The sequence below is a fragment of the Medicago sativa genome, chromosome 2 (assembly GCF_051527215.1).
Source record: "Medicago sativa cultivar Bolivia chromosome 2, Bolivia_mono, whole genome shotgun sequence".
Classification (NCBI taxonomy): domain Eukaryota; kingdom Viridiplantae; phylum Streptophyta; class Magnoliopsida; order Fabales; family Fabaceae; genus Medicago; species Medicago sativa.
Window position 1 is genome coordinate 74,737,177 of NC_140750.1, and position 143,647 is coordinate 74,880,823.

Sequence of the window (143,647 nt, forward strand, 5' to 3'; positions counted from 1 at the left end):
AACCAGTGCCCCCGGAGCATTGGTTAAGCAGCTAAAAGAGGTAAGATTTTATTAAAAAGTGGTGTAATAATTAGTTAGTCAAAAGTAACAGTTTATGTTTCCAAGACAATTTTTACACTGGTTAACAAGACCCTAGAAATTATAATCCTTCCTAACAATATCATAATCGGTTAGTATCAAACACAGATTGAAGTACAAGGACCACACATACTATTGAGAATCCTCCATGAAAGCAACACCAATGTGATGGAACCCGTAAAATCAAGAATCGAAACTGTATTTTGTTGAATGATAATGATGAGCTCAAAGAGCTCTCTAATGATGGAGTAACAGAAAAGAAAGAGATAAACCGGAGTGTGAACACTCCTCCCAGAGTACAATGCTCCTAACCAGAGATAAACTCTTCTAAGTCTAACCAACTCTAACAATATTTCTCAACGACCTACTCACTAACCTTCCCTCCCCACCCTTTTATAACAGAATGTTCTTCTATCACATTGTGCCCTCAAAAAATAAAGAGTCTGTCAGGAAAGAGCTTCATCACCTCTACTTGTTGACCTGATCAACAAAATTGAAGATTTTGGATTTCATATCATCCGGCCACCAGCTTGGACGAGGAAAAGTAATATCATAACGCTTCCCAGTTTCGAACACAGTAAGACCATCATCTTCTTCTTCTTCATCAGCAGTCTCCAAAAGAACTTTCGGTACATCAAAAACAGGAAACTTTGCTTTTTCCCTTAGCCTTCCCAGATTCCCTTTCATTTGCAGTCCCTTTAAGAATCCTTTGCAAAATCCATAAACTCGTCACTATCCTCAAACCCAACCATATCAAAAAACACTTGAGACTCATCATCGACATCAACAATGGCCTGATTAAACACGCAATGAGTAACATCAATATCAAAAGAGGGAACTGACGATTCTTCCAACGGAGTGTGAAAAATGTCTTGGGGGACGTGCTGGATAGCGGGAGGAGTGATGAAGATGGGAGCGGAGGACGCTAGGGGGATGATGTTGGCGGTGTCAACCTGCGATAGAACATCATTGTGGCAGTGGTTGTTGCAGGGTGAGGTGAGAGTGTCTCCGACGAAGTGAGTGCACTTCAAAAGCTGTTTTTGTGAAGAGGATGCACAACATAATCCAAATTCGAGTTCTTTCCATCGTTCTTCAAATTGCTTCTTTTTGGATTTGAAGTCCTCAACGTGGATTTCAAATTGCTTCTTCTTAGTTTTAAACTCCTTCACGTGTCCTTTGAATTCCTCCTCTTTTGACTGGAACTCCTTCATTTGTTCTTCGTATTGCTTTTCTTGGTGTTTCGAGCTCCTTCCGTTGGCTCTCAGAATGCTTCTTTTCAGATTCGAGCTCCTTCACCCGGCCTTCAAATTCATCCTCTTTTAATTTTAACTCTTTCATTCGGCCATCAAGTTGCTTCTCTCTTGACTCAAGCTCCTTCGTTCGGTTTTCAAAATGCTTATGTCTGGATACCAAATCATTCACCAGCTCCTTCATCTGGCTTTCAAATTTCTTCTGTTTTGAAATGTTATCCATGACTTCACGAAGTTCCATCTCTTTTGTATTGAGTTCTTGCTGGCGCTCTCCAATCAAGTCGTCCATCCAAGAGAGCTGCCCTTCCTTTGCTACAAAATCTTTGACGCATTCTTCAATTTTCCCCTGCATTTTCTTGTGAACTTCGTTAATTCTTCCAACAAAACTAATTTCCTTTTTCTTATTTTCAAGCTCTTTAGAGCACTGCTCAACATCTCTCTTTACGGACTGCAGTCTCTCCTCTTCTACTTGCCTTTTCCTTTTGCATTCCTCAAATGAGTTTTCTACCAATGCAAGTTCTTTCTTCAGCAAGGAAAATGATTTATCAGTTGACATGTCATGCTTTCTAATTCTCCAGGAAATAGGAACATCATCATCATCTTCAGATTCATAGTCTTCACGAGAAGCCGAATGCAATGTTTTTTTATCAAATTTTAGCTTATCAGAAGCTTCAAAATTCATCATTCAAGTATAGAAACCGGAACTTTTAACATCAGCAATTACAATAACACCTCAAAATCCTGGGATAAAAAAAATAAAAACTTAAACTTTTAACTTTGAAGACTTTCAAAGAATTTCTAGGACAATCAATCATTAATTAAATATAATATACATTTCCAAGAGTGATATCAAACGAAAAAAAACCTAAAAAATAAACATTTAACTTTTAATCATAATAAAACAATGCCAATGTTAAAAAATGTAAACTTTAAAAGTTTGAACATATAAAAACACATTCAGTAGCTCTAACATTGCATGATATTTGATTTTCTCAACAAAAGACAAGAAAATAAAATAAAAAGAAGTGGAGGATTTTACCAATTAGTTCCATATGATGTGAAATGCTTTGCGTTATCTTCTTGTAGTGAACAGAAAGATAGAGTAGCTCAAGAAGACAAGAATGGAAGAGGAAATGGAAAATGGGTATTTAGAAATTGGTTGGGGTTTTGAAAGTGAAATGAAAATGAAAATGAGACAGACACAGAAGATGAAAAGGTTGATGTTGTCTTTGGTTGACCGTGAGCTTAGTTGTATGTTGGAGTGGGGTCACAAAACTGTGCAGAGGCCGTTCCTCATAAGATAAAACTAAACTAGTGCTGGCAAAAATTAAATTAGAACATTATAGTTAGGAAAAATGTTTTTTTTTTTTGAGAGAAGGAAAAATGTTCTTAAACGTCTTTAAGACATTGTTTAAAAATATAAAAATATAAATTTTTTATTTGAAAATTGTATAATTATGATTTTTACTTATATTTTGATTTGTATTTTTAATGGGTTTCTTAAACAATATTCTTAGAACACTTGTTAGCAAGACCCTTAACATTATTTTGGGTAGAAATTAGAACAATAACATTAGAAGAATGAGAAGTGATATGGACACTTTTTTGAACATCGATCTTTTTTATTGCATGAAATTTATGTGGGTGTTACATTTTAAAAACGAATCCAACATAATCTGAGAGATATAATATTGAGAGGATGTTATAAATATAATATTGGAGATCCACGTAAATTTCATTTAATATGAGAGTGAATGTTAGAAATATAATATTGCTAACATTTCTCTTCGCAATATAATTACTCCCTTAAAAAAAACATTAGTAGGATTATTACTAGTGATGAAAGATAACAAAAAAAAAAAAAAAAGATAACAGCTCTTATTGTCATAAAAATTCAAATTAAAAAGTCATAAAAATTGATAAATTGATAATGTTGGAAATGCAATTAAAAAAGTAGTATTTTCAAATAACAGAGTAGCTAGATGCTTAGATTAGATTTGTTTTTAAAGGAGATGCCTAGATTAGATGTTTATAAGAAAACTAGTGTACGAACCCGTGCAACGCACGGCTGGAATATCCTGTTAATTTTTATTTAAGTTAGAAAACAACGTGAGCAGACCAAATATATTCGGTTAAGAATAAATATTATCACTCAGTAACAGCAGCAATAATACAAAAACCACCAAAGCACACATACATAATATTAACCATCAAGGGGAAATCCACAAAGAAGAATACAATCTCTCTTTCTGTACTCTGTTGTGCTAAAGATGCATTGATAAAGAGCACATCCTTTCACAGACTGTTCAACTTCACAATGTAAAAAATACCCCTTTTTGTTTGAAACTGTTCACCTTGTTTCCCTTTTTCACCCATATGCACTTTCAAAACACAAAGCAACATTAAACATATTGTAGAAAACACAATACAAAACGGACAAAATGTTTACACAATGTTATAATGTAGAAAGAAGTTTTTCCAAAGCGAATCATTTTTTTAAATACAGAAAGAAGTTTTTCCAACCCATAGGGCAATGTTATAATGTAGAAGAGAGAGATTGAGGGTGTGAGATGTGGAAGAAGAGAGAAAACTCGGGTGAATGTAAACACATACTGACATTCTTACTGATTGAGTGAAATGGTTTAGGATTTGCGTTTTTATCTATATAAAAAGAGTGATAAAGTAATTTTTAGCATTCGGGGGTGGATTCAGGTGAGGGTTTGGGGTGGATACCTATATCCTTGTAACCCGTCTTGTAGCCATGTTTTTAAATCGAGAAAAACCCAAACTCATATCCAAACCTAGTCAAAGCGAGAAATCCCGTCCAATTGGAGTGGGTTTAGACGGGTACCCACATGTACGGATTTTGGTGTCATGCCTAATTACCAAGATCCATTCTTCTACAAACCAGAGTAGGAAATGGGCCTATAATGAACCCTGTAACCCGTCTTGGGCCTATCCTTAACCTTCAAAATCGTGGCTTTCCAGAGTAGGAAATGATCAAGTTGTCTTGCTCTTTCTCAAGTCCAATCATCTCCCTACTTCTTCATTTTCTCATTCCTTTCTCTCGAGTGTTGGTTTTGTGAACTTTGAGAGACAAGTGAGATTATGAGAAATTTTGAGTGTGAGTTGGAAAAATCACTGATAGGAGAAAGAAAGGCCTTTACTTGGAGGTGTTATTGATGTGAGAAAATTTAGAATGTCATCTATGGGAAGGCTATTCAGTTCTTGAGGGACTTTGATGACTAAATGAGGTAGAAGAGAAAAGGACGTATTTGTTTGGGGGAAAAGCTAATCGAGGCAAGGGCACCTCTATATTTTTATATACTTTTCCACAAAAGTGACGTGATATTTATCTTTATAATTGCTTCGTATATGCTTACGTGTTCAAGAATACGTGGTTGTCAAGATGAGTAAATGTTTACATATGCAAAGTCGTATTCTTGAGAATAATGAGTTACATATGTTGATGATAAATTTGAGAAATTGCATATGATTAGAAATACTTATGCATATGTGGAGAATTGTATGCTCATGCATTTCATAGTTACTTGGCCACCAGAGAGGAGTCACCAGGTGCACATAAAACGAGTAGATGAACTACGGTTTGGGTCAAAATGAATTAAAAAAAATAAAAAAATTGCTTACGCAACACACTGTCAACCCCAATAAACATAGAGAGATTAAAGTCATTTTTAAAAAGTCTCTTAAAATCCCATAAAATCAATATAATCACACAAAGTCTTTTAAAATCTACAGGATTTTGTTTGCCAAAATAATCTTTTAAAATCTCAATCCAATACACCCCCTAAGTCAAAATGTATCTCTAAAAATAGAGAGATTAGTTCACATAAATCTAAATTCCTATACAAACAAAAAACCATTGATTAAAAAAAAAAAGCAAGAACTCCAAACAAAAATAAAAAAGGACTTTTTCACTTTGTGAGTTAAGTTCCCAGAAATCTAAATTTCCTTGCCACATTTGAACCTTTACTTTGTGAGTTAAGTTTTCACTCATCCCCAAATGGAATGACAGACAAGTTTTGAACCAACTATTCATTAGAACAAGTGTGTATAACCCACACATGAAATCTCGGTACCACTGATCGAATTGTAGAGATGACACGTTTGTTAAGGGCTTGTACTCATTGATGACTTGTCCTGTGTATAAAAATTATATTAAAATTATTTCAAAATTTATATCGTTGATGACTTGTCTCATGTATAAATCTTTCAAAAAAAAATATTATATTAAAATTTTGAGCATTGACAACTTTTTTTTGAGCAAAGCATTGACAACTTGTCTCGTCTATAACTTTTATTTCAAAATATGTATTAGTGGCGACTTGACTTTTTGTTTAATATTTTTTTTATTTTAACATTGACCACTTGACCCGTGTATAATACTTATTTTAAAACATATCAACGACGACTTGTTTCTTGAGTTATAACTATTTTAATTTTTATCAATGACAACATGTCCACTGTCTAATAATAGCATTAAACTTTTTAAGATTGACAACTTTTATTGTGCAAAATAAATATTTAAGAATTTGTAACAGCGACGATTTGTCCCTTGTATAATAATTATTTTTAAATTTGTATAAGGGACGACTTGTCTCATATATAATGATTATTTTTAATCCTGCATCAATGACGACTTTTTCCGTCTAAAAAAATTATTTTTAAATCTGTATCAATGAGAACTTATCCCGTGTAAAATAATTATTATTCATTTTACACAATGATTTTATATACCTTCAAAAAATATGTTAATGGGCTCAAAAACCCAACCAGAACCCAGTAAGTGTAACCCACAAAAGCCCAAACCAGTAACCCAGTAACCCACATATAAAAACCTATCAGCAACAAAATTCCACTTCCTCTAACCCTAGCCGCCACCCTCCCTTCCTTTCTCATATCTACGTTTCTTCCTCCTCTCTCTAACAACCATTACCTTCTCTCTAATTTTCAACAAAATCCAGCCATCACCTTCAAAAAATAAAACCACCATTCTTTACCTCTCATTCTCCTCAAGAAAACCCATAGATTTATTTAAAGTTTTGAGGAGATAAAATTTTGAGGTTGCATTTCTCTCATATTTTCCGGCCACCGTGAGTCACATGTGCAAAAATGATGCTTGTCATCTGCTTACTCTGAGCATCAACAACGAAATCCACAAAAAATTACAGTCGGAGTAACTTCGCTGGAGACAACATCAATGACAATTGCCTCTGTTTTGTCATCCTACATGCAACAACAACAATAATCAAAAGATGGAATTAGAGGTGATTTTGTATTTTCAAGAAATGTAGGATTTTTTTTATTTGTAGATCAGTGAATCTGTTTGACCTTTTTTAGATTTGATAATAATGATAATCCTTTTATTTTATTTTATCTTATAAAAAAATTCCTTTTAATTTTTTGGTCCTGCGAAAATCATTTAAGAAAATGAAGTTATTTTTTTTTACCACCGATGAATGAAAATCAGTGAATTATAATTTTTGTTCTTTCTTTCCTTTTAAAGTAATAGAAAAGAAATACAAAATATGAATGATATGTTTTGTATACCTTAGATGTAGAACATGTCATGTTGGTTCAGCTGGAAAAAAAAGTGTAGTTAGTTTTACATGATGATATGAAGAAAAACATAAAAATATGAAAGTGTGTTGGTACAAAGTATTATTTTCTTTTTACCCTGATGTATTGTGTCAAGGTTCATAGTTGTGCAAATATATCTTCTGTAGTGGAAAAGAATAAAAATTTGTTAAAAATGTGAAGATAATAGTTCTGTAATTATGAAATATATTGAACTTTGTATTTTTGAAACAAATATGTTGCTACCTTTTTTTCTTCTGTTTTTGGTGTTGATATATTGAAGGCGTTGCTCATTTTGTATTTGAAGCTTGAAAAAGTAATGTAAAAGATGACCCTTCATGTAGAATGTGTGTGGTTATGAACCTAAGCAAGAAAAAACATGATAGTTTGTTAAAGATGATATGAACATAACAAATAAAAGAATGAAGAATGCATATGTGTAGATATAAAATTGGTGTTATTGTCTTTTACTTACACCTGAAAAAACTGTTTATTCATTTTAAATTTTGTTATTTATTATTATGTTTATAGTGTTTTTTTTCTCTCTCAAAAGAGTATGTATACCCAGATTTCATTTTGTATATTTTTTTTGTTGAAAAATAATAATTTAGAAAGATATTTTATTTATGTTTTACAGAAAATAAGTCTACTGTTGACTGGAGAAAGGAGAGAAACTTTGAACTCTCCTGCAAAGTGCAAAATGAATTGGAAGAACACAATCTGAGCTTAGCAAAGAGGTAAAAAGGAAAAAGTGAACAAAAAACTCTTAATGAGAGAAGTGTAAGATGTTCTTGTTGAAAATGTTTTTGGATCTATGTTTCTTCTTCATCATTTTCTTAATTTAATCTAGAGAGCAATAATATTTTTTTGGACAATTTGTTAAATACAGTTTGCTATACAACTTAGAAATTTAAAGAAATTAGGTCTAGATGCGACTTGTGAAAATGTAAATGGTGAATACAGAAAGAACTCCCAACAAAATAATATGTTGTTAAACCTTAAACTTTTCAATTTAGAGAAGATCTATCGTGTGAAAGACAATTGTGATAATGATGTTGGAGCTTGTTTTGCAAGTGATCTCACTGCTGGTTCATACTATAATACCATGTTTTCTTTAGCATTTACTTATTTATGATATTCTGATTTAGTGATTCTTTGAAAAACTATCCAACTTTGCATGATGATGATATCTTGAGTTTGATTTTCAATTTTAACTTTTGTATGATTTGGTGAAAAACTTCCAACTTTACATGATAATTTTTTGAAAATGAGTTTAACTTTTGTTTGATTTGGCAAAAAAAATCTAGCTTTGCATGATTATTTCTCGAGTTTGAGTTGAAGTATCACTTTTGTATGATTTAGTGATATATAGAAAAAAAAATCCAACTTTACATGAAAATTTCTTGAAAATGAGATTAACTTTTAAGATTTATAATCATGAGACTTCTGACACTCATCTTTTTTCTTATACTCATCTTCTTATTTTCTTATCTCCGCATTCTTAATTGTCATGTTTCTTGAAGTGAAGATTCACATTGTCTTTATTTCTTATGTCTTTTCTGTTGTATTTGTTTTATAGTACTTCTGATAAACAAATGAAAAGAGGTTAAACCTAATTTGTTATAAAAAAATAAAAAAAAGTTTTTTCACAAGAGACCAGAAGAATATTATTTTTATAATAAAAAGAAGTAAAAAGAAATTCAATTTCTCTTTGGTTTTAATAAAAAATAGTCCTACGTGCTTCAAAAATTTAAAATAATTTGTGTTAGATTCTAACATTCTTTACGAATTAGCTGTAATTGAAGTAAATTTATGTTGCTTATCAGTTTTTTTTATTGGGGGCAAATAACTCTAAATGGTTGAATATTCTTGCATATGTTAAGGGAGAATGTTAGAATTGTTTAACTTGTATGATAAACAATAAGAATATTCTTGCAAATAACTCTAAATGGTCAAATACCAAGAATAAACAATGCTATCAGTGCATGAACATAAGACAATATGAACATAAACAACTTTGCTTGCCAATATCTTGGGTTTGAGTTGAAGTTTAACTTGTATGATTCAGTAAAAAAGAAAAAATTCATCGTTACATGATATTATAATTTATAATAATTTTGAGATTTTCGGCTTACAATTGCAGCATCCAATATAACCGTCTTTAAATGTTTGGTTTGTTATTGTCTTATATTTTCCCACTTTAATTCGTTTTACTCTTTATGACAAGTAGCACCACTTACAAAATCAAGGTAATAATACTCATCCAACATACCATATTTACTCGTTTTCAATGCATAAGATAATGCAAAAAAGAGGCTACCAATTCTATCAAAATTTTTGTTGTATATTCACATGCTGGACATATTTAATGAGAAATTCAAAGATTCAACTTTTCTTTTACACTCCAATCATATTTCCATTAAAGATGAAAACGCAAGTGTTTTTCATATTTGCTCATGAAAAACAGTTTGAATCTTTGCTTTCATAAACAATTTCTTTTGTGCACTCTCTTTAGATTGAATCTAAACTTGTTAGAGTGTAGGGAAACTTAAAATGCTAACGTTTATTTTTTATGTTTTTGATTTGCAATCATCTTGAATTATCTGAACACTATCATAATTATTTCATATTCAAAAGTTTGGTAATATCTGTTAGGAATCTTTCAAGCAAAAGTTCTATTATTTCCTTAAGTTCTTTATAAGTTCTATTATACTGCAGTGTTGCATAACCCAGTCATACTCATAGACTAATTTATGGTAGTTTAGCCTCTTAAAAGGAATGCTTACATGAAAAGAATCAAATTAAATTTAAAACTTGTGAATTGAGAGTTTCTTCTAAATTAGGATACATAATGTAGATTCTTTTTTTAGTATCTCTTATGCGTACAACTGATTGCTCTTGTTTTTTGTGGTTAATATGCACATTTCCAGAGCAGCGACCTACTGAGTTATGATGAGAGACACCCACTTCCCCCACCTAGATTCACCTACTGTACGTTTTTCCCTCCATTTTAATTAAGTTCATTCTTTAATCAATTTACACTGTTCTGTATATATATAGCCTAACCATTTCTAATAGATGTGATGGGGCAAAAGTCTTATTAGCATTGGGGAATAATGTAATTTTCACAACTTTTGTATCTTCTAGCCAACACTAATATAAAAAGTTCCTAATTTTAAATAATATTTCTAATTAGGACATTCAACTAATCTTGACCCTTATGCAAATTGTCACAGGATAAGGAAAACCTTATCAAGCTTGATGTATAGTTCTTCAATAATTAATTTCTCCTTATTTTGTGAATATTGTTTTATTGTATCTCGCTTGTTTACATTCATTTTTGTTTTGTTTTAATATTTAATATGTTTTGCTTTGTTTTTTCTTTGTTTGTTAGCAATGGGATATGGTTGAGTTTGGGGATCTGGAAGAAGCAATAGTTCAGCAAGGAGTCAAAAGTAGACATGATGAAAACAAAGACCTGTAAGTTTTCCTTATCTATCTAATACCTCTTTTTCTGTTGTTAGATAAGCATAACCAACCATTTCTAAATGCATTGAGGTTGTGTTCTGAATGAATATGTTGAAATAATGCATAGGGGTTATGCCTTTTCCTATGAAGGTCTTTTTTCATATACCTGCTATACAACTTAGAAATTTTAGAAAGCTAGTTGTAGAAGTGACTTGTGAGCATTTAAATGATATGTTAAAGAAATATTATGTTTTTAAATAAAACAATATTATGTTTTTAAAGAAACTTATAATTGACTCCTTATTGAGATGTTATAACTTAAACTTCTCAATCTAGAGAAGATATATAATTTACTTTATAAGAAGGGCATGCAACTGCAAAAATGAAGATAATAGAAATTCAATGAATACCATAAAATGATGGGTCAAAAAGTGAATATGAATTGTTGTTTTTAGCTTTAGTTATCATTTGGTGAAAAAAATCCAGCTTTGCATGATAATTTATTTAGTTTTAGTTTAAGTATAGCTTTTGTATAATTTAGTGATTAGATTTATAGAAAAAAAAACACAGCTTTAAACTTAATTTTTGTGGTTTGAATTTCAGTTTATGTTCTGTATGATTTAATGATTTAGTGAAAAAACATCCAACTTTATGTATGATTTAATGAATACCATAAAATGATGTATAGCGGGAATTTGATGAGTACCTTTGTATATGTGAAAAGTAAGAGAATGAAGAGGTTAAACTGTGTATAGTTGGCTGTTGTAAACAATTTCTCCTGTTTCTTACATTTATTTTTCTCTTTAATCACCACCTCTCTTGTAATAACTCTACTAATAATGCCCACTCTTTCTTCACAATACTCTGCAGGAAAAGAAAACATGAGAATTTCAAAGAAACATTTTGAATCCACTACAATTAAAAAATGGATGGAATGCAATGCAACAATGTATATATGTTTTAGGATTTAGTGTATAAAACATTGTTTTTTTTTTTTTGCAGGATCTAATCCTCCACGCATGTTTTCCAATCTTATATCACTCAAGCAAATGCAATTTCAGATTTTATCAAAGAACTAAAGTAGATAAGAACAATGGTGCTAAATAAATCTAACAATGTATTATTTATAGGAGTTACCCGGAAAGGCTCATAACTTTCTTATTTTACATGTTTATTTCATATAGCTTACATAGACTACAGCATAGCTGCTGCCTCTATCAAGAGATAGCCTGCACAGTGCAGATTGTAATAGTTAAGACCATCAAATCTGCTGAGTTCTAAATTCTTGGAAGTTGTTCAAATATAATAAAAAAAGAATGCACAGTGCAGTTTACACCGGTCAAATCAGAGCCTTCTACTGTAATAAGTGAAATAAGTGAAATCAGTTAAAGCATTCTATCATGAAGACTACTTTATAATTTTTTTATTTAGCTATATTTGATGAAAGGTGCGGATCACATGGTCTTAATAAGCCAGGTTTGGAATTAAATATGTTAATAGGTGTACTTACCTATTCTTAGCAATAATAATGGGTTCTTAAGCGGGCCACTCCCTATTAAAATTATTTACCCCTCTAAGATAAATCAAAATTCTGAGAAAATCTCATTCATGATGAACAGTTATAATCCAATAAGTGGATAGACATGTGTTTGGATGTGTTCACATAGAATTGAATATATATGTTTGTACCAAAAAAAAAAAAAGAATTGAATATATATGTTAAAAGATTTTTTTGAATATATATGTTAAAAGATAAAAAATACATTTTGAGCAAATGATTAAAAAGTCAGATATATCCCTATTCACATTGTAGTTAGTTCCAATAAAAAAATAAACTACTATGAAACTTCTATACATTGCAAATCCAATAATCTTTTTATCAACTACTCCCTCCGGTCCTAAATATAAGCAAATTTAACTTTTTAGGTTCATTCAATGAATAATGTATGTGGTTCATATTATGGACCACATACATCATTAATTGAATGAATCTAAAAAGTCAAATTTGCTTATATTTAGGACCGGAGGGAGTAATAGTAGAAATGAGCTTGCTGACTCATGCTGTTTGAGTGATAATGTTAGTAAAGCGTGGGGCTTGGACTAAGTCAAAGTGGGTTTAATAAGTTTAGTAAGTTTATCAGTTTGGTTCATCGGTTTATTGGATTTCAAAATTAAAAATCGAGAACCAACCCAATCCAGTTTGGTTTCCTTCGTTTTGGTTTTTGATCCAAACCAAAAAAGATCAAGTAACTTCGGATTGGTTTGATTTTAGGGTTCATCGATTTTGTCCGAAGACAACTTCCCTTAGTTGTTTTTCCTGCAAATTAAGCAATGCAGGGACTCTTAGAGCAGTCACCAATTTTAAAAGACTATTTGTGGGGGGTCATATCTTTTTTCTAGGAGACTAAAATGATTTTTTACTTCAAAATTTGATTATGCTTAAAATATATTACACATTTGGCTAAATGGTTTGCATATTTGTTCAACTTCCTGGAGTGCTTTATGATAAGGAGAATTCAGTTTATATACATGATGCTTAACTTACTCAATCTCTAAGATTAGGGAAAAGAATCAACTAAAGGGGAATAATACTAAACAAATACTACACTATCTCAACAAAGAGGAATAGAGAGAATCATGTTAATACATGATGCTTCAAATACCAATACTATTTGCCTTTCAGCCGTGTTATTATATGCACAAATGAATTTAACAGGTTCAATTGATTGCTACTTTCTGATAAGATTCTGAACAAATCTACAAGCTGCAACAAAATTTTACTTTATCAAAACTGACCAGTTCTGCGATAAATCTGTTAACTCGTTTACAAGGGAACGTGTTAGCAGTTTTTCTCTACCGCATATATTTACATTAGGTTGTTGCCTATTGGGAGGATGACACTCACTGGTTCCAGTAAAAACACTATTTGCCTCTTTGTAGCTCAAGAATACGATTGTCAATCTTGTTAAGTAGATCCTTGAATTCTAGGTTGTTATCAATAATGCATTGTAGAACAGCTATGAGACTAGCAACTTCTTGTTTTTTTGGCTTTGTCCTGAGTTCACATTCAAAGTATTTATAACTATCATGAAGGGGTACGAAAATTGGAATGTTTCATAAAATAAAAATTGAATAAGAAAAAAAATAATGAACCTTAATTTCAAGGAAAAAGATTGGTGAACACCCTTTTGGTGATACACCTCCTACCACTCCTTATGTGGCATGGGGCAATTTTGTCCATTTGTAAAAAATAAGGGGTGATTTTGTCCAAAACAAACCCTATCTCTCTTCCTTCACCCTCATTTTTTCTTTCCTTCTTTCTCTTCTCTCAAACCCTTACCATCTCCACAACCTCCACCGACCATTTGCTGTTTACGGCGACGACGGCGGCGAAGACCAAAGGTCCAACCTTCATCCTCACTTTTCTCATCTCTCTCCCATCCATATTCTTATTTCGTCGACACCTTCATCATTCTCAACGGCCGACGACCGTCACACACTCTCACCACCACCACCATCGCCGCCTCATATCTGACACCACCGTCATTCTTGCAATTGTGTCCCATCGTCCCCATCAGAACCCAGAAAACACAACATTCAAAATCAGCAAAACAAAACATAGATCTTAACTAGAAACACAATCATCAACAAAATCTCAATTTTCAGATGTATTGTTCGAATCTGAGCAAAAAAGAATAAGAGAGTTTGTTTGGATTTTCAGATGAGTGAAATGAAGTTTGCGATAATAAATTAGGAGTTGTTCCCTTTGATTTGCTCACACGTTTTTTTTATTGTGTTGGGCTCATTGCTGGACTGCATCTACAGATTTACCACTCTCTATTGTCGGACTGCCTCTATTGCTGATTCTCCATCTTTGTTGAAGGTGAGATCTATCTCAAATTTTTCCTTCAATTTGTGGGTTTGAGGGTTGTAATTTAGGGATTTTGTGTTTTGAAAATGGTTTTGAAAAATTACATTGAATAATGTTAATAATTGAAAAACAACTTTAGTTTTGAAATTGGTAAACACTGATAAACTCTTCTTAGTTTCGAAATTAGTAAACACTGATTTTGAAATTAGTTTTTCAAAATCAAAGTTAATTTTTTGCATTTAATGAATTAGGTTTAATGTTATAAGCACTTATCATGATAGTTTTCTAGGTTTTTAGTATTTAATTTGCTGATAATACTAGACTTGATAAAGATGATGAAGAATTTTGAGAATCACTTAAGCTTTAGATAATGTTGGTTTGGTTGAATGGTGTTGGAAGTATAATTGAGGATCAAGTGTTTAGGGATGATTTACGTCTATTGCAGCTCGATTCAATTCAATCAAAATAATAGTGAATCTTCTTGCTTGTCGCCAAAATTCAATAGAACATTTGACATATCTCGTGGTCAATATAGGATGATATTAAATTTGGACATCATATAATTACGGTGTGGCATTGCCATGCACCACCATCAAGATGAATTGAATACAACCATACCTTGAATTTTGGTGGAGGGTTATCTTGAGATAAGAATAGTGAAGACTTGTGCAGCCTCTCATTCACCTTTGATCCATCAAATTGAGGTGTTGAGAATATTGTGTATTTAATTTAAATTTGCTCAAGGTTTGAGTCATTTTGTTTCAGCATGTTTAAACATCTTTCCACTAATGGGATGTGATTGTTATGCAAACTGATTATTAATGTTAATTTTTGTTTGTTACAGCTTTTAACATAATTGGTTTGCTTATGTTTTCTCTGATAGACATATAGCCTACTTGTTTGGTGGAACATTTGTTATTTGTATATTGTTCTTGTTCTTGTATCATTTGGTTTTGATTCTTTCTATATCGCAACAGAGGTCATGTATTTAAACAATTTTTTTTGCTGTTAGACCAGACAAATTGTCAAATTGATCCAAAATCCTTGAAATTTAGGAAGAACAAGTATGGCAAGCCTGAGGTGTGTCTTTCTATTCTTAATTATTTATTGTTTGTAACTTTTGAAAGATTGCCTTTGTTGCAAATATTTCTCTCTATGTTGCTTTTCTTATACATTTGTATACATTTGAAAAGGTGCACATAGGGCCTCTGGAATCTGGATGAGACCTTCAACAATTCTCTATATTCCTCTTTTCGTTTGTATACAACTCATCTCTTAAAACAAGTAAGAGAAGGCCCTGTCATGCTGCATTGGTTAGTCACAGGGACTTGGAACTCTAATTTGTAAGTAAAACCTATAAGAAGAAAGAGTGTATTATGTATATGTTAGAGACCTGAGTAGGAGTCATAAGGAAAAAGAGGGTATCATGCAATAATAATGAATGTGGTAAGGATATATGGTAAATAAAGAGTGAGGTAGGATGCTTAGTTGGTTGGTTTGTTATGCTTTAGTAGTATATATATAGCGAGGTAAGTGAGTTGTAGTGATTATGCAAGAATATTGGCTGAACCATTATGGTTAGGCAGAGAGAAAGTTTTCTCCATCTATGAGGAGCTTGGCTCTGGGGTAGATTGGGATTCACTCCCTTCTACATATTTCCTTTCTTCATCAATTAAACACTTTCCATTTTCTATTTATTATCTCTTTCATTACTTAATTTCTGTTTCTGACTTTTGTGTAAATGGTTCATTTTCAGGTACAGTTAAGGCATGTTTTTGAAACGAAATCATTGATAGAAGTCAATAAAAAATCCGAGTCAAGCTCAGAAGAATCAACTTCAAGCAACTACGTTCAATTTTTTGAATTTTATTTTATTATGTGATGTACTAATTCGACCATGTATATGATATGGCTAACTTATTTAGTTTTAGTTTTATTGTTTGAAGCACTTATTCCACCATGTATTTTCTATTGTTTGATGTACTACATTTTATCACTTTTGATATTTCAGTGATAACTCGCCTTAAAATAATATTGTTTTCACAGGAAAATTATGTATAACCAAATATTTGAAGTGTGTAACCACAATTTTACAAAGGCGTAACCGTGTTTTTTTTTTCTTTCATGTGTTTAAATAAACCTTGATCTAAGTGACAGACCATATATTTGGTCATACAGACCATATATTTGGCTAAGTAACCATGTTTTTTTTACCACTATTTTTTCTTTCATGTGTTTTTTTTATTTCATGTAAAAATGTGGTCATACAGACCATATATTTGGCTAGTTTATATTTCCCAGATGTAAATAATTTCGTTTTAGGCGAATAGAACGCATGATCTCATTTGATCACTGCATTAAAAGCCTTTCAAACGATAAATAACTTCTTTTACAATCTACAAGTTTATCACGCCTAAAGACGGACAAGTTCTAATTTCTGAAAAAATAGTGGTCACGTATTTGTAAAAATGTGGTCATACCTATCATATATTTGGCTAGTTTATATTTCCCAGATGTAAATAATTTCGTTTTAGGCAAATAGAACGCATGATCTCATTTGATCACTGCATTAAAAGCCTTTCAAACGATAAATAACTTCTTTTACAATCTGCAAGTTTATCACGCCTAAAGACGGACAAGTTCTAATTTCTGAAAAAATAGTGGTCACGTATTTGTAAAAATGTGGTCATACATGTCATATATTTGGCTAGTTTATATTTCCCAGATGTAAATAATTTCGTTTTAGGCAAATAGAACGCATGATCTCATTTGATCACTGCATTAAAAGCCTTTCAAACGATAAATAACTTCTTTTACAATCTGCAAGTTTATCACGCCTAAAGACAGACAAGTTCTAATTTCTGAAAAAAATAGTGGTCACGCACCTTAAAATATGTGGTCACACAAAACATATATTTGGCTAGTTTATATTTCTCATGTATAAATAATCTTGTTTTATGCGAATCAAACACATAATCTAATTTGATCACTACACTAAAAGCAATTCCAACAATAAATAACTTATTTTACAATTTACGAGTTTATCACGCCTAAAGACGAACAAGTTCTAATTTATGAAAAAATAGTGGTCACACATATGTAATAATGTGGTCACACATACCATATATTTGGCTAGTTTATATTTACCAGGTGTAAATAATATCGTTTTAGGCGAATCGAACACATGATCTCATTTGATCACTGCACTAAAAGCATTTCCAACCATAAATAAATAGTTTTACACTCGGCAAGTTTATCACGCCTAAGGACGGACAAGTTCTAATTTATGAAAAAATAGTGGTCATGTATTTGTAAAAATGTGGTCATACAAACCATATTTTTGGCTAGTTTTTCTTTCCCAGGTGTAAATAATATCCTTTTAGGCGAATCGAACGCATGATCTCATTTGATCACCGTACTAAAAGCATTTCCAACCATAAATAACCTGATTTACAATCGGCGAGTTTATCACGCTAAAGACGGACAAGTTCTAATTTATGAAAAAATAGCAGTCACGTATTTGTAAAAATGTGGTCATACAGACCATATATTTGGCTAGTTTATATTTCTCAGGGGTAAAATTGGAATTTCCATATCCATTTTTTCTGAATTCACCCTCCAACTATCTCTTCTCATTTTCTCTGAACCTTCTTCCTCCTCCAACCCCCTCTTGCCACCGCCACCCTCTTGCCTTGTCGCCGCCGCCGCCCCTCTCCTTGCTTGCTTCTATCTTTTGCTTTTGATTCTCCCTCTCTCTCTCTCTCTCTCTCTCTTCTCCCTTCTATCTCTAAACACAAACACAGATCTCTCTCTCCACCACACACACCACCCTCTGCAACGCAACAACCACCATCATACCGGCGACATCACGTTGCCACCACCGTTAGCGCCACTCTCAACAACAATTTCTTTTTATAATAAAAAAAATGACAAAATAAAAAAGAAAAAGAAGAGGAATATGTTTGATCTGATTCGTTCTTTGCAGAGAGGAGTAAATTTCACAGATTTTTTTTTAAACCCATCAAACATATTGCTGTCAAACCAATCTCTTGCATCTCTCTTAGATCTGTGTGTGGAGGTGGCAAAGGGTGGCCGACGGTGGTGAAAGAAGAGGGAGAAGAGATGGTGAAGGAAAGAGACGGAAGAGAGAGTGGAGAGACAAATGAGTTGGGCTGAGTTTTTTTGTGTGTGGGACCAAGTTGACACATGTCAATATTCTGTGTGGAGGTTGAAAGGTGTATGCCACGTTAGGGTGTATGTCTATCAGGACTCTAATTTCAATGGAGTTAGTTTCCTTGCTAATACTCTCGGAAATTAGTTTTAGATTCTGCACATGTTCTTCAAAGAGACCAAATAGTTTATTATTGTCGCTGAAGTTATATACACGACTGATTCTGACAGCTTCATCATATTGCCGTTGCTTGATAAGATTCTTGACAAAACCTGCAAGATGTAAGAAAATTCCACTTCATTAAACTGACCAAAACATCTATACAATAAGCTCCATGAAACAAAAGATGAAGTATATTTGACTAAATAGTTCAAAATTTGTGTATTTCATTTTCAAGAATTAACCAACATGTCAATTTTCTCTTAACAGATGAGAGAGAACTGTTGGGAAAACAAAATGAAACTTTTGCATCAAGTGTATGAAGCCAACAGCATATCAGTTCAATTTCCTACCTACAACTAATATCTTAATATATTTGTATTTTATATATCATGCATAGTTCTTCCTCATAATGTAAACGTATTTGACTAATTATTTTCATGTGTATAAATGTGGTGATCCATAACACCAATTGAAAGAAAAACAAGGCAAATTATAGATATCTTGCCAGATATTTTATCTGCAAAACCCATGGCCCCAAACAGCTCCACAGCGATGTTGTGCTGAGAAACAAGTCCAAATAGCTTTAAAACCTCATCCTCATTGAAAGATGGAACCAGTCCATAAATTGACAGAAGGAGTAGAAAACCAAGAACCGCCGCCGGATTTTCAGTGTTTTGACTTATGTTTGCTTTCAAATCAAGTGCTAGCTTCATTGCTTCTTCTTTTACATGAGGTCTAATATCTGGTGAGATTTTCCTCAGTTCTTCGAACAGAAGAATGTGGCTATCATCAATAATTACAGCATCATCTCCTATGTTACACTTTTTAATAATGGGGTTCTGTATTATATCCAAAACAACTTTTGATGGATCAGATGATCCTTTCAGATTACCAAGAATGTCATCATCAAACAACTCAAGCTCATCAGTTTGCTCACATGAGAGCAACATCAAACTTCTTTCATCAATGACGGGACTTAATTGATTACCTGTGTATGATGTAACTGCAAAATTAGTTGCACAAATTTTAGCTTCCTCAATATTTTATTGAATAATCGGTAAATCAAGTTGGCAATATAAACTTCATAAAATATTATATAAAATGAAAGAGTGAAAAACCTCTTCCTCATAGTCTGTAAGGATATTAAAATTTGAACCAGTACTATAACTCATAAGCTTAACAATATTTGCAATGTACTTAAAATTAAAATTGCATCAGTGCAATAATCGTCACTTTACATTGACATAATATTATAAATAAACCACTAAAGCGAGGAAAATATCGTGTTTAAAAGCTTCCAATTATGTTCAAGAAAGCAAAAAATGTAATCCAAATTAGTAACAACAATGTGAGATGAAAACTAGTGAAGATTTTCAACTTGACTACGGCATTCAGCATTAAAATGATTAAAGATGTCTTTAAAAAGTTAGAGAGATCAGGTAATTAAAAATATCAATAACAATGAAAGAAACGGTTGCAATGAAAAAGAACATTTACCCAATTCTGGTTCTATTAAAGCATCATATTGTTTCTCTCTTAACTCAGGCTGCTTCAGTTTTCCATCAAATTTACTCGGCATTGCCTCAAAACCCTTCATGCGTCCGTCAAACTGCTTCTCTTTTGGCATGAGCTCATTCACGTGTACTTTGAACTCCTTGTCTTTTGACTCTGCCTCTTTCCCTCGTCGTTCAAATTGTTTCCCTTCCGATTTGAAATCCTCCATTTGGCTTACGAAACCCTTGAGATTCTGCATTTGAGCTTTGAATTCCTCCTCTTTGGATTCAAATTCCTTTACTCGGTCTTCAAATTCATTTTTTATTGATTGAATCTCCTTCACCTGGTCTTCAAGCAGCTTTTCTTTTGTCTGGAACTCATTCAATTGTCCTTCGAATTGCTTCTTTTCTGATTCCAGCTCCTTCACCTGGACATCAAGTTGGTTTTGTTTTGACTTAAGGTCTTTCACTTGGTCTTTGAATTGCTCCTCTTTTGAATCAAACTCTTTCACTAGACCTTTGAGTTGCTCCTCTTTCAACACTAGCTGTCTCGCTCGTCCTTCAAGTTGCCTTTCTTTTGATTCCAATTCCTTCACCCGGCTATGAAAATGCTTCTTTTCATATTCAAGCTCTTTCATTTGGCCATGAAATTTCTCCAATTTTGGTTCGAACTCCTTCACTTGATTTTTTAGTTGCTTCTTTTTTGACTTGAGCTTCTTTACACGACCTTCAAAGAGCTTCTCCTTTGATTCAAGCTCAACCGCTCGTTCTCTGTAACTTTTCCCTTTTAACTCATGCTCCTTAACCTGGGCTTCAAATTGCTTCTTCATTGACTCAAAGTCCTTCACTTGAGCACGTGGATCATTCATACTTAATTGCATTATCCTAAGTAACTTTTTCCTTTCCGACTCTAATCTTTCAGCTTGTTCGTCAATTAGTTTTTTCATGCATCACGCTCTTTCTCTTTGGCCTTAAGTTCCACAGTACATTGAGCAATTTTTTGGGAAAGAGCCTTGAGTTCCTGTTCCTTCCCTTCACAGACCTTATCATTGTTATCCATGACCGGACGAAGTTCTGTTTCTTTTGTCTTGAGTTCTTGCTTGTGCTCTCCAATCAAGTCATCCATCAAACGGAGCTGTGCTTGCTTTGCTGCAAAATCCTTGACGCATTCTTCAATTTTTTCCTGCATTTTCTTGTGGGATTCGTTGGTTCTTTCAACACAACTAATTTCCTTTTTCATATTTCCAAGCTCTTCGGAGCACTCTTCGATATCTCTCTTTATGGACTGCAATCTCTCCTCTTCTTCTTGTCTTCTCTTTTTGCATTCATGAAATGATTTTTCTACCAATGCGAGTTCTTTCTTCAGTGAATAAAGTGATTTATCAGCAGATTTACCAACCGGCATTGCAAGTCTCCTCGACAAAGGAGTATCGTCTTTATCTTTATGTTGATTAACATATGGTGACACCTTTGATTTCTTAACAGAAGTGTTGAAGGAACTTCTGTTGTCGAATAATGGCCTCTTAACCGGCAATGACATTAGAGCAGTATTATGCCTCTTCTGAAGAGTAACATCACGGTCGGTACTCCATGTTCCAGAATTCAACATCCGGGATAGCCTTTGTGACAAAGGGACATCATCGTCATCGTAAGAAACTGGATTCCACACTTCTGAAGGCCAAGTACTTTACTCTGACGATGATGTGTGGCGTTTAAAAGTGAAGCGGCCATCACCAACACCACAGAACTTTGACTTATCAGAACCCTTAAAAGCCATTTTTCAACAGTAGCCTCACCACAGAAAAACCTTGAAATAAAACAAGCAAAAAACAATAACTAAGCTTCCTTTAAGAAATTTCTACAAATCTAATTACAAAAGACAAAGATAAGTGAAAACAGCATCCACCACTCTAACAATATATATACATTGGCAACAGATAAAAGAAAACAACAGTAAACATAAACACCTAGTAGTAACAATGTTGATAATGTTGTGTTGACAGAAAGCATAAAATGTATGAGTGATATTAGTAATAAGGCTGTTTGGTGATTTCAAACCTTTCCACTCACAAAATAAAACAAACATAAACACCTAGTACGTAGTAACAATGTTGCTTCTTACAGAACCAATTAAAAAATGTTGATAAGCTGGTTTCAAAAATAACAACTAATAACAAACAAGTACCATTAACAATATATATATATATATATATATATATATATATATATATATATATATATATATATATATATATATATATAAAGAAAAATAAAAATAAAGTTTAAAAAAGAAATGTGGATTCTTACGGTTCACCTATAATATATGATGATGGTGGATGAGTGGGACAGTGTGGGACTTGAGAGGAAGGGAGGAGGGAGAGGGAGTGTCTGTGTGGGTCCCACAAACAGTACTCTTCATACGGCAAAACTTCCTTCCAAGTTCAAGTTGAATGGAGCCTTGCCTTGCTGTCCTTCTAAAAAAATAATAAAGAATAATAGTCTAAGATAATCATTTTGATTATTGAATGCGTAATGAGTATCTACAATAATCTTTTAAGGTATCGAAATTCTAAAATGGTCCACAATTCGTTAGTCAAAATAGTTTATGATGTTAAAATAGTCATTCAATGGTAATTTTAACTATTTTAGTAACTGATATGATAACAAGTATTTATAGGGACTCATATGACAATAATAATGAAACATTTTAACGTAATAGACTATTTTGATTAACATTGTGCATAATCAAAGACTATTTTAAAAATTTGATACATTGATGGACTACTATGGTTACTTGTCATACATTCGGAGACCAAAATGACTATTAACCCAAAACAAATATACTCCATCTTATTCTCTTTTATTGTATTATTTTTTTAACAATTTTTTTAAAGTAATTTATTTGTTAAAAATTCATCTCTTGAGATCAATGAGTGAGTGTTTGAGGTTCAAATCCAATCTTTGCAAATATTATACAATATCCCTAATTACTCTGATGTGGACGTCATTTTTGAAATTTTAAGGTTACATTAGTTGTTATTTTAAGAAATATATTACATTATTTTATTTTGGTTTTTTTCTTTCTTTCAAGAACAAGTTTAGTACATTTCATTCATAATGATAGTTTGAATACATATTTAGATATTAGTAAAAATATGGAAATTGGTTGTAGATGGAGTCACCCTAACTAAACTATGAACAAATTTATTTATTTGTCTACTAATGAACTTAACTTTGGTGTTTGTAAAATATGTACCAAGCCGTCTACAATTGTTGATAATTCACCCATTCCAAACGCTTAAGAGGCTGAGTGCCTCACCGGCCAATGTCTACACTACATCAAGCATAGGAGAAAGCCACCTAGTTCGATCCAACACAAACGCTCCTTGATCATTCTAATGCAAACACCGACACCTACTCTATCAAGGGAATTAGAGAAGGAAGCATGGCGTTACACTTGAATCTTCTTGGGGACAATCTACATCACTATGCAACAACACTATCAACCTGGATGGCATGAATTGTCCTCTTAACTTGGGCGTTAATCCACCTAGTTGACAAGGATGAGGCTCTATTGCAGACAATTTTACAGACTATGTGTTGATGTGCACTCGTATCCCACTCCATTATATTTCTGTATGCAATGCGAACTGAATACACTCCATTTTTCTCAAGTTTTCAAGCGACACTGTCATACTGAATCGAGGCAAAGAGCGGGGTCTTAAAAACAGTGTTGTTTAATATGCGTATGTCATTTTTCATCGACTATTCTTGCTTACTACTTTTACTCATAGACCATATATTTCTACATTGATGATAATAAAAAAATTGTGTTAATCCTTCGGTTTCAAGGGACGGAAATCTTGATAATCTACAGTTCGACCGTAGATAAATAGAGTATAGATAAATAAAGAGTACGTGACTAAGAATTATTCGACTCACAAAACGAAAGTAAACCTTCTTCAAATTTTCATATTGAAATCCTAAATATTACCTTTCCCGCACAAATAATTTCATTTTTACTAATTTCTTTAGTTTTCTATTTTTGAAGTAGAAGTTAAATCAGTCGCAACTATTATTTTTTTTTAATTGTTGGAGTATTTCGCAATGATATTGCCTATATTTTGTATCATTTGATTGGTTTGATGACGAATGGTTACTAATTATGTGTTACACCTAAATTTTGTCCACTTTATTTTTCTGTTCCTCTATAAATTTAAGTTGACTGACAAAATAATAAATAAGAATTCATCTCATAATTTACCTTCTTAATTTTGAGTAAATAAAAACAATAGTACGACATGGTTGATAGCAACACTAACATAGTACGAAATTTACAAATACTACCTCCGTCCCAATTTAATTGACACAATTTTGTTTTTCACACATATTAAGAAAAATGTATAAATAAAGGGGAAAGTGGAATATATTGTATTGGAAATGATAAAAATAGTATTATTTACTCCCTCCATTCCTTTTTATTTGATGTTTAGCTGATTACACACATATTAAGGAATCATTAAAGAATGAAAATAGTTGTAGATTTGGACTACAATACCCTTATTTTATTTTTTGGCTGCCATGATTACTCCTTGCTTTTTTCTTCTCAAAATTCCAAATCTTCTTAAATGAACGGTGGGAGTATACAATTCTAATTTCAATACATTTATTACTTACACTTCCAAAAAATGAACGTGGGAGTATACAATTTTTTCATCCAAAAAATAATGGTGGGAGTATACAATTGAAAAAGTATAAGGTGACACTTTTAAAAAGTGAACGGTTTGTGACAAGGGTAAAATTGGACAAACAATACCAACAATTCTAAAACATCAAATATTTTGAAATAAAACTTAAGAGCTAAAACATCAAATAAAAAGGAATGGAGGGAGTAGTGTTATATTGTATTGGGAATGATGAAAGTTGTATTGAAAATTGAAATGAGTCAGTTATTTTGGGACACTTTTTTTAGAAAATGGGTCAGTTATTCCGGGACGGAGGGAGTAATAAAAATGAGTGAAAAAATATATGTAACAGAAAAAAGTACATTAACTTTTTTTTGAAAGAAGAAAAAAGGACATTAACTTGTCAGCCACTGCTGCTAGGCCTAACAAACAAATTAAGTACTCCCTCCGTCCCGGTTTAATTGACCTACTCTGGTTTTTCACACAGATTAAGAAAAGTGTATAAATAAAGGGGAAAGTGGAATATATTGTATTGGGAATGATAAAAGTAGTATTATTTAGTGTTATATTGTATTGGAAATGATGAAAGTTGTATTGAAAATTGAAATGAGTCAGTTATTTTGGGACACTTTTTTTTAGAAAATGAGTCAGTTATTCCGGGACGGAGGGAGTAAGAAATTAGGTTTTATTTCACAAGTTTGGATTGGGTTGTCAATGCTACCGTACACATGCACACTCATCAGAAGAGGTTACTCAGGCTATGCTTGATATATGATGTGGACCAAAGCTTGAAATGGAAAAACTAGCTTTGTTTGTAGCAAACCTGCTCTGATTATTATCAAACAATACATTAGGATAATAAATATACATAGTCAAACAATGAAACAAAAGCCAATTAACCAAAATATGGTCAGAGAAATTTATACACAAAAGAGTGAAATTATTTGGGAACCTGCTCTCATTAATCTTTTTATCTTAACCCACTTTTATCTTTTTAATTAATTATTTATAATTCCATATGTGGACTGAAGGGGTAATGTGTGTACCCTGGACCACTATTTTTCTATTGATTGATCTTAGGTTATTTGACTTCTTGATTCATTTTGAAAATAGCACCGATTACTTCGTTTGATATAATGCTTACTCGCTGATTCTATAATAAAAGATGCAATCCGTGTTGTTAAAATGTTTTGTTTTGTTTTTTCTTTTTCAGGTAGCCATTTCTCAAGGTGAATAAGTGGGGTGTCTGGGGTTCGAACCCCAGCCCATGCATATAATAATGCATGTCCCTGCCAACTGAGCTAAGTTTACGGGGACAAATGTTTTGGTTTATGTAAATGAGAAATATTAATCATGTTAATAGTTTGATTAAGGTTTTTGTTTTATCAAATAGCAGAGTGACTAGATTCACACACCCTAAGTGTGGAGAAATTGTGAAATCCGAAATTCGGCATACCATAATTAGTGGAGGATCGACTCTTTGTCTACTGAGTCAATCACATGTAGGGGTGTAACGATTCGGTTTGGGTCGATTTTCAATAAAAAATCCGAACCGATGAAATCTTCATTTGTTCAGTTTGGTTTTCAAACATTTTCAAAAAATAAACCAAACCAAACTAATCGGTTTGGTTCGGTATGGATCGTTTAGGGTGAATGGTTTATTTGAAAATACAATTAAAAAAATATATATTCTCACAATTTGTATTTCATGTATAAAACATGTCATACTAAAATATTTCATGGAACTTTGTATATTATATTTTGTTTTTTCATGTTCTCTATATTTCAAAAAACTTTTTATAACTAACATTACTCAATATTTTAAAGGCATAGACAACCAAAATCAAAACGGTAGAAAACATAAAGGAGGAATAATAATATTAGTAAAATGTAGAGTGAGGTTAGTATCGGTTCAGTTCATCGGTTTCATGGATCTCAAAACGAAAAACCAAAAATCAAACCAAACAAAGTCGGTTTAGATTTGGTTTGGTTCAGATTATAATAAAAAAACCTAAATCTAAATTAAACAATATATATGTTAGTAGTTATTACTTCAAATCCACTTTGGTTTGGTTACTACACTTATCTTTTTTAGTTCAGTAAACAAAATATTTTAGTATAAAAGATAATCTAAAAGTAGCATTGCTTGAAATCATTGTACACAAATTTACATAAATTTTATTGTATTCCTTTAAAAAACATATATTTTATAAGTATTAATTAGTGAGGAAAAACATTTCTCTCCAATGTCATTATTAATTAATTTCTGTCATTGGTCATGTTAGAAAGCATCCAGCTATGAAAGAGTATTATTGGCAAGCTCCTACCTCCAACCGGTTGAAATGCAACGCAAACGGTGATGCCCTAGCCTGTCCTAACAGAGCTCCCCATGCAATTTTTCGAGACAATGGCTTGCCTTTTTTTGCAGCCTTAGCTGTTAATTTAGGATCCTCGACAATTTTTTGAAAACAAGAAATGAGGTCATTAATTCCGGCGGTCCGTTGAAATGAGCGAAGAGCCAGTGTGGTCGAAGTTATGGAAAATCAAAACAATACCTCGTTATATTCAGTTGATGTGGAGAATTCTTCATGTGAAACTTCTAGTCAAGATAGCTATATTTAAACGAGGTGTTAATTGTCAACCTATTTGCAATTTATGTGACCAATATTATGAATCAATAGATCATCTCTTCATTCAATGTGAGTGGTCAAAAGTATTATGGTTTGCTTCCCCCACTTAATTAATAACAACTGAGTTTATGCCTGCACCTATTTCCTTTGTAGAATGGATTAAAAATATTATTATATATGCAGGGTGATAATGAAACAAATAAGTTGATTATGGCAATTTGCAATGAGATTTGGTTTGTTAGAAATAAAAGATATTTCCAAGGAGTTAATGTGCAATATCCAGTTGTGAGCTTGACACATGCAATGCAAGCGGTCCAACAGTACAATAAATAATTCTAATGAGATACAGATGCAACTGTAGAATTAAGGTTGTCCCATACCTACTTCAAATGTGTGATGAGTTAAGGTTGTCCTTTGCTATAAGACACAAATCTCGGATGGTATAAACCCAACACCGATGCAGCTGGACAAAATGAGGATGGAACATGGTGGATACCATTGTTGATGATTTGTAGACTTTTAACTTGTCATTTTCAAAATTTACAATTTGCGCACATTAGGCGTGAAGTCAATCAAGCTGCGCATTATTTAGCAAAATACGCATCATCTCATCATGAGTATGTGTGGATTGAAGATGCTCCCAATTGTATTGATGTTGTCTTGACATTTGATTTATTGTCGGACATCTTATAATGAAATTTTTTCCATGTAAAAAAAGAAAAAGCTCATTCTCTAAACTTGTGGTCCTAACACATACCTCTCCCGCTTCTATTCACTAGAAACTTTAAATTGTTCGTTCAATTGCTTGAAAATATCAAATTCTAGACTGTTTAAAATTTCTCACATATATCGCAAAGGAAACACTTGAAATGGTTTTCTCTTTGCACGCTTGAAATATGAAAGAGTACTAACAAGATTTAGCTTTGAAAATTTGATTTTTCTCATCACAAAAAGATTATATTTCTTATTGCTAAAGGAGGTAGAGTGGCCATGTAGTTTAAAAGTATATATACTCCCATGTTGGAGAAAGTTTTGACACCAAATCCAACATAGAAAAAGGGAGGGAGAACAAATTGAGTTCCACAGCATATTGTTACCAAACTTCAGAGGGTTTTGTCAGTTTTACTATTCATTCTGGAACACATAATTTAACACGATTTAATTTAAAATGGTTTAACACGATTTAATTTCTGAAACACATAATTTATTCATTCTGGAATAAAATTTCAAAATCCTTCTACTTATATGTTCTAAAAATTAGTCTATATATGAAGAGTCAAATGAAGGGAGTTGTAACCTCAAACCTTAACAGACATTTCAAATCTCCCCGGAACAGTTGAAAAATGACTACATGTAAAACATTTCTACATATCATACTCAAGCCTTTGATAAATTTATAGACAAGAAAAAAAGGCAAAATACAAGAATGAAAGAACAGGCACCAACAAAATTGAGATAACACTGTTTGATAATCTTCTCTTGAGAGAACCCTGTTACTTCATTTGCACGTTGAACATCTGGAGGATGATCCTGATTTCACATTCAACATATTATTTTATAACCAACATGCAGGTGCATGAACATAGAATAATTTATAAAATAGAATTAGCATAAGATGAAAAAAGAACCTTTGATTTCAATGGAGTCCGTTTTCTTCAATGCAAGAGATTGGTGGTTTGATTTTTGTTGGCATTAAATAAGCTCGAATGAATCTAGCAGCTTCAGTCTTTTGTTCCTTCATGATAAGTTTCTGAACAAAATCTGCAAGGTACACCAAAATTTAACTTCATCAAACCTAATGAGTTATTAAGCCATCAAGTCGGTTCAAATTAACTAAATTTAAGATTGGACTGAATAATAATATCTCAAAATTAATAAGAAAAGAGAACATCTCAAACCATTTAAAAATCGAACATATAACATATAAAGACTAAAGATTTGTGATGCAGAGAACACCTCAAACCATTTAACACCCTCTTAAATCATCATCGATGATGAATGGTAGAATGTTTGTACGTGATAAGACATGCATATGCAAAAAAAATAAATCAAATGCCTAATTAAGATACTATTATATTACTGTTAAAAGCCATGAACAAAGTTATAACGGGTCCAATATTATAGTAGATGACTATATTGTGTTTGAATAGTGTCCAAGGTGTGTCGAAGCAAAGAAATTTCTTTTGGTACTCGTTTGAGTTGCCTGACACGGGAACACGCCAAATCCCAAGAGTGTCGATGCTTCATAGGTAAAAAATGATATCTTAATTTAAAGTTTATTTCATTTTCCAAGCATTAGCCAAGATACCAAATTTCTCTTAACAAATGAGACAGAACAGTTGGCAGAAATAAAATGAAACCTTTGCATCTAGTGCATCAAGCCAATTATATATCAGATCAATTTCCTACCAATAGAAAATATCTTAATCTTAGTATATATCAACACATTTGATGTAACATACGCTTCAAATTTTAAGTGAGAAAAAAAAAGTAATATGTGGAGTGTTTGAAACAAAACATTTCTCAAACCAACATACCCGAAGCTTTATCCGCAAAACCAAGAGTTCCAAACAGCTCTACAGCTATCTCGTGCTGAGCAGCAAAACCAAAAAGCTTAAAAACTTCATCTTCATCGAAAGAAGTAGCCAATCCATAAATTGACAGGAGGAGTAGAAAACCCAGAATCGCCGCTGAGTTTTCGGTGTTTTGACTTATGTTAGCTTTCAAATTAAAAGCTAGCTTCATTGCTTCTTCTCTTACACCAGGTCTAATATCTGGTGAGAGTTTCCTCAGTTCTTTGAGCAGAAGAATGTCGCTATCATCAATAATTACAGCATTGTTTTCCATTTTATGTTTTTGAATTGATCTCTCTATTATATTCAAAACAGATTTCCATGGATCTGAAATCGCTTGAAGATCACCAAGAATGTTATTGTCAACCGACTCAAGTTCATCATTTTTCTCACTGGAGGGACTTGATTGATTACCTGTGTAAGATGTAACTGCATAATTAGATAACATACATTTAAGCTCCCATATTTATATAAACATCAGTAAATCAAGGTGACTATAGAAATATATATAGATGTATAAGTTAGGATCTATTGACACATAATCTCAACCATTAAATTTAATTAATCCACTGGTTTACAATATTCCATCCGTAAAATTAGAAAAATTCTGAACTAAGGTATGTGACTTCTCTTAGTTTTTCTTTCTATTTGTTTTTTCCAAACTGCAAAGTCAAGTGCCGTTTGTGCAACAACGACGACGAAAAGTGTTGCAACCTGGTTGAGATCATGACACTTCTAATAACATACAAAACACCAATGGTCAATTGCAAGGTGACAACCGAAAATAAAAAACGAGGGATCCAAGTCTTTGTGCAAGTTTCGTGACAACGCCAAACAACATGTGTTGTGCAATGTTCTACTCAGTTTTTTTCCCCTTCTTCCATTCTATCCCTTTCCTCTCCGATAAGCAGCAACCATCTACTACCCATTAAACAGAACTCACCGTTCAGATTCTCCGAGCTTAAAAAATACTTGATTCATATTAGTTTGTATACCATACATTTTTTAGAATAAATACTATCAACCAAAATTAAGAAGAAATTTGACTCTAATTGCCGTCGTTTAAATTTAGAGATTTATTGCCGTCGTTTAAATTTAGAGATTTCACAAGTGTACAGGGGGCTTGCTTGCACTAATGTGATTTCTTCAAAAGTGGCAGCAATAAACTCTCAGACGGCAGCGTGCGCCTCTCAATGGAATTTGTAGTGCAGGTATAGAGAAATAGTGTGTGAAAGTTAACAGGGCCTGTCACACGGGTCTAAATGTCTAATAATAACGATATTATTGTCTGTATCATTAATTAGATCCAACGGCACTTATTTGGTATAAGTCTAAAGAATAACGGATCCCAACTAAATTCGACAAGAATAAAACGACAAAGATTTTGCATTTAATAGCTTCGTAAACTGTTTAAGGACGGAAAAGGTATAATCAAAATTAGTTTGATAGAGTGTGATATCAAACTAGTGAAAATTCCCAACTTGTTTACAGGTCTACAGCTTTATCATGATGAAGATATGTTTAATAAATTGGGAAGATCAATTTGAAGATATTAAAAGATAAAGTTGAAATGAAATTGTATTAATAAACCAGATGATGAAGATCATTTACCTGATTTAATTTCCTCTTCAAATGATTTTAGTAATGCTTCATATTGATTCTCTCTTAACTCATTCTCCTTCGGTTCTCCATCAAATTCATCCGAGATTGACTCAAGAAGCTTCACTTCTCCTCCTTCAAATTGATTCTTTTTTGACATTAGCTCATTTAGTTGCACTTCAAACTCCCTCACTTGGTCATTAAATTCCATCTTTTGAGATTCAAGCTCTCTCACTCGGCCTTCAAATTCCGCCTCTTTTGACTGTAGCTCCTTTAGTTGCACTTTCAACCGCTTCACTTCAAACTCCATCACTTTTAATTCAAACTCTCTCACTCGGCCTTTAAACTCCTCCTCCTTTGACTCAAGTTGTCTCACTCGGCCGTTAAATTCCTCCTCCTTTGTATGGAACTCCTTCACCCGTTCTTCATGTTGCTTAAATTTTGATTCAAGCTCCTCCACTCGTCCTTCAAACTCCGTCACTTGGCTTTCATGCTCTTCCTTAACTTTTTCTTCTTCTCCTTCTTCCATTTCTCCTTCTACAACTACTTCTCCTCCTCCTTGTTCTTCTATTTCTTCTACTACTTCCAATTCCCCCTCTCCTACTTCCATTTCTTCTGCCCCTTCTTTCACCTCCACTTCCTCTTCCACTTCAACCTCCTCATTTTCTTCTTCTTCTTCTTCCTCCACTTCAACCTCCTCTTCCGCCTCATCTTCTTCTTCCTCCACTTCTTCTTCCACTTCAACCTCCTCTTCCTCCTCATCTTCTTCTTCTTCCTCCACTTCTTCTTCCACTTCCACTTCAACCTCTTCTTCCTCCTCCTCCTCCTCATCTTCTTTCTCCACTTCTTCTTCCACTTCAACCTTCTCTTCCTCATCTTCTTCCTCCACTTCTTCTTCCACTTCAACCTCCTCTTCCTCCTCCTCCTCCTCCTCCTCCTCCTCCTCCTCATCTTCTTCTTCTTCTTCTTCTTCTTCTTCTTCTTCTTCTTCTTCTTCTTCTTCTTCTTCTTCTTCTTCTTCTTCTTCCACTTCTTCTACTTCCTCTTCCTCCACTTCTTCTTCTACTTTCTTATCTACTTCTTCTTCTTCCACTTCCTCATCCTCCACTTTTTCTTCCACTCCCTCTTCCTCCAATTCTTCTACTCCCTCGTCTACTTCTTCTTCTTCCACTTCCTCTTCCTCTACTTCTTCTTCCACTTCAACTTCTTCCACTTCCACTTCTTCAACTTCCACTTCTTCTTCTTCCTCTTCTTCTGCACCGTCTACTTGTCCTTGTTTGCCTTCTTCTATAGTCACCTTTGATTTCTTACACGAAACGTACAATTCCTTGTCATCATCAACAAAAGCCCTCTTAGCTGACATTGTAGTAGTATCCCTCATCACAATCAAATTCGAAGATGATAACCGTGCAGAAAAAGGGACATTATCATATGATTTGGAGTCTTGAGGACAAAACCCTAACTTGTTATGAGAAACCTTATCAGCAGCCATTATTGAACTACATAGATAAAACCACGAAATAGCAAACATTAGCACATGGTCAGTTCAAATCATAGATCAATCATCATCAAGCAGTAATATAATATATACTTGAAGACCAAGAAATAAAATGAAGGGTTTCGAGTTTGAATTAATCTGAAAGTAAGTGAAAAACGAAAACCTAGATACCATCATGCATAAAGTAAAGGATCCTAGTTAGAATAATCTAGATCAATAATCATCATCAATTAGTGCTGATACATTAAGTTTTTTTTTTCTTCCGCCGTTTTCACATGGCATGAAAAAGACATATGGGAATGTTTTCTTCGATGAGAGAGAGTTACCTGGGAATGTTTTGTTCGATTTGAGAAGCAAGCGGTCGGGTCGAGTGAACTGAGAAATGAGAAACAGTGAGTTGGTCGACAGAAAGAGGAAGAGGCGGAAATAACTTCGCTGAAGGGTGTCTTGAGTTTTATTGCGATAGTGAGGTCCACTCAGCCAAATAATTTAATTTAATTAAGTTTATAAAACATAGGAGACCCTAAAATCCTTAAAAAAAAAAAAAAAAAAAAAAAAAAAAAAAAGAGGCCCAAAAAAACGGCACAAAAAAATTTGAACAACCATTTTTTTATACAAAAATCAATGTAATTGAGAGAGTAAGAACATAATAAAAGTTTGATAATTGTTCCAGAAGTTGTCATAAAATGATTGTATAAATATAATTTTTATTGGATCGGTAATTTAATTTGTATGTATTAATTTTTTGTATATTTAAATGTTTTATTATAAACTAGAAATGAAATTTGATGTCGCATATAGTCAAATTCTCTAAAATATAGTCTTTGTGAGCTTAGCTTAATTAGTAAGCGCATTGCATAATATACATGTATTGGAGTTCGATCCCCAAACACCCCACTTATTCACCTTAAATGGTGAATTTCTAGTCAATAGGCTACTTGATAAAAAAAAAAATCTAAAATATGACTATTTTTTAGTGTGTTAAATATGTTGATTGAAATAGGTTTTGAAATCGGCTTACAAGTCGTACCAAAGTTTCGAAAGGCCTGACTTAGATCGAAAAAATAATCTATGACAAGATACAAATAAAGATATAAATATGGCAAAGTCTAGTTTAGTTTAGTCTATTCTCACCTCTATTCATTGGTAATGTATCTTTTTTAATAAAAAAAAACTATCGTCCATTTATTGTTTACGAAAAATTTCCTCCCATACAAATGTCTAAACGAATATTGTTTTTACGTAAAGCGATTCATTTCATGCACCATAACTTCTTAAAAAAAATGTGCATTCAATCAAATCATGTTAAATTTCTCTTGGAAAAAAAATCTAATGAAATTAAATAGATATTTTAACAACTTATTGAATCAAGTGGCATCCTATCGAGTGATTTGATTAAACACAGCAGCAAACAAAGTTTTTTTTTGTAGTGGTCAGGGTTTGAACTCCGGACCTTGCATATTTTATGCATTGTTCCAATCAGCTGAGCTAAGCTCACGAGGACTTTTTTACGGTTATAAGTAAACAAAGTTTTACACCATCAATATATATATATATATATATATATATATATATATATATATATATATATATATATATATATATATATATATAGAGGACATATACTATGAGAATGTCTTTCTTATATGAGAATGGTGAGAATAATCATCAACCATTAGATTAAAAATAGATGGCTGAGATTAGAAACACACATATGCACCTCACTTTATTATATTAATTCTCATAAACTCATTTCCCTTTTCATCTTCTTCTCCCCACAATCAGGTTTTCAGGCTTCTTCTTCTTCTTCTGGTTCCTTTGCATCTCTCGCGCCATTGACTCTCTTCTTCTTTGTTCTTATCCCTTTCTTCTTCTTCTTCTTCTTCTTCTTCTTCCTCGTTTCTGGTTCTTACCATCTCTTTTTTTTTTTTGTATTTTTGCGGCTTTCTTCTTCAGCGTTCTCTACCCATTAGATTTAGGGATTTTGTTTTGATTTTTTCCGATTTCAATCTAATTTCTTCTAATTTCAATCCAATTTGTTCTGTAAATTGTCTTCTAATTTCAATCTTCAATTTTTGTGTTTAAGATCGACATCAGGGAGGTGTAAAAGAAAGTCTGCTATTGTTAATGACTATCAAATGCAATTTATGGTTGTTTTGATGAATATAATTATGCAAGATCTCATCCTATGCACAAAAAGGAAAGGTTCATGTGTTTGTCAAATCACTATGCAATTTATGTGCGATTGTTAATGCTATTGTTATTGACTATCCTATGGAATTTAAGTGCGATTTCAATCAAGAGCTGTTATGTGAGGAAGGATTGGTAATTCAATAAGGAGAGGTTCATGTGTTTTAAAATGTAATTTTTTAATCACAGCCATCTATTTTTAATCTAATGGTTGATGATTATTCTCACCATTCTCATATAAGAAAGGCATTCTCATAATATATGTCCTCTATATATATATATATATATATATATATATGTATGTATATGTATGTATGTATGTATGAAATTTTGATGTAAAAATCAATGAGATTTATTTCCATTTACGGGCATTTTACTTTTTTATAGACGCGTTGATTTTTTTTGTTACACTAGAGAGAAAAGGAAGAAAAAAAAAAACTATGTCATAATAAACAACACCGCTATAAGAGGTCCTTGATGATTAATTCTTAACTTGAAAAGAATACCCGCACAATAGTTTCCATCTTTGAGAATAGAGATATCACAGATATGAACATGTAGCTAGTACTCTGGATTTTTTTTCTCTCCTAAGGTGTCGCTATCTTCTTCTAAGGCTACCTCTTTGTGAGAGTTTTGATTGTCGATGTGGTTAGTCTTTTGATTAATCTGATCGTTTTGGCCTTATTTGTGTCTTTTGCCCTGTTGTGGTCTTGTGTTTATTATGATATCTATATGAGCTTTTATTTCCCTTTCATTGTGAATGAGATCTGTTAATGTTGAGATTCGTTGACTAGTGGCAGATTGTTGTTATTATAGGATTTCATGGCTTAATATTCTTGTTGATTATCAAATACCCCTTTATTGTTCTCTATCCTAGGCGCGTATCTTAGCCTTTATATGGCAGTGACCACTGTGTGTGAGTGTTTGTATTCCAAAAAGTGTAAACTAAAGTCCCTCTCTCTAAATTTCATGCTTCATAAAACTTCCCTTCTTATTACAATAACACAAATCTTTGTTCTAAACCTGTGCATTTCCGCTATGGCTTCCAATCTCAATATCGAAGGACTCACAATTGGAGATGAAGGCATGACACTCAAAATGGATGCAGGTGCATCAAATGTCCAGATACTAGAACATTGTCTGATTGGCCGGTTCATGACGGACAAACAGATCAAGGCAAAATATCTGCAGTCACGCCTAGGAGCTATGTGGACACCCGGGAAAGGTTTGGCTGTCATTCCGGTGGAAGACAACAAATTTCTGTTTCAGTTTGCTCATCCACTTGATGTGGAGAATGTGCTAAAAAAAGGTCCCTGGCTATATGACAACGCAAACATTGTTGACCAAAAGATATCACCTGGTGAGGTACCAAAGCAGGCCATAGTTAACAAGCTGGATATGTGTGTTCAGATCCATGGCTTACCTGTTGTCTTTATGCAGGAAAAGGTAGGAATGGGATTTGGTGCTTACTTAGGCGAGTTTAAGGAATATGATGCTAAAAATACGGTTCATAGCAGGTTTATGAAGCTGAAAGTGTGCATTGATGTTGATCAGCCATTGAAAAAAGAATTACAGGTGAGACTTGAGGATGGTGCGTGGGTTACTGCCAAGTTTAAGTATGAGAAGCTGGGCATTTTCTGTTTCTTGTGTGGGATAATAGGGCATACAGACCGAACCTGCATAAAGAGATATGAATCTGAAACTGATGATGGCATCAGAGGTTGGAGCAATGAAATCAAAGCAGAACAACGACAAGGTAGATCAGTGACTAATAACAAATGGATGCTGAAACCGATAGTGGTGGTGCAGGATTCCGGCACGGCTGCAGACGGTGGTCAAAGCTCTTCCACCAGTCAAAGCACTAGTTTTGCGGCAGGAGTGAATACAGAAACGGCTTCTTCAGGCATTAATGAGAAAGTTAATGCTGACCCTATTGCTGAGCAGTTTTCAAATAATGGTGCAATGATGGCAATTCATAACTTAAATGTTGTTAACTCTAGCATTATGGGAAATAATTTAGTTTCTGGTGTGGTCCCCAATCTGAAAGATAATGAGAAGATGATGCTGACTGGACCCAGTGTGGATAACCAAGTTCAAAAAGAAGATGTAGCTGATGAGGGGGGTGACCTAAAGAAAAGAAAAAGAACTGCTGAAGGTCATATAACTCAAGCTGCGGACACTTTCTATTGGGATAGAGCTGGAGAATTTTGTTTCGGAGATCCTAAATCTAGTATAGGATCTACTACTGTCTTTGTTAATAATAATCCTGTGTATGAGGATGATAATGAATCGGCAGAACCTGCTCAGCAGGTCTGCCGGGAGCCATGAGTTTTGTATCATGGAACTGCCGAGGCCTTGGAAACCTGAGCGCAGTTCCAAAATTAAAATTCCTAGTCCGGTATTATAATCCAGATGCTATTTTCCTTAGTGAGACTCTAGTCCACATAAATAAAATAGAAGAATTTCGTTATATGTTGGGTTATGATTATTGTTTTGCTCCAGATAGAGTAGGAAGAGGTGGTGGAATTGCGTTATTTTGGCGTAAAACCATTAACTGCACTATTGTGAATTATTCCTCTAACCATATTAATGCTAAAATTGAAGAAAACAACAACAATTCTTGGCTGTTGACAGGTTTTTATGGTTACCCGGAAGGTGGTAGAAGACGAGATTCTTGGAATTTTATTCGTCAACTTGCAGGCAGCACCAATCTCCCTTGGTGTATTTTTGGTGATTTTAATGACATCTTACATGCACAAGAAAAGAAGGGCAGAACCGAGAGGTCCAATTGGCTTATTCGTGGGTTCAGGCAAGCGGTTACAGATGCAGGCTTGATAGACATGCACATGGAAGGTTACCCTTTCACATGGTTCAAGAGCTTAGGCACTCCGCGTGCTGTTGAAGAAAAGCTCGATAGAGCTATGGCAAATGAAGCTTGGATGCAACTTTTTCCACATGCCCGATTGGAGAACCTGGTAGCCCCATCCTCGGATCATTTTGCAATTTTATTGGAGAGAGCACCAGTGCAGCGCCCCTATAGAGGAAGGAAAACATTTAAATTTGAGAACGCTTGGATGGTTGAAGAGGGACTCAATGAGGTAGTGCAAAATAGTTGGCAGCTTAATGCAGGAAATAATGTGATGTCGAAGTTGTCTGCGTGTGCAGAAGAGTTGACACATTGGAGTAAATCACATTGTAACAAATTGCGTATTGACATTGAAGATTGTCGGAAAGAGTTGAATAGGTGTCGAGGCAATGCAGGGGTAGAGAATGAAATCCATTTTGAAGCACTAAGAAAAAAGATGACACAATTGTTGGTGCAAGATGACATGTATTGGAGGCAACGAGCTAAAACATATTGGTACCGCGAAGGAGACCTCAATACAAAATATTTTCATGCTGCAGCCACTTCTAGAAAAAAGGTAAATGCTATTTCTTTTTTAGAGAATGATGATGGAATCCGTATCTCTGATGATGTAGGAATGAGAAATGTAGCAAAGCAGTATTTTGAGGAGCTGTTCGAGGAGAAAATTAGTACAACATCCCCGGTGATTAATATTCTGAACAGAGTAATTTCAGCTGATGACAACAGGAAGCTAACCGCACCATTCCAAGCTAGTGAGTTTAAGGATGCTATGTTTGCAATGCAACCTGATAAGTGCCCGGGTCCTGATGGTTTTAACCCAGGTTTTTATCAACACTTCTGGAGTACATGTAGTGGAGACATTTATCGTGAATGTTGCCAATGGCTTAATGAAGGTCAGTTTCCACCTTCTCTGAATGCAACCAACATAGCCCTTATTCCAAAAGGAAATGAGCAGAAGTCTATGAAGGATTGGAGGCCTATTGCGTTGTGCAATGTTCTTTATAAGTTGGTGTCAAAGGTGCTTGCGAATAGACTAAAGAGTGTACTTCACAAATGCATATCAGAAACTCAGTCTACATTTGTTCCTGGCAGATCCATCCTTGATAATGCATTAGTTGCAATTGAGTTGGTTCATCATATGAAAACTAAAACAAGGATTAAGGAACGAAGCGTTGCGCTAAAGTTAGATATTAGCAAAGCCTATGATCGCATTGATTGGGCTTACCTTAAGGATGTCATGATCAAAATGGGGTTTTCTAATAGATGGATTGATTAGATTATGATGTGTGTCAAAACGGTGGACTATTCCGTGATTGTCAACAAAGACATGGTGGGACCAATTATTCCGGGTCGTGGATTAAGGCAGGGTGATCCTTTATCGCCGTACCTTTTTATTCTTTGTGCGGAAGGCCTTTCAGCATTAATTCGAGATGCAGAAACTCGAGGAGAACTCCAAGGAATACGTGTATGTAGGACTGCACCAGTGGTGTCCCATTTGCTCTTTGCAGATGACTGTTTTTTATTCTTTCAGGCGGAGGTGAGTCAAGCCAATGTTATGAAGAGGATCTTGAATACCTATGAGGAAGCTTCGGGGCAAGCTATTAGCCTGCCTAAGTCAGAGATATACTATAGTCGAAATGTTCAGAAGCAGGTCCAGCAAGATATAACTGATATACTAGGAGTTCAGGCAGTGTTGGGAACTGGCAAGTACTTGGGACTACCGTCCATGGTAGGTCGTAGCAAGAAGGCAACTTTTAATTTTATCAAAGACAAAGTGTGGAATAAAATTAATAGTTGGAGTAGTAAGTGTTTGTCTAAAGCAGGGCGGGAGGTTATGATTAAATCAGTTCTTCAATCTATCCCATCGTACATGATGAGTATTTTCAGATTACCTAATACTCTTCTTGATGAAATTGAAAAGATGATGAATGCTTTTTGGTGGGGGAATGGTGGTGCTAATAATAAAGGAATGCATTGGTTGTCGTGGGATAAACTTTCGGTTCATAAAAGACATGGTGGAATGGGATTCAAGGACCTTGCGGCGTTTAATGTTGCAATGCTTGGGAAACAAGGATGGAGATTCCAAACTGAACCGGATACTCTCGTGACTAAAGTGTTTAAGGCGAAGTATTTTCCTAATAGTAGCTTTCTTGGCTCAAAGTTGGGTCACAATCCTAGTTTTGTTTGGAGGAGTATTTTCAGTGCAAAATTGATTGTTGGTAAGGGTGCGCGATGGAGAATTGGAGCTGGTTATGATATTCCACTTATAGGTGAACCTTGGTTGGGAGCTGGTTCGAGTATATATCCTGTTGGTGCAGCTTTAGGCCTTCAAGGACTTACTGTGGGTAATTTGATACAACAGAACAGGAAAGCTTGGAATGAAGAGCTAGTGCAGTACATATTTGAAGAAGAAACAGCGAAGAGTATTATAAATATACCTCTGTTTCCGCAAATAAATGAGGATAGATTAGTGTGGAATCCGGAAAAAAATGGCCATTACTCGGTAAAAAGTGCGTATCGTTTGTGTGTGGAGGAAATTGTAGATAATTCGCATTTAAGGAGAAACGGCTATTGGGGTGGAATTTGGAAGCTAAAAGTCCCTCCCAAAGTTAAGAGTATGGTGTGGCGAGTCTGTAGAGAATGTTTGCCTACTCGGATTAGGCTGAATCGGAGAGGGATTAATTGTTCGTCGATGTGTGTCACGTGTAATGATCCTCATGAGGACAGTTACCATGTTTTTTTCCACTGTTGTTCAGCAATAGGTGTGTGGCGTACAGCAGGTCTATGGAACTTCATTGAGCCATTGTTACAAAGATTTGATGATGCACCAGAGATAATATTTCATGTGCTGGAACATGCAGCAATGCCGCAAGCTGAGCTTTTTGCCACGACTTTATGGAGTATTTGGAAGAGTAGAAATCTGAATTTGTGGCAGCAGGTGACAGAAAATAACAGAAGTGTTGTTGAACGAGCTAAACACTTGTTGGAAGAGTGGAGAAACGCAAACAGAAAGCAGGTTCAGCATGCACAACCAGCAGATGCAGTTGCTGTTATATGTAATTCTGCAGAAGCAGGTTCGGCCAGCAGGATCAGCACTCTTAGATGGCAGAAACCGTCGCGTGGAAGGCTCAAATGTAACGTGGATGCGTCATTTTCAACGTCTACTAATAAGCTAGGCATAGGCATGTGCATCCGTAACGAAGAAGGGCGTTTTGTTCGTGCAAAAACGATGTGGTTCTCCCCGGTTTGCTCAGTACATGTGGGTGAAGCATTGGGTTTGTATCATGCTATTCGGTGGGTTCATGAGCTACAACTACACAATGTTGATTTTGAGGTAGATTCCAAGCGTGTAGCAGATCATTTCAACCGAAGCAAGGGAGATATTACTGAGTTTGGAATCATTATGGATAGTAATATTCAGTATTGCTCCTTAAATTTAGAAAACTCTCATGTTGAGTTTATTAGGAGGCAAGCGAATGAGGTTGCTCCTTAAATTTAGCTTCCGAATTTTTTATGATGTACCGACATGTATTCATGACTTGATTTATAATGAAATGTTATAAGCTTTTTGTTCTCAAAAAAAAAAAAAACTAGATGACTTTGAATTATCTCCAAAAAAATTAGTATCGTGATGGAACTTCGATGTTCTCTTTAACATTTAAGAGAAAATGGGTAGGAATACATACTGACCTAGGTTTTGTAGGTTTCATGCTCATAAGAGCACGATGGACTTCCTATTGAAACAAAATCTCTTTTAAATGTTTTAAGGATTACGAACATCTTTAAAATAATTCATCTTGTTATTACTAATGATTTTTGTGAGAATTGTTTCATCTAAGAAAGCTCTCAAGATCGATCTTGTACCATAATCATGAAGATCAAAGAAGTTAATAATCACCATTTTAAGGAAAAACTCATGAATTGATATGGACAATTAAATGGGATTTAAAGAATGTTTTGACCCATTAAAGAAAGACTATTACTTTTCCCACCATGCTGCCTTCTCGCGCGCCCTGCAAAAATTCCAAAGATACCCCTGGTCTGGATTACGTACTCCGGACCAGATTGTTAGTGTTTCCGGAAAATATAATCCGGGCAAATACGCTATGAATATTTTGTGTCTTTCTTTGATGTCAAGGGTCTCTGTTGACCGTTATACGACCCCCGCATAAGCTGCAATGCAATTTCAGGGGTCGTATGAGCGGTCAACAATGACCATGACACCACAAACACTCTAAAAGCTACCTAAAAAACTTAAATTTTTTGAAGAAAATGTAAGAAAGGAGGTGAAGAAGAATGAAGGAAAATGTTGAAGATCCAAGCCTTTTTATAGCCTAAAACAAGTCCTAGGTCATTTGGAAGTCAAAGAAAACGTGTTTTTCATTCAAAACTGTCCAAAAAACGCGTTTAAACTCCACTAACCGGCCAAACCTTTGGTGAAACGGCACCGGCCAAAATTTTACTGAGGTGTTTCGGAATATAAAATCCGGATTGCATGTAGATGTTCCGGATCTTATAGTCCGAACTGCACCAGACCCTTTTATTTCGAGCATTTCTTGGCGAATGGCTTGGAAAAAAAATATAACAACGGTACATAACATAAAAAGAAGCAACATAAGACAAATAAAAAGTTAAAAAACCATAATAACATAAATGATGAATCTTTTGGGAAGGTGTTCGAAGAGGAGCTTTTGAACTCGATCATGCCGGCCTGCCAACTGACATGTTATGATCGGCAGGCCGACATGATTGAGTTCATAAGAACCTCTTCTTTGGAGTTAGATCTGCAACACAATGAAGAAAAGCAAGGTGTTTTCAAGAGGATTTCTTTGAGTTAGATCCTGCTGCCTTGCCAAATTACATATTCATCTGGCAGGCAGCAAGATCTAACTCATAGAAACCTCTTGATATTTTTGAGTTATCTATCTATCAAAGAGGCATCAAGGGCTATCTATATATTTTTGACAGCATGCTGAGGATCTTCATCATGCCGTTATATAGAGATCTATATATTTAAAACAGCGTGAGAAAGATCATCAGCTTGATGACAAAAATTTGCATGGTTATCTTTGGTGTGTTTGTGTTTTGCTGGTATTGAAGATCAAAACCGGAGAGGGTGTATTTATAGAGGTCCTTGGATGTTGTGGACCACATAAACTCTTGGTGCAATGTGGATCACACAAAAAATCCTATGCTGAGGTATTCCGGATTTCGTTTTCCGGAACACACTTACGCCTTAGGTGAATCCAGATTTCATAATCCGAAAAGCATATCTTTGGTTATTTTATCGATTAAATGAACATCTTTGACGTAAATTAAAACATATTGAAAGTTTAAATAATATATATATTATTCAAAACATAATGCAACAACTTAATTCAATAACACATAACTAACACGTAATTAAAACAACATAAAACACGCGATTAATTAAAACATAGCACATTATCACGGATCATCTAAACTAACTTCTTCCTCCTCTGGTCCCTCCAGCAAAGCCCTGATCTCTTCGTAGTTCCTGGGCCGGTGCAAACTTTTCAGAATTTGTTCAGTAGATCTAACCAACGAAGCGTCCAACTCGATCGGTCCTCTAGTGCTGTGCTGACCAAAGACAGAGAACATGGTTCTCACGTCGTCGTTTGTGAGTTTCATCCGGCTGAAGTGAAGAGATCCGGCTGAGTCAAACAATGGACACCGATATTCGACACCGACCACCCTCCTCGTGTCTCTGCGGTTGAGTTGACGGTTGATTTGATCCAGCTCATCCTTCAGCCCGGAGAGGGTGACCTCGTCTCGAATCCTAAACAGATGGGGTGGTGTTCCACCGTTGTAGTAGACTGCCGCTAGCTTGGTGTTCGGATCAAAGCCAGGGAATTCCATGTTGCAGAGGTATCTGGGTGTTGTAGTTTACTTGTAATGAAAACAGGGACCCCTATTTATAGAGGTATATGGGCGTTATGGACAACGAAAATTGTCGGTGCATTGTGGGACACACAAAAGAATCCAATGCTGAAGCAATCCAGATTTTAAAATCTGAACCAAGCATCACCATACATAGTCCCAAGTTCTCCTTTGGTTCATGCCATGATCGTATCTTTCCGGAATATATAATCCGGAATATATGTGTATTCCGGATTAAATATTCCGGAGTGCACCAGAAGCTTTTGACCGGTGGTCTGCACCACAAAGAAAACGTTTTTCAAACGTTTTGGGCTGTGGTCAAGTTGAAAAACGTGTTTTTGCACGTTTTTTGACCGGCATTGATGGCTTCCCCACCTTTTTTTATCCCCCCTCCCCTATAAATATGGTTCATTTCCTCAAACATTTTCACACCTTCTTCTTTCTCCTCTTCTCCTCTTCTATAACGATGTGTTTCCATCATTGGCCTTTCATAGAAAGAGGCCTCTTTGGAAATCCATCAGGGGTCATATGATCGGTCAATAGGGAAGGGGTCAGTCTAGGTGTGAGGTTGGTTATCTGGGTGTCATATTGACCATCATGGTCTCTTGTTCCCTAGAGACCCCTGTGCCCCCTCTGTCTCCCCACCAACACCAAAGCTACTGGCTTGTCCCATCAAGCAGCATTGGTTTCTTCTTCCCCGCCATCTTCTTTCCTCCCACCCTCTTTCCTCTCCACCAGCCACTGGTTATGTAATAAGATAAGATTAGAAATAGTTTTAGGATGTAATAAGCTTAAAAAGTTTGAAAATTATTGTAATGTATTGTTCATATATTAATAAAATGAGTTGTTTTTATTCTCGTGTCTTTTTATTTCTGTTTTTTATTTTATTCGCATTTTATTTTACGAATTGTAAGGCTTAAAATTGCAAAAGTTATGGTAACACATTATTCAGGATTTTAAAATCCGGAAACATATGCAAAATTCTAACAATGTAATCCGGAAAACGAAATCCGGACCAGGGGTAAAATTGGAAAAAAATAGGGCGCGCGAGGAAAGGCATAGGGTGGAAAAAGTAATAGTCTTAAAGAAAAGATCAATTTCCTTAAAGTATCTAAGTGACATAAGTAAGAGATCATGACATGACATCACTCAAGTCACTTCTCATGAGTTGTATTGCGCAAGGCAACAAACAGCTTGCAAAACGTGTGAATTCCTTTCCTTTGCAAGTGCTGGAAATTTCCCAAGATCAATCTGGACAAAGCAAGATCAATCTGGTAGTGCAAAAACTCATGGTTTCTCTCAAGCAAATGTTTTGGAGCGCAAATGAGGTTTGAATTAAAGCAAGACCAGCTGTTTTTTCAAGAGTGGGCAGCAAGCATCTCACTTCTATAAATAGAGAAAGGCTTTGAAGTCTAAAACCAAGAGTTTGAAATACAAAGCATACATCTTTCTCAAAGCAAGAAAAGCTATCAATCTCTTCAATCATCTTTCAACAATCACAAAGCAAACTCCATAATCTTTCACTATATTTATTTTCCTTATCTCTTTTGTTTGAGATAACATTTTGAGTTTGTGTTTGTAAAAGTCTCTTTTGTTTGAGACATCGATTCAAATTATCATCCTACATAGTGTAAACTAGATCTCAAGTCTATTGGGCTTAATAGTTTAAGAAAGAAGTGAGAAGCCTGTTGAGGTTGATAATACAGGGTGTAACAGACTGATCTGGTGTGATCAAGACCTTATAGTGCTAGTTAGAAATTTCTACTAGCTGAAGACTATAGTGGATAATCTCACACGAAGTGTGGGGACTGGAAGTAACCGGGCTTGGTGAACCAAAATAACTCTATTGTGTTATTCTTCTCTCTCTCTCTCTCTCTCTCTCTCTCTCTCTCTCTCTCTCTCTCTCTCTCTCTCTTCTCTTACTTTGTACACAATATACACACACGATCACTCTCTCTAATCTATCTTCAGAACATTCTGGTCCTAATTAATCTCTGCCATATTAATCCAGAGTTCTCTGATCCTAAATTAATTCACTACAAGAAAATCAGCATTTTGCGACACTTCATCTGCGACCCTTGCCTTGTAACTGCCTCAAAGTGCATTTTTGAAACAGTTGTTGCGACTGTTTGGTCAACTGTCGCAGGTTTCTTTGTAAAATTTATTACAAAGGTGCTTTGTACGTATTGAATTCCAGCTTTCTCACTCTTTTTTTTTTTTTTGAGGGACGCTTCCTCACTCTTACTTTCCCAAATTTTTCATTTCACATCTCTCATCTTCTCCATGTCACTTTCCCCAAATCTCCAATCGGTCACCAATTTTTCATCAAATTTTTCATCTCAATCCTCAATCCCCAAATTTTATGATTTTAGCCAAATTTTTCATCAGGCTAATCCCCAAATTTTTCATCTCAATCCTCAATCCTCAATCCCCAAACCTAATCCCCAAATCCTCTCAATTGTTATGCCTAACCTAACCTAATTTCATCTCAATCGCTTCCGTCACCGCCGAATTCAGTTTCCGCCGCTTAGACACCGCTTTACTCCTCCGACGTCTCCTCCGTCACAGATCCGAACTTTCAACGAACATCTCCTATACCAGCCGCCACTTCGCTCCTCCGACAACGAAGATCTTCTACACAGGTTCAACTCTCTCTCTCTCTCTCTCTCTCTCTCTCTCGCATTTTATTGTATGAAGTCCACAGTTGCCGATCGGTTCATTTCACCTTTATGCAACTATTGTTGGAATTTTATAGCTATATCTGAGTTGTTAGATTGAATAATTCTGATGTATTGTTAGCACCGCTGCAAAAAGAAAAATATAAAAAAGTGATAAATGAATAAGATGGGATATTGATGATGTCGTTTTTCTCTCCATGATATGTTGTAGCAGTTGTTGGTTACAATCATAATTTTAGGCTTTAGGGATTCAATTTTGTTTGTTTGTTTTGGGGTTTTTTTTTTTTTTTTTTTGTGATTTGTGAATGTGAACCCACTCTCTGAGCTATATATTGTGGGGTATATGGAGGTAAGCTTTAAATAGTTTATAGATATGTCATTACCTGTTTTTATAAGTCCTCGTAAACAGTCTCACAAGTGCTTATACTAGTGGATAAGTTAATCTAAAAGGAATGAGGTGATGAGATGACACTAAATCTCTGTGTTTTAGTCTTGTGTTGTTTTTTCTTAATGATACTGATATATTGTTTTGTGCATTTTGCATAGGATAAGCAGCTGAAGAGGACTTGTTTGGTGTAAATTAAGGATAAAATTAAGTACCTTTAGGAGACAAGTGGAGTTGTTAGTGGACCTTGGAAAGGAGTTACTGCTAGCAGCGTTGGAGTACTCCTTCAGGCTTGTGGATTTCGATTATATAGGTCATTTGGATGAGATCAGTGTCTACAATGGTTAGTTCTGCACTTTTGCTCTCGGTGGCTTCACTCGTGCTCAGGTATCTATTCTCTACTTTAATTTTCGATTTTCATTATTATCAATTTTCAGTTTGATCTAAAATTTGTTTGTGCTATGCAGACTTGCAGCACAGATTCAATGAACAAGAATGTGATTGGGGCGAGCCGTCCTTCATACCTCTTGATGAATTTTCCGATCCTTCAAGTGGGTATGTTGTGAATAATACTCTTGTAGTTGAAGTTGAGGTAACACGCAATGTGGATGAGAAAGACATCGCCGACCATGTAAGGGTAAGTAGATATTCTTACGTACTTTAGAGCCCAAAATAAATCAAGCCAGGTAGCGACCTATCATCTTTTGCAGAAAGTTTAACTTCCAAATAAGTTTAGAGCTCTAATTTATTTTATGATTGATATAAGAACGCGTGTCATATTCGACTATTGCAATCAATGACTGTTCCTGACCAAAAGTATTTCCTAAACCAATATTTAATTATTAATTTCTCATGAGATGGTCCGTATGAGTATTTCAAGACAATAAAACCAAAACCTATGTTTGCCACTAATGGAATGTTAGTGGAAATTCTGATGGAGTTTATGTGTCTAACTGCCAATGGAATGTTGCAATGGAAATTCTGGATTTTTCTTATGATTGTTGTGTTCTAGTGTGGTAATCTTATCATAATAATTTTGTTTAGATTTCATACTAACTTAGTTGTTGATATGATAACATTTTAGTGGTTGGTGTTGACATATAGAAAGTTACTCTGCGATTCATGATTAGAAGAAAGATATATGGTGTATCAAGTAGCTCAAGTAGTCCAAACCAAGTATCCAATACACAAAACATGTTTCTGCTAATGTTTATAATTGAAGTTGATGATGTTTATAATTGAAGTTGATGATGTTTTTATGTTCATTTTCCTATACTTTTGATTTTTTAAAAATGAGTATTTTGTGAAAAATATTTTCTTGTTTTCTCTATTGAATTTACTGCTGTATATTTGAGCGGTCTGTTTTCTTGTCGTTTGTGGCCTTTGGTTCGGTTGAGGCTTGTTCAAAGTCCATTTGTTTTGCTGCTGTTCTGTTTTTTTGGCCTCTTTCGGGGCTCCGGAAAATTGGTTTCCGGTTAAATTTTTAGGGACGGTTGGTTTTTAGGTTCCTCAGGTATTTAAGCTATGTCGGTCTTGTATTTAAGAGCATGCAGCTGTGTTGAATACAATACTCAACAACTATTGATATGTGGTCTCTTTATTGTATAGTGAATGAATTAATTGATGATAACTATCTTGTCCATAAAACAACCATTTTTGTTTCTCAAATTTCTTAGGCATACAATGTTCTCAAAAGACCTGCTGATGTGATTGATAAATTTGACAGGAAAGCTCTAGAGCAATTAATCTGGTAAGAAATCTAGCTTTCTATTCATTTCCTCCATGCATTGCCCTCTACCATTTTTCGTTGAAGTATTTTATTAAGTGGTGGGTATAGATTATGATTTTGGTACTATTTAGATAGAATATGATGGTCTAGATAAACAATAGTGCTATGGGTTGAATTACTCGAGGTTGAGAATGTTGAAAATTATTTTAATGATAAGTTTGTTGATCTACTTGTAAATGTAACTTTCGGCAAGCAAATTCGAATCTGGGTTAGATACCAAGACTTTTAAGTTATTTTGATGAAATTTGAGTAGTCTAAGAATACAAAGGTAATGATATTATTGAGTTCCTTCACTAAATTTGGAGGGTTCAGATGCTGGTCTAGCATCCATACTGGAGTACCTGGAGTTTTGCTTGAACTCAAGACTGGTGTTTTGAATGAAAGGGTAATGATTTATTTGTTTCACATTGAATGCAATTAATTGGACTTGTAAGCTTCTCTGTAATAAATAGCTAATGGTTATTCCATAGTGGTTATTTTTGACAAATATATCAGAAAGTAATTATAAGTTTAATTGCGCGATAAGTTAGAATCATGACTTGCGTGACATTATTGCTTATTTTTGTTAATTGATGTGTCTTATATAATCTGACTTATTTTTAGGTGGAAGACTTAGAATCACCAAACAGAGCATAGCATTCTTTGGAGTCTATTCATCTCTAGTTGATCAAAACAACTTCCTCGCCAAATATCATCTACATAATTGATTAAATTTTCATGTTAGGAACTCAACAAACCTTATTGTATCACTTGTTTGTATTTTATATGAATATGAATGTAAAATTCATATTTTAGTTTATGAATTTGTTCATATTTTTTATTATGAATTATTTTAGTTTTATATATTTTTTATTAGTAAATAGTTCTATTAAAAATTCTGGAAAAAACTGATTTTTTTTTTAAAATTAACTCAACATCTGCGACCCTTGCAAACTGTCGCAATATTTTTTTTATAAATAAATTTTATGCATCTGCGACCCTTCCCCAACTGTCGCAAGTCCCTTGAAATCCATTTGAATCTCCTCATTTGCGACCCTTAGCAACTGTCGCAGTGCCTTTTGCGGCAGTTGGTGCGGCTGTTCTGTGAAGGGTCGCAAAAGACACTTGCGACCCCAACATCCGTGACTGTTGGGGAAGGGTCGCAATTGTACATCTGCGACCCTTCTAACAGTCGCAATCCGCCATTTTAAAGGTCGCAAAATGCAGTTTTTCTTGTAGTGATTATTACTTTATCAATTAATTTAAACTGTCTCCAGAACATTCTGGTCCAAGATAAAACAACTGCATAAATATTTAACTAAAGTTTAAATTAAGTCTATAATATTGTTTTATCATTTTGTCCTAATATTTCTCCAGAACACTCTGGTCCTTGCTAAATTAACTTTATAATTCAGCTTAATATAATTTTTTCTCATTCTGCTTATATTATCTCTCTCTCTCTCCAGAACATTATGGTCCTTTATATACATCAATTAATTATTTATCTATTAAACTAACATTAACCAAGAAATCTTCTTGAGTATAATTTAAAGTTTCAGGAATAATTTTAAAAGGGTCACAATTCAAACCCCTCATTCATTGTGACGTTTATTGCTACTTCACTTCCTGCTTTGTAGTTGTTGCCAAGTGAATATTCTTTTGATCCACGGTTAGAGAGGAAATGCTAGAAGTGAGGGTCGTCTTTACAAATTTATAGGCCCAATTTTAGTCTTATGAGGGGTGTAAAAAAAAAGTAAATTTTGAGCCCAAAAAATAAATAAGGCACTATAAAGAAAAAGCATTAAAAAGTACACTTTATTGGGACTTGAGCCAATGACAACTCAGTTATCAATCACATAAGTATCTATACCATTAAAGCTCTACAATCAATTTGATTTTTTTTCACTTTAACTGTATATAACTATTATTTTAGTGTCTTATATATAAAAAAAAAATCTTAGGCCTCAAAAAAATTGAGACCCAGTGGCATAGCCCAACCTCGACAGATTATGGGCCAGCCCTGCTAGAAGCTACAAGAGGGGTTGTGTGACGATCCTTGGAACAAAATAAGCTTTTAAAGTAGATTTCTGGGTTGTGTGACGATCCTTGGAACAAAATAAGCTTTTAAAGTAGATTTCTGCTCTCCCCCTGCACTTTTCGCTCGCACCCAACTGAAAATACTATGATGCCCTTGCGCTAGTTAATTAGCGCAAGTGTAAAATAATGCGCAAGTTAAGTTAAGTGGCGTGAGTTAAGTGGCGCATAGTGGCTTTTTTTATTTATTTATTATATTCAAATTATTTTATTCTTTATTCTAAATTATTTTATTTACATTATTCTAAATTATTTGTTCACTTTATTCTAAATTATTTATTTGCTATTTTCTAATTTATTTATGCACTTAAAATAAATTCGAAAATAAAGAATAAATTCGATTTTATTCTAATTCAATATTTATTCTAATTTATTTATTCATTAAATACAAAATTAGAAAATAAATTCGATTATATTTATTAAATATTTATTTATTCAATACATAATCATAAACATAAAATAAATGCAAATATAAATACAAATAAAAAAACAAAATTAATAAATATAACTCTCATTTTATTAATATCATTCAAACATTACAATAATTAATACATATATTTTATTGGAATTCACTAATCTACTTATTATCTTTTTACCCTCTTGGGGTAAAAAGAACTTTTTACCCTCTTGGGTATATAGTGATAGCTCTTGGGGGAAATAGTGATCAATCCTGTTGGGAAAAAGACATCAAGATCCCTTGAGGTAAATTTAAATTTGGTTCCTTTTATACTACCCCCGGGATGATTCTTTTTACCCACGGTAAAAAGATTTTGGGAGTAAAAGGAAGCAAACCTAATTTTACCACAAGGGATGATGTCTTTTTCCCCAACTCGACTGACCACTATTTTCCCAAAGAACCGACCACTATATACCTAAAGGGGTAACAAGAGCCTAGAGACTATAGAAGAAAAAAAGAAGAAGAAGAGAAAGAGGGGGATAGAGTGGGAGGAGATAATGTGAGATGGTGTGAGGAGGAAGTTTGTGAGGGTATTTATAGGTAGGAATGATAACCTAGTTTGTATCTACCATAAATGTGGTAAAAATAAAAACGTGTAAAAGTGGTTAAAAATGTGTAAATTGAATGTTGAAAACCTGACCAAAGTGAAAAAAACGTTTTTTTCTTCAGTTCTGACCACCGGCCAACTTGCGCGAGTTAACTCGCGCAAAGGCTCAGTGGTGCGTGACTTAAGTCACGCAGAGATTATAAGGTGCGTAAGTTAAGTCACGCAGCGTAACTTAACTCACGCAGGGGTATATTTGGAAATCATGCTGGACGCGAGCAAAATGTGCTGGGGGAAGAGCAGAAATCATTAAAGTATCTCAAAGCCTCGGAACACAAAATATCGTTGTTTGTGCATCATTTACTAGTGTGATACAATGAAATTTGTTTCTTTGGATAACAATTTGCATGTGAAAGAAAGATGTGTTGCAATTACTCGATATATCCACTTCTCCCCTAGACTTATGGTATCAGAGGGTTTCTTCTTAGAATAATACCTACTTTTTTTTTTTTTTTTGAAAATTGGAATAATACCTACTTTGAAGGATAAGAAGTGAGTTTTTTTTTTTTTAATGACACATATTAATATGTTAATTGTTATTTTAGTTTTTCTTCTTGTCTAGACTTGAACCCTGAAACTCCAACTATTTCAAATAAGAGGTGAAGTTGAATCAACATGTTCTAATGAATCATGGATTCCTTAGATCCTTGCTTCATATTCCCTTTTACTTATGAATATACTCCCTCCGGTCCTAAATATAAGTAAATTTGACTTTTTACATTCATTCAATTAATGATGTATGTGGTCCATAATATGAACCACATACATCATTAATTGAATGAACCTAAAAAGTGAAATTTGCTTATATTTAGGACCGGAGGGAGTATTACCAAAAATCTCTTTATTGAAAACACAAGAGAGTCTTGAATAACATTATTAAGCGAGACAAAGACATTTCCAAGTTTCCTAATTCCAAGCTACTTATCTCAAGATAAACGAAATACAAGATGAACTAAATTTCTTAATATATATATATATATATATATATATATATATATATATATATATATATATTAAGAAATTTAGTTCATCTTGTATTTCGTTATATATATATATATATATATATATATATATATATATATATATATATATATATATATATATATATATATATGACAAAATGATTTATAATAAAATTCGGATGGAGTAGGTATTTGTTGCCGGTCCAAATCTCTAGTAGGCATAATAGGTTAAAATGTCTATATATCCAATTCATATATATTATGGACCTTAGTCAACCAGTGTTTTGCATGCCAACATCTATACCCTTCATTGTCAAAATAAGTTGGGGCAGCAGGGCCGAGTCAGGAAAAAAAATTCAGGTGGTCTATCAAAATAAACTAATATGTGTGTGTAATTTATGTTTTAATAAGCATTACTCCTTCATCCATCAAAGAGGGGTGATTTAGGGTCAATTTTTGACCCAAAATCACCCCTCTAACTCGTTTTCCTTTTTCCCTTTTATTGAAATAAGTGATTTTCACATATATTTCGTTTTTTATTTTGTGATTTTGTCGTCTTCGTGCGACGTTGGTTTGTTCGTCGTCTTTGTGCGACCTTGTTTGTCTTGTTTGTTTCTCTCAGGTATTTGATCGGTTCAAATTGTTAGATCAGCTTTGATCCAGTGCAGATCCAATCAATGATTTTGGCGTCATCCACGTTGCAGATCCGGAGGTTATTCCGGTGATTTGAATATAGTCATACTTGTAGGCATTTGTACTTTGTCGTTTTATGCTATTAACATGGATACTGTGAGTATGTTCACAGATTCATCCTTTTTGTTTTTAGCAAACTTGCACTATATCGATGTACTCTATCAATTTGAATGAATGAATATCATTTGTTTTTGTCAAAAAAAAAAGCATTAATCGGCACAAAGTTGACCATAAAAAAAATTAAATTACATATCTTAAAATTTTAAAATAATTATCTACGCATTTCGAGTGATTTAAAAATGTGATAGTAACGTTTAGTCGCTTACAACTTTTTGCGGTGGGGGTGGGCCATGACCCACCCAAGCTAGTATGGGTGTTCATGGGTTGGTTAGGTCGGTTTTGGTCAAACTCGTCATTTTATCCAATCAAATGTAATTGATCTGGATGAAAATCCTGTATTCATTATGTCAAACTCGAACAAACCAAACTCTAAGGCGTAGTCTTCGTTTTAAGGGTCTCCTTCAAGTATATGCTTGAGCCCAGCAAACATAAGAATAAGTAGAAGCCATTAGAACTAAGTGTGTGTTTGACCCAACTTTTTTTTTTTGGTGCTTAAAAGCTCTTGTAACGTTAAAGTTAAAAAATAAGAGTTTTGTAAAAAAAAAAAAAATTGTTTGGTAATAGCTTTTTTTTTTAACTTCAAAAATAATTTTAAGCTGGATTATGTTTGGTCATTATATTTTTTTTATTTTCATTGTAAATTATTTTAAATGAATGAGACATTAAAAAATAATTTAATTAGTATGTACAATAAAAATATATTAATAAATTATACATTTCTTAAATCATATATCACCAAATAAATATTGGTGAAGATATTTTATAGGGTATAGTGAATTTTGATAGAATATAACAAATTCTACGTGAACAATTGTAAAATGGTAATTGGTGTCACCATTATTAATAATAATTTCCCATTTTCCAATTTAAAATAAAAATAAAAAAGAAAGATAAGTAAACATAATTAGATGAGCATGCTTTCCTCTTAAAAAAAATTAGATCAACAGTCGAAAAAAAAGGCAGGCCAAACAAACTTTAAAAGTCTCTTTGAATAAATAAATAACTTAATCAAATGCTTATAAGTTATGAAAATAAGCTGAGAATAACTTCTTAAAATAACTTTTTTTTTCTCTTCAACTATTTTAGAGAGATTATGAAAATAAGTTGAAGATAATTTATGATCATGTCAAATATCGTGTAATTCAAAATGAAAGGGAAGAGAAAATTAAAATGGAACAACCAAATCAACAATACATTATGTTACAAGAGCATGCTATGACATAACTTCTTCTAGACCAACTATATTCAACACCATAGCATATAGAATACTGCTATCAATTATCAAATTAATCATAAATCTACGATACCTGTGGACTTTCCCAGAAAAATATTATCCTCAATCATAATGTTTATCAATAACTGGAAACTATGTAATGGACAGACAATTATTGACTAATGTAATGGACAAATGCTATGTCTTCAGCATAAAAATGCTACAACCAAAGGACCACCGAAACACAACCAAGTTATGACAGACAATTATTGACTAATGTAATGGACAAAGCATCAAATACTTCCAGATGAGTCTTCTTGAGTTCAGTCACAAGCCTCTTGAAGGTTTCTTCAATATCCATCTCAGATATGGCAAAATTTTTCACCAGCAAAATCACCCTTCTTCTTTATGCAATTTGAACTTCCTCTGCCAAGTTTGCTAAATAAAGCATATGTGAGAAATGATTTTACTATAACAATAGAATGTCCAGCATCAAAATTTACTTCATCAAATAAAACTAAGATTGAGCTAAATAATAACTCAAAAATGCTAAATAATAACTCAAAAATACTACGCAAAGAAAATAAAACACATCAAACCATTTAAAAAATAGAACAGTGCACATACAAAGACTAAAGAGAAAGATACAAATTTGAAGACTATTTCATTTTTCAAGAGACCAAAGATTTCTTTTTTCTTTGAACAAATGAGAGATAAATCTCGGGGAACTTCTACATTAAGCGTATGAAACTAATTACAGTAAGTTTTCGAACAAAAAGTGTGGAATGTATTGTAAATAACTGGTTTTTATATGAAAACACTTCTTCATATCAAATTTATGCCTTTGAGAAATTAAAAATAAACAGTTAGACATTAGTCAATAACAAAAGAACATGTTAGCAGGTTTTCGCTGTCATGTACTGGAGGATCACACTCACCGGTTCATTAGATCCTTAGCTCAAAAATACGATCCCCAATCTGAAAAATACGATCCTTAATCTTGTTCATTAGATCATTGAATTCTAAGTTGTTATCTTTAATGCTTTGCATAACAGACATGAGACTAGCAACTTCTTGATCTCTAGCCTTGTCCTGAGTTCACGATCAAAGTATTTATAACTATCATGATTCATGAAGGGGAATGAAGATGCAATGTTTAATAAGATAGAAACTGAATAAGAAAAAAAAAACCTTAATTTCAATGGAGTTAGTTTCCTTGCAACTGCTCTCAGAAATTAGTTTTAGATTCTGCACATGTTCTTCAAAGAGAGCAACTAGTTGATTATTGTCGCTGAAGTTATATGCATGGCTGAATCTAACAGCTTCATCATATTGTTGTTTCTTGATAAGATTTTCAACAAAATCTGAAAATTGTAAGAAAATTTCACTTCATCAAACTGACCAAAACAATTATACAATTGTTCTAGTAAACGAAAAAAAAAAAAGAAGTTGATTGGACCAAATAGTTCAAAATTAGTCAAACCGTTTAGAAAATAGAAGAGATACATACAAAAAGATATAAATTTGAAGTCTATTTCATATAAAACAATGTGGGGTGGCTAAAAGAAAACATTTCTTAAACTAACATACCAGAAGCTTTATCTGCAAAACCAAGAGTTCCAAACAGCTCTACAGCTATCTCGTACTGAGCAGCAAAACCAAAAAGCTTAAAAACTTCATCTTCATTGAAAGAAGGAGCCAATCCATAATTAGACAGAAGGAGTAGAAAACCCAGAACCGCCGCTGAATTTTCATTGTTTTGACTTATATAAGCTTTCACATCCAGAGCTAGCTTCATTGCTTCTTCTCTTACTTGAGGTCTAATATCTGGTGAGATTTTCCTTAGTTCTTTGAGCAAAAGAATGTCGACATCATCAATAATTACAACATTGTCTCCCATCACATGCTCCTTTTGAATAATGGGGTTCTGTATAATTTCTAGGACAACTTTTGCTGGATCTGGTACTTCTTTAAGATGAACATGAGTGTCATCGTCAACCGACTCAAGTTCATCATTTTTCTCACTTGAGGGTCTTGATTGATTACCTGTGTAAAATGTAACTGAATAATTAGCTAGCAGATATTTAAGCTTCCGTGGTATTTATTGAAGGATAGATAAATCAAGATGACAATATAAATTTATACGATGTTATATAAAATGAAAAAGGGAAAAACCTCCCTTGGATCAATATACTGATTTTCTTTTGTGTTACCATAACAGTGTAAATAAAACATTGTCATGGCAAAAAAGAAATGAATTTGTTGTAATTAATAGCTTCCAAAATTGTTCAAGAAAGTGAAAATATAATCCAAATTAGTAATGAAATTGTCTGAGATTGAAAACTAGTGAAGATTTCAACTTGATTGGTACATACAACATTAACGATTTTAGATGTTTTTATAAAAAAATAGGTATAATAGGTAATTAAAAATATCGACACCATTACAAGAAACAGTTGAATTGAAATTGTATCAAAAACTAAATGAAAAAGAACATTTACCCAATTCTGATGCTTCATCAAATGGTTCAATTAAAGCATCATGTTGTTTCTCTCTTAACTCAAAATCATCTGTGCATCCTTCAAGCTGCTTCTCTCTTGAATCGACCTCTTTCCCTCGTCCTTCAAACTGTTTCTCTTCTGATTTGGAATCCTCCATTCGCCTTACAAAACGTTTGAGTTGCTGCATTTGAGCTTTGTATTCCCCCCTTTCGGATTCAAATGCCTTTTTTCGGTCTTCAAACTCCTTAACTTGGTCTTCGAATTGCTTCTTTTTTGATTCGAGCTCCCTCTCTTGCCCCTTGAATTCCTCATCTCTTGAATCAAACTTCTTCACTTGCTCTTCAAACAACTTTTCTTTTGACTGAAGATCCTCTAATCGCTCTTCAAATTTCTCTTTTTCTAATTTGAGCTCATTCGTCTGGCTTTTCAATTTATCCTCCTTTGAATCAAGCTCCTTTGCTCGGTCTTCGAGTTGCTCCTCTTTTAAATCTAGCTCCTTCACCTGTCCTTCTAATTGTTTTTTCTTTGCATCAATTTTTCCGCAAAGATCCTTGAGTTCCCGCTCATTCTCTTCACGGGCCTTATCAATGTTTTGAATTTCTATTTGTTTTATCATAAGTTGATGCTTGCACTCTCCTAGCAAGTCCTCCATCAAAGAGAGATCGGCTTCCCTTGTTTCTAGAAACTTGTCATATTCTTCGATTTCTGTCTTTATGGACTGCAGTCTTGTTTTATCTTGGTTTTCGGGTGTCAAACATTGATTACGTTTGAACCTTTTAAACCGGTGATATCTTATTTTTTCTTGGGAAGGGAAAAAGTAAGCAAAACCCTTGAGAATCGAGGTCCGGGAGTTGTTTTCGCTACGGGAAGGTGTTAGGCACCCATAACGACTATAGTAACCTATAGGAACCGTCTTTAATTTCTACGCGCGCGCTTTATTTTTTAAATGCTATTTTGAAATGTTATTTACACCTAGAAGTTACTAAATGAAGAATTTGGAGGGAGAAGAATGTTTTTGGATTTTTATTTTAGTTGAATTGAAGGAATTTTGTTCCTTGCCTACGTACCCGATTAAGGGATCAAATCCACCGTAGTTCTCTTCCAAAAATGTTTTTGTTTTTGTTGGTTGATTTTAAGTTTGAAAATTGGATTTTGAAGAATAGAAAGAGGCCTCAAGGGCATGAGATTAGGAAATAGTGAGGTTGGATTAGTGAATTGCAAAAGAAGTCAAAGTTTGATTATTTTCATTGAAATTTGATTAAGAAAATGGAAAAGAAAATACAATGGGATATTGGATCCCAAGGTTTATTTGGAAAAGGTTTGAGTGAAGTTGTTCACATTTGTTTGGAAAATTGGGTTTTTCTAAGTATAAGTCCTAGGCATTCATCTAAACATACAATCCTAAACATACATCTAAACATGCATATTCTAGCTATAGTGGTGTGTGTGCATGTGTCGGTGCTTGTGTCGGTGTACATTATTAGAGTCCATTGTCCTTTACATCATACCCTAGATACATTCTATGGCCTCTTTGCCAAGAAAATTAAAAGCATGAAAGTAAAATATTACAAAAGCTCCTAAGTATCACAATCTAACTTTAGTACAAATTAAGTTGCAAGAAAGAAGATAGAGATGAAAATGGGATGCAATGATGATGCTTATGGTGAATATGAAACATGAAAGGAAAATGGTTAGTAGCATAAGGCAAATATCAAAGAAGTGAAGTAAGAGAAATATTAGAGTGTAAAAGGTAGAAAATAAGTGCAAACACGGCTAAAATTTGTTCATAAAATGCAAGAACCAAGTGACCTATAATTCTCACATTTCAATTACATTTTAAAGGTTTAGAAACAAGTTTTGGAATGGGGATTAAGGCTACATGATTTACTTGACATTTTAAAACAAGTTTGAAGCATATTTACATTATTTAGCTACTTAATGACTTGTAAACTAAGTAACCTACCAAAATTCACAATTATGCAACAAAATTAAACACAAACAGTAGCTAAAACCTTATGAAATCAAGTGGCATAGGTCACCAAAATTCATCAAGCAATTTGGATTGAAATCAAGCAAAGTTTCACTTATTTTTGGCACAAAATATGACAAAAAATAGCAAGAAAAATAACACCTCACTTTTAACCAACTCTAACATGTGAAAATTATCACAAAATGCTACAAAAACATCAAGAAGCCTATGTGAATTTTTAGGAATTTTTAAAGGTTTTTAGGACTAAAAAGTGCAAGAAAGTTATTAATTCTAACAAAAATAAGAAAAAATGCTTCAAATATTTTCGCAGGCTTTAGCACAAAAAAATACCACAAAAAATGTTAAAGAAATTATCAAGAACACATAGAAAAAGATTTAGGAATTTTTCAAAGAGTTTTAGGCAAAGCAGTGGTGTAAAAATCAAAACACAGTGTGAAAATAGTAACAAAATGAAAGAATACGAAATCAACAGCAACAAAAGGCCCAGGCCCAAGGTCATGCATGGATCTGGATCATCCATCAGCTATACAGCCATTGGATTGATCCAGGTCCAATTTTGACCAAGATCCAAAGGCTGAAAACGCACAAGACATAGTGAAGCAAATCTAGCACGCATCAGGACCATACAACTCATAACAGGACAGATCTAACGGTCTAAATGTGAGGGAACACAGGATGAACACAACACGCGCGCGCGTGTGATTGGATAAGGAGTATATAAGCAAAATCAAAGGGAAATTCCCATAACTCTCACTCCTTTCTCTCTCTACAAAAGACTTAGAGAGAGAGAGTCTGCAAAACTCTCTCTTCTCCGACCAAACACCGGTCATCTTCCTCACTTCTCCGACGCGGTGGCCGGCGGTGGCGCCGCCGCGTCGGAACCCTAACGGAAACCTAATCATGCTTTCTTGACGTTCTTGACCTCCTCTTTCTGATTCTAACACTCGCTTTGGCAGAGGACCTACGAATCAACGTAGATCGGAGAAAGAGACTTAACGCCACGTTCTTGTTTTCAAATCCTTTTAAACGGCGTTTTGGAGAAAGATCCTCTATCTACGTTGATTTGTTGAAAAAAACGGCATAGACATGAAGTAATCTAACATGATTTGCAGAGGAAAAATGAAGAAAGTACCTGGACGGAAGAGATGATGAATTTCTTCGAGTGTTCTTCTTCTTTTGACTTCTGTGAACTTGTCTGATTCTTGATCTGCTTTGTTGATACTTCGATTTTGATTTGAAACCCTAGGGTTTCAAGTTTTGCTGCGATTCTTGCCCTGATTTCTTCGATCTTCCTCTCCTCTAATTCGATTTCGAATTCAATCCGTTTTCTTCTCTTCTCTCAAACTCTTTCTTGTGATCGCTTTCTGGTTTGAATTGCAGGAAGGAGGGGGATTCGATGATGAAGATTCCTTATGGAATCTGAGAATCTCTGGAATTCGAATTAGTTTTTTGTGAATTTGTTGCTGGATTTGATCGAATTATGATGAAACTGCCATGAATTTGAAGGATTGATGTTGATTCTGGATTCAAGCAATTCGGTTAGGGTTTGGAGGTGGATGAATGTTCATGGTGTTCGTGTGATTTTCTGAATTTCTTGGGGTTTTGATCGAAAATTCTTGGGAGAGAGAAAGTGAAATGAGTTTGTTGAGTTGGCAGAAAATGAATGGTCTCCTGGACCTTTGACCAGTGAGTTGGCTTTTATAGCTGACTGTGTGAAGGTAGTATTTTTACAACGATCAAAAGTAAGTATTTTTATATCGTCTCCACAGGGATGGTGTATATCTTTAAATATTTCCACAATATTTGTCACGTTAAGGATCTGAATATAATTTGTTTATTTGTACAAAACTATTTTAACTACTTGACATAAAAGTAAAATGAGAAGATATAGAGTAATTCCGCTTGAGGTCAGAGACATCAACCAAGCGTAACAACTGCAATTCTCTCGATCAATTAACAGGTTCTAGCATATTCAACAATATTATCACAATCATTTCTACAACATCCTTCGTGTCCAAAGTGATATTGTTATTTCCAAGTTATCGTTTAAACATTCGTGCCCAAAACATTTAAAAGATAACATAATCGATCGTGTCATAAAACGATATAGTTATTTCTAACGTATCTTTTAAACATTCGTGACCAAATCATTTAAAATATAACAAAGTCGATCGGATAACTTAACCGACGATTTCCCAACCGATTAAATGTCCGAAAGCATTAAGTTCTTGATTAAAAGTGATTATCAAAGATTAGTCAAACGCGTCAAGAGTGATAATTTAAGATAGATTGTTATTCTAGTTCTAGATTCAAGAGTTCGTGTCCAAATCATCTTGAATCTCGATGAAAGTATTAAGAACGAGAATAACAACAATATTGAATAAATAAGCTAGAACCATAAATTAAAAGATCAAGAAATTACATAATAGCTAGGTTGAATACCTCAAAACCACAAGTTAGATGCAACTACATATGTCTATGATAGCTTTGCAAAGGATGAAGAAAGATGAAGATTCCATGAAAAGATCCATGATGTCTCAATGAATCAAATATTGAATCTACTCCTAACTACCTTGCTTTGTGTTTCTCTCTATGGAAAGCTCTAACCTTCTCCCTAAAACTAGAAAACATAAGGAAAATATGTATATGAAGAACTATGTCTTCAATGGTGTGTTTTACAAGAGAGAAGGAAAGCTTGTTTTATAGGCAGAATTCGAGGGAGGACGCTTAAGCGTCCTTTTCATGCTTAAGCGTCCTCACAAAATATCTTCTCTGGGCCAATTGAAAGCTGCCACGTGGAGAACCACTTTGTTTTATCTTGGTTTTCGGGTGTCAAACATTGATTACGTTTGAACCTTTTAAACCGGTGATATCTTATTTTTTCTTGGGAAGGGAAAAAGTAAGCAAAACCCTTGAGAATCGAGGTCCGGGAGTTGTTTTCGCTACGGGAAGGTGTTAGGCACCCATAACGACTATAGTAACCTATAGGAACCGTCTTTAATTTCTACGCGCGCGCTTTATTTTTAAATGCTATTTGAAAATGTTTATTAAACCTAAGAATGTTCTAAGTGAAGAATTGGAGGGAGAAGAATGTTTGAGTTTTTATTTTAGTTGAATTGAAGGAATTTTGATTCCTTGCCTACGTACCCGTTTAAGGGATCAAATCCACCGTAGTTCTCTCTCAAAAATGTTTTTTGTTTTTGTTGGTTGATTTTAAGTTTGAAAATGGGATTTTGAAGAATAGAAAGAGGCCTCAAGGGCATGAGATTTAGAAAAGGTGAGGTGGAATTAGTGATTTGCAAAAGAAGTCAAGTATGATTATTTTTCGTTGAAAATTTGATTAAGAAAATGGAAAAGAAAATACAATGGGATGTTGGATCCCAAGGTTTATTTGGAAAAGCTTTGAGTGAAGTTGTTCACATTTGTTTGGAAAATTGGTTTTTTCTAAGTTTAAAGCCCTAGGCATTCATCTAAGCATACAATCCTAAACATACATCTAAACATGCATATTCTAACTACTTAGTGATGTGTGTGCATGTGTCGGTGCTTGTGTCGGTGTACATTTTTAGAGTCCATTGTCCTTTACATCATACCCTAGATACATTCTATGGCCTCTTTGCCAAGAAATTAAAAGTGGCATAAAAGTAAAATATTACAAGAACTCCTAATTATTACATTCTAATTTTTGCATGAAATTGAAACTTAAAGTGCAAGAAATTAAAGTGAATGAGGTGATGAAGTATGGAATACTCATGATGTATGAAACAATGAACAAATGGTTAGTAGCACAAGATGTAAAGCAAGTCAAAGCTATCATAACAAAAGTAAGAAAATTAACATAAGAAAAATAAGCAAAAACAAGTGTGAAATAGGCCTAAAAATCATCACCAATGCAAGGCTTGAATATGACCTATAATCCTCATACTTCAAAGAGTCTCCCAAGAATTTCAATTCAATTTTCACAAAGAGGATTAAAGGAACATACACTACCAAGCATTTAAGACAAAAATTAGGCAAATTTCACATTATTTATTCACAAACAAAACTTGGAACACAAGGCATTAATGACATATTCACAAACAGCACCAATTTCATGGATTCAAGGTCACAATTTTCACAAAATTCATATAACAAGGTTCCACATCAAATACTCAAAATTAAGGGCCAAGATCATGCAAAATTTTCACAAGAAATTATCAAAAAAGTAACATAAAATCACAAGAAAACTCCACATATATTTTTATCAATTTCAACATGCAACAATTATCACCAAAATACCACAAAACTATCAAGAAACATGCATGAAAATTTTTAGAATTTTTAGAGAATTTTCAAACACAAAAACACATAAAATTTCACAATTTTTTAACAAAAATAGCAAACAATTGACAAAAAAATACCACACATTTTTTAACCAAGATTCAACATATGAAAATATCACAAAAATATCAAGAAAATGATTAAGAACACATAGGAATTTTTTGGGAATTTTTTAAAGGGTTTTTGAACATGCAGGGGTGCATAACGCAAGAAATTATTAAGAACATACAGGGAAGGGGGGTGTAAACAGCAAAAGAGTAGAGAAAAGAAAGGCTATAGGCAAGTCAGGCCTAAGCCCAAACGAAATGGGTGGACCCATGGGTTATGGGTATCAAAACGGGTCAAAACCCATGGGTTAGCATAAAGGAGTGGAAGTGTGTGTGTGTATACGTTTTGTTTCTTCCTGAAGCAAATACACCTTCTTCTTCCTATCTTCTTCTTCATTCCAGCCAAAACAACACACCACCTACTCCTTATTTCTTCTCCTTTCTTCATTCTCTTAATCATAATTTTCAAAATTAAAGCCCCAAATTCCAAAGGATCTAACAAATCAACATCAAGAAATGCAAAAAAAAAAAGGAACGATGCAAAAAAAAAAAAAAAAGGAACGATGCTTCTCTTCTTCCTCAATCATTTTCAGTTCAGATTTTTCCACAAAAAGCTTCAATTCACGCATTCAATGGAAGAAAGGGGAAAGAAATTACCTCAAGCTCTTCTCCACTTTGATTTCGCGGATTGCAACTCGTTTCGGTGAATTGCGAATTCACGTTCGAATTCGTTCCTCTTCTTTGATTCACAGCTTCTGACTCGTTCTTTCCCCTCACCACTCGAATTGACTCCACGCAGCTTCTTCCTTTTGATTCCGTTCAGTTTTGCTCTTGATAGCTTGATGAAGCTTGGGTCCGATTGTTGATGTTGTTGATGGATGATGATGATGATTGTGTTGTTGTGATGTTTGAATCCGAAAATGGAGTGGATTAATGGAAGTTTCTGGTGGAAATGGTGGTGGATTGTGGTGGTTTTGGTGGTGGAAGGTGGTGGTTGAAGTGGATGATGGAAGTTGTTAGGGTGGTGGAGAAAGAAAAAGTGGTGGTGGAGAAAGAAAAAGTGGTGGTTTGAGTTAGTTAGAGGTGAGAGAGAGGGTTGTTATGGTGGTTGAGTGGTGGAGGGAAGTGGTTAGAAAATTGGTTATGGTGGTGAAAATGAGAAAGAAGAGTTAGTTATGGAGGAGGTGGTGTTGTTACGTGAATGAAGAAGAAGGAGAAAAAAGAAAAGAGTTTTTTTGTGATTTTTGTGGAATTGTAAAGAAAAAATTGGTGAATGAAAAATTGACCATGGTTTGACTTATATAGGCTAAGTCATTGACCTTGGACCAATAGGATAGAGACATGTGGCACTAGACTTGTAACAAACTCTTAAGGACCAATAACATTTGGACACATGGCACTTGGACTCTAACAAACTAAAAAAGGATTAAAATGCTAATAACAAAAGTACGAGGACTAAAATGAAAATTAAACTAAAATTGAATTGAAAAAGTAAAAATGAAAATTAACGTAAAGCGAGACGATTAAACACAACAAAGCAGACTAAAACGTATCAGAAATATTATGTGAAATGACCAAAACGCCCCTAGGGACTAAAACGACTAAAAACGACTCAAATGCAATTTTAAAATGATTTTTGACAAGGGATTAAAGCAAGAGCTTATACAAGCGAATTAAGAGACTCAGAGACAATTTTTAGAATTTAAACAGGGTTTTGACACTTGAAATGACCAAAATGCCCCTAAGGGCAAAACTGACTCAAAAATGACTTCAAATGCAATTTTTAAAATGAATTTTGACATAGAATGAAACAGAGACCTATTCAAACTACTTGAAAAGACTCAAACAAAATTTTAAAAGACTGAAAGAATTTTAACATATGAAATGACTAAAATGCCCCCTAGGGGCTAAAATGACTAAAAAAATGACTCAACTGAATATTTTTTGAAATGAATTTTGACATGAGCTTGAAACAAGGAAAGACTCAAACAATTTTCAAAGATTAAAATGGGTTGAATGCAGGAAATGACTAAAATACCCTTTTACATGAATTTTGCAAATAACATTGAAATAAAATGCAGAGAAAGATGCAATTGATCAGAGACATATCAAATGACTTATAATGCAAGAAAAGGAGAATTAAACAAGTATTTTTAGGTCCAAAATTAGGGTATAACAGCTGCCCCTATTTAAGTTTCTTTGTCCGGAGAGTCAAGAGACGAAGTCTTAGAATTGACGGGACGAAGATACTTAAATATTAACATTTGCACTGCTTTTGGACATAAAAATACGCTTTCAGATTTTCAAAAACATGAATGCCATGCAACATTTCATTTATGAATGCAAGACAATCGAACCGGAATCTACGGGCTGTGTCACACCACCAAGGGATTTATAGACATCAAGGTAGAAAGAACGGGCAACAAATAGACAGGTACAGATTTTCAAACAAACACGAATGCCATGCAACATTTCATTTATGAATGCAAGACAATCAAACCGGAATCTACGGGCTGTGTCACACCACCAAGGGATTTATAGACATCAAGGTAGAAAGAACGGGCAAAAAATAGACAGGTACAAGCTGTTCTTTGGATCGAACTTGCCACTTGACCAAGAAATACAAACAAGAGACGGGTACAAGCTGTTCTTTGGATCGAACTTGCCACTTGACCGAGAGATACAAACAAGAGACGGGTACAAGCTGTTCTTTGGATCGAACTTGCCACTTGACCGAGGAGATACAAACAAGAAACAGGTACAAGCTGTTCTTTGGATCGAACTTGCCACTTGACCGGAAACATAGTCAAAAGGTAGATACAAGCTGTTCTTTGGATCGAACTTGCCACTTGATCGGAAACATAGACAAAAGGTAGATACAAGCTGTTCTTTGGATCGAACTTGCCACTTGATCAATACCACAACATGTAAGTTGGTGCAAACTGTTCTTTGGATCGAACTTGCCGTTTGACCGATAACAAAACATAAGCAAAGGGTTCAAACTGTTCTTTGGATCGAACTTGCCGTTTGACCGGAAACATAGACATATACGCAGGTACAAGTGGTTCTTTTTGAATTGAACCTGGCACTTGACCAGTAACAAGATACAAATTGAGAGTCTGGTTTAACAAGATACCAATTGAGGGTAAATTGTCATTGACCCGATTTGCAAATAGACATGACCATTTTTGTTGGCCCAAAAGTAAATTGACATTGATTTGAACTGAATTGACAGTTGAAATTGACATCAGCATTGACATTGACATTGACATTGACATTGACATTGACATTGACATTGGCATTGACATTGACATTTGACATTAACATTGACATTGACATTGACATTGGCATTGGCATTTGACATTAACATTGACATTGACATTGACATTAGCATTTGACATTAACATTGACATTGACATTGACATTGGCATTGACATTGGCATTTGACATTAACATTGACATTGACATTGGCATTTGACATTAACATTGACATTGACATTGGCATTTGACATTAACCTTGACATTGACATTGACATTTGACATTAACATTGACATTCGACATTAACATTGACATTGACATTGGCATTTGACATTAACATTGACATTGACATTGGCATTTGACATTAACATTGACATTGACATTGGCATTTGACGTTAACATTGACATTCGACATTAACATTGACATTTGACATTGGCATTTGACATTAACATTGACATTGACATTGGCATTTGACATTAACATTGACATTGGCATTGACATTTGACATTGACATTGGATATTGACTTTGACATTTAACATTGACATTTAACATTGACATTTAATATTGACATTTGACATTGACATTGACATTGACATTAACATTTGACATTGACATTTGACATTTGACATTTGACATTTGACATTGACATTGACTTTGAATTTGACAGTTGACAGTTGGATATGCAACATGTATGTATGGTATAACAAGATTTTTGGATGTATGAGCACATAAAATGCATGGTTATGCATGTATGAATGCTTGAAATGCATGATTGGTTTGTAACTTGGCAGAGAAGTTTCACAAAGGCAGACAAGACATTGGAAGATTGGGCACGTAGTGGCTCGTGCTGCGACATATTCACAGGGGGAAAACCTCTTTGGAGATACCGTCGTTGAGAGACGTATCGAGACCATGGCTGAGGGCAATAAAACTTGTAGAGGAGGGACCCTTGGAAAGTCCTTGGATACAGGTCGCCGTTGCTAGGCGTGTCAGTGCTGGGTAAATATTGGATGTTCGCATCTGTGGTCAATGCTTTTTCAATATTTCATTCTTTCATTTTTCGTTTTCAAACCCCATTTTTGCCTGAACCGCCCTTTCGGGTTTTCGATTCACCGGGGAGTAAAGATTCTTTTCATTGCCCCATTTTTGCCTGAATTGCCTTCATAGGTTGTCAATCAGCGGGGTGCTCATTTTTGCCTAAGCCGCCCTTTCGGGTTTTCAACTTAGCGAGCTTTTCATTTTTCATTTTTCATTTTCATTCTATTTTTTCATTCTTGCCATTGACCACAGATCATCCTGGGGAGTAACCTGCTTGTAACATGTATTGAAATAGACATTGACATTCATTCATTCATGCATGTTTCATTGAAATGTACTTTACTGCTCAGGTTTGCTTTCAAAATAGACAGAAAAAGATTTTTCAATTTTCAAAAATGTTTGTTTCAGACATTAACATTATTCAAAATAGACAGAAAATGTTTTGCATATAGCATTGAAAGTAGAAAGAAAAATAGAGTTTCAAACAATAGAAAGGCTCAAATTGATGTAGAAGAGTGAAAGTCAGCCAAAGGCATGGCTTCACGGATTTACAAAGCTTGGAAAATGGTAATTTTATTGGTTGGTGATACATTGAACACGATGACCGCTACATTTCATAGAAATTTTGAATTCACAAGTACAGAAGCCTCTGATGAAGAAGATCATTGACAGTTGCAGATGCCCCAAGGGGTGATGGTGATTTGCCAGATATAGTTACTTGTCTTTTATTGACCTCATTTTTGCATGAACCGCCCTTTCGGGTTTTCGGCTCATCGAGGCGCTCATTCTTGCCTGAGTTGCGTACAATCTCAGCGAGCTTTTTCATATATTTTTTTTTTGTCCCTAACTTTTGCCTGGATCGCCCTTTCGGGTTTTCGATCCACCGGGAAGCGCTTTTTTGCCTAGGCCGCCTTTTCGGGTTTTCGACCTACCACGCTGTTCTTTTCTTTCTAGACAAAGTATTTCTTGACTATATCGGCATTAACAGGATTTGGGAGTTCAACACCATCCATGTGTGTAAGAATCAAAGCACCACCAGAGAAAGCCTTCTTGACAACATAAGGACCTTCGTAGTTAGGTGTCCACTTGCCCCTTGGGTCGGGTTGTTGACTTATCCTTCTTTTCAATACGAGTTCGCCTTCCTTGAATTCTCGAGGTCGGACTTTCTTGTCAAAAGCACTCTTCATTCGCACTTGATACAACTGTCCATGAGTCATGGCATCCATACGTTTCTCTTCAATCAGATTCAATTGATCGTACCGACTTTGACACCATTCAGCCTCAGTCAATTTTGCTTCCATGATCACTCGAAGAGATGGAATCTCCACTTCCAGAGGGAGAACTGCTTCCATACCATATACAAGAGAGAAAGGAGTTGCCCCGGTTGAACTGCGCACTGTAGTACGGTAACCATGCAAGGCAAAAGGTAGCATTTCATGCCAATCTTTGTAAGTAGTGACCATCTTCTGAACAATCTTCTTGATGTTCTTGTTAGCGGCCTCAACTGCACCATTCATCTGAGGTCTATAAGGAGAAGAGTTGTGATGTTCAATTTTGAATTCTTCACATAAAGCTTGCATCATGCTATTGTTCAGATTGGAGCCATTGTCAGTGATGATTTTGTTGGGAACACCATATCGACAGATGATGTTATTCTTGATAAACTTGACAACCACTTGCTTGGTCACATTTGCATAGGAAGCAGCTTCAACCCACTTGGTGAAGTAGTCAATTGCCACTAGAATGAAACGATGTCCATTGGACGCTTTTGGTTCAATTCTTCCGATCATGTCAATGCCCCACATAGAGAAAGGCCATGGGGAAGAGATAACATTGAGAGCGTGTGGAGGCACATGAATCTTGTCAGCATAAATTTGGCATTTGTGGCATCTTTTAGCATGTTTGTGGCAGTAACGCTCCATAGTTATCCAGTAATAGCCGGCTCTTAACAATTTCCTCGACATAGTGTGGCCCGAAGCATGGGTCCCAAAGGTACCATCATGTACATCATGCATCAACTTCTCAGCTTCTTGTTTGTCAACACATCTCAGCAAGACCATGTCATAGTTCCTCTTGTATAGGATTTCTCCGTCCAGAAGGAACTTGCTAGCCCATCGTCTCAAAGTCTTTTTATCCCTGTTGGAAGCACCGGGTGGATATTCACGATTCTGCAAGAATTGTTTGATGTTGTAATACCAAGGCTTTTTATCATTCACATCTTCATCAGCTTGATCTGGCATATTTTCAATAGTAAACACATGAGCGGGTCTATCAAGACGCTGCACCTTGATCACAGGCACATCATTCCAGTGATTTACACGAAACATGGAAGACAAAGTAGCGAGAGCATCAGCCATCTGGTTTTCATCCCGAGGGATGTGGTGCAGTTCAACCTTTGTAAAGTATGTCAACAGACGTCTTGCATAGTCACGGTATGGGATCAGCTTCTCATGATGAGTTTCCCATTCACCCTTTATCTGATTGATAACAAGTGCAGAATCTCCATAGATGTCAAGGTGCTTAATTCTCAGATCAAGGGCTTCTTCAATGCCCAAGATGCATGCTTCATATTCAGCTATGTTGTTTGTGCAGTCAAAGGTTATTCGAGCGGTGAAAGGAATGTGGTGCCCCTGTGGAGTTACAATGATGGCTCCAATTCCTTTACCATAAACATTAACAGCACCATCAAACACTAAGCCCCATTTACTATTGGGATCTGGCCCTTCATTGATCAGTGGTTCTTCACAGTCTTTTGCTTTCAGATACATGACCTCTTCATCAGGGAAATCAAACTTAATCGGCTGATAATCATCAAGAGGCTGACAAGCAAGATGCTCAGCAAGGATACTTCCTTTGATTGCTTTCTGAGCTTTGTACACAATCTCATATTCAGACAACAACATTTGCCAACGTGCGATCTTTCCAGTAACAGCAGGCTTTTCAAAGATGTACTTGATTGGATCCATTCGGGATATCAACCAAGTTGTATGATTCACCATATAATGACGCAGGCGTTTGGCAGCCCAAGCTAAGGCACAACAAGTCTTTTCAAGCATCGTATACCGAGTCTCACAGTCGGTGAACTTCTTGCTCAGATAGTAGATCGCATGCTCTTTCTTGCCAGTCTCATCTTGTTGACCGAGAACACAACCCACTGAATCATCCAACACTGACAGATACATAATCAAAGGCCTTCCTTCCACTGGCGGGACAAGGATGGGTGGCTCTAACAGGTATTCTTTAATGCTATCAAAAGCTTCCTGGCATTCATCATTCCATACAACAGGCTGATTCTTTCTGAGCAATTTGAAAATTGGACCACAAGTAGTAGTCATGTGAGATATGAATCTTGAAATATAATTCAGACGTCCGAGGAAACCTCTGACTTGCTTCTCAGTTTGAGGGGCCGGCATTTCTCTGATGGCTCGGACTTTGTCAGGATCAACTTCAATGCCTCTTTGACTGACAATGAAGCCTAGCAACTTTCCCGATCGTACACCGAATGTACACTTGTTAGGATTCAACCGCAGCTTGTACTTTCTTAGTCTTTCAAACATCTTTTTCAAATACACAACATGCTGCTCTTCATCACTTGACTTCACAATCATGTCATCAACATATACCTCAATCTCTTTGTGAATCATATCATGAAACAGAGTTGTCATACCTCTTTGATAGGTAGCACCAGCATTTATCAAGCCAAACGGCATTACTTTATAACAGAACGTTCCCCACGGAGTGATGAAGGACGTCTTTTCTCTATCTTCAGGAGACATTCGTATCTGATTATAACCAGAGAAACCATCCATAAAGGAGAACACTTTAGACTGAGCAGTACTGTCAACAAGCACATCAATATGAGGCAATGGGAAGTTATCTTTTGGACTGGCTTTATTCAGATCTCTGTAATCAACACACATTCGAACTTTCCCATCTTTCTTTGGTACTGGTACGATGTTGGCAATCCACTCAGGGTATTCAGCTGTCATGAGGAAACCCGCATCAATTTGCTTCTGTACCTCAGCCTTGATCTTAAGAGCCATGTCTGGACGAGACCTTCTCAATTTCTGTTTGACAGGAGGACATTCAGGTCTTGTCGGTATCCGATGTTCCACAATCTTGGGATCTAGACCCGGCATATCTTCATAGGACCATGCAAAGACATCTGGATAATCATGGAGCAGCTGGACGATCTTCTTTTTCACCTCTGGCTCGAGTGCAGCACCAATCTTGATCTCTCGCTTGTTCTCTTCAGTACCCAGGTTGATGAGTTCAATCTCTTCCTGGTGAGGCTGAATGGCTCTTCTTTCTTGCTCAAGCAGTCGAGTGATCTCATACGGTATCTCTTCATCATCCTCATCTTCAGCTTCATATACAGGGAATTCAAAATTTGGAGGAACCATAGGGTCACTGTGTTCAATGGGTTTATTATGGTTCAATCTGCATAATATGATTGGGATGATTTTTAGAAAAAGTTTTTCATGCAGATTTTTGAAATTAATAAGAAAAATACAGATGTTTTGGTTTTTTCTGGCATTACCATTATTTCCAAGAAAAAGCACTAAAAAGTAAAAAAAACAAAGAGTCGTGAGAAAAACGACAACTTTTTATTGATTAACGGCAATGCCGAAACAAACATGCCCTTACAATGATATCACTTTCGCCTTGGGCAGAGCGAAAGGATTGTTATTTTGAAAACAGAAAACATGAGCAACAAAACACATTACATGGAAGCATGCATGACTAAAGGAACATCAATGGCTTCCCAATTTCTCACAGTGCCTCCTGGTATAACAAAAGTGGGCACGTAACTACTCCCAGCAGCACCTTCAGTAATAGCATTGATGAACCCAGCACTGTAGGAAGTTCCCTTTGAAACACCAGAGGTTGGGGAGAATCCAAGGCCCCCTTTACGCTTGTTTTCCAAAATCTGAATCACTTTGCCCCAGCCAGCAGCTTGCCCTTCTTGACCCGGAGAATCCTGAAGCACCGGCACAATCACACATACATCACTGACGGTCAAGTGTTTGTCATCCATCAGACTCTGGATATCATCTTGCACCACACGACAACCCATGGGATTTTGCAGACATTCTGAACAAGAATCATGATCATGTTTGAACAAAGAGGCCTGGCAGAGCTTGACATGCAATGGCACCAAGGGGGTAACGACATTGCGGACATCCAACATGGGATCCTCTTGAGGAACGGGAATCCCTTCAAAAGCCTCAATCATATTGACAGCAGCATGGTTTGGAAGTGGATTGCCGAGGACATGAGGAGCATTATTCTCAAAAGTCAACCGTCCCTTTTCTATTAGGTCTTTCACAATGTACTTCAGAGCAAGGCAACCCTCAACGTCATGGCCTTGAGCACCCTGATGAAATTCACATGTTAGATCCTGTCGGAACCTGGGAGGCAATGGATTAGGCGGAGACCTGCCTGGTCTAGTGACACAGTGTCCTTTGGCCAGTAGAGTTGGGAGCAGCTCACCATACCGCATTGGTATTGGTGGGAAGGAAGGTTTGGGTCGGGGACCCTGTTGTTGCTGCTGTTGAGCAGGAGGCTGTTGTTGCACTTGCTGAGCGATGGCATTGACGGGCACTGGTGGTTGGCCCGGTGGCAGAGGATATTGTTGGTAGAATGGCGGGAAGAAAGGATGTTGAGAGTACTGCATGTAATGATAAGGCAGAGGTAATTGTGTGGCAGCTGCAGATGGGTTACCAGACACCATCCCTACATCAGATTCTTTCTTCTTATGATGACCATTACCATACTTCTTTGATGCACTGTTTGAAGATTCACCTTTCTCTAGGACAATAATACCATCTCGGACGGCCTCCTCTAGACGCGTTCCCATTGTAACCATATCAGAGAAGTTGTTTGGGGCAGAGACTATCATTCTCTCCTTATATTCCTTCTTCAGAGTCTTCAGGAATGTCTGTGTTAACTCTTCCTCATCAAGTCGAGGAGAAACACGGGCAGCTGCCCCTCTCCACCTCTGAGCATATTCTCGAAAGGTTTCATCTGATTTCTGAGACAAGGCTTTAAGAGAGTCTCTATTTGGCCTCAGACGAGTGTTGAATTCATATTGACCTTCAAAAGCAGCAGCCAGATCCTCAAAAGTACGAATGTTATCTTTGCTCAAACTAGTGTACCAATCTGCTGCATCATCTGTCAAGCTACTCTGGAAGCAATGGATCATTAGTGCATCATTGTCTGCGTAGTTAGCCATCTTTCGGACATACCGGATAACATGGTTATGTGGGCAAGAAGTCCCGTTGTACTTATCAAATTCTGGCTCTTTGAATTTCTTTGGAACCTCAAATCGGGATACCAGGCATAGATCACGAGCTTTAGCAGGAACACCATTGCTTCCTCGGCTAGCCTTGACCTCACGGAGTTCTCCAGCCAACTCCATCAACTGTCTTCTCATAGCTTCCATTGCGGGATCTTGTCCACGCGGAGTATCGACATCAATTACCTGTTGCACAGTGTGTACAACAGGGTCGGTAACAACAGTAGTCACCTGAGGCATAGCAGTGGACACAGGAATCTGTCCTTGACCAGCGAAACCAGAGACACCAGCAGCGGTATTAGGAGAATAGTAAGCTGAGAGACCATAAGGACGCCCATTGGGCATAACAAAACGAGCATCAGTAGCCACAGTAGATAGTGGGATAGACGGAATTGCTTCAGTAGAAACTGGGACAGATGTGGCTGGTTGTTCTTGTGCAGCCAGCAAAGTAGACATAGTGTCATGAGCCTTAGCCAAGTCTTCTTTCATAGCAGCCAATTCGGCACGGAGCCGAGCATTCTCTTCTTCAAAGTTAGCCATGATCCTTCTCTTGTGAAATCTTGTTTGGTGAATTCTATCTGGTTGATACACTTTGCGAGCACGAGCCACTTTTCAGACTGCGGCGGACAAAACCAGGAGGCAGTAAGCACGAGAGAAGCTTTTTGTGACCAATGAATGCATATGATGCATGAAATGTGTAAATGCACATGCAAAAAGATTCTTTTTACGTGTTATCGAAGGGTTTTTAGACAAATTAGAAACTTGTAAACATTACTAAACAACGATTAACACGAACCGGAAACAAATAACCAACATATAGTTTTACAAGACGATTCCCTTTGAAATGCTAAGCCAAGGGATAGACTTTGAAATGTAAAACAACATAAACAACTGGAAATAACAACAGGAAAAGAAATCCTCAAGCATAGGAAGTGGAAGCATCATCCTCAGACTCAGACTCATAGCTGCAGTATCGTGCATAGAAATCACGGGCGCCCCTAGCCCTCTTGGAGTCCCTCATAAGCATCCTATCTTTCTCTTCAATCTCTCTCTTAGCCTTAGCTAACTCTTTCTTCAGTGTCAAGACCTCATGAGTCTGCTGCTCACCCTTTCCATCCAAAGTCATGATCAAGTTCTCAGCCTCATAATATCTAGCTCTCCACTGATGCTTCTCCCGACTCTCCATAGCTAGATGCTCCTGATACATCTCCTGGGTAGGTGGGAGTAGAGGCAAAGGCATGGTAGGAATAGTTGCAGACACATATCTCATAGAGGGGTAAGGCGTACCAGCCTCCTCAGCTCGGTTTATCACCCACTGTGTATAGGCCTCATGAGCGATACCGGACCTCACACCCATATGCTTTACCTCTTTCTTCCGAAGCTTGGTCCAAGCTTGCATGAAATCTTCTCTAATGCCTGTGGGAGCACTGGAGTAGTGAAAGAAGTAAGGAGCTGTAGCAAGATTGATGGGCTTATCTTTCATCGGAAAACCAAATTGTCGCAAAGCAAGCTCCGGGTTGTAGTTGATTCCACCCCGGGTACCAAGAAGAGGTACATTAAGAAACTTTCCACCACCAAAGATGATTTCCTTGACCCTAGAAGCGGGAGTGAGCCAAACCACTTCATTAGGAGTGAGAGCCATAATCCTCTGTGAAATAGACCAATTCCTCGGATTGTCATGGAAAGACTGCGGAAGGTGCGAAATAAACCACCTATAGAGGAGAGGCACACAACAAAGAATGTATCCACGACCTTTGGCGGAGCGATCGTGGATAGCATGGTATGTGTCAGCTAGCAAAGTAGGAACCGGATTCTTGGAGTGGAAGATCATAATAGCATTCATGTCCACGAAGCCATCAAGATTCGGAAAGAGAATAAGCCCATAGATGAGAAGTGCAAGAATAGCCTCAAGAGTGTCCTGACAAGTGGTATTGAGGTTGGCTTTCCCAAGAAGATACTCTGAAGTGAACCCTCGGATATGTGCCTTAGTAACAAGATTCTTGGAGACATCGGTGGTCTTGAGATAGAGATCCTTAGCAATAACCAATGGAGGAAGAGGATTTTCAGGTCCTGAGAAAGGTATCCCCTTAGCAATAGATAAACCCATCAAGGAAGAATAAGCCTCTAGAGTAGGTACCAACTGAAAGTCTGGAAAAGTGAAGCACCGATACCCCGGATCATAGAATTGCACTAGAGTGTGCACAAGCTTCTCATCCACATTAGTATGGAGAATAGGAAGTAAAGCCCCGTAACGGCGTCGGAAACCAGTCGGATCCTCAATCTTGAGTGCCAAATTCCTTAAACTAGCCAAATCCACTTCCTTGAACTTGTAGGACTTAGTCATCTTCATCCCTACAATGTTTACAATTTCAACTTGTCTAAGCCCTTCGATAACAATGCATGACAAAAAAGTTTATGCATGTATGCATGTATGCATGAATGCATGATTATGTTCAAGTTCGGAGAAAACATGGTGGGTTAAAGTTCAAAGTCGAGGAGTCATGGGTGGACGCGGCGTCCGGTGAAACTAGGGTTTTAGGATAATAGTAACCGGGTTCTAAAAAGGTTCCCAAGTTGCAACCTCTCCGACGTATCTCACGGTGTCACGAGACAACTCTCGCTCCATGATTATACGTGGAAGGTCTAACTTGAGTGTAGTATCGCGTGACGACTAAAACTCGAGACGACACTCGGTTTAGCCTCCGCACTACGTCCTAGAAAATGGCCATGGATGGGTTTGGTTATCTACGGTTCATAGCGTCATAGAACAATTAGAAGTAAAGTGCCTAAACGCGACAACTCGCGCCGACAACATCACCTCCAAAATGCCTCAGCTATGTGGGATTGATCGCATAATCCAAAACACGAGGCAACCCCCGGAATGAATTGTCGATTATATCCCCCCTAAATCCTAAGTTCACTCAGCCCGGGTGCAGGACTTTTGATATTCTCACCCCACACGTTTGCAAGAATTTAAACATTTATTCACATAGGAAAGCAAGTAAAGGAAGCAAGTAAAAATACAAGCGCAAGCGTGGAAATAAAGACTAGGCGTAACTCTCGAATCTCCCCAGTGAAGTCGCCAGCTGTTTTATCTTGGTTTTCGGGTGTCAAACATTGATTACGTTTGAACCTTTTAAACCGGTGATATCTTATTTTTTCTTGGGAAGGGAAAAAGTAAGCAAAACCCTTGAGAATCGAGGTCCGGGAGTTGTTTTCGCTACGGGAAGGTGTTAGGCACCCATAACGACTATAGTAACCTATAGGAACCGTCTTTAATTTCTACGCGCGCGCTTTATTTTTAAATGCTATTTGAAAATGTTTATTAAACCTAAGAATGTTCTAAGTGAAGAATTGGAGGGAGAAGAATGTTTGAGTTTTTATTTTAGTTGAATTGAAGGAATTTTGATTCCTTGCCTACGTACCCGTTTAAGGGATCAAATCCACCGTAGTTCTCTCTCAAAAATGTTTTTTGTTTCTGTTGGTTGATTTTAAGTTTGAAAATGGGATTTTGAAGAATAGAAAGAGGCCTCAAGGGCATGAGATTTAGAAAAGGTGAGGTGGAATTAGTGATTTGCAAAAGAAGTCAAGTATGATTATTTTTCGTTGAAAATTTGATTAAGAAAATGGAAAAGAAAATACAATGGGATGTTGGATCCCAAGGTTTATTTGGAAAAGCTTTGAGTGAAGTTGTTCACATTTGTTTGGAAAATTGGTTTTTTCTAAGTTTAAAGCCCTAGGCATTCATCTAAGCATACAATCCTAAACATACATCTAAACATGCATATTCTAACTACTTAGTGATGTGTGTGCATGTGTCGGTGCTTGTGTCGGTGTACATTTTTAGAGTCCATTGTCCTTTACATCATACCCTAGATACATTCTATGGCCTCTTTGCCAAGAAATTAAAAGTGGCATAAAAGTAAAATATTACAAGAACTCCTAATTATTACATTCTAATTTTTGCATGAAATTGAAACTTAAAGTGCAAGAAATTAAAGTGAATGAGGTGATGAAGTATGGAATACTCATGATGTATGAAACAATGAACAAATGGTTAGTAGCACAAGATGTAAAGCAAGTCAAAGCTATCATAACAAAAGTAAGAAAATTAACATAAGAAAAATAAGCAAAAACAAGTGTGAAATAGGCCTAAAAATCATCACCAATGCAAGGCTTGAATATGACCTATAATCCTCATACTTCAAAGAGTCTCCCAAGAATTTCAATTCAATTTTCACAAAGAGGATTAAAGGAACATACACTACCAAGCATTTAAGACAAAAATTAGGCAAATTTCACATTATTTATTCACAAACAAAACTTGGAACACAAGGCATTAATGACATATTCACAAACAGCACCAATTTCATGGATTCAAGGTCACAATTTTCACAAAATTCATATAACAAGGTTCCACATCAAATACTCAAAATTAAGGGCCAAGATCATGCAAAATTTTCACAAGAAATTATCAAAAAAGTAACATAAAATCACAAGAAAACTCCACATATATTTTTATCAATTTCAACATGCAACAATTATCACCAAAATACCACAAAACTATCAAGAAACATGCATGAAAATTTTTAGAATTTTTAGAGAATTTTCAAACACAAAAACACATAAAATTTCACAATTTTTTAACAAAAATAGCAAACAATTGACAAAAAAATACCACACATTTTTTAACCAAGATTCAACATATGAAAATATCACAAAAATATCAAGAAAATGATTAAGAACACATAGGAATTTTTTGGGAATTTTTTAAAGGGTTTTTGAACATGCAGGGGTGCATAACGCAAGAAATTATTAAGAACATACAGGGAAGGGGGGTGTAAACAGCAAAAGAGTAGAGAAAAGAAAGGCTATAGGCAAGTCAGGCCTAAGCCCAAACGAAATGGGTGGACCCATGGGTTATGGGTATCAAAACGGGTCAAAACCCATGGGTTAGCATAAAGGAGTGGAAGTGTGTGTGTGTATACGTTTTGTTTCTTCCTGAAGCAAATACACCTTCTTCTTCCTATCTTCTTCTTCATTCCAGCCAAAACAACACACCACCTACTCCTTATTTCTTCTCCTTTCTTCATTCTCTTAATCATAATTTTCAAAATTAAAGCCCCAAATTCCAAAGGATCTAACAAATCAACATCAAGAAATGCAAAAAAAAAAAGGAACGATGCAAAAAAAAAAAAAAAAGGAACGATGCTTCTCTTCTTCCTCAATCATTTTCAGTTCAGATTTTTCCACAAAAAGCTTCAATTCACGCATTCAATGGAAGAAAGGGGAAAGAAATTACCTCAAGCTCTTCTCCACTTTGATTTCGCGGATTGCAACTCGTTTCGGTGAATTGCGAATTCACGTTCGAATTCGTTCCTCTTCTTTGATTCACAGCTTCTGACTCGTTCTTTCCCCTCACCACTCGAATTGACTCCACGCAGCTTCTTCCTTTTGATTCCGTTCAGTTTTGCTCTTGATAGCTTGATGAAGCTTGGGTCCGATTGTTGATGTTGTTGATGGATGATGATGATGATTGTGTTGTTGTGATGTTTGAATCCGAAAATGGAGTGGATTAATGGAAGTTTCTGGTGGAAATGGTGGTGGATTGTGGTGGTTTTGGTGGTGGAAGGTGGTGGTTGAAGTGGATGATGGAAGTTGTTAGGGTGGTGGAGAAAGAAAAAGTGGTGGTGGAGAAAGAAAAAGTGGTGGTTTGAGTTAGTTAGAGGTGAGAGAGAGGGTTGTTATGGTGGTTGAGTGGTGGAGGGAAGTGGTTAGAAAATTGGTTATGGTGGTGAAAATGAGAAAGAAGAGTTAGTTATGGAGGAGGTGGTGTTGTTACGTGAATGAAGAAGAAGGAGAAAAAAGAAAAGAGTTTTTTTGTGATTTTTGTGGAATTGTAAAGAAAAAATTGGTGAATGAAAAATTGACCATGGTTTGACTTATATAGGCTAAGTCATTGACCTTGGACCAATAGGATAGAGACATGTGGCACTAGACTTGTAACAAACTCTTAAGGACCAATAACATTTGGACACATGGCACTTGGACTCTAACAAACTAAAAAAGGATTAAAATGCTAATAACAAAAGTACGAGGACTAAAATGAAAATTAAACTAAAATTGAATTGAAAAAGTAAAAATGAAAATTAACGTAAAGCGAGACGATTAAACACAACAAAGCAGACTAAAACGTATCAGAAATATTATGTGAAATGACCAAAACGCCCCTAGGGACTAAAACGACTAAAAACGACTCAAATGCAATTTTAAAATGATTTTTGACAAGGGATTAAAGCAAGAGCTTATACAAGCGAATTAAGAGACTCAGAGACAATTTTTAGAATTTAAACAGGGTTTTGACACTTGAAATGACCAAAATGCCCCTAAGGGCAAAACTGACTCAAAAATGACTTCAAATGCAATTTTTAAAATGAATTTTGACATAGAATGAAACAGAGACCTATTCAAACTACTTGAAAAGACTCAAACAAAATTTTAAAAGACTGAAAGAATTTTAACATATGAAATGACTAAAATGCCCCCTAGGGGCTAAAATGACTAAAAAAATGACTCAACTGAATATTTTTTGAAATGAATTTTGACATGAGCTTGAAACAAGGAAAGACTCAAACAATTTTCAAAGATTAAAATGGGTTGAATGCAGGAAATGACTAAAATACCCTTTTACATGAATTTTGCAAATAACATTGAAATAAAATGCAGAGAAAGATGCAATTGATCAGAGACATATCAAATGACTTATAATGCAAGAAAAGGAGAATTAAACAAGTATTTTTAGGTCCAAAATTAGGGTATAACACACTTCTGAAACTGTCGGCACGCTTAAGCGTCCTTTCCATGCTTAAGCGTCCTTTTCATGCTTAAGCGTCCCAAAAGCGTCCTATAAGCGTGCAGAATGTTGCTTACGACATTGAGGACGCTTAAGCGTCCTTTTCATGCTTAAGCGTCCTACACTTTGTTCAGGAGCTTCTTTCTTTGTCTTTGCTTGTCTTTTCCTGCATAAATTGGTTTGATAATGGCATATAAAGCATAAATGGTGAAATTACATCAAATAATTGCTTTTCCTTAGATAACTTGCAAAACAAGTAACTAAAAATGCCTTATTGTATCATATGATTTATATTACTTTTGTGCACTTATCAAATACTCCCCAACTTAGCTTTTTGTTTGTCCTCAAACAAAATAAAACAAAGGAAACTTACAAGGCTTTGGACAAGATCTTTCACAAGTTTCAGATAGTTCAAAAATAAAATTATCAGGTGGTGATTCATCTGTGATTGCGCGGGCAAGCATAAAGTTCTCTAATTAATCCTAGCATAAATATTGAGTGTAAAACAAGTCCTAAGCACAAAATCGTCTCTTATAGTTCAAGTCACAAACATAATTATCTATGAACCACACCTAACACACTTTGAAAGTAAAAACAAAAATGAAAAAGGGTTAGTGTACACACATCCAATAATCAAGCTAACATTCTGATTAAGTTATATGTCCATCTAAATATCATCTCAAAAAGTACAAAAACATGGATCAAAAGGTCTTTATAAGGTTATAACTTGGCTGGGCTACAAAAGAAATGTCATATGTGGGAAAATTGAAATCAAATAGTCGGACACATTCTTTGTAATAGCAGATAAAATTAATAAACTTCCCTACCAATTTATTCAACCTTTGGTGATTGCAATCTAAAATATAACCTTGACAACTTATTCTATTTTTGATTTTTCTTTTTCTTCTTTTTCTTTTCTTTTCAAATAAATGTTGCTACTACTAATATATATGTACTTCAACGTTGTCAAATTAATTCTAACAAATCACCATGATACTTGCCAAAAATTACCTCCCTTTCTCCCCAACTTAAACCAATATCACCCTATTTGAAAGTTTCCCTATCCTTAGATAAGGGATATAATACAAAAAGGTTTTAGGGTTCAACAATATAAAAACATCAAAGTCCTTTAAGTGAATCAAACATGAACTGAATTTTTCAAAATTTTGGATAATAAGCATTGTGCTTATGAGTATTGCTAGTTCATGTTTGAGGACTTGATTAATTTGGCTCAGATTGGGATATCAGATACTCACTCATCTCGCGGGTAGGCTTTTTGTGGTCAAGTGTTTTGCTCAAGTTTGAAAAATGCCTTGATCCTTTCCATGCTTTCATACAATTTAAAATAATTATTAGATTTAACATAACAAAAACAAGTTAGTCAATGAATATTGGTCTCCAGCATATAGTATATAGATTGAGGCTACCTCACATTTAAGCTAAGTTCTAAGTGGTTCAAGAGTAAATATGTTTATGAGAAGAACTAAAAGAGAAAAATTTGTGCAAAGTACTTGTTCGAAAATTTTTATATGCTTTGGAAAACTAGGAACTAATACCTTGGCTTTGCGCTTTCTCAAACTTATCACTACCTGTAATTGTTGCTCATTTCTTTGGCTCTTTTGAGCACTTGATCAATAACATTCATGAACCATTTTCTTCTTTGAAACACAAGCAAGGATTTTTATTCACAACAACAAACTAAATTATTTAAAACAAAATAAATATTAACAAATAATAATAATAATAATAATAATAATAATAATAATAATAATAATAATAATAATAATAATAATAATAATAATAATAACTATTAAACTAAAAAGTTAAGAGGACTAAAAACAATAAAATTTAACCAAATCCAAAATAAAAAAAAAACTAATAATTATAAAATGCATAAAATCATAAAATACATAAAGTCAAATGAAAATAAAAGCAAAAAAATGCAGCATAACTAAAAATATAATGAACCAAGTCAATGATTTTTTTTTTTTTTATGACTTGATCCTACATGCAATTAACAGAAAATAATTGACTTACAAAACTGGGTTGCCTCCCAGCAAGCGTTTGTTTCACGTCATAAACTCGACGCCTTTTTCTCGAAGAAATCTTGGTTCGGTTGATGAAATTGTCATGCTTGTTGATCAACTTCATCATCAACGTAAGGTTCAAAAGGTTCTTCTTTAATCATAAACGGACTGGTCCACTTCAATTTGAGTTTCCCGGGATTAAACTCAAATTTGTTTCACAATCTTACCATAACGTTTAACCTTCTCTTTTCAAGTCATGATTCTTGAGATCAAATTCTTGCAACAAAAGATCCACCTCAACAGCCGAGGCTTTGAATTTTCTTTTGTCAAGCGATATTTCATAGCTTAGAATCTGTAGAAACAATGACTTTGGAACCTTATTAGATTAAGAACAAAATTTTCTAATGCAAAATTCGCATTGGAAGAATTTGTTCTTGTGTTGGATTAGGATTGCACAAACAGCATAATCACTTGCATCTCATATAAGTAAAAAAAATTAAATTTCAATTAGATGCAAGAATTATTTGTACAATTACCAACTTGGTTTTAATCAAAGAAAAAAAAACATTTAAATGTTATGAATCAAACTTAAACTTATTTTCTTTGATCAATATGTTATAGGGGCTTTAATAAAAAAAAATTGAAACACCGATCTAAACCGGTATGCCCACAAGAAACTCCTCACTCCTTAAAAGGTGTGGAAATTTCTCTATAACATCTATCTTAGCTTGGTTTACCTTGATACCTTTGAAGAAGTTTTATGACCAAAGACAAAATCTTTGGTAACCTTGAAGTGATATTTCTTACCATTGAGCACCAAGTTAATATCTTTTCATTGCATCAGTACAATGTCCAAGCTTTTCAACAACAAGTTAAACAAAAATATATATGTATACAAAGTGGTTGGTAAATATAATGCTTATCTCTTTAATTAAAAGTCCTTTTGATGGAGATAAATATAAAATATTTATTGTTATACATATATAAACAAACAAAAAATAATAATAATAAAGATAAAAAGATTATGATAATATAATATGTTGAAAATACTTTATTACATCAAAAGGTTCCTTAGACTTATGTAAGAAGTGGAATCCATATTTACAAAGCACTACATAAAAAAAATGAATAACTCTTGGTTATAAACAAAACTTGGTAAAAATAACACTTCTTTCCATATCTAAAGGCACTTTTAATTTAGTAATATTAGTATAGTCAACATCCATATATCAAGTGTTTTAAGCACTAATTAATAAAATAATAAATGATATATGTATAAATAAAAAAAATGATCTTAAGTATAAACAATAAAAGATTAATAGTCAATTATGTACAAGAAAGAATTTTGTGCAAAATTGCTTAAAATGACAAAATTGTTTTGATACTTAAGATAATTACGCCATCCCCGGCATCGGCGCCATTTTGAAGGTAGTATTTTTACAACGATCAAAAGTAAGTATTTTTATATCGTCTCCACAGGGATGGTGTATATCTTTAAATATTTCCACAATATTTGTCACGTTAAGGATCTGAATATAATTTGTTTATTTGTACAAAACTATTTTAACTACTTGACATAAAAGTAAAATGAGAAGATATAGAGTAATTCCGCTTGAGGTCAGAGACATCAACCAAGCGTAACAACTGCAATTCTCTCGATCAATTAACAGGTTCTAGCATATTCAACAATATTATCACAATCATTTCTACAACATCCTTCGTGTCCAAAGTGATATTGTTATTTCCAAGTTATCGTTTAAACATTCGTGCCCAAAACATTTAAAAGATAACATAATCGATCGTGTCATAAAACGATATAGTTATTTCTAACGTATCTTTTAAACATTCGTGACCAAATCATTTAAAATATAACAAAGTCGATCGGATAACTTAACCGACGATTTCCCAACCGATTAAATGTCCGAAAGCATTAAGTTCTTGATTAAAAGTGATTATCAAAGATTAGTCAAACGCGTCAAGAGTGATAATTTAAGATAGATTGTTATTCTAGTTCTAGATTCAAGAGTTCGTGTCCAAATCATCTTGAATCTCGATGAAAGTATTAAGAACGAGAATAACAACAATATTGAATAAATAAGCTAGAACCATAAATTAAAAGATCAAGAAATTACATAATAGCTAGGTTGAATACCTCAAAACCACAAGTTAGATGCAACTACATATGTCTATGATAGCTTTGCAAAGGATGAAGAAAGATGAAGATTCCATGAAAAGATCCATGATGTCTCAATGAATCAAATATTGAATCTACTCCTAACTACCTTGCTTTGTGTTTCTCTCTATGGAAAGCTCTAACCTTCTCCCTAAAACTAGAAAACATAAGGAAAATATGTATATGAAGAACTATGTCTTCAATGGTGTGTTTTACAAGAGAGAAGGAAAGCTTGTTTTATAGGCAGAATTCGAGGGAGGACGCTTAAGCGTCCTTTTCATGCTTAAGCGTCCTCACAAAATATCTTCTCTGGGCCAATTGAAAGCTGCCACGTGGAGAACCACTTCTGAAACTGTCGGCACGCTTAAGCGTCCTTTCCATGCTTAAGCGTCCTTTTCATGCTTAAGCGTCCCAAAAGCGTCCTATAAGCGTGCAGAATGTTGCTTACGACATTGAGGACGCTTAAGCGTCCTTTTCATGCTTAAGCGTCCTACACTTTGTTCAGGAGCTTCTTTCTTTGTCTTTGCTTGTCTTTTCCTGCATAAATTGGTTTGATAATGGCATATAAAGCATAAATGGTGAAATTACATCAAATAATTGCTTTTCCTTAGATAACTTGCAAAACAAGTAACTAAAAATGCCTTATTGTATCATATGATTTATATTACTTTTGTGCACTTATCACTGTGTAACTGCCTGGACCAATTGGGCGCTGCCATGTGGACATGGACTGTAACTGACTGGACCCATGCAGAATTGACACGTGGACTGAACTTGTGATTAATTGGACCAATGAAAAATTGACACATGGCACTAAACTAATGATTTGGACAAAAAATGGACTAAAAATGCAAATTTAGAAATTTAGGACTAAAAAATAAAATGAAATAAAATTGGTAATTGGAAAATAACGTAAAGTGAAACGTCTAAAATTTGACAAAACGGACTAAAACGAACAAATGGCCTAAATGAGGTACTTTAAAGTACCTCTCTGCCGAAATTTCGTGTGAAATGACCAAAATGCCCCTGGGGCTTAAGACGACTAAAAAAGACTCAGATGCAGTTGAAAAATGGTTTTTTTAACAGAAATTGAATCAAAGACTCATACAAGCAAAATTAAAAGACTCAGAGACAATTTTTAGGATTTAAACAGTGACTTGACACTTGAAATGACCAAAATGCCCCTAGGGGCATAACTGACTCAAAATGGCTTCAAACGCAATTTTTAAAAAATGGATTTTGACATAGAATGATACAGAGACTTATTCACACTACTTGAAAGGACTTCAAACAAAATTTTGAAAGACTGGGAGACACTTGACATAGGAAATGACTAAAATACCCTTGTATGTGAATTTTGCAAATAACATTGAAATAAAATGCAGAGAAAGATGCAATTGATCAGAGACATATCAAATGACTTGAAATGCAAGAAAAGGAGAAATTGATTAGTATTTTTAGGTCCAAAATTAGGGTATAACAAGTCTCTCCTCTTCTTCTTGTTTTTTCTTTATGCATTCCTCAAACGATTTTTCCAACAAGGAAATTTCATTCTTTAATGAAGAAAATGATTCTTCAGCAGTAGAATCATTACCGCTAGTAGTAGTAGTAGTACGCTTAACTGGCCTTGTAACAGAATCCTGCAAAGAACTGTTGTTATCAAGTGGCCTCTTAACTGGCCTTGTAACAGTAGTACGCTTCTTCTTAATAGGAGCATTACCGTTACTCCTCCATGCTCCGAAGTTCAACATCTTGGATAACCTAGGGAGAGAAAACAAAATCAAAACCAAAAGCTAGACTTCCAAAGACATACTGATCAAACATGTGCATTTACAATAACAACATACATTACCAATAAATAAAAGAAAAAAGCATAAAAAATAAACACCACATAAAACCCTGTGAAGAAAAACCAAACCCCAAAAAAAAAAATTCTTTAGGAAATTTCAAAAAATAACTCAAACGCACCGCCAATAGTTAACAAGACTATTTTAGTAAAATTGTTATGTCTTTAGACAATATTATTACATTTGTATGCACAAATCTTAAACAACACTCACTTTTTAATGTGTAAAAACCTTAAAACATTTTTTTTGACAATATTATTGTATTTTTATAAAATAAAATAAAAAACTAACAAGTAGTATTAGTAAAACTAAAAACCAACGAATAATAAATTAGTGCAATATATCATATTAATATTAACATAAATATTAAAATATATGTACGCGGTTTAGTTCAATGTTGGAAAATATGAGCAGTTTATTTTTGTTAAAGAATATCTAAACACATCTAATAATATTTGATTTTATACGGTTTTTTCGATTTTTTTAATCAGTTTATACCTTTATTTTGATTTGAACACCCCTTCATCAATAATACTATACATCAATAATTAGGGATTTATTAAAAAAAATTAGGGATGTTCAAATCCAAACCGATTTAAAATAAAACCGAAAACTAATCCAAAAAAATCGAAAAGCGCCTAAAACCTAACCTAAATATGATTTGATATCATTTCGTAAAAACCGCTTGGATTCGATTTTGGATCACCTTTTTAAAATTAAAACCAAATCAAATCGCATAAGTAAAATTAATAATTATATATATATATATATATATATATATTTACTAAAATAATTAAATATTTTGTTATTGACATAATATATTGCATTAATCTATTATTTATTGATTGTCCTTGTGAGCATAGCTCAGTTGGTTTGGACAACGCATAATATATGCTCAGTTGGTTTGGACAACGCATAATATATGCAAGGTCCAGGTTCAAACCCCGGCCACCACCAAAAAATCTATTATTTTATTGATTTTTATTTTTTAAGTAGGTTCAAACTCCGGCCACCACCAAAAAATCTATTATTTTATTGATTTTTATTTTTTAAGTAATACTTGTTAGTTTAATTTAATCTATCTTTTTACTACTTCGTGGATTCCAAACATAATCGGTCATTTTCTTTCCGTAATATTAATATCTAATATATTTTCTATTATACCTATAAATTATTGTGTTTGTGTAATATTAATAAAAAAAATTAAAATTATATTTTGGATATCCATATACTGATCCAAATAAAACTGCAATTAATTTGATCGGATAAAAAAAATTAAAAGTGTCACCATAACCAAATTGTACCGCGTATGATTTTAATTTTGAATTGGACACATTTTTCACCTTGAAACCAATTCAAACCACACCGCGAACACCTTTATCAATATTAATATTTGTTGCTAATAAATAAAAAGAAATCAACGTCAATAAACTTTTTTGTCAAAAAAAAAAATCAAACATAAACAACATGATACTGTTTTGTTGGCAAAAATCACAAAATGTCGAGTGATAAGGTGGCTTTGTGGTTTCAAAATTGGACAATGGACTTTTGATTTCAAATTTTTCCTACTAACAAAATAACAACTAAAAACAAACATATACCATTAAGAAAATATACGAATAAAAATAAAGATTAAAAAATGAAATGTGGTTCTTACAGTTACAAAGATGACGATGATGATGATGATGATGATGATGATGATGATGACGACGTTCTTCTTACCACAGACGATGAAAAATAAGAGTGAAAAGGCGATAAATGGAAAAAATGAGAAATTAGAGAGAAGTTGCAATTGTAACTTCTTTATAGGGGGGATTGTGGAGTGTGAGTGGAGAAGACATGTGAGCATTTCTTATATAGAACTATTTTGGATGGTGATATTCCAAAAATACCCTTTCCATATTAACTAATTTTTATTTTTTTCATTTTGTGTTAACCCTCCGGTTCTGAGGGGAAGAGTGTCTTGGTAATTCGGAGTTCGACTGTGAGTTAAGTATAATTTGATTAAGAATTGTTCTACTCAGGAATTGAACTCGAGTTCTTTTGAACGATTTATTCTTTGGTGGAGCTTATTAACCACTTGATCTCAATTGTTTGCTTAAGTTCTAAAATTTCTAGTTTCTAGATAAATTATTAGTATTAGTAAGGGTATGTTTAGGGAAAAATAATAAATACACCTAGTAAATTACATTGAATCTTATATTTAGGGACAATAATTCTTGAAAATGACTTACAATTCGAGGGAGATGGAGTATTATCAATTTCAAAATTTACACGGTCAATCTTTCACAACTGTCATATCATTAAATTATTCGTACTTATAACATGGTAAAAGAAGAAAGAGAAACGGTGTCTGTGATAAAATAAAGTCAAAGAATAACGACAAAACTAAAAAGTTAGTCAAAGAATCTCTGCATTAAAAAACATACACAAATGAATCCAAATAGTCAAATAATTTTGTCTAAATACATTTGACGTTCAAAATTCATTTTGTTACGAAAAAGTAAATATAATTATTGTGATTGTATAGTTCAATGTCTCACAAAACTATAAGAAACACTCTTGCAAAACCAATCCAAATTAAAACCCTAAATCGATTAAAAACAGAAATTAATCCAAAACAATTTTTTTTAATTTGTTTGGATGTCCTTGTTTGAAAACCGCTCGGATCTGATTTTGGATTGATTTTTCAACATCGAACTAAACCGAACCAAATCACATCTGTACATTTTAATACTTAATTATTTTTTATTAGTTAGCGTTAATGGAGAAAGAATTTAGCTGAGGTTCGTAGGAATGTCCTCAACTGTGATTGTCTTTGCTTCAAGCGATTAGTACTAAGGTAGGAATTTTGTCTCTTTGTTGTGGGTTCCATAACTTCTCCAATAGAGCATTAAGTACGATTGTTTTTGGATTGTTTAAGTTACACGAAGTGAAATAGTCTGAAGGTGAGAAAAACACAAGAAGGGGGGTTGAATTGTGTTTTAGAAAAATTCTTCGTTTCTCCTAAAAACTGAACACACTGATCAGAAGCTAAGCGAGACAGCTTCTGAAGTGATAATCAGAATCTAAATGCAGCGGAATAAAACAGAGAGAGAGAAGAAGAACGACACAAAGCAATTATACTGGTTCCTTCCACAATCCGGAAGTAGTCCAGTCCCCCTTGCACTTCCAAGGAGATTTCACTATGAGTAATATCTGATTACAAATGCTCAAGCACACAAGCAAGAGACTTCCAATGCTCAAGCACACAAGCAAGAGACTTCCTTTGCTCAAGAACACAATCAAGAGACTTCCTGCTCAAGCACAACTGCAAGAGACTTCCTAACTAAACAAAATTACACAGAAAATTGTTTAAGGTTGAACACTTGATATACAATCAGAGGTGCTCACAATACAAATCAGATACAGACTCAATGGACTTAAGAATTTCTAAGATATGACTTTGAGACACAGAAATTCTAAGTGAATGCAGAACAATTTCAGCAGAGGTTTGGTACTTGTGAAAATCTTGTGAGTCTTTCGTTCAGCGTTCTTGCATTACCAATTCTCTAGGTCTTCACTCCTTTATATAGAGGTGTGAGAGAGACGTTGTGAAATTGCCAGCACACCAAAGAGTCGTTGTTGAAGCTTGATCTTTCACCAATAATCTTTTGCCTGATTTGGCTGTTGTCCTATGAAGAACAAATTTGAAATCCATTCCTTATCCAAAGGAACATCTATGCAGGCGAAACCGTATTCTGGAGCTGTTTTCTTGTCCTGTAGCGCGGACACAAAACAGAGTAGTGGAGAACGTGGTTGTACAATTCGTACAAAGTACAATGTCAACGCTTTCGTCCAAATTGCAAACACACGCCTTCAAACACCTTTGAAATGACCGTTGCAAACTCCACTAATCCTTTGTTTGTGTTTTCGAATCCAATAGACAGCTTTTGCATTGATAATTCTTCAATTCTTGATTCTTTGCAAATCCAGTTGATATTCAGCTTCTGGTGAAATGGCTTCTGATGATGCAGCTTCTGATGATATGACTTCTGCAGCTTCTGATGACGCAGCTTCTGATGATGTGGCTTCTGGACCTCTTGTCTTCAGAAGCACTATTCTTCAGGAGCAGCCTACTTCAGGAGCGCTATTTCTTCAGGAGCAGCTTGACTTCAGGAGCGCTTTTTCTCTTCAGTAGCAAGTTGCCTTCAGGAGCGTCCAAGCTTCAAATTTTTGTTGTTTCCATAGCTCTTTATTTGCTCATTCAGAACCAATGATGATGTAACTTTATAATTATGGTCCTGTACACTTGAACAAATATTAGCTAGTCCAATTTACAATTTTTAATACCTTGTTATCATCAAAACCCTTTAAGGTTCATTGTTAAACACATTTTGTTCCAACAATCTCCCCCTTTTTGATGATGACAAACAAAAGTATTTAAAATTGATCAATTGTTGTTAATCTAATTAACAAGTTGACTTTGGGGTTCTGAGGTTTGTAAGCTCAGAATCTGAGGTTTGTAAGCTCAAACTCCCCCTGAGTCTGATAGTCTTTAAGGTGAGGTTTGTAAGCTCCCCCTAAGTTCTATCCAGGTTAATTAAATTCATTTTTCGCGCAATAATATTATCAGAGCTTAAAAACAAAATTGAATCATTGAAAGAATTAACTTATAGATAAGAAGAATGGTTCAATTAATTTTACTTGAATTTTGATACTCCTTCGTTCGTTCATAGCTCATACCAATAAGGTAAAAAAAATGATAGAAGGTTTTCAAAAATTTCAAATGCCATTAATGGGGCTCAGAGCCTTTAAATACTTGTCACATATACTCCCCCTTTTGTCATTATCAAAAAAAATTTAAGCATAAAAGACAAAAAGATATGAGAAAAACTCAAACAGGAGAGAGTATAAAAGAAAGTGAACTAAATAAGTCAGAGCAAAATATATGAACATGTATATCAATTGTCAGAAGCAGCTAAACAGTCAGAATCAGTAAGCATTCAGAAGCAAGAGAAATAAGACAAGATGGTTTCAGAAGCAAGGACTAAGAAATTTTAAAACAGACAACAAACAAAGAAAAACACAAGGGTGTGCAACTAAGGGTTGGTTTGTTGTTGTTTCTTCATCTCTTCCATTTCTTCAATCTTCTTCTTCAACAGTTCTTCAAGTTGTTGTTGCCTCTGAAGAAGAGCTTGTTCCCTTTCTCTAGCTTCTTGCTGCTGCTGTGCCATCTGTTTCTTCAGAAGCTTACACAGCCTTGCTTCTCTGGTCAAGTAATCCGTTTCAAAGAAGAAAGGCTGGTTTGCCAGAAGCAGTGTAGAACTTCTTACTCTAAGACTCTGATTCACTTGCTCCATTAGCCTTCTGACTGAAGCTTGCTTGACTCTGATGCATTTGGCCTTGATTTCTTCAATAACCGCAGCTGCCCGGTTTTGAAGAGATGCCCAGGAGTCTTCATATGCACCTGTGAGATCAATTGTCCTTATTTGATCCACCAGATTATGCATCTGACTCAGGATTGTGAGAAGCTCAGAATTAATATATCCAGATTCCAGGATGTTTGTGGGTGGATGATCAAGGGTTTCAAGATCAGAATCACTGATTTCTAAATCTTGAATGGGGTTAGGAATTGGAAAGGTAAGGTGTGTTTGTGTGTTTGAAGATGAAGGCTGGTCAGAGGCAATGTGAGTGGTAGAGGTTGAGGCTTGAACATTGACTAGAGAGATGTCAACATCCATGGGAGTTGGTTCTGGGGAGTGTTCAGGTAAAGGTTGAAATTCAGTTTCAGTTGGTGGTTGTTGTGGTGAAGTTGATGTTTGAGTGTTGAGTTGGGGGTCAATGGTAGCTGTTGGTGATTGTGGGGGTGTTGTGGGTTTATGTGGTTCAGGTGTTTGTTGATGGGGGTTTTCTGAAACAACATTTTCAGAAGCAGCTGCTTCTGGAGTTGTTTCAGAGGCCTTTTCTGAGGTAGATTTGTCTAAAGGTAACTCACCTGAGTAGTGGAGAGCAAGACTGTCTAAGACAGAAGTGTCTTCTTCTTGCTCAGTTGCTTGTGGTGAAAGGGGTGAAATGGGGGTAGAGGTGACTGGAATCTGACATACCTTGACTGAAGAGCCAGCTACAGAAGTGGTAGCACTAGGTGCTTTCAGAACCGCTTCTGAAGCTTTAACAGCCACTTCCTTGACTTCTTCAGACTTCTTCTTGAGAAATTTATCACAATTCTCCAGTCCTGAAGCCTTGAGCCTTTGATCCCTTTCCTGATTGTGCTGAGCTTCTTTCCTCTTTATCTCAGCTAGCATCTGAACAGCTTGCTCATCATCTTCTTTCTTCATATCAGAAGTCACTCTTTTCTCAGGAATAGAAGCAGCCCTTATTCTCTTCTTCTCCTGTAACTCTGATAACTTAAAATCAGCAAATTCCTTAGCCATTCTGGCCTTGGCAGGAGTCAGCTCAACCATAGAGCTTTTTATATCAACAGGTGCCTTTTTCTTCTTCAGCTTGGGCTCAACTTCCTCCTTTTCTATTTCATCCAAAGCTTCATCCAGTTTTTCCTTGTGATAAACTGTTTCAGCTTTCCCCCTCTTTCTTTTGACATCCTTCTTTTGCTTGCCCTTATCAGTAATTGCTTCTGATGCAGTGGCACTCTTTACCTTCTTTACTTTAGCAGGAACAGCTTCCTCCTGAGTGCTTGCATCTTCTTCCAGGACATACTCAGCTACTGATTGAACTAGGAAATCAGAGTCACTTTCCTTAAAGATGAGAGGAAAGTCCCTGATTATCTCAGTTTCAGCAGTTGTCATCTCTAACCACTTTTCATCTTTAGGGGCTTCTTTGATGAACTTCATAGAGCATAAGCTCCTGCTACTGATAGTCCTTTCAGCAGTAGAGACTTCGAAACATCTATCAGAAGCACTCCTTGTCCTTTTTAAGAACTCCAGCACCCTTCCTTGATAAAAGATTTCAGACAGCAATCTTCCATAGGGTACTTGTTTCCTTCCTCTGATAGTGCTTTCATTTATGGCCCAGCAGAGATGATCCATTACATATCTTGGGAAGTTTATCTTTTCCAGAATAGCCATGAAGTAAATTGCTAGCTTCTGTTGATTGTTGGGTTGGTCAGATCCTCCTGCTCTTTGAAAGAAGCAATCATTACTGAATTTCACCAACATCCTGTTGTGAATCTCCATTTCAGAAGGCTTTGCATCTTTCTTCCCACCCAAAAGAGTGTTGTAGTAACCTTGTAGCAGGACATCTTCCTTCCTGACTATTTCTTGGAATCTTCCCTCTGCATCCATCCTACAAGCTTTAGCTATAACGTCCTCAGTGATGGTTATAGGAATGCCCATCACTTCAGACCTTATTTCTAAGCTATCAAATGATGTAGGATTCATATCCATGACCATTTTCCCTTTCTTTGACCCAGCTTGTTTGCTTACGACTTTTGCAGGCTTTTCATTGTACACTTCAGCTTTTAACCAAAAGTCCTTGACCAAGTTCACATATGTTGGCCCATTTAGCATCTTGAAATACTCAGACATCATCTGAGTTTCTATCAAACCTTCCATGTTTACTTCATACTTCTTGAGTGAAGCAAAATCCACCGGTGACTCTACTTGAACTATTAAGGATTCCCATGGAATATCCATAGTCTTCTCTTTGTAGATGGACCCAGATTCTGATACGCTTTGCTTGTTTGATGTAGATTCTGAAACTTTTGAGCTTGATGATGCCATTTGATGATTGACGAAGATTTGAAGAAGATGAAGATTTTAGGGTTCTAAGTTTGAGAGAATGCGCTTACTTCGCAAGAGGTTTGAGAGCAAATGTGTTTGTTGTGAGTGAGTAGTGTGTGAATTGACAAAGTGTTAGAAGTAAAACGATTGCAATTCAAAAGAGACAAACAAACATAACATTAATGACAAAATTGGGGGCGCGTGAAAAGTACTTTCAAAGCTATTAAATCATCATTGCCCTTTTAGTTATACACCAACACAAACAGGCCACGTAAGAAGTTCACAGAGTAACTACCAAGTTAGTGGGTCAAAAGTTACTTTTTAAAAGGTAACTTCCAACGTTTCCACTAATTCAACTATTCAGAAGCAAAAAATCCAGCTTCTGGACTTCAGATGCTGACGTCATCATCAGAAGCGAGTTTTCCTCAGAACCTCAATAAAGAGCTTCTGATGGACTACTGCTTCTGAACTAACTTCAGAACCTAAAATCCTATTCAGGAGCAAGCAAGCATTTAATCAGATACAAAGTGCATGTTCAAATTTTTCTTTATAAAATCAAATCTTTCAACAGTTAAAGGCTTAGTAAATATATCAGCCCATTGATTTTCAGTATCAATGAATTGTATATCTAAAATTCCTTTTTGAACATAATCTCTGATAAAATGGTGTTTGATTTCAATGTGCTTCGCTCTTGAATGCAAAATTGGATTTTTAGACAAACAAATAGCAGCAGTATTATCACAATAAATGGGAATACTGTTAGCAGTTATCTGATAATCTTCCAACTGATGTTTCATCCAAAGTAGTTGTGTACAACAACTTGCAGCTGAAATGTATTCTGCTTCTGCTGTAGACATAGCAATAGTTGTTTGTCTTTTGCTAGCCCAGGATATAAGATTATCACCCAGAAATTGACAATTGCCACTGGTTGACTTTCTTTCAATCCTATCACCAGCATAATCAGCATCACAGAATCCAATTAGCTTATAATCTAAGGATTTCCTATAAAGGAGTCCAAGATTGGTTGTTCCTTTCAAATACCTGAAGATTCTCTTGACAGCAGTCATATGAGATTCTCTAGGATCTGATTGGAATCTTGCACACAAGCATACACTGAATAAAATATCTGGCCTAGATGCAGTGAGGTATAACAAAGAACCAATCATACCTCTATACAGCTTCTGATCTACTTTAGCTCTTTCATCTTCTTTGCTTAAGGTGCACGTAGGGTGCATTGGAGTGTTCATCACTTTACAATCTTCAAGTTTGAACTTCTTCAGAAGCTCCTTTGTGTACTTTGATTGATGAACATAGACTCCATCTTTGCATTGATTGATTTGAATGCCCAGGAAGAACTTCAGCTCTCCCATCATGCTCATTTCAAATTCATCCTGCATTAACTCAGAAAATTCCTTGCAAAGAGATGCATTAGTAGAACCAAATATTATATCATCAACATATATTTGCACAACAAGAATATCTTTCTCAAGGGTCCTTCTGAAGAGTGTAGTATCAACCTGTCCTCTTTTAAAATCATTTTTGATTAAGAAATTACTTAGTCTATCATACCAAGCTCTGGGAGCTTGTTTCAAGCCATATAGTGATTTCTTCAGTTTAAAAACATGGTCAGGATATTTAATATCCTCAAATCCAGGAGGTTGCTTGACATACACTTCTTCTTCTATGACACCATTTAGAAATGCACTCTTGACATCCATTTGATATAATATTATGCCATGATTAACTGCATAGGAAAGAAGTAACCTGATTGCTTCCAATCTTGCAACTGGAGCAAACGTTTCAGTGTAATCAATGCCTTCTTGTTGACTATACCCTTGTGCAACAAGCCTGGCTTTGTTTCTTGTTACTTCACCTTGCTCGTTCAGCTTGTTTCTGAATACCCATTTTGTTCCAATAATGTTCTTGTGCTGAGGTTTGGGTACCAGATCCCACACATCATTTCTTTGAAATTGATTCAACTCTTCTTGCATAGCTAGGATCCATCCATCATCTGAAAGTGCTTCATCAACTGTTGTAGGTTCAATCATTGAGATTAGTCCAATCATTGACTCCTCTTGTCTGAAATGTGATCTTGTTCTTCTTGGACTATCTTTGTTTCCAATGATTAGCTCCTCAGGATGTGAAGACTTGTGTTTGAATGTGTTTCTGGGAGGATCTGCTTGATGTGAGCCATCTTGTGCTTCATCAGAAGCAGTTTCATCTTGTGCTTCTGATGTGGGTTCAGCTTTTGAACTATCTTCAGATTCAGCTATCTGATCAGGTTCTGGAGTAGCTTCAGGAACCTGTATCTCTGCAGAACTTTCACCTTGCTTTGAAGTTTTATCTTCAAGCTCCTTGTCATCAAATTTAACGTGCATAGATTCTTCAACACAAAGTGTTTCTGAATTATACACTCTGTATGCCTTTGACCTTTCAGAGTAACCTAAAAAGATTCCTCTTTGGGCCTTGGCATCAAATTTCTTTAGGTAGAGCTTGTTGTTCAGAATGTAACATGTACATCCAAATTGATGAAAGTAAGAGATATTGGGTTTTCTTCCTTTAAAGAGTTCATATGCTGTTTTCTCCAAAATAGGTCTAATATAGATCCTGTTTTGAACATAGCATGCTGTATTCACTGCTTCTGCCCAAAAATGTTTTGGTAAATTGTTTTCATGAATCATGGTTCTGGCCATTTCTTGTAAGGTTCTATTCTTTCTCTCTACAACCCCATTTTGTTGTGGTGTTCTAGGAGAAGAGAACTCATGGAAAATTCCATGTTTTTCACAAAAAGCTTCAAATGGCTCATTTTCAAATTCTCCACCATGATCACTTCTGACTTTCAAAATTTTTGATTCTTTTTCAGATTGAATTTGAGTGCAGAAGCTACTGAATACATCACACGCAACATCTTTACTCTTTATGAATTTCACCCAAGTCCATCTGCTGTAATCATCAACAATGACTAATCCATATCTACTTCCATATAAGGATGCAGTACTCACTGGTCCAAATAAATCAATATGGAGTAATTCTAAAGGTCTTGAGGTTGAAACAATGTCTTTGGTTTTAAAAGATGATTTCACAATTTTCCCTCTCTGACATGCACCACAGAGTGCATCTGAATGATAGTCAATGTCTGGTAGCCCTTTCACAAGTTGTAACTTACTAAGCTTAGAGATTAACCTCCAGTTAGCATGTCCCAACCTTCTGTGCCACATCCATTTCTTATCATTCACTGATAGTAGGCAAACCACCTTCTGATCAGCCAGTTCAGAAAAATTGATTTTATAGACATTGTCAACTCTCTTTCCCTTGAACACAATGGATTTGTCTTCCTTGTTGATTACTGTACAGTTGGGTTTTTCAAAAAGCACATCATAACCATTATCACAAAATTGACTAATGCTCAAAAGGTTATGTTCAAGACCATCTACCAACCATACATTATTAATTGAGGTAGAGGAATTACCAATAGTTCCTGTACCTATGATCTTGCCTGACTGGTTGCCTCCAAATTTCACATTTCCTCCCTCTTTCATTGTTAGGCTGAGGAACATGGACTTGTCTCCTGTCATGTGTCTTGAGCAACCGCTGTCTAGGTACCATGATCTTTGCTTTGGCACTGCTCTTAGACATACCTGCATCATTGACATTTTTAGATTTAGGTACCCATTGTTCTATGGGTCCTGGAAGGTTAGTACTTAAGGCTTTACTCTTCACTTCTTGTACCTTGTGCTGTGAGTTGGGTTGCTTCTGATTAACCATCACCTTAGGTTTTGGTACTTCAGAAGCAGTAACTGTCTTCTTCTGAAACTTAGACTTCAGAACCCCAGATTTTGGTTTCACCAGACTCTGAGGAATAGGTTCTGATCTTTTCAGGATCCTAACCTTTGAAGTCTTGGAATCAGATTTGATCATAGCCTTTGACTTAGAGTTCTTTGGCTTTGAAGTAATCTTAGCCTTAGAACTAGAAGCTTCAGGTTCTGATTGAACAACAGTTTCCAATTCAGCCCCTTCTGGTACAAAGAATGTTTTCAGACCTTCCTTGATGCATTCACAACAAGACTTTAGATTGGTTTTATCAAGTTTCACTTCTGGAAAACCAATTCCTCTGCCATTGTTCTTGTAAATGCTATAAATCATAGAAGCTACTCTGCTTCTGTCAATGCCAGATATAATGAAATCTTCAAGAGCAATTTCATGATTGCTTAAATGTTTTTCATTACACTTTTCTTGTAGCTTCTGACATAAGAACCTGAGCTGATCTTCATATGTTTTACACATGAAATCAAAGCCCCTAAGTCCTTGTTCAGAAGCTTTCAGATCCAATAGAGTTGATTTTTGCTGTTGTACCAAATCAGCATATTTTTCTTTTAAATCCTTCAACTCATTGGTTCTTACTTCAAAATGTGTAAGAAGTTCTTTAAGTGACTCAACAAGTTCATCTCTGGGAATTTTGGAATATACCTCGTTTTCATCTTCTGAGTCTGAATCTGATCCAGCTTCTGAAGTTGCTGTTGCTACCAACCCAACAGCTACCTTTGCATCTTCATCAGCTTCCTCTTTATCAGATCCAGATTCACTACCCAAATCATCCCAGGTTGCCATTAAACTCTGCTTAATCTGCTTCTTGAGTTTGCTTGGTTTGAATGTAGACCTCTTTGACTTGTCCTTTGACTTTTCTCTTTGAAGATCAGGGCATTCAGCAATGAAGTGTCCAGGCTTCTTACAGTTGAAGCATCCCTTCTGATCTTCTTTCTTTGAGCTTCTGGAGTTACCCCTTCTGGAGAGAAACTTTCTGTTCTTCTTGGCCAGATATTGAAGTCTGTTTGAGAGCATGGCCATTTCAGCAGCATCTGGTTCAGAATCTGAACTTGACTGTTCTTCCTCTTCAGATTCAACCACTTTGAGAGCTTTTGATGACTTGCCTTTGGATGGAAGAGCTATTGATTTACTCTTCTTAGTAGACTCATGTTCATTAAGACTTAACTCATGAACTTTGAGAGAACTAACAAGATCTTCGACACTTAAAGTGTTTAAATCTTTAGCTTCCTCAATGGCAGTCACCTTTGGTCTCCATCTAGCAGGTAAGCTTCTGAGTATCTTGCTTACATGATCAGAAGCAACATAGCTCTTCTTTAGAATCTGTAGCCCAGAAACTAAAGTTTGAAACCTTGAGTACATCTCCTCAATAGTTTCATCATCCTTCATCTTGAATAACTCATACTGATGTACAAGCAGGAGAGCCTTTGCTTCTTTGACCTTCTTGCTCCCTTCATAATTTGAACAGAGAGAAGCAAACATAGCTTTAGCAGTGGATTTGTCACTCATCTTCATGTATTCTGCTTTGGGTATGGCCGTGACAAGAGCTCCTCTGATAATATGATGCTTCTTGTAGAGTTTCCTCAGTTCTGGAGTATGTTTCTTTCTATCCACAGCAGCTCCTTCTTCATCAAGGACTAAACCACCAACGCCGTCTTCCAGAATATCCCACAATTCTTCATCTAGGCTCATGATGTAACTGTAAAAATTGGTCTTCCACCAAGAGAACTCTTCAGCATCTCCATTGAACTTTGGAACTTTTCCAACACTGGTTTTCTTACTATCACTATAATCATGTGAGACATTTTTATAGCTAGTATCACCATCAGGAGGAGGAGTAGTCATGTTTTTCTCAGATCTTTGACTGTTGCACGGTTAAGTGATACACAACAGACCAAGGCTCTAGATACCAATTGAAGGTGAGAAAAACACAAGAAGGGGGGTTGAATTGTGTTTTAGAAAAATTCTTCGTTTCTCCTAAAAACTGAACACACTGATCAGAAGCTAAGCGAGACAGCTTCTGAAGTGATAATCAGAATCTAAATGCAGCGGAATAAAACAGAGAGAGAGAAGAAGAACGACACAAAGCAATTATACTGGTTCCTTCCACAATCCGGAAGTAGTCCAGTCCCCCTTGCACTTCCAAGGAGATTTCACTATGAGTAATATCTGATTACAAATGCTCAAGCACACAAGCAAGAGACTTCCAATGCTCAAGCACACAAGCAAGAGACTTCCTTTGCTCAAGAACACAATCAAGAGACTTCCTGCTCAAGCACAACTGCAAGAGACTTCCTAACTAAACAAAATTACACAGAAAATTGTTTAAGGTTGAACACTTGATATACAATCAGAGGTGCTCACAATACAAATCAGATACAGACTCAATGGACTTAAGAATTTCTAAGATATGACTTTGAGACACAGAAATTCTAAGTGAATGCAGAACAATTTCAGCAGAGGTTTGGTACTTGTGAAAATCTTGTGAGTCTTTCGTTCAGCGTTCTTGCATTACCAATTCTCTAGGTCTTCACTCCTTTATATAGAGGTGTGAGAGAGACGTTGTGAAATTGCCAACACACCAAAGAGTCGTTGTTGAAGCTTGATCTTTCACCAATAATCTTTTGCCTGATTTGGCTGTTGTCCTATGAAGAACAAATTTGAAATCCATTCCTTATCCAAAGGAACATCTATGCAGGCGAAACCGTATTCTGGAGCTGTTTTCTTGTCCTGTAGCGCGGACACAAAACAGAGTAGTGGAGAACGTGGTTGTACAATTCGTACAAAGTACAATGTCAACGCTTTCGTCCAAATTGCAAACACACGCCTTCAAACACCTTTGAAATGACCGTTGCAAACTCCACTAATCCTTTGTTTGTGTTTTCGAATCCAATAGACAGCTTTTGCATTGATAATTCTTCAATTCATGATTCTTTGCAAATCCAGTTGATATTCAGCTTCTGGTGAAATGGCTTCTGATGATGCAGCTTCTGATGATGCAGCTTCTGATGACGCAGCTTCTGATGATGTGGCTTCTGGACCTCTTGTCTTCAGAAGCACTATTCTTCAGGAGCAGCCTACTTCAGGAGCGCTATTTCTTCAGGAGCAACTTGACTTCAGGAGCGCTTTTTCTCTTCAGTAGCAAGTTGCCTTCAGGAGCGTCCAAGCTTCAAATTTTTGTTGTTTCCATAGCTCTTTATTTGCTCATTCAGAACCAATGATGATGTAACTTTATAATTATGGTCCTGTACACTTGAACAAATATTAGCTAGTCCAATTTACAATTTTTAATACCTTGTTATCATCAAAACCCTTTAAGGTTCATTGTTAAACACATTTTGTTCCAACATAGTCTTGTTTGATTGATTGGATGTATCAAATACAATGTATGAAGTGAGTATTTATAGGGGAAACAATAAATTTGCCAATTAGCCAAATTACTTGACCTATAATGACGAGTCTTTGCTCGACTAATTTCGTGGGCGAGCGTGAAAAATCCCTTTTTCATGGGAACGTGGTGCCCCGTGTTCGACCTTGGTTTCCCTTTTTACAGTGTGATATGTTGACATCATCCTTAGAGCAAATCTCTCTGAAGATAGTGTCATTCATCTCTTCTTCTTTGTGCTTAGTGTCGCTAAAAGCATGGAGTGTTGAATTTGTGGATCATTGTTTAGTCCCACTATGTTTTGACTCAATCTAAGGCTTCTACAACCCACGTATTGAGTAAGTGACCATGAGAGAGAATCGGCTACCTTAGCTCGGTTGCTTTATCATTTCCTAACCTTCCATCTGCTAGGAGGCTTCCTCGCCAATAGTCTAATTGCATATAAACAAATGCTCCCTGCATTGTATTATTGGTTGATCCTAGAGAGATGAGAGGATGTGACGTAAGTATTAGAGCCATGTGTGAACAATGTCATCAATGTGCCGTAAATTAAGACTCAAACAAAGTCAAATAATAATTTAGTCAACGACAAAACAAAAAATTTAGTCAAAGAATCTCCGCATAAAAATATACGCAAATGAATCTAAATAGTTGAATATTTTTCCTGTCTAAATACATTTGACGTTCTAAATCCAATTAGTTACAAAAAATTAAATATCATTGTTGTGTAATTCAATGTCTCACAAAACTCTAACCACTCTTGCAAACCGATTCAAATTAAAACCGTAAATCGCTTGGAAAGACTGAAAAAACACTAAACCAAATATATTTTTTAATTTGTATGGATGTGCTTGTTTAAAAACTGCTTGGAACTGATTTTGGATTGATTTTTCAACATTGAACCAAACCGAACCAAATCACATACATACATGTTAATGCTTAATTTTTTTTATTAGTAAGTGGTAATCGAGCAAGAATTTTGCCGAGGTTCGGCCAAATGTCCTCAAGTGTAATTCCCTTTGCTTGAAGCGACTTGTTCTAAGGGAGGAACTTTGTCTCTCATATGTGGGTTCCATAACTTCTCTAGTAGAACGTGTATGACTATTTTTGGATTATTTAAGCTAAACTACGAAATGCATACAAAATAAAGATAAAGGCGGAAAGATAAAATGTGAAATAACCTTGTTTGATTGATTGGAGTTGTCAAATATAGTGTATGAAGTGAGTATTTATAGATTTTTTTTGACAATTATGTAAGTTCTAAGTGAAACTTGGGGGGGGGGGGGGTAATTTAATTAGGTTTTGTGACGTTTTTGGTTATTTTAGAGAGATTAGGGTTGTTATTCTTTTTCTGGAAATTTATGATGAAGGTATGAAGGAAATGCAAAAAAAAATTAAAAAGTGCAGGGAAGAGAAAATGGACACAAGAACTTATAGTTGTTCCCCTTCTAACCTAATGGTACATCCACTCCCTCCACACTCTGTGAAGGAATTCACTATGATAGAATCTTCGTTAACAATAATCTGATAAGAATTTTACAAAGAAGTAATGAAGAAATAATTGTATGGATATATCATATCAATATCATATTCAAATGAATATATCTTAATTCTTAGAAACCCTTTTGGATGTGAAACTATAATCAAGGTTTCACAAAATTGAAGTTTGAAAGTTTTTGTGATAAAGTTATATTTGATCTTTGATTTCTTGAATATGAAAGTTGCTTGATGTTGTATTGATATGAAAATATTTTTATAGAGGCTTTAGAAAATGTCCATGAAGCAAGGCTACCACACAAGATTCTTAGAACCTAACCACATACCTTAATGATCCCTAGTAAATGAAACATATACCAGGATAAAATTCATACGTAACGATTCTGATTAAAGCAAGATGCCAATCTTCGACCTTAATCTAAGTTTAACCACCCGTTAGGTATGTCACCTCCCTAGTGCAAGAAAGCATTAAGCATAAAACATATGAAAATTAAATATAACCCGTATCACAATTGAATAAACGACTTGCATTAATAAAATCCAATAAATAAACAGAGGTTCATCTTAGTACCATAATCAAGGTTTTTAGTTACTCATGTTAGAAAATTAATCAAGAAAAAAAAGTGGACGAGGTGTGAGACTCCTCATTGATGCGCCAAATGTTTGCCTTCCTCTTGAACCACCAAGTTCTGAATGAATATTTCTGTGTGTAAGAAGATTTATTCATAGGCATATTTCCAACTAGGTTTTAAGTTGAAATTCTGGGCTTTTTCCGCCAACCCATAGGAAAAAATAATCAAAAAGATGATTTTTCACATAATACAATGCGCGGAGAGTGTGGCCTCAGGTGCGAAAAATGCCTTTTTTTCATTGTTCTTCGAGTGTTTTCCATCTACTTGTTCTTAGGACTTGAGACATAATTTCTCCAACTTGTAATGTCTTCAAAGCCTTCTAAAACCTTGATGGGTGATCTGTAAGTAGATATGAAAATACTCTTTGAGCGTGAGATCTGTATTGACCATGGTATGCACTCAAAGCTCATCTAAACTTTTTTAACATGATTTTTTATAGATAATTCATTATATATGTAACTCAAATAACGTCGAAAAAAATACAACAGTGGTGTGTGTATGTGTGTATCAAAGATGAGAATGAAGTCAAGTCCGTGAGAAGTAGAGAAAGATGTAGTTTTTTTTTTTTTTTTTACTATGAAAGGGGAAGAAAGAAACAAGATTGAGTTTCATAATTCTTTCAAAAGAAAAAAAAGAATTGAGTTCCCATAACGAAATTATTTCCCAAAAACAAAAATACAATCAAACTTGTACGCGAAAAATTTATTGTACGTTACTTTATTTCTTCATATGTAAAACCTTACCTTCTAAGAAAAAGCCAGACAACTTTTGTCAAACAAAGAAAGAGCCAAACAACTACTCCTCTGGTCTTTATTATAATGAAAAGAAAAAAAACCAAAAAACATCAAAATGAATGAAATCATTAATTAATTTAACTTTTTAATTTTTTTACAAATATACCCTCATAAAAAGTTGTGAAACATTAAATATATCAACTAATATTAAAAACAAAAACATTAAATAAGAGGCAGAAAAGTCTTTTAAACAATAATTATTGCTTAAAAGTTGTGATATTTTCTTATAATTATGACCAATTTTTTTTTTTTTTTGAAAAGTTTATATATAGAACTGGAGGGAGTATCTTCTTCTAAAAAAAAGAGCCAAACAATTTATTTTTTGGTTACATGATAGAAGGAAAAAGAAAAGCAAAAGAAAAAACGAGACGAAGATTTAGTGTTTAATTTTTTTTAACAAGTCAAAATTGATTATATTAACAACAAAAATATTTCTCATAGCACAAGATGTATTAAAGAGAAACATCAAAGTCTTACAAAAAGAGCAAAATCGACCCAAAAGATGAAAAATGGAAAGAGGGTTGTTAGCCCATGTCCAAACAAGAGAAAGGCTAAGCCAGTATCCACCAGCCATGATAACTAAAACCAAACTAATGTATTTTGCCTTCAATCACCAGTAAGATAATAACTTGACTTTATCGAATGGATGATAAATACAGTCTTCATTTTGGCTAAATATTCTATTATTTTGCTCTTTCCAAATTACTCAAACCGATTTTTCGAACCAACAAGAGCAAATTACAATCCAATGGTCTAAAATGGTCTAAAATATTTGAAGAATTAACTAAAGAGAAATCAATCCAATGATGAACATGCTGCCAAAAGTTGCTGAAGAAATTACAATCCAAAAACAAGTGATTAGGAGATTCTGTAGCAATAAAAGCCTCCCCTCCCTCTTTTCACCCCAAAGAAAACATATATGTCATTGACACAATTTAAACAACAACCTAAACCGTTCCTTGAGAGGATTTACCCCCCACCCAACCAATGATCAAACCAAAAGTAAGTACTAACATCATCACCCACCACCCTCAATAATTTCTCTTCAAACCAACTTCCCTCCTCGAACCCAATATCATTACTGATCTGCACCAACTCCTTCCACCAAACAAAACTATCCCTACTCCCCTCCTTCAAGTGCCCCCCTTCTGACCATATTTCACCCTCAATACCTTATACCACAACCTCCCTTTATCCACCAACATCACTTCCCTAAAAGAGCAATATTAAACTCTCCCATTCTCCTAACCCTCAACCACAAAACTCCTTATCCAAACAAATAGTATCACAATCAATCCTAAAAAAAAAAAATCTATAATCCTCACCACCCAAAAAAAAAAAGGCGATTAAATAAAGATTCTAGAGAAGAAGTGATGCATGTGGGAGCCTTGAAGAAGGAAAGAAAGTAGACCGGAAGAGATGACATGACACACTTTAGGAAAATACTAGCCAACCATCGAAAGGTAAGTTTTTGCTTTTCTAGTCCGACAATCTATTCATTATATGATTTAACAATGGTTCCCAAAAATTCAGCCGCCACACATCACCCCCTAGGCAGGCCGAACTATACAAAAAACAAACGACCAATTCTACAATTCAAAACAACTGCTGCCTCTGCCAACCGCGAATCATTAACATTAACATTAACTCTCACTGTCAAGTTTTTATTAAAATTAACTTTTAAGTCAGTAATCAATTCAAAAAGAAACTAAACAACCTGCTTAGCCCTCACATAGACCCAACACTTTTTTTTTTTTTTCCAAAATAAGAGTATCATGGACAAACTGGAGATGAGAAATCGACTTAATGTTTAATTGCATCATGTCAACATATTTTCCTATCACTTTACTCCCTTGTTTCCATTTTCTTATGAATAGAGGAAACAAACTCCGCACATAAATTTATAATAATCACACACATTAAACATCAAACACTAAATCAAACACTTCACTAGACCCTTGTGATATTCCCTTGGCCCCTTGATATTACAAGACTCGTTTAACTAGCTAGTACTACCCTTCATGAAAATTTTAAATTGTTAATTTAGTTTGTAATTTAACTTGTTCATGATTTATTTTTTAACATTATTTTAAAATTAATGTGGCAAATCATCTCACTTTTCTGCCAATTTAATCATTCATCTAATGATTTGAATTAGAATTCATTACATCACATCTTTTATTCCAATTCATACCAGAAAGATGGTGAAATAACCGAGAGTAATTTGAAGACAGAATATTTAATACTAAAAAAAACTTATAAAAAAATAAACAAAAATCTCAAAATAGTCTTATACAAATGAGGAATAAAGTATTACTGATCCTCCATCCTAATATAAAAAAACATGAGTTGATTATAACTAACTAGCTAAAATATAACCTTAATCATATAATAGGAATGGCTGAATTTACACAAAGCATCAACAACTATAGTGATTTGGATTGGTCCCTTTTGCAGTCAAGAGCATGGTCCTGGTCTACCATCTTCAATGTAATCAATTTTGAGCGACGTTTACGCGCTTTGAAGGGCCGGAGGGTGGAACTCGTTGCCCTTTGGGAAGAACCTGGAACACTAAGCTTGGATTCTTCTTGTTATATCCTGTAGTAGTTGGAGCTCTAATTTTGGCTTCTTCATCATAGTTGTTGATGGTGAGGCTCTTTTGGCTAAGGATTGGGAAAAGTGAAGCATTTGCTATGAATATGTTGGAAAAAAGAAACCATAGAAGAAGAGGTCTTAGGATTTTAGGAGCCATGATGAGTTGAAACAAATGCTTATTTTGTGATGATTTTTGCAATATGGATTGTGGTGTGTGATGAAGTCATTAGTGAAGGAGGACATTGGTTTCAGTTTATATTTATAGGCCAATCGACACGGAAATATGTCATACTCTGCAAAGAAATCAATGTAAAGGATCACTTAATTAAATGTGATCATAGAGAAAGAACCAAAAGACATTTTATTGCTATTTATTTCATAGGTTACCAGCTTAATGTGATCCTATTATAAGCGTGTTAAACAGCAAATGTGTCTATTTCTTAAAACTAGAATCTAAACTTTTGTTCGCCACATTGCGAGAATCTAATCACTTTCGAAAAAGAAAAGAGTTATTCATTTTTAAAACATTATTACTCCCTTTGTCAAACAATAATATGTATATTTAATCAATTCACACAAATTTTAAAAATGTAAATGAAAGATAAATAATAGGGTTAATATGTCTTTACCACCCTGTAATATAGGCGAGTTCCGGTTTTCCCCCTGTAAAAAAGATTCTTTCGATTCCAACCCTGTAATATAAAGATTCCGTCGAAAACCCCCCTGAGCACATTTGAGACCCCCAGCTGATGACGTGGCGTGACGTGGCGCGCTGAGTCACCCTTTTCTGCTGACGTGGCGTGCTGACTGTATAATTAATTTTATTTTTTTTATAGGGTACACGTGGCATTTGTCATTTTTTTATGTCTTTACCCCCTGTAATTTAGGCGACTTCAGTTTTTCCCCCTGTAAAAATTTAAAAAATAAAAAATAAAATCTGGAAAATTTAAAAAAATAATTATTTTTTTAAAAAAAATTCTGGAAAATTAATAAAAATTGAAAATAATGAAAAAATTCCAAAAAAATTTAAAAAATTAATAAAAATGAAAAAATAGATTTTTTTTGAAATTTTAAAAATTATAAAAAAGTTCGGATTTTTTTTAAAATTTAGAAGATATTTAAAAATACTGGAATTTAATTTTCAAAATAAAAAAGTTTAGATTTTTTTGCGAAGCTCAAAAGACATTGGAAGAGCAACTTGAGGTACTCACTTTTTAAATTTTAATGTCTCTTAAATTAGACGCTTTTTAAAATTTTTTTTTAAGCAAAAAGAAAAATACATTAAAAAAAAAAAGAGATACAGAGACTGGGGGGACATAAAACCTAACCCAAGTAAAACCCAAAACGGGCATACTTCGTTATAAATCAGACCAAGCAAAACAGTCCTAAAATATCCAAACAAAAATTCACTAATCATGAGCATAACCCAGCGAACGCACGTACGGGGACGAAACCAGAATACAAAAAAAAAATATGAACAGTGAACATTTGTCAAAAACATTTAGGATTTAATTTTAGCGAATGGATTGACTGCCAACACAATATCAAACCCAAGTGTCAACAACTCCCTGCTCAAGCAGCAAGCATAAAGCTCTTTCGAGCTCGATGAACCTGAGTGTAATTTTTAAAATTTTACACGCATTAATAATTCTTTTTACAAAAATATTCCTATGTAATTCAAGCTTCTTATATTTTTTTCCTAAATTTTTAATTAAACTAAAATCAATTTTTTTTCTTCAGATTATATGATTTTTAAAATTTAATTTTCATATTGTAATTGGATTTTTAAAAAATATATATCCAGATTTTTAAAATTTTAAATATCTTCCAGTTTTTTTATTTCGCAAAAAAATCTAAACTTTTTATTTTGAAAACTAAATTTCAGTATTTTTAAATATCTTCTAAATTTCAAAAAAAATCCGAAATTTTTTCCAATTTTTTAAATTTTGATAAAAATCTTAATGTCTTTTCTGCTTTTTTATTTTAGGGTTAATAGGCTTTTACCCCCCTGTAATATAGGTGAATTTTGGTTTTGCCCCCTAGGAAATTTTTTTTTTAGATTCCGTCCTCGTAAAATGAAGATTCTTTGGTTTTGGCCCCTGACCCCAATGAGTCAGCAGAATCTCCTACGTGGCACGCTACGTCGGCAGATTCTGCTGACGTGGCGCGCTGACTGTATAATTATTTTTATTTTTTATTTTTTTATTGGGGTACACGTGGCATTTTTGTTTTTTTTTTAAAAAAATAAAAAAATTCTGGAAAATTGAAAAATTAATAAAAAAATTCTGGAAAAATTAAAAATTAATAAAAAAATTGAAAAAAATATTTAAAAAAATCTGGAAAAATGAAAAATTAATGAAAAAAATTAAAAAATTCTGGAAAATTGAAAAATTAATAAAAATGAAAAAAACGGAAAAAATTAAAAAAATTAATAAAAATAAAAAAAATCTGAAAAAATTTAATAAAAATAAAAAATGATTAAAAAATAAAATAATCTAATAAAATGAAAAATAATGAAAAAATTATGGAAAATAAAAAAATTCTGGAAAATATTTAAAAAAAATTTGAAATTTTAAAAAAAAATTAAAAAGATTAATCATTTTTAAAAAAATGAAATTTTTGAAATTTTCATTCGTATTTTTCGAAATTTTGATTAGTATATATCTCGAGCTTAGGTTTTTTCAGTGTATTTTTTCCCTTATTCTCGGTTTATAAATACACAAAAGTTCCCGGTTTATAAATACACAAAAATTCCCGGAAAAAATACTAATGAAAATTTCGAAATTTCGAAAAATACACAAAAAACCTAAGCTCATTTTTCCAGAATTTCATTTTTATTTTCGAAAATTTAAAATTTCATTCAAATTTATTTTCCAGAATTTTTATTTTCGAGAATTTCCAGAATTTTTATTTTCCAAAATTTCATTAAAATTTAAAATTTTGAAAATTTCATTTTTCCAGAATTTTAATTTTTTTAGAAAATTTAGAAATTTTATTTTTTCCAGAATTTTTTAATCTTTTTTATTTTTTTCAGAATTTTTTCATTATTTTTCATTTTATTAGATTATTTTATTTTTATTAATTTTTCCAGATTTTTTTTAATTTTTTCCGTTTTTTCAATTTTTTTCATTTTTATTAATTTTTCAATTTTCCATAATTTTTTAATATTTTTTTCAATTTTTGATTAATTTTTCATTTTTCCAGATTTTTTTAATTAATTTTTCGATTTTCCACAATTTTTTAATATTTTTTTCAATTTTTTTATTAATTTTTCCAGAATTTTTTAATTTTTTTTAAATTTTTTTTATTAATTTTTCAATTTTCCAGAATTTTTTTTTATTTAAAAAAAAAACAAAAATGCCACGTGTACCTCAATAAAAAAATAAAAAATAAAAATAATTATACAGTCAACGCGCCACGTCAGCAGAATCTGCTGACGTCACGTGCCACGTAGGAGATTCTGCTGACTCATTGGGGTCAGGGGGCAAAACCAAAGAATCTTCATTTTACGAGGACGGAATTTAAAAAAAAAATTTCCTAGGGGGCAAAATCAAAAGTCACCTATATTACAGGGGGGTAAAGCCTATTAACCCTTTATTTTATTTTTTGAAAAAAATAATCTGATTTTTTGTTATTTTTAAAATTTAAAAAAAATCAATCTTTTATTTTTCTTAAAAAATAATCTGATTTTTTATTATTTTTAAAAGATTTTCAGTTTCTAACTTTTATTATTAAAATGATTTAATGATGTGGTATGTATATACACACATGTCATGCGAATTTTTTTTTCCAGATTTTTAATTTTTTAAATTTTTTTGTATTTTTTGCATTATTTTCAATTTTTAATAATTTTCCAACCTTTTTTTAAAAAATAATTATTTTTTTAAATTTTCCAGATTTTATTTTTTATTTTAAAAATTTTTATGGGGGGGAAAACTAGAACTCACCTAAATTACAGGGGGTAAAGACATAAAAAAATGACAAATGTCACGTGTACCCTATAAAAAAATAAAAAATAAAATTAATTATACAGTCAGCACGTCACGTCAGCAGAAAAGGGTGACTCAGCGCGCCACGTCACGCCACGTCATCAGCTGGGGGGGTCTCAAATGTGCTCAGGGGGGTTTTCGACGGAATCTTTATATTACATGGTTGGAATCGAAAGAATCTTTTTTACAGGGGGAAAACCGGAACTCGCCTATATTACAGGGGGTAAAGACATATTAACCCTAAATAATATTATTGTTGTGAATTTGAAAAATAAAACCACACCAATAAAGTGTGGAGCAAAAGGAATGAGTAATCAAGAGCAAAGTAGTTTCAATCAACAACAACAAATAGACCAAAATCTAAGTGTGAAGCAACACCACAAACATAATCAAAGCAACAAAGATAAGAAAGAAAAGAGGAAACAACACATCAATATTTGTTTACCCTGTTCAGACAAATTTATCCTGCATCTAGGGAGAGAGCAACTTTTTGATCCACCATGATTAGTGGTACTAGAAATTAGCTCACAAAGAACATATCTTAATTTTTACACATTTTTTAAGTCGCTCAAGCCTACAATGAATCCTAAGAGAAAACAATAATAAATAAAAAAAAAACATTTTGATCATTTCTCTAATGAGATCTCACTACCCAAGGTGTTTGTGAAGTGTTTTCCAACCCAAAAACCTCTCACCAAAGACCCTCAACCCTAAAGTTTCCTCCTTTGGTTTACCAAGATTCTCTCTCTTTCAAGCTCTCACAAAAACTTGAAGAATGAGGCCTTATACAGTGTTCAGACCTAGGCAAAATCGTGTTGCATTTGGCGGGTTCGCACCGCGATTTGAAGCTCCGTACACCAATACAGTATTAAACCTGATCCAAAATCGCGTCACGATGTCTGCCAATTGCTCCATGATATTTCAAGTAACTTCCTCCAAATTTCTGAACCAAAATCACGCCACGATTTCGTAGAAACTTCAACATCAATTTTGATGAATACAAAATAAAATATATTAAATTGAGAGTGATGTATGTAGTATTAATTAATTATAAGGTAGTCCAAAAAAACATTAACATCACCTTAAAAATTGAATATTTAAATTTTCAAAATTAAGAAAGTTGAATTAAAATTTTAGTGATTAATACCAATTAATTAAAAAGACATCAGTATATCTTTTTCAATATAATTAATTTTTTGTCCGTATATTAATTAATGACAATTTAATAGAAAAATGTTAATAAAAAATATTTGATATAATTACATTTTTAAATGAAATGTCAAAGAATAATTTTACATTGATTAATCTATTATAATTATACATGACTCTCAAGTCTCAATAACTCCACCTATAATATTATAATTTTTTTATGAGCCTATAATATATATGGGGTTTTGCTAGAAGACACATTTTATGAAGGTGTCTTTTAGCAAGTTATTCTATGAGCATTTGCTAAAAGACACCAACTAATTTTTATGAAGGTGTCTTTTAGCAAAGTTATAACTAAAAAGTGAAAATCACACCTTGAGGTGTAACCTGCTAAAAGACACCTTCATGGGTGGCTTCTAGCAAAACCCATATATATAATAACTTGCTAAAAGACACCTTCATAAAAGGTGTCTTCTAGCAAAACCCTATATATATATATATATATATATATATATATATATATATATATATACACACACATGTGTCATTCTTATATGCTACATTACATAATAGAAGCATAATTTTTTATATACTGATTAAATAACAAAGTGAAAATTTAAAAAAATAAAGAATGCCTTCACAAATAAACAGTTTGATTATACATTTATCGGATAAATACATATTACTTATAGAAACACTTGTCCAAAACCAAATTCTTTATTATATAATATATAGTAATAGTTATTTGATGCCAAATTGCCAATCCAAATCTCAGGCAGGCATAATACGTTACATTGTCTATGTAGCCAAATTATACAAATACATATATGATGGAGCTTAATCAACCAGTGTTTTGCATGCCAGCAGCTATACCCTTCATTGTCAAAATAAGGGTATCCTCAAGACCAGGAGCATACTCACTTTTTGGATTAAGTTTAACAAGTTCTGCTGCTGGCTTGCTTGATTCCATATACTCCTTTGACAAATGTGGCCTCATCTTCACATGGTAATCTGGATCACGAATTTGCTTCAATGTGTAGGCTTGTAAGACATTAAGGGTTGTGATATATGAGTCTCTAAGGCGTAGCCGTTGCTTTAAGTAAGGGTCTCCTTCAAGAATATCCTTGTGACCAGCAACCTAGGGATAAAAAGAGCTCATTAGAACTAACTTCATTTCTATTTCAGAATTCTGAAATCTTGGCCACTCCATTTCTAGCAATAGGTTAACTGAAATTTGGTTAAAATATACTTTTTTATTTGTGTCCTCACAAAATTTTAGTCCTTCATAAATATAATATCAAGGATTACATTCAGTTTTTTAGAAGCAGACCACATCGGCTTCAGCTGGGTCAAACAGTTGTATCGGGAACTGACCAGTCCACTAGTTTGTTCAACCGTGGTCAGTTATCAACATCTTAGAACCAGATTGAACCTGATCGAACTAGGTTGAACTGAAGTTGGTTCAACCAATTCATTTTTAAAACATTCGATCCGGTTCAACCTATTGAACCATGATTGGGAGGTCTCACTAGTTTGATCTCCGGCCTAACTTTTAAAACATTTGTGACAAGTATACAAATTTTGTATTTTTTTTTTTTAAATGATTACAAAAATTGCAGGAACAAAAATATATTTAACCTCTACATCCCAAATGGCAGGTTTCAAAGCAAATAGAATTTACCTTGAGGAGAAAGCTCTTGGTTTCTTCATATTTAGATCTCAGACGCTCACCAAATGGACACAGCTCTTGTGTAACTAAGAGCTTGTCGTATAAGGAAGCGATCCCGGGGTCTCCCTTGGCGAAAACCATCTCAACCAAGTCAATGGTAACCCTAAAGAAAGGCCATTGATTGTACATATCCTGAAGCATTTGAAGATTCTTCGGATCTTTCTCAATTGCATGCTTGAATGCTTCTCCAAAACCAAGCCAAACTGGTAAATGAAACCTTGTTTGTGTCCAAGCGAAAATCCAAGGAATAGCTCGGAGCGATTCAATTCCTCCACTTGGCTTTCGTTTTGATGGACGACTGCCAATGTTCATTCGTCCATATTCTAACTCTGGTGTTGCCTGCATTTCATAACATTCATAAACAAGAGCAAAAACAAAAGACAAATAAATTGCAATGTCATGACTCAAGTATTTTCATTGATACTTACACATCGGAAGTATTCAACAAAACGAGGTTCTTGGAAAACAATTGAGCGATATTCCTTTGTTGCAATGACAGCCATCTCATCCAAAAGGGCACGCCATTCCGGTTTTGGAGACACAGGAGGATGCATTCCGTGCTCGAGTGTAGCAGCAGTGAAACGCTGAAGTGTTCTAAAGCATAGGTGCTCCTCTCCAAACGATTGTTCAATAACTTCACCTTGAACTGTTACCCGAAGTGAGCCGTGAATAGTATCCGGTGGCTGTGATAATATAGCAAGATGAGTAGGACCACCACCTCTTCCAACCGTCCCACCTCGGCCGTGGAACATTGTCAGCTTAACGCCAAACTCCTTTGCTACGTTAATGAGTTCCTCTTGAGCCTTGTATAGTGCCCAAGCAGCAGATAGACGACCTGCATCTTTTCCTGAATCTGAGTATCCTATCATAACTTCTTGCTTTCCATTGATTCGGTTTCTGTACCAATCTATAGAGAAAAGTCGCGCTACAGCAGCAGGAGCAGACTCAAGATCAGCAAGCTTTTCAAACAGTGGGACAACTCTCAACGGCTGTTTGACGTGGCATTCACGTTGTAAAAGCTCAACAGCAAGCACATCAGACGGGGATGTTGCCATTGAGATGATATAGGCACCAAAGCTGTCTGAGGGAAGTTCTGAAATGACATGGAAAGTTTCCAAAACATCGGAAATTTCTTCTGTCTTAGGGAGATCATGGCCGAAGAGAGGACGCTTTCCACTAAGCTCAGATAAAAGCCATTCCTGCCTGCGTTCCTCTGACCATTCTCGGTAAGATCCAATCTCCAGGTGTTTTGTAATTGCGTCCATAACGTCTGTGTGCCTCTCTGACTCTTGACGGATGTCGAGCCTTACGAGTGAAAGTCCAAATGTAGAAACTTGCCGCAAGAAATCGAGTAAGCTTCCATCTGCTATTGATCGGTCACCACATGCACAGAGTGACCTGTAACACAGTTCAAGAGGCTCCAAAAACTACAAGGATAAAAAAATCGAAGTTAGAGAGTGTAACGATTCATGTGCAATGATACCATTGCTTGTATTGGACTGTTGTGAGGATAATACCTGCTCAACATTTGTGAAGGTTGTCTCTTCAGGAATGTCAGAGTTCTCATTAGCTAATAACTGGCGAGCACGTTCACGAGTATTATACAGTTTGTCCCTCACACCTCCAAGAATGACACGATAAGGTTCGTTTGGAGGAATTTGTTTCCAAAATTCTGCAACATTTTAAAATTTGTTACAGCAATATTCTAGACCAATATGAATTATTAATTGAACTCTAAAAAAGTCCACGGGTACAGATAGTACAGTATCGTAAATTCCATTCCAATAATGATGAAAAAATTGTGCAATTTGGAAGAGAATAATGCATACCGATATAATGTTTTGCATCTCTCTTTGAGGATTCATGGAGCTCTTCAGCCCTAACACGAAGCTCGTCATTGCAGCGCCACATAGACAACTACCAAAGCAGACAAAGCAAATATTTAAGAATTAAAGAGTATGTACTTAATGCTTGATGAAAATTTATAATCACGGTAGAGACCAGCACATTCAATTACCTCGAACATGAGATCCTCTATCTGAGAGAAGTACAAATTAGCAGCCATCATTCGAGCTAGTAGACACACATCCCTTGTAACTTCAGGGGTCACCCTAGGATTGCCTGTAATGCACATTAGACATATTGTAAGGAATATTTTTGAAATTCATACCACATGAATACTTGCGAAAATATTACGGTTTTTATTGAAGATAATACGTGTGCTCATTTGTTAATTTCTAAGAAAAACAAAATATATACCATCACGATCTCCTCCCATCCAAGAAGAGAATTGGATAACAGGAGCATTATATGGGACACGTTCATTTACTCCAATGTTCTTCAGAGCTGTGTCAACCCGACGCAAAAACTTTGGTACCCCTTTCCAAATTGTCTCGTGAAAGTAGCTCATTCCTGCTCTCATTTCATCTTGTGGTGTAGGAGCAGTCCTTCGAATTTCATCAGTGCGAAATGCAGCTTGAATCTGTGTATGTGCAAACGGTGTTAGAGCTGTAGATTTTCTCTAAAAGAATTCATATATAATTCTAACTACAACACTATACTCGGATTAATTAAGCCTAAGCATACAACATAAGGCTATCAACTATGAAATCAATCATATATTAAGCAAGGAATCAAGCATGTACCTCTCTTTGTAAAGCCTCATCAAGTTCTTGCTTATCATCTGGTGTTATGTCTTTAGCATACAACTGTGTTAAGTTATTCCTTATCCTGCACATGAAGACAACGATTCCATAAATTGTACTGTATAAATTATAATGACCTGTAATTACAGGACATTTATTGATTAAGCATCTAGGTCCTGTTTGGATAAACATCTTATTCTTAATTAAGCACTTATAAGCATTCATCATATAACTGCTTATTATAAACTACTGTTATAACTGTTTTCATAAGCTATAGACATGTCATAAGTTGTTTCTATAACTTCTCCCAAATAGGCTCACAAATGTTTATGCTAGTAGATAACCTCAAATAAGTCGATCCAAACATGCCTCTAGACAATAAATGCTACAACAATGGACCACCATAACACAACTAAGTTATGACAGAATATAATGGACAAACCTTCCATGCTTTTGCAGCAAAGATCGACGAATCGACTGAGTAGGATGAGCAGTTAGGACCAAATCAACAGTTTGACTCTTCAAAGCATCAAATACTTCCAGAGGAGTCTTCTTGAGTTCAGTCACAAGCTTCTTGAATGTCTCTTCAATATCTGACTCAGTTATGGCAGAATTTTCATCAGCAAAATCACCTTTCTTCAGTAACTTAATCCTTCTTCTATATGCAATTTGAACTTCTTCAGCCAAATTTGCCAAATTAAGCATGTGGGAAAATGATTTAGCTATAACAATAGAATCTCCAGCATCAAGACCAGTTAGCATATTCCCAAGTTCCTCCAATTTCTCTGGCCTATGCTCCCCTTCATACTCTGCTGATAGCTCATAACAATCTTGAACCTATCAACCATCAAATTCCCAAAACTCTTAGCCACAAGTACATACATCAAATATCAACTATTTTCAAGGCCAATTTTGAAAATTATATTATCAAACATCAACTATTTTTTCATCCAAGACCAAAAGCAGTTTCTTTTCAATAAAAATTTAAGTGGGATTCCAGAAAAATGTTAATATTATACTAAAAAAGTAATATTTTTTCATAAGCATAAGGAATTGAAAATACAGTTTTATTTACTTAAAAACAATATTTTGCATTTCACAGAAAATAAAACCTTTAGCACACAAAGGCTCAATATAAGAAAAGACACAGATAGAACACATACTCAAGTCTAATTTTGAAAATTTTAATATAAACTAATTCTATATCCAAGACCAAAAAGAAATTTTTTTTTTTTAATAAAAATTGAAGTGGGGTTTCAGAAATATGTTAATATTAAACATAACAAAAAGTGTAAGAATGGAATTGAAGAAAATACAGTTTGTCTGATATCTTCTCCATGCAAATCTTGAAGAATGTCAAGAAACCTATCCAACAACAAAGCATCATACTCCACAAGTTTATCATCATCAGAAACTTTTTTTGGTGCCAATAGTCTCAACTGAGCATCAATTGAAGCCATCTTTTCAATGTTACGAGTAGCCATATTTTCTCTCTGAATTGAACCACTCACGTTGATGAATAAAATTTGTGTTACTAATAACTAGCTAGTAGAAAGTTCAGTTATATAAGAAAAAAGATAATTAAAAAAAAAAAAAAAACTGTAGAGACGAAAATCTCGTGACAACCTAGGTGGAAAATCTAGTTGGTTCCAAGTTAATAGGATTGTACTGCACGGGAAAGTACAACAAAGATAAAGTAACAAAACATACAAACTATGAAAGACCAATTGTGTAACTAACTAACGCCTTTGATCACGGAACTAGAGAGAGAATGTCATGTGACACAAAAAAAGAACACTCTATCACATTCAATTTATAGAGAGAGAGAGGACCTTTTCTTTTTTGCTGATATTTATTTCAGTTACTAGAATAAAAGGGCTAAAATATTGTATTGGTCTCTGCAAAATGGGTCTGTTTTGATTTTAGTCCCTGCAAAAAAATTTTATAGTTTTTGGTCCCTGCAAAAATAGGTCAGTTTTGGTTTTAGTCCCTGCAAATTTTTTTTTATAGTTTTTGGTCCCTGCAAAAAATTTTGTTTTTGAAAATAGTCCCTGACCCCAATTATGTGATGATTTGTCACTTTTGTGCATATGTGGCATATGTGTTTACTTAATAAAAAGAATATTATTTTTTATAATTTATATAACAATAATTATTTTTTAATTAAAAAATAATAATAAAACAGATACAATAATTATTTTTTTATTTATAAAAGTGACAAATCATCACATAAATGGGGTCAGGGACTATTTCCAAAAACAAAATTTTTTGCAGGGACCAAAAACTATAAAAAAAAATTGCAGAGACTAAAACCAAAACTGGCCTATTTTTGCAGCGACCAAAAACTATAAAAAAAATTTGCAGGGACTAAAACCAAAACTGACCTATTTTGCAGGGACCAATACCATATTTTAGCCATAAAAGAAAATAGAATGTTGTAGATGTGAAAAACAGTTGTACTATTTTTTTTTTAAAGAAAAAACAGTTGTACTAAAAAAATAAAGGAGAAATGGTATTTGTACAACCATTTTGTGACAACTTACTCACACTATGTTCTTATCTTCTCTCTTCATTTTTCTCTCTCCGTTGGTTTTGATCAATAAGAAGAGAGAAAAACAATATTCTCACTAAAGTTGTCATCAAATAAATGTACAAATATCATTGCTCAAAAATAAAACATCTTTTTTTTTTTTACAAAAATCGGGTATCTTAATTAAATTTGTACGGGTATCTTGATTAAATTCGGTGAATTACAAGATGAATATAAAAGCACTATTATATAATTTTCTAGCATTAGTTATCTTTTTTTTTTTTTTTTGAGAGGTAGCATTAGTTATCTTATCTACCATTAGTTACCACTTTAAAGCTTCGTTTGAGGTTGAGGCTAATAGGATAAGAAGAAATAATTTATTATTAATTTAATCATTATTTGAAAGCGCTTTTTTAACAAATGAGTTTCGTTACAATCTGATCCAACAGAAAATTTCGGATATATCCACACAAATGAGAACCGATCCGCTGATTGCTTAAAAATTAAGTTTGTTTAATCCGTTAGTTAGCTTAATCCTTAAGTCGCTCCATATTTGTTACAAACTTTCCTTATAAAATGAGAGTTCACCTCACTTGTTCCGTACACCGAAAAATACAGTTGATGGTTCTTGTACTTTTCTTCTTTTCGCCCTCTTTCGACTTGTGTTTACGAATCCTTCTTCTTTTCTTATACTCCTTCTGCCCTATATAGAGTGGTTTAATACCATATTGAGGGTGTTATTTCTCGAACTATTTCTCAAACGATTACTTACGGTGCAATACGTTTTATCCTGGAGACGACACAAGCGTTAGTCTATCTTGCACAAACTCAGATAACGTCGCGAAACTTCTTAAAGAGAGTGACTTGGTTGTGACTCAACCCGGTAATTTCTACAGTGGTGATTTCTCCCTTTTAAAGGTATTTTTTCTAAATCTGAAAACAACAATTTTAAGACGTTTCTAAAACCACCATGACTACCGAAGAAATTACCGTGTCTGGAACAGGTGTTGACTACACTAAGTCGTTTCGGTTCCATGGAACAGATTACTGTAGTCAACAGCTGTTCCAGACACGGTAATTTCTTCGGTAGTCATGGTGGTTTTAGAAACGTCTTAAAATTATTGTTTTCATATTTAGAAGAAAAAAAATACCTTTAAAAAGTAAGAAATCACCACCGAAGAGATTACCGGTTGAGCCACGACCAGGTCGCTCTCTTTAAGACGTTTCACGACACTACCCGAGTTTGTGCAAGGTAGACTAACAACCGCGTCGCCTCCAGGATGAAATAGTTCAGTTCACCTATTCGATTACATACTAAACTGTAAGTAATGTTCAAGAAATAACACCCTCAATATGGTATTAAACCACTCGATATGGTACGAAGACCACTCAAAACCAAAGGGGCGGAAGGAGTAGAAGAAAGGAAGAAGGACTCGTCAACTCAAGTCGAAAGAGGGAGAAGAGAAGAAAAGCACAGGAAACATCAATTGTATGAATAAGTGAGGCGAGCTCTCCTTTTATAGGGAAAGTTCGTAACAAATCCGGAGCGACTTAAGGATTATGCTAACTTGTAGATTAAGCAAACTTAAGCTTTAAGCAATCTGCGGATCGGTTCTCACTCGAGTGGATATATCTGGAACTTATTGTTGGATAAAATTGTAACAAAATTTATTCATTAAGAAAGCACTTTCGGATACTGATAAATCAATAAAAAATTAATTTAACATTTTCAGGTGATAAAAAAAAAAAAATTGACGCAAGTCCAACCCATCGGACGGACGTCGGCGATGGCGCGGTATATATACACACACTAATGTGGGAAAAATTTTCAATTCATACCAACACTATTCATTCTTAAGGGACATGTGTTTATTCTTCCAACTTCCACTCAAATTCAACTAGTGTTCCAACATTATATATAATAATTTTTTTTAAGGAACATTATATATAATACTTAGATATAAATAGTTTTTCAAAAGGTATTGAGTATAGTTTTCAAATTAAAGTAGGAGACATTTGATATTCTTATGTATCTTACTATTAAATAAAAAAATTATGATTCTGTCAAAATATATATCTTAAGTTAAAATAATAATAATTACCGAACAATTCTAAATTTACTCATAAAACTCTTTTATAAGTTTTGTCGAAGATAAAAACTCTTTTATAAGTACTTCCAAAAGATTACAATAAGTATTCAAGCTAAGTCAAAATAAAATAAAAGGATCCCCCAATAGTAAAACTACTGGCGAAACAAAATCAACATCGTAATACTCCCTCCGGTCACATTTATAAGCAAAAAACATTTTTTTAGGTACATTTAAGAATTAATGTATCTAACCCATAAATGTGACTAAATACATTAATTATTCTATGTACCTAAAAAGTCATTTTTTGCGTATAAATGTAACCGGAAGGAGTACTATTTAACCTTCTATCATATTTCAAAAAAAAAAAAACTTCTATCATGATCTCCCAACCTTTGCTGAACATGTGATTGTGTAGGAACGGAACGGAACTCTTTATCACACCTAAACAAAAAAAGGACATCCAACAAAAATGTAACAAAAACACAAGAAATATCCACAAGGTAAACTAAAATCCTCCAAGAAAACAGATTTAGATGTTTGTCTTCTCTTATTATTGTATTAAGGTATGTAAATCATAAACAATGTTTTTTCATTAAAATTTGATTTTGATTAAAATTATAGGTATAAATGTTTGTGACTTTGATTGTAATGAATCATGTTTATCTTTTTCAACATCACCAACAACATATGTCTGTTAATATAAAACCCATTTGATCAAATCACCGGATGTTAACTCCATATAAATTGCAAAAATGAAAGATAAATTTTAAATAAAAGATCTAACCTAAAAGACATATCTCCTTTATACGTTGATATAGATTAACTGAAGTAATACTAATGACCGTTTTGCATATGAGGAGATTTCGACTTTTTAATTCCTTAATTTTTTGTTTACAGGTTCTCAATCTCATCAAATGCTATATGCTTTCGAAAAATATACCAAATTAACACATTGTTACGTTTTTTCTCGGACAGAAGACTTTGTTACGTATAGAACAAGTTAAACGCCAATAATCAATACTACGAAACTATGGCTCTATAGGTCTAAAGGACTCCACTTTGGTGCCATTAATGGCACCAATGGCACCAAACCATTGCATCTCCACCACACACACACATCACACACATCCACACACATCAACGACCAGGATTGGTTCTATGGCACCAATGGCACCATTGTTATGGCACTGAAGTATTTTCCGCTTTACATGCTTATGGCTCAAAGTGGCATATGACTAACTTAGATCCTACGTATAAAATAAAAATTGGTTAGTAAAAGTTCATGCATATGATCTAAAATTTGAACCAACCCATCAACTTGTATTGATTCAACTTTTTCAAATATTTACGATCTTAGGAAGTATTTAAAAAAAAAATCAATATAGTATTTCTATATGTATTTATGAGACACTTGTTAGTCAGACATTTGTTTTTTTTCAATACAATGGAGATCGTTAGGCCAAACCATAGACAAACACGACGATTAAAATAGACATTGATTACATTATGCCATAAAAGGTTAACACAACTCAACGGTGGATGATCTAAATAGTAAGTACATGTAGGTATTGAATGTGCATAATCCGCAAGCCGATCAACTACATGATTTTCCCTTCTATAAACGGTTTAAATTTTTAGTCTTAGAATAAAAGAAAAAACAAAATCAGATTTCTATGACACATAAAACACGATAAATTGACGAGACTGCAGGACAAAAAATACTTTGACGAAGAAAACACAATGTAGTTGTCAAATTTAAAACCAACATGTGTAATTCTCAAAACATTTATGTTCCTTCAATTATATGAAACTTATGTCCTTTTCATAATTCATTACACAAAACTTCAACATTACCGCCCACTTTTCATGCATTTTGGTTCTTCATTTCCCACAGTCAAACTTTCTTTTTTCTACTTCATAGTACATGGGATGTAGCACATAATCAAATTTTGGGTTAAAGAAAACCACGAACATTATCCTGGGACCAAAAACATGTGTCACTTAGTTATCGTCCTTAGAGCATTTCAAGGGTCAAATTTTGTTAACGAGTTTGTCCCTTTTATTGGCTACATTTACACGACTTTTAAACTTTTGAAGAGACAAATATGATGAACATTAACATGTGTTGTTGCATTTGGTATCCGCAAGTGAATAGTTACAAACGATGGAGATTCACTCATTCTGTTGTATAATTGCATTTGGTATATTGATGATGCTCATATTATTAAGAATTACTCTGTCTTGTAGCACCATGAGGTGCCTTTTTAGCTACCACAACTTTTGCAAAAAAGAAATTGTGAATTGTTTAGCTATGTATGCTAATTATATATTGTGAAATTTGATTGAGGAGCCTTGGAACTTTATGATATATTTCTTAGATATTATACAATTTTTTTCTTCATAATAACAAATAATTAATCCCAATTCAATTGCAATTTTGGTTCCATATTTTTACCCTTTTTAAAATTTTTGGTCTCTCACTTAAATGTTTTGATCGAGAATGGTGATGTGATACGCTTTTATTGACGTGGTGACATAAAATTGGTTGATGTGAAATCATTTAGATGATAAAAGTGGAGTCGATGAAGAGGGAATAAGAGGATATGTAACTACACGAAGATTATTTTTAAAAAACTTGTCACATCAACACATATGAATTTAAAATATAATTGAAAAAAAAACACACTTCATTCGATCATTTTTTTTTTGAGAGAGCACTTCGTTCGATCATAAATATAAGAAAAAGTTGAGTTAATAAAATTGATGTATTTGATTCAAATTTTTGTTAACTCGACTATATCTTATATAATTAGGATGGAAGGAAGTGTTTTAAAACATGAATCCATTATGTGAGTGAGTGGAAAAATGATCACTAAAATTGAAATCAAACCTTTAATTTTGTGAAAAAGTTACAAGAACATTTTTTTTTTCTCTATCTTTTGACAAATATACAACATTTTGCTTTTTTAAGAGATAAAAAAAAAATCTTTATAAAAGCATTTTGTTGACTGGTCGTACGTAGACATGAGGTATGAGGTCTATGAAATGAGCACGTACGTTTCCAAATTCCATATGCAGCAATTTCTTATCATCAGTGCTTGTCAAAAAAAAAAATTTCTTATCATCAGTGATCTGTTGACTAACTTTTATGATACGCATATATTGACGTATGTATCAAGTTTATTTAGCATATGTCTAGTCTCTGTTTGGGCAAGATCAAGAATTTAGTTTGTAGTTTAAACGGTAATGATATTTGAACAACTATTTTGATACAACTTTTGAGACAACCTTTTTGTTCTTTCTTATTATTGATCAAAGACAATAGAAAGAGAAAAATGAAGTGAGAGAATAAGAATCTAATGTAAGTATGAGAGAGAAAGTTGTTCAAAAGTTGTATCAAAATGGTTTTACAAATATCATTTCTCTAGTTTAAAAGAGATAGTTTATAAGTTTGTTTCATAAAAAATTTGTTTAAAAATGATGTTTTTACAACAAGCTTATAACTTACTCCCTCTGGTCACTATTATAAACAAATTTTTACTTTTTAGATTCATTCAATAAATGATGTATGTGGTCTACAATATAGACCACATACATCATTTATTAAATGAACCTAAAAAATCAAAATTTGCTTATAATAGTGACCGGAAGAGTATTCAGAAGTTTATAGTTTATTTTTCAGACGTTATTTCAAATGATGTTTGACCTTAAGAAACAAGTTAAGAAGCTAAAGATGGTGTAATTATTTTTTTGGAAATTGTGTATTCAACATCACAAAAGTTTAAACATTTATACTTTCAATACAAAATTTATTGCTTATTTCCTTTTATAGCTTCTTAAGAAACATATATACACACACACACACACACACACACACACACACACACACACATATACTCCCTCCGTCCCATAATATAAGAAAGAAAAAAATCACACTTATTAAGAAAACTAAAACATTAGAATTTGAAGTATAGTTTTTTGTGTTTTCTTTGAAAAAAGTTTTATAGGAAGATGTAAAAACAATTTTCATTGACTATTGGTTATGGAGAAAATGAAAGAGAGAGAAAATTGAATGTAATTTGCATTTAATTTTATGAGAATAAACAAAAGTTTTTCTTGGAAAATTGATTTTTTTTTTAAAAAAAACAAGATTAAATAGGATAAAAGTTTGTTCTTTTTGCTTATATTTTGAGACAAAGAAAATGAATTTTTTTTGCTTATATTATGGAACGGAGGGAGTATCATTTTTTCTTCCAAGTTTACTCTCATTGTTTTATCTAAAATTCATTTTAACCTTTTTTATTTACTAAAATAAAAGATAGCAATTAATGTTTACACACTACCAGCGAGTATAACAAAATAAAAATTCGACATTTAGTAAACCAATATCATTTACGTCTAAAAAAGAATAAAACAACATATATGATAGACAATCTTCTTGAAAGGGTATCACACAACCTATAACTGCAAAATTGCGATGGTTTGCTAACTTTAATATTACTTTCATCACTCTTAATTTAATATATTCCACTTTACATTTATGATAATGATAAATGAATCAATAATTGACAAGAACCCTTAAAATTATTTTTCTTTCTCTTTTACTTATGCATTTTTCTTAATAAATATGAAATGAACAAATGACTCACTTAATTTATGACAGAGGAAGTATTTAATTATTTCTTTGTTATTTTTTTTGTGTGTGTGTGTCTCTTAGCTCTTGTGACCTTACGAAAATCACTCTCATTCTTTGGGTGTATAGATTATTTTTATTGATACTGGCATAGAGACCAAATCATATTTTTCGATTAAAATTTAATCAAATTTAATATAAATCTAAATTTAAATTTAAAATCAAATTGTTATACCAATCTTAAGTATCAACCTATAACCATATAAAGTTTGTATTTAACATTTTGTAAAAAAAAAAGTTTGTATTTAACATATACATTTGAATCTATACTACTAATAGGGGATACACATTTTTTTCGATGTACCCTAATTGCAACATACATAAATTATCCTTAAACAGTTTTACTCTTAAATTCATTAAATAATTGAAAAATTGTTTAAGGGTAATTTATGTATGTTGAAATTAGGCTACATCGAAAAAAATGTGTATCCCCTATTAGTAGTATAGATTCAAATGTGTATGTTAAATAAAACCTTTTATTTATACAAAATGGTAAATACAAACTTTGTATGGTTATGGGTTGATACTTAAGATTGGTATAACAATTTGATTTTAAATTTAAATTTAGATTTATATTAAATTTGATTAAAAAATTAATTTTTTTATAAAAATAAAAAATTCAAATTATGATTGAATTCAATTATTTGATTAGATAATTAAAGCGTGATAAAATCGTAAATTTTAAACTTTTTTTCAGCAAATGGGATGTAGATAAATCTGCAACACCCTAATCAAATTAAATAAAGAAAGAGTACAAACGATCGGGGTACATAGAGCCTGACCCAATGAAACAAAAAACCGAACTAAAATGGATATTACAGACAACCTACCGAGTAAAGAAACAAAAAATAAATAAATCTAAACTCAGAGTCAAACACACACATCACGTTCACAATCCAGCAAACCCATCTGCTGAAACTAAATTGCAAAAATTATGAAGTGTGAAATGACCTATTAGATGTAAATCTTGGTCACATTTGTTTGCCATGCTAACTAGTTGGTTAAACTAATTACTAATTAGTTTTTTTTTTTTGTCAGGTAGTCTAGTGGCTAGAATTCACCTTGTAAGGTGAATAAGTGGGGTGTCCGGGGTTCGAACCCCGGCCCCTGCATATAATAATGCATTGTCCTACCAACTGAGTTATGCTCACTGGACAAACTAATTAGTTTTATTGGCTATATAAATTCTATTGTACTTATCTTTGTATATAATTTTGTTTTGTCTTATAAATGAGTTATGAGTTCTACCTAAAATTGTAATATTACCCCAAGCGGTTTCATTTGTTCCTTGCTCACTGCAGCCATAAAATACAAGTAGTGTTCCATCTAAAGAACATTAGTAGTGGCAGACATGAAATAAAAAAAGTGGTAGAGAAAGTGAAACAAGAGCAAATGAAAATGTACAAAATAAAGAAGGGAATCAACAATATTCCATCTAATTAACACGAGTTGTACATTGTTGATACGTACGAATTATATATGATCTTGGAGTTGGAAATATCCATATATGGCATCTTCTATGAGAGGATATTCCGATAATATACTTATTATCTTTCTTGATCAACAATCCATTTCTGATTTATAAGTGAATTTTTTTTTTGATTTTTTTTTTTGTGGGAATTGTATATATAAGTGATTTTGTTTTTTGGTACTAGTATATATATATAAGTGATTTTCTTGCTGGCACAAACAAATTATGCTCGAAAGATGTGGCATTATAGTACAAATTCGGTTTGTTTGTTAAGCTGATAATATAAATAGAGTTTAAGAAATATATATATATATATATATATATATATATATATATATATATATGGGTTTTGCTGGAAGACACCTTTTATGAAGGTGTCTTTTAGCAAGTTATTCTATAGACATTTGTTAAAAGACACCGACTAATATTTATGAAGGTGTCTTTTAGCAAGTTTATAACTAAAAAGTGGATAATTTCACCTTGAGGTGTGAGTTGCTAAAAGACACCTTCATGGGTGGCTTCTAGCAAAACCCTATATATATATATATATATGGGGTTTGCTACAATAGACCCACCTTCTTTTATGAAGGTCTATTTTAGCAACCTGCACCTTTTACTTTAGACAAAAATTACCCCTATTTTGTTTTTTGGAAAAGTAAAAAATAAAGGACAATATTGTAATTTACAATTAAATGTTTTTTATTTTAATTTATATTTCCTTGATTTTGACCGTCTTCTTGAGTCTATCTTCACTTCTTGTTAGTGTTAATTTCTTTCTATCACTGTTCTCCACCTCTCTTTCACGTTCTCAACTTGATTAATCAAAAGAAAAATATAAATATTGCTGATTAAATTGTTCCAATCATATGAAAAATCATAATCGTATGTTGTACAAATTAATCATGGTTTTTATTTTTTATCTTATGAAATGGAAGAATATGCCGGAACCAATTCAGATTTGCAGCGTACAATTAACATTTCATAGATCGGAGAGGAAGGTACCACGACGACACGACGACGGTGTTGTAATCGATGGAAAGAGCAGATGAGGTTGGAAGTGGGTGGAAGAGCGAAGGCGTCGAGTTTGATGGGAGCGGCCTTATACGGCGGCAGCGGCAACGGGATTGTGAGATTCAAGGACGGTGATTGGTAGAGCCGGGCTGAGAGTTCAAGGACGTGAACCAAAGGGTGGAGGAACAGGGACAGAAGTTATCAAACAGAGCTCTCGGAAACGAAAAAGACACACAGAACATGAAAATTTGCTAATTTAATATAAATTAAAAAATAATATTTAAGAGTAAATTACAATGCTGTCCTTTAGTTTTGACTTTACCAAAAAACAAAACAGGGGTAATTTCTGTCTAAAGTAAAAGGTGCAGGTTGCTAAAATAGACCTTCATATAAGAAGGTGGGTCTATTGTAGCAAACCCCTATATATATATATATATATATATATATATATATATATATATATATATATATATATATATATATATATATATATATATATATATATATTCTTGAACAAGTCAAAATAAATTATACTACGACAAGCACAAGTGTTTCACCGCGCACAAGACATGTAAAAGTGAGCCATCCAAAATTTGTACAAAGTCATTGGTGTCTAACCAAGAGAGCACGACCAAAACAAAAAATCAATGTAGAGATCATTAGACAAAAAATATAACAAGATGAATTATACTAGACATTTGTACCAAAAAAAAAAGAATTATACTAGACATCAGATAATTATAGATGATATCAACGATATATTCGTATGTTATAATATCAACAATCATTTAAGACAACTTTTATGATAATTTTTTTCTCTTTTTATTGGTCAAAAATAACATAGAGAAAAAAGAAAGAGAAAGAGTAAGAACATAATGTAAAGTATTAGAGAAAGTTGTCAAAAAATTATTATAAAGTGGTTATACAAATATCATTCCTCTATAATATTAAGTGTAAATTTTAGAAAGGGTTAATTAAGTTTTTAGTCCCTATAAATATTCACAATTTTGTTTTTAGTCCCTACAAAATAAAATCACACTTTTTAGTCCCTGTGACAATTCCCTTAAGCATTTTAGGGACTAAAAATGCTGATGGAAAAATTTTATAGGGACTAAAAATGCTAATGGAAAATTTTATAGGGACTAAAAATGTAGATGGAAAATTTTATAGGGACTAAAAAGTGTGATTTTATTTTGTAAGGACTAAAAACAAAATTCTGAATATTTATAGGGACCATTTACTTAATTAACCCTTTTAGAAAAAGACAAATAAAGCGAGATGTCGTATTGGAGAGAAGACTAAAAACACCCTAGATGATAGTGTAAGACTGTGAATGTAGGGACTGCAGAAAAATTGAGAAGCTCATTCCGATTTATAGTGTGTGGTAGATAAACTAGTTGATAATTTTTTATTCTTTTTTGAAAGTAGGATAATTTAACTGATAATTAATAAACTTAGTACTTAACTATTAGTTTTTTTTAAAAAAATATACTTAACTATTAGCTGATGAGCTAACAAATCGAATTTTTACTCAAAAAAATCGAATTTGAAGTTTTTGATATAATTAGCATGAAATTAACAAATAAATATAAAATGTCGTGAAAAATATTTTTAGTTAATACTTTAATCAAAATATCAATTATGCCATTTTGGCCGAAATTTTTTAAATATAATCTTTTCCAATTTAAATAATAAGGATAAAAATGCTAGATAAAAAACATATGTTATACACTCAAATACTACTTAGCTCATAAAAACTATTAAAAATACGATATTTATATAACCATTTTGTGACATCTTTTGAACAACTCTCTCATACTCACATTGTGTTCTTATTTTTTTTTTTCTATCTATTGTTTTTGACCAATAAAAAAAGGGAAAAAAAAAGGTTGTCACAAAAAAAAATTGGTATATAAACTAGAGTGAAAAGTCGGAAACAACTCTACTCTACTTTACTCCATAAAAAAAACTCAACTCTACTTCACACCTATAAACTTATCTTCAATAAACTAGTAGCTTGGTGTTATTAAAGAGACTCATTATGTTGGAACGATTGTGTAAACAAATCTTACAATACTTCTTAAACTCAACACAAGTTTAGCCAAAAGGTGAAAGTGAAAACAAATTTGGTTGAAAGTGAAAACTGGCCAAAAACACAGCAAAAGAACACACCGCTAGGATGTAAAACAAGACTAGCACAACAAACTAACAATAGGGTTGAGACAAAATACCAGATAAGTTGTTGAATAGACATTTCAATCTTTCTCCTGACCGGATCGTAACTCTCGAGTAAAATTCGATCAAGGCGTAACTTATGACCAACTTTTTTCAACCAAGTGAGCAATTTTGAGCAACCATCAAAGATCAGAGCAAGCAACGTCTTCCAAGTTTACATGGACCAGAGTAAAATTCAGGTGTAGAACCTTTTACAGGCTTTTAATGTTAGTTAGAAGAAGCCCACCATCAAGGCTGGGCAATGTGGTCTGCAAATCAAACCTAAATCCACAAAGGGTTTTACTTTTTTCATCATACGTGTTTTCCGCACGCCCTATTTTTCCCAAAATACCATTTACTCGGATTATATAATGTGAAATATACTTATTTTTTAGCGGATGCAAATTTTGCTTTTAAAAACAACTAAAAAACAAAGTATAAAATGATAAAACCTGTCAAACAAATAGAAAAAAATACTACCTCAAAATTCTAAAAATCCAATAAAACTAATCACAAAATTTCGGATTTTTCTAACAACATGAAAAATGAGTCTAAACGAAAGAATTTTGGATTTTGAGGGGCGGAATCACATATGATGTCCCTTCTATGGAAGTCTTGATCCTTGATTTTCTGGGCAAGTTTCAGAGCAATTTGACCAAGTAGTCTGAAAACCAAATTTTCGACTGGGACACGACGAGAACAACTAACAATCACCTAAAACACAAGAATAAGGGTTATGATGATTCTTAAACTGGTTATCCCTGTTACAAACAAGCTCAGTCTTTGTGATGCACATTTTAGATTATATAATTTGAATTGGTTTTCTCCTGAATTTGTGGCACAAGAGGGAGTATATGAGGTGTTCGGATTTTATAATCTGAAGAGAAAAAACAAGGAACGTGCCCTACAATCCGAACTACTTATTGTGTTCATATTGTATAATCCAAATAGGTGAAAAACTCATTTTCCACCCAAAAACAGGGGGAAAATTCATTTTGAATTCTATAATCTGAAAATCTCAAAGACATTTTTGAAACAAAATAGGACACACAAGAAATGGATAGGGTGGGAAAAGTAAATCCCATCCACAAATCGTTTGGGCCAAAATTTGGGCAATATGGGCGTCCATTAACGTGGATCTATGCATGTTGGTCCTCTTAATATGTGAGGCTACTTTTCAAACCCCTTACATTTGTAAAAAATTGCATATACAATTTATTTAGAAGAACACCCACTTAGGTTGAACTCGTGGTGTTGGTTTGTGACCTTAAAATATGTTTTTCAATATTAATTTTGGTGAACTAGTTTTACTTCTTAAAAAAAGTATACTCATAAACGGTGTAAAATTTAAAGTTTGTTTTCAAGTGCACATCCAAATCAATTAAATTGGTGGAATAAATTTCTCCCTAATATCCCGTTAGTACAACTCATATGGTTGCTATTGTGAGATTTGATATTCTAGGGTGCAAGTTCGAATTCACTATTCTCTACTTCATATATGATTTTCAGAACTAACTCAATTATCCCAAAAAGTTACATATTTTATATTAAATAAATGTAAAACATACTTAAATAACTTTAAACATCTATTCAAGTTGTGGATTAATAAAAAAATAGTATATATTCAATAGTTAGATTGAAGTTATATTAACATTTTACATAATACAACAGTTATTTTTTAATGTACAAAATCACATCACAAGTGCCGTTTTTTTTTTGTGGTGGTCGGGGTTTGAACCCCAAATCTTACATATATTATGCATTGTTCTTACCAACTGAGTTAAGCTCACGAGCACATCACAAATGCCGCTTGTTGCAAAGCACAACAAATCATTCAATTTAATTTCTCAAATAATTAAGCTTACATGATACACAACTTTACCTGTCAAAAATAAATGATAAACAACTTTAAAATTGTCCCTAGCTAGCTAGTGCAATAAACAGAAGAAAAAAGGGGCTAGGTGCAATGTTGACATGTTCATTACGCATCTGAGAGAGAAACATGGCAAGTCATCACAACCTCAATAGGTCCAATTATGTGTATAAAATATCAAAAAGGGTGAATGTCTGCATTTGTAAGGTGGGGAGGGGTCCAAACATTGTTGTTTTCACTGTCACTCTGTCAATATAAAGGGAAAAAGATCTGTGGGGTTAACTTGGTAAGTGTCTCAAATCAGCTTACGCACTTGAAGCCAAGAGAAAATAATCTCAAAAGGTAGTGCAAACTATGGGCGTTCAAATTCAAATTGAGACAAGTGTTGAAAGAGTTGGGAATAATATGTTTACTAAATTGGGAATTTAGTGGCAGTTTACTTTTATATTTCACGTTTCATTTTCAAATAATAAATATATAATAAAATATAAATTTATTTTTTCGTGGTGGCCGGGATTTGAACTCCGACCTTGCATATATTATACATTGTCCCTACTAAGCCAAAATCACAGTAAAATATAGATTTAATACACTATCATGAGTTGTATCTTGTATAAGGAGGATAGATTTTCGTAACTAGCAAGGCAAAATTTGAATTTCAAGTTAAAGAGGTATCCAGATTTGATTTCTTTATATAATTTTGGAAAAGAACATTTTAACTCTTAAAATTGTTTCATTGTTTTCAAAATACATTTTTACTAGCTATTCTTTTATTTCTCGCTATCATAGTTATTCATTGCATGAATCTTTCACCTCATTACTAAAAATTTAAAATTAACATAAATTTTAGAATAGCACTCAATCAATTTCTTTTGAATGATAAATGTTGGTATTTACTGCTTATAGTTGTTAGATTAATATTTATTCTTTTGTCCGGATTTTTATATAAGACTTTAAACTCCTTATTTCTTAGTTCAAATCAGTGCTATGTTTGGTTCTAGTTGCCTGAAATTTGGAGTTAGTTTAAGTCCAAAAGATGCTTGTTATTTGCTACATGCTTTCAGACAGTTCTCCCTAGTTCTAGGGCTTTTAGGCTTTGATTGTACCATGTCTTGAATCATATATACAGCAAAATAAGTACTCCATGTTTATAACTTTTGTACCCAACAAGTTTAATGGACCAGAAGAATCGATAGAAATTAATAGTATTTTCCTGTTTGCATGAAATGAAGTTTTGTTTGTTTTTGCATGAGACAAGTTGTATTGCATCTCTTTATACCAGGTGGTTTTTAGTTGCGGTTTTTGTAGGCCTTAGGCTTAGTCCCTTTTTTCATTTTCATAATAATTGGGAGAGTCTAACACTCATTGGTTATATTTTCTATTATATTATATCATAAATTTTGCGTTTATAATTGATTTTATCTCTCTTTCTGTGGTGAATAACCACTGATTTGATCGTGAATTGAATTAACCATTTATTTAACTAAATTAACTATATTTTTCAACGTGTTTAATTAGGTGTTACGGATGTAGGAAAAAATGAATGTAATAACACTGATGCTAGCTACAGTGAAAACTAGTTTAGAGACCCGGCGTTGCCCGGGTTAGATATTAAATAGTAAGTTTTATAAGTTTGTGTGCACGAATACACGTGTCAGTATATTAGATTGAATTTATTTAAATTTACAATTATAATAATATCTTAAAAATAAATATAAATGATGAGATGAATGTCCAAGTGGTAAGAGTTTTGGGTCCCTTTAAACATGTGGTCATGGGTTTGTTTCGTGGCCCATGCGTATGGGAGAAAAAATCGATTGAAAGGGAATAAAATTGGTGTTTGGCAAACCTGAAAAAGAAAAAATGTTAGATGAAAAGAAGGTTTTGGGTTTCTGCTTGTGCTCAAAATATGTAAATATGTGATTAACAAAAATTTATTTATTTATAATTAACATTTGCATTAGAATATGCTGCTAAAAGATAACATAATAACTAATCGAACTTTTTTTTTTATCAAAAATAAAAACTAATCGAAACCTTTTTTCCTCAAACATAAAAACTAATTGAATGATACAGTGCTAAAAGATTAGTAATATCTAATTGAAGTTTCTTTTCCTAAAAACAAATAAACAAATTGAAGTCTTTTAATCATAAAATAAGATCATACATGTAAACTTTGTTGAAAGTATTATGTGTAGTTTGTTGAGATATTTCTGCTCCATAAAATATTAGAAATTCAAAAAAAAATTAAAGAAAATATTGAGTGGATAAGATCAAAATGTTGTTGAGATATTTATGTTAAATAAAATATTGGTTTTTATAAATAGAAAAAATAATAGAAATATTAAGAATGAATGTGGAAGTGACACGTGACATAAAAAAACATTACTTTATATATATATATATATATATATATATATATATATATATATATATATAGACACACACGATTGATTGATTGATTGATGTGTAGTTTGTTGAGATATTTCTGCTACATAAAATATTAGAAATTCAATAAAAATTAAAAAAAATACTGAGTGCAGATCAAAAGTTTGTTGAGATATTTATGTTAAATAAAAATATTGAGAATGAATGTGGAAGTGACACGTGACATAAAAAACTTTACTTTATATATATACTATTGATATGCGTCCCGAGGAAATCACAATGTTGTTTTAACAAAAGGCATGGCCCACCTTTATATATCACACAACCCATGATTCCATCAGGCATAGCATCCAACGGATAGAAACTGTTCAAGATAATTTCGGGACGTTTTTTCTCGGGATAAATAGCATCCCTCATATAATAATATCAATAATTATTGGTTTCTAATTTTCTAGGGTCTATACATTATGTGTTATTCCAACACTCATTTTAACAATGATACATATGACACCAACCATACCAGCTAGCTTAAATGTCAAGATCATATCACTTTTACATGATATAAGACTAGCTTTTCAACCCAAAAAATATATATAATATTACTAGCCATGTTATGAGTTATTCACATTTTATCATGTCTGTATAAAGAATCATTCCTTCATGAAGCTACATTGTAAATATATTATATTATGCACCGGATGATATGTTTTGGATTAGATGCAGTTTTGATCTCTCTGATTTTTCTCATTCACAATTTTGATCAAGGACAGATCCAAGGGAGGGTGGACATGGACCTGACCTTGCTCCCTTTTAATCAAATACCATAGTATAATACAAAGGTTACATACTTAGAGGACAAAATGAAGCCAAAGTTGTTGATAGGAAGCTGAAGCAAACTGAACAAAAACATGATTAATGATTTCAACCATGAGCATATACATTTGTTGTAACCTAATTAAGCAAATGGAATAAGCCTGTAATGGGAAGATCCGAAAAGATGGTTCATGCGTCTTTTTTTTTACAAATCATGTGTCTCTTTTTATTTTGAGTTAAATATGTTTTTGGTCCCTATAAATATATCAAATTTTAGTTTTAATCCCTCTAAAATTTTTGTTTTAGTCTCCCAAATTTTTTATCCCAATACCATTAATGCATGTGACCGCTACTCTTTTATATCTTTCCCATAAAATATAACGATTCAGCCGACCGAAATGTATTTTTTTTGTGGTGGCCAGGATTCGAACCCCGGACCTTGCATATTTTATGCATTGTTCCTATCAACTGAGCTAAACTCACGAGGACCAGCCGACCGAAATGTATGTCATTTCTTTTTTGAGCGAAAATGTATGTGTTATTTGTTATACTCACTTGTTATCATTTCCCTATAAATAAAAGAAAAACTTTGCGCCTCGCATTATTTCTCAATGATTTGTGCCTTTTTTTTGTTTAATTTGAATAAAACTTATTATATACTTCTTTTTTATTAGTATTATAATATTGATTTTTGATATACTATGTTATTGATCGAAAAAGATTAAATGAAATAGTTTTATTATCGATTGAAAAAGAATTGTTAAATGAAATCGATTATGATAATTTAATAAATGGTTTTGTATCTCAAAAAGTAAAATTTTAAATAAAACTATTATTTTCGTAACAAAAAGATTAGTTATAACTTTTTTTTGAAGAATCAAATGTATAATATTAACGGAACTAATTAAATTTGTATTTAGTCAGCTCCTTAATATCACCTTAGTTATAATTTAAAAGGTTTCATTTTAGATTTCGCCTTATGCCTCAATATGTGTTGGGACGATCCTAGCAAAAAAACATCTTATACAAATTTTCAAATCATTCATATAAAAGGTAGAGGCAGACTCCACTGTCCCTAAAAACATTCAAGACAATAATATGTAGCACGCGATTTAAAAAGTTTGTATAAAATACAATTTGAATATATGTGGTGTCTATCGATCCGAAGATGAAAAAAGGACTATAAATTTCAAAAACTGTTTACATATACGATTTAGATGTATGTCGAATTTTGTGTTCGAGAAACATTAGCGTAAAATAATACAACAATTCTCAATTTCTTTTAACAAGTCAAAATAAAATATACTAACATCAAACAAGCTTTCTCCCTAGCACAAGACATGCCGGAACGGAACACCAAAGTTTACAACAAAAACAATCCAAAAGAAATAAAAATAGCAACAAGGAAAATCAACCAATGCCCATACAAATAAAAGGGCACATCCACCAATTATGATAACATGCAACAAAGTTTGCAAATTTTACCTTCAGCCACTAAAAAGAAAACAACTTAACTTTGTCAAAAAAATGAGGAATTGATTTTTCCTTGTTATTAAATATCATGTCCTTCCTTTGCTTTCCAACATGAAAATCAAATTAAATGTATTAGAGATCTCTGCATTCGAGAACCATCGAACAAACTAAAGAAAGAGTAATTCTTAGTTGGTCACATGACCAAACCATTTTCCTTGGTCACAACCAACCAATAACTGACGCTTCATCACATTTAAAGAGAGAAGAGAGAGGAAATGGAAAATGTGAAAGAAGAAGAAAAACATAAAAGAGAGTGATCAAATGTCATTTCTTGGTCATGTGACCATCCAAGACTTTCTCCTAAAGAAAATGATCTAAAATATCAAAAGGATCAACCAATAACAAATCTAACCAATCGCGCCAAAAAACTAGAGCACTAAAATTATTACACGTTAATTTTTAAATATATGTAAACTGCAAAATGTCATATCAATGCTAGACTAGACCCCCTTTAATTCACTAATACCAAAAAATAGACTCTTGATATATATACACATCTCCTAGCCCTTGTCTCCCCCGGCCCCCCAACCAAATAGAAGTTCTCGAACCCTTTTGATCTGTTAATTTGTTCAAATATGTACTTCAACCAACCAGGTTTACAACATTGAAAGTGGTAGTTTTTTTTTTTTTTTTTTTAAGGATTTGAAAGTGGTAGTTAGAAGCTAGACCTAGCGATCTTTTGGATTATTGATTTGGTTAGGGCAATAATAGTAAATAGGCATCACAATAAGGTGATAAGTTAATGTGTATGTTGACAAATAAAGCGACCAATAATTGTACCATTATAGGGAAAAATATAGTTAAATAATGTTAATATATCACTACCGAAAAAGTCAGGAGTATTGCTATAAATACGAGGACAAAACTTATCTAAAAGGACAATTATTAAGGTGAGAAAGTTTAGTCACATGTGATTTACTAATTTCGCCATGATTTAAGTTAAGACTTTTTATTTAAATAGAAGTTCAAGATCATTTTACATAGTAAATTGATATAAGTTTAAGAGGAGTGCTATATAGAGAGAATTTGCCACGAAGTATTCTCGAAATAGTGTCTAGCCAATAAAAATTGCTAATGGCCACAAAAAACGGGGTCGCGGTTGTTATATTTTTTTGATGCAGTTATTAGTCATTCGGGAAGCACTCACGAAATCAAGTTTCGCTGTATCTAGCATTATGCTAAGTTTAATATTGAGCGAGCCACTAATATTCTTTTACCATTTCAACTCTGAAGAGGGTTTTTCACATGTCTGCCCCATTTGTGAGTTTTTATTACCAATGTACCCCACTTGAAAAATTAAATACCAATATGCCCTAGTTTAGATTTTGAAGCATGAGTATGCCAAATCAAATGGCGGACTCGAAGGTGACGTGGCAACGAGTTTGCCAATTGAAATGACGGACTCGTGATCACTTTTTTCCTTCTTTTTTCCTTCTTTTTTTGTGGTTTTGTAGAAGTATTTTTTTTCAATTTTAATTATTAAAACCTAAAAACTTAAATTAAAAATATTTTGAAAATAGACTAATAAATCTCATAATAAAATATAATAACAATAATATTTATTACATTAAAAGATAGCACAATATAAAATACCAGTTACATAAAAATAACTAGTTTTGTCTAGATTGTGGACAATTTTTCCGTGAATGTCCGGTCTCGCGACATATTCCACATTTCCTTGGATTTCTTTCCACTGCGTCCATTTCAATCATAACGCGAATGGAGATCCAATATGAAGGGTGTTGAATTACTTTGAACCTGGTACTATAGACATTGAGTACACATCACTGCTGTAAACTTGATGGATATATCGTTGGTAGTCATGATTAAAACTGGAACAAGCAGCTATGACATGTGAACAAGGCATATGGAAAGCCTGAAATTTCCCACAATCACACCACTCTATGTAACACCCCGTTTTCCCAACAAGAAAATTTCTTATGTAAAATCAGAGTTCAACAACTTTAAACGGAATGCTACACTTCTTAAAAATTCTTAAACTGAATAAATAACAATTTATTCTTCAAAATCATTAAACATAAGTAATTCAAAACTTCGCAGCGGAATTAGTTCATTCAACATAAAAGGTCTTTGGCACGCAGGCCTTATTATAAAAGTCTCATAAATCATAGTCATCAGTGTTCATCAAAGCTTCATAAAATAATACGCAAAGGAATAGGAAACAGTTCATAAATCCCATCCCGTTACGTATCAGAGCACCTAAAGACACTGTGAGAGATAGCCACCCACGACTGCAGCTAACCTTGATTACCTGCAAGTTACCCATACGAAGAGCAACATTTCCAAGCAGAGGGGTGAGATTTCTCAAACAATAATATTAAACATATAAATCATATAAAGTACATTCAACAACTTAAACATCTTATAATTCATTAATCATATCTAATAACTTAAACTTCCTTAACTAGTGTCATTATTCTTCCTACATTAGTCATATACTTCATCAATAACCTCAATTATTAATCATAAAACATCATCACATGTCATCAAATAATAGTCACAAACGCATTATCATAATCATATAACATCTTATCATAAATCACATAACATATAACATCGATAATAATCATAAGCATCAAAATCTAACATCAATAATAATCATGAGCAAAACATAGTATTTATCGAAAACATCTTCATAATCAACTTCATAAACAAACATCATCATTAAATCATAATCATCGAATCACAATCACACTTCATAATCAAACCTCACTTAACTCGACAATGCGACTCAACTCGACTATGCAACTCTTAACATCTCAAATCATCTTAGCATCTTGACAACTTAACAACTTGACACTCGACAACTTCACATCTTAAATCATCTTAAAAACCTCTTGATATGCAAATGCATTTGGTACCAATACAGAGCATCAAGCTCCCAACCAACTTATATGAGCGTAAATAGGCTCTTCAGGGCATCAAGCCCCCAACATAGTGAGCAAAAGCTCCAGGGCATCAAGCCCTCACCCATCGTGTGAATGACTAAGCATTCCAGGCATCAAGCCCCCAACCAACGTATATGAGTATGCAATGGACTCAACTTTCTACAACTTAGACAACTTCATGAACATATCTCATAATTCCATTAATGTGGACAACCTCTTAGATATTTACGACTTAGACCGACTTATACATCTTCACTAAGATTCAGCAGCAACAAACAACAACAATTGCAGCATATAACAGTGCTTGAATATCATGTCATCAATAAGAAATGAATCATATCAACTTAACATCATAGAACATCATAATATTATGTATCATACAATACTCACATAATGTATTCCAACATATCAACAACAATAACCACATATACATTAATCAATTACATTCATATCAAAGTCCAAAACATTCTTCAAAAGCAAATCAAGTTTGATCAATAAGACATAGGCCAAATACTCATAAAACACCTCAACTAAATCCTTAATACTTAAGTTAAAGTTGGGAAACCAACCATAAGTTTTTGGACTAACTTGGGATTAGTTATGCTAAGTTTTCTTAAAGTTTTCTGAAGACCCACTTGGACTATTTTCATCAAAACTCAAAATCTACACATAATTTTCTAGTCACTCCAAAGCCATTAGAAATCTAACTCAATTATCTACAACTTTCATGTTTACACCGAGAGCTAATTCAACACGTAAACGGGTGAAAAAAACACAAGAACGCAACAATCGAAGTTCTAACAGCACGCAACGAAAACACAACAAGCAGTCACCCATGAGGGGCTGACTTGCTGCGCTCAAGCGTGGAAAGCTGCGCCCAGGCGTGGGAAGGCAGTAGCCAGTGACCTGCGCAGCAGCTCTGTGCAGTCCTGGTTTTTTTCCCGGTTTTACCGTTTTGTCCGTAAAAACCTAACCGTTACTCCGAATCCGATTTCGTTTTCGCCTATGCGTTCTATTTGACAAATCCTATCATATTTTACTGAAAAATTATATTTTTAAATCTCCAAAACAGCTTATCCTAGAATCACTTATTTCTCAAAAACACTTAAAATCACTTTTTCTCATAATCTCAACTTTTCATCCATTCTCATGTTTCTAACCATCAAACTACTTCTAATAACATTCCTATAGGATATCTAAGGTCTGTTAATGATTCTCTCATCAATTATACGGTTCTTTAACATCTAATCATCAAAATCGCTCATAATCCATAATCCTCTTAATCTCACAAACTCTCCCCAACTTGTTAGATGTAATCTAATGATTTAACAACTTAATATTAATGCAAGATAGTCTCACCCTCACCTTAGATTGTTTTTCTGAAATCAAAAGCAGTGTTCTTCATTCCTAGGGTTCTCTCTCTCTCTCTGAGTTCTCCTCTTTCTCCAAAAAGCGGTTTAACGTAAAAACTCTTTCTAACCTAAGCTTCCTTATTTATAATACTAATCACTCTTCCTAAATCTATTTAGGCCCAATAACTTATTCTTCTTTCTATTCTAACCTCCAATTCTACTTACACTAATAATTCTCATATTCTAATAATTAATAGAATAATGCCACAAAATAAAATACTGACACCTCATATATTTAAATAAATCGCATAAATAGGTTCTAACTTAATAAAAATGATTAAATAAAAAGGAGGGCGTTACACTCTACGTGCAAGTTGACCTTGAAAGTTCCCTTTGGCCTTCCCTCCTTGTGGTTGATAGTTTTGCGGACAGAAAAAGTATACATTTCTCGATAGTTTCGTGAGTGTGGAACTTAATCACTTCGGCTTTAAGTGTGTTCATGCAATGCTCGGTGTAAGCTTGATTAGTCTTTAACCAGACATTCGCGTTCTCTCCTTGCTCTGCAAAAAGTGATGCAAGCCTGTAAGAGGTTAACTTGACCAAAGCAGTTTTAGGGAGGTTTCGAATACCCTTAAACACATTTGTTCATCGACTCTGCAAGGTTAGAGGTCATGTGACCCCAGCGTACACCTTTGTCATATGCTTGTGTCCATTTTTCTTTGGGTATTTTGTCTAGACACTTCACAACTTCTTCGTTTTCCCCTCGGATTTTGTTGGAGTAATATTTGAATGTAGGCTCGTTCAATGCATAACCTACATTGAAAAATTATCATAAAAATAATAATTAGATACTCCCTCCGTCCCTATATGTAACCACCCATTTGATTTTATATTTGTCCCCAAATGTAAACTCCTTTTCAAATTACTAGATGCATTTATTATTTTTTTCCTAAACATGCCCGTAATTAATACTACTAACTTGTCTTGAAATATGTAAAGTCAAATTTAATACACATACAAACAAAAGACAATTTGGTAATATTAACACACAAAATAGACACATTAATTACACTAACAACTTTTCTTAAGAAATGTGAAAAAGACAAAGGAGGTTTACATATAGGGACGGAGGGAGTAAGTTATAAAAAAAGTTGTGGAAGAACCACAACTTACAACCGGAAGAACCACGATATCATGTTCATGACGCTAGACGTAGGGGATGTGGCACGGGCGGACATTTGTAGTTTTTATCTGCCGTAATAATTTCTTAATTTGTAATATTTTAGTATGCATTTTATCAGTATGTATTTTAATTATTTTTAATTTATGTCATTATTTTTAATAATTAAAATAATATAATACCACAACAACAACAACAAAAAAAAATTAAAAAAGAAGGAAAAAGGTCATCACGAGTCCGCCATTTCAATTGGCAAACTCGTTGCCACATCAC

The 143,647-nt window shown here is 33.9% G+C and overlaps 3 protein-coding genes, 3 long non-coding RNA genes and 2 pseudogenes across 13 annotated transcripts; 3 read left to right on the forward strand and 5 right to left on the reverse strand.

Annotated features, from left to right (window-relative positions):
• Window positions 1-630: 630 nt before the first annotated feature.
• LOC146950696 (uncharacterized) lies at window positions 631-2,498 on the reverse strand (annotated as a pseudogene). The gene is made up of 2 exons (XR_015027669.1): window positions 2,368-2,498; window positions 631-2,069 (listed from the first exon to the last, which is right to left on the reverse strand). The product of XR_015027669.1 is annotated as an uncharacterized LOC146950696 (transcript).
• A 3,055-nt stretch (window positions 2,499-5,553) lies between these two features.
• Window positions 5,554-11,809, forward strand: LOC146950697 (uncharacterized). 2 transcript variants are annotated; one of them, XR_015027671.1, is made up of 5 exons: window positions 5,574-6,616; window positions 7,564-7,663; window positions 9,857-9,917; window positions 10,321-10,406; window positions 11,397-11,738. It is a non-coding gene; the product is annotated as an uncharacterized LOC146950697 (long non-coding RNA). The 2 variants fall into 2 exon arrangements; XR_015027670.1 differs by having other exon boundaries at window positions 5,554-6,616; window positions 7,564-9,917; window positions 11,397-11,809.
• A 1,742-nt stretch (window positions 11,810-13,551) lies between these two features.
• On the forward strand, window positions 13,552-16,362 carry LOC146950698 (uncharacterized). Of its 3 annotated transcripts, none has more exons than XR_015027672.1 (4): window positions 13,552-14,277; window positions 15,278-15,345; window positions 15,459-15,549; window positions 16,022-16,362. It is a non-coding gene; the product is annotated as an uncharacterized LOC146950698 (long non-coding RNA). The 3 variants fall into 3 exon arrangements; XR_015027673.1 differs by having other exon boundaries at window positions 15,283-15,345; XR_015027674.1 differs by lacking the exon at window positions 15,278-15,345.
• A 1,963-nt stretch (window positions 16,363-18,325) lies between these two features.
• LOC146950699 (uncharacterized) lies at window positions 18,326-21,868 on the reverse strand (annotated as a pseudogene). Its single transcript, XR_015028085.1, has 4 exons — window positions 21,826-21,868; window positions 20,096-21,762; window positions 19,104-19,586; window positions 18,326-18,708 (listed from the first exon to the last, which is right to left on the reverse strand). The product of XR_015028085.1 is annotated as an uncharacterized LOC146950699 (transcript).
• Window positions 21,869-28,593: 6,725 nt separating this feature from the next.
• On the reverse strand, window positions 28,594-33,548 carry LOC146950700 (uncharacterized). The gene is made up of 5 exons (XM_085746668.1): window positions 33,403-33,548; window positions 31,591-33,077; window positions 29,944-30,393; window positions 29,035-29,167; window positions 28,594-28,936 (listed from the first exon to the last, which is right to left on the reverse strand). Exons 2-4 carry the CDS (start codon window positions 33,068-33,070, stop codon window positions 29,043-29,045), a joined length of 2,055 nt encoding a protein of 684 aa, XP_085602794.1. The 5' UTR covers window positions 33,071-33,077; window positions 33,403-33,548; the 3' UTR covers window positions 28,594-28,936; window positions 29,035-29,042.
• A 10,032-nt stretch (window positions 33,549-43,580) lies between these two features.
• Window positions 43,581-44,012, reverse strand: LOC146950701 (uncharacterized). The gene has a single exon (XM_085748660.1). It carries the CDS (start codon window positions 44,010-44,012, stop codon window positions 43,581-43,583), a length of 432 nt encoding a protein of 143 aa, XP_085604786.1.
• A 2,052-nt stretch (window positions 44,013-46,064) lies between these two features.
• On the forward strand, window positions 46,065-49,712 carry LOC146950702 (uncharacterized). Of its 3 annotated transcripts, none has more exons than XR_015027676.1 (5): window positions 46,065-46,675; window positions 47,258-47,483; window positions 47,564-48,846; window positions 49,198-49,270; window positions 49,489-49,712. It is a non-coding gene; the product is annotated as an uncharacterized LOC146950702 (long non-coding RNA). The 3 variants fall into 3 exon arrangements; XR_015027677.1 differs by lacking the exon at window positions 49,198-49,270 and having other exon boundaries at window positions 46,082-46,675; window positions 47,564-47,733; window positions 48,773-48,846; XR_015027675.1 differs by lacking the exon at window positions 49,198-49,270.
• A 63,867-nt stretch (window positions 49,713-113,579) lies between these two features.
• On the reverse strand, window positions 113,580-119,102 carry LOC146950703 (phosphoenolpyruvate carboxylase 2). The gene is made up of 10 exons (XM_085746669.1): window positions 118,634-119,102; window positions 117,760-118,154; window positions 117,318-117,402; window positions 116,932-117,154; window positions 116,690-116,793; window positions 116,502-116,589; window positions 116,190-116,344; window positions 115,101-116,099; window positions 114,625-115,011; window positions 113,580-114,081 (listed from the first exon to the last, which is right to left on the reverse strand). The coding sequence occupies exons 1-10, from the start codon at window positions 118,799-118,801 to the stop codon at window positions 113,785-113,787; spliced, it is 2,901 nt and encodes a 966-aa protein (XP_085602795.1). The 5' UTR covers window positions 118,802-119,102; the 3' UTR covers window positions 113,580-113,784.
• Window positions 119,103-143,647: the final 24,545 nt, after the last annotated feature.

Bases quoted from the DNA above. Each gene is read 5' to 3' on its own strand.
- LOC146950700 (XM_085746668.1), bottom strand. From the start codon at position 33,070: ATGGCTGCTGATAAGGTTTCTCATAACAAGTTAGGGTTTTGTCCTCAA. The intron at 30,394-31,590 runs GTAAATGATCTT...CATCTTACACAG, and splicing joins TGAAGAGGAAATTAAATCAG to GTAATCAATCAAGTCCCTCC. The intron at 29,168-29,943 runs GTATGTTGGTTT...TGTACCTTGCAG, and splicing joins TTTTGCGGATAAAGCTTCGG to ATTTTGTTCAGAAACTTATC.
- LOC146950701 (XM_085748660.1), bottom strand. From the start codon at position 44,012: ATGGAATTCCCTGGCTTTGATCCGAACACCAAGCTAGCGGCAGTCTAC.
- LOC146950703 (XM_085746669.1), bottom strand. From the start codon at position 118,801: ATGGCTACTCGTAACATTGAAAAGATGGCTTCAATTGATGCTCAGTTG. The intron at 116,590-116,689 runs GTAATTGAATGT...CTGCTTTGGTAG, and splicing joins TAGAGGATCTCATGTTCGAG to TTGTCTATGTGGCGCTGCAA. The intron at 116,100-116,189 runs GTATTATCCTCA...TTATCCTTGTAG, and splicing joins CCTTCACAAATGTTGAGCAG to TTTTTGGAGCCTCTTGAACT.